The sequence below is a fragment of the Poecilia reticulata genome, chromosome 8, assembly GCF_904066995.2.
Source record: "Poecilia reticulata chromosome 8, P_reticulata-male-v2, whole genome shotgun sequence".
NCBI lineage: Eukaryota > Metazoa > Chordata > Actinopteri > Cyprinodontiformes > Poeciliidae > Poecilia > Poecilia reticulata.
The window spans coordinates 19,157,106-19,301,284 of NC_088837.1; the positions used below are offsets into that span (position 1 = coordinate 19,157,106).

General features: G+C 37.1%; 1 protein-coding gene and 1 long non-coding RNA gene across 2 annotated transcripts; one reads left to right on the forward strand and one right to left on the reverse strand.

Moving 5' to 3' along the window:
* The first annotated feature begins 13,797 nt into the window (after window positions 1–13,797).
* elfn1a (extracellular leucine-rich repeat and fibronectin type III domain containing 1a) lies at window positions 13,798–119,556 on the forward strand. The gene is made up of 3 exons (XM_008415905.3): window positions 13,798–16,717; window positions 89,391–89,481; window positions 108,465–119,556. Exon 3 carries the CDS (start codon window positions 108,865–108,867, stop codon window positions 111,229–111,231), a length of 2,367 nt encoding a protein of 788 aa, XP_008414127.1. The 5' UTR covers window positions 13,798–16,717; window positions 89,391–89,481; window positions 108,465–108,864; the 3' UTR covers window positions 111,232–119,556.
* Window positions 60,209–61,725, reverse strand: LOC145552667 (uncharacterized). Its single transcript, XR_014088814.1, has 3 exons — window positions 61,699–61,725; window positions 60,916–61,011; window positions 60,209–60,300 (listed from the first exon to the last, which is right to left on the reverse strand). It is a non-coding gene; the product is annotated as an uncharacterized LOC145552667 (long non-coding RNA).
* Window positions 119,557–144,179: the final 24,623 nt, after the last annotated feature.

The window sequence follows — 144,179 nt, forward strand, 5'->3', positions numbered from 1 at the left end:
CCGACCTCTGAGACGGGACCGACCTCTGAGACGGGACCTGCCTCTGAGATGGGACCTGCCTCTGAGATGGGACATGCCTCTGAGATGGGACCCGTCCCCGAGTCAGGACCTGTCCCCGGACCCGTCTCCGAGTCAGGATCCGCCTCAGAGTCAGGACCCGCCTCAGCGTCGGGACCGACCTCTGAGACGGGACCGACCTCTGAGACGGAACCGGCCTCTGAGACGGGACCTGCCTCTGAGTTGGGGCCCGTCCCCGAGACGGGACCGACCTCTGAGACGGGACCGACCTCTGAGACGGGACCGGCCTCTGAGACGGGACCTGCCTCTGAGACGGGACCTGTCTCTGAGATGGGACCTGCCTCTGAGTCGGGACCCGTCCCCGAGACGGGACCGACCTCTGAGACGGGACCTGCCTCAGAGTCGGGACCTGCCTCAGAGTTATGACCTATCTCTGAGTCAGGACCTGTCTCCGACTCACGACAGACCTCTGAGTTCTCATGCCTAATCTCACCAACGTAGTGACACCTTGTCAGAAGTGTCAAAACTGTTCCTCAACAGAACTTCGCAACTTACCAAAGCGGATGATTATGGCCTTAAAGATTGCTTGCAAGTTTTCAATCTGAGAATACCGGAAACCTTTAGTCATCCGTTGTTACAGTGAGAGCAAGACGGGTAGATTGACCCGAAGAATCAGAATTGGAGGCCGAGGGAACGATGGCCCACTGGGAGGCTAGAAAGGGTTCGAAGAAGGAGAGAAGGTGGGGGGCTGACGTATCGTTAGAGAGGTGGGGGTTGGGGGAAGCAAAGGATTGAACGAAGGAGAGACATTGAGGGGGGGCTAGTGTACCATGAGAGGAACACCAGCCCACCGTCAATGTAGAGGTAGATGTGAGGGGTCAAAGAGGGTGGGGCCGGTCTAGCGTACCGTTGAGTGCTGGGGAGGCGGACGGACAGCAAATTGCAAGAAGGGGGAGGAGGTTTGGCTGTAGAAGGAGGGGGCAAAGGAGAGACATTGGGGGGGTTAGTGTACCATGAAGGTACATTAGCCCCCCCTCAATGTAGAGATAGATGTAAGGGGTCAAAGAGGGTGGGGCCGGTCTAGCGTACCGTTGAGTGCTGGGGGCGGATGAACGGCAAATTGCAAGAAGGGGGAGGAGGTTTGGCTGTAGAAGGAGGGGGCGAAGGAGAGACATTGGGGGGTTAGTGTACCATGAAGGTACACTAGCCCCCCCTCAATGTAGAGGTAGATGTGAGGGGTCGAAAAGGGTGAGGCCAATCTAGCGAACCATTAAGTGCTGGGGGGGGCAGACGGACGGCGAATTGCACGAAGGGGGAGGAGGTCTAGCTGTATGTAGAAAGAGGGGGGCGAAGCAGAGACATTCGGGGGGGCTAGTATACCATGAGAGGTACTCTAGCCCCCCCTCAATGTAGAGGTAGATGTGAGGGGTCAAAGAGGGTGGGGCCAGTCTAGCGAACCATTAAGTGCTGGGGGGGGCAGACGGACTGCGAATTGCAAGAAGGGGGAGGAGGTCTGGCTGTATATTAGAAAGAGGGGGGCGAAGGAGAGACATTCGGGGGGCTGGTGTACCAGGAGAGGTACACTAGTCCCCCCTCAATGTAGAGGTAGATGTGAGGGGTCAAAGAGGGTGGGGCCGGTCTAGCGTACCGTTGAGTGCTGGGTGGGGGGGCCGGACAGCGAATTGCAAGAAGGGGGAGGAGGTCTGGGTGTAGAAGGAGGGGGCGAAGGAGAGACATTGGGGGGGTTAGTGTACCATGAAGGTACACTAGCCCCCCCTCAATGTAGAGGTAGATGTGAGGGGTCGAAAAGGGTGGGGCCAATCTAGCGAACCATTAAGTGCTGGGGGGGCAGACGGACGGCGAATTGCACGAAGGGGGAGGAGGTCTAGCTGTATGTAGAAAGAGGGGGGCGAAGCAGAGACATTCGGGGGGGCTAGTATACCATGAGAGGTACTCTAGCCCCCCCTCAATGTAGAGGTAGATGTGAGGGGTCAAAGAGGGTGGGGCCAGTCTAGCGAACCATTAAGTGCTGGGGGGGGCAGACGGACTGCGAATTGCAAGAAGGGGGAGAAGGTCTGGCTGTATATTAGAAAGAGGGGGGCGAAGGAGAGACATTCGGGGGGCTGGTGTACCAGGAGAGGTACACTAGTCCCCCCTCAATGTAGAGGTAGATGTGAGGGGTCAAAGAGGGTGGGGCCGGTCTAGCGTACCGTTGAGTGCTGGGTGGGGGGGCCAGACAGCGAATTGCAAGAAGGGGGAGGAGGTCTGGGTGTAGAAGGAGGGGGCGAAGGAGAGACATTGGGGGGGTTAGTGTACCATGAAGGTACACTAGCCCCCCCTCAATGTAGAGGTAGATGTGAGGGGTCGAAAAGGGTGGGGCCAATCTAGCGAACCATTAAGTGCTGGGGGGGGCAGACGGACGGCGAATTGCACGAAGGGGGAGGAGGTCTAGCTGTATGTAGAAAGAGGGGGGCGAAGCAGAGACATTCGGGGGGGCTAGTATACCATGAGAGGTACACTAGTCCCCCCTCAATGTAGAGGTAGATGTGAGGGGTCAAAGAGGGTGGGGCCGGTCTAGCGTACCGTTGAGTGCTGGGTGGGGGGGCCGGACAGCGAATTGCAAGAAGGGGGAGGAGGTCTGGGTGTAGAAGGAGGGGTGTGAAGGAGAGAATTAATCCCCCTGATCCACCTATAAATGCTATTTTATTTATATAATTAGGGCTATTGTAAGCAAAAATTTTAGTAATCGCGTAATCTATCGATTATTCTTACGATTAATCGAGTAATCATATAAAAAAAACTGACAAAATAACGAATTGGTAAATCTAGCATAACAACAGTGTTACTATCGGATATCAATATCAGTCCAATTTTTGAGCTTCCCTAACAGATACTTTTTTGTTGTTTAGAAAACTAACCTGTAATAATAACAACTCGTTTTCTAAGTTAATCTGAGAAAAAGTCATACAAAAATCTAAAATTAATTTCAATTTAATAAAAAGAGGCAGGCTCACAAATACGCTTATTAAAAATATCTATGATCCAGCTTTTAGTTTATGTAGTCAGTCAGTAGATGAGCTCTCACGTTGCCCCATACATGTCAAGCTTTGAGTTTGAGAATATGGGAAATGTCACCTGAAGTGGTGGTGGGCCATAATTTAACAGTTTGTTTATGTTAAATTATGGGAAAAAAAACTGTTAAATTATGGAAAAATTCTGCTGAAATTCCATAAAAAACGAGAAAGTGTACTGGCAGAAATTACCAGGACATTTCCCTGTTTTTTTATGGAAAACTTTGAAATAAAATACTGTTAAATTACGGGAAACTTCTGATGGAAATTCTGTAAAAAAACACTGAAAATATCATGGCAGAGAATTACCAGGACATTTTCTGTATTTTTTATTTTTATTTATTTTTTTCAGAATTTCCATAAAAATTTTTTCCATAATTTAACAGTTTTTATGTCAAATTTACCAATATTTTGTTAACCCAAAACTGAAATTCTCTTTTTATTCTGTCTTTTGTGATGCATTCACAAACTTTTTTAAAAACCTTGGACATTTCCAAATACTTTTGTCCTCCAAACCATTGAAGTCTGTATTCTATACCATATGTTAATTATAGTGTAAAATATATTAAAGTTAATGTTGATAGGTATTTTCCTAGAACCTACATAAAAGAACCACAGACAACGTATATGAATTTATGACTAAACTTCTGCAAGCAAAAGGAGAAGACTCTGTCAACTGCTTCTCAGAGCTGTTCACAGAGCGTTCTGCTTCTCTTTGGATACAGCTTGTCTTTTATTCTCAAACTTCAAAGAGGGAGGATAGGCAAGATAGACAGCAGAGGAAAAACAGCAAAGGTCGTAAAACATTTTACCTAAACAAAGCAAAGGTCGTAAAACAATTTAACATCTGGCCCCTGATCTGAGCCCGGTTCAAATCTCGGTCAAACTGTTTCACATGAAGATAACAGGCAGCTGTGACTTCCAGGTCAGTTCACACATACAGTTTAAACAAGAGAACACTTTAACCTGAAACAAAATGATAATACCAAAAAATCTCTAACAAATGTATTTAATATATTCTTAACATAATTTTGAAACAAAATTAAATTCTAAGTCCACAGGAAATGTAGTTGTAGAACACAAAACACTTAGTTTGAAAGTAGCTCATGCAAAGTGATGTAAAAATGAAACATTTTACAATCAATTTGCAGACTTTATTTTGCAATTTAAGACCATAAATTGACGTCATCTAGTCCTTATAACTAACCTTTACTATTATATATTAAGAGCTAAACATATTCTTGAGCTTGCTAATGTTTATCTTCTGTACATCACAACTAATTTATTGCATTTTACTATACAAATTTTCAAAGTATAAATTAAATGTAAAGCAATTTTGACTAGTCTTTGAAGTCAAATAAACAGTTTTGTTAAGTTATTACTATAAGATGGAACATAAAAAATTGCTTTTGAACATGAAAATCATAATTGTAAACAGGATCAACATACTTCAAAATAAATGCTGAAAGTCTACCATTATTTTTATGAAATACAGGTATAAATATTTTGTTAAAAATCAAATGCTACATAAACCCAGCCGGTAACACTTTATTTGAAGGCAGGTGAATAAGACTGACATGACACCGTCATAAACATCTGTCATGGACATGAATAAGTCTTCATAAATATTTATGACTGTTGTCATAAAGCGTCATTCAGTAAATCATGACACTTTTAATACAAAGTTGACATTATTGAAAATGTCTTTGTTTTGACAACTTGACATTAATCTAGACAAAATGATTAATGATTGATTAATAGTATTCAGCAGGTTGTTTTCTAATGTATTAAAATTAAATACGATTGGGACACTTAATGATATTAGTGATTAGGTAATCCATTCAGCAAGCACTTTTACTTTTAATACTTAAGTACTTTTAAAAGCCAGTACTTTTTTACTTTTACTTAAGTACAAATGCTAATGTGGTAGTTTTACTTTTACTTGAGTACATTTTTGTCTGTGTATTTGTACTTTTACTTAAGTACATTTTTTGAGTACTTTCTCCACCACTGCTCACGGCGCGCTTGGATCCCGAAATAGCTTTGTTTGAATATCTGAACCGGCACAATGACGTATCAGCGCATTTAATCGATCACAACACGCTTTTTTGTTACTGGAAACCATATTCAAACATCTATCAAAGCTACATTCATAAACAATTGTATTATTTAACTATGTTTTTAATACATAGTTCAGCATATTTAAATATGCTTAGTGGCTATAACAATAGAATAGGAATTGAATATTCTGATATTGATGTATGATGAGCATATTACAAATCACACAGCCGTTAATAATTTATTTAATAAATTATTTAGTAATATCAATACATATTTATATAACTATACAAACACAATTAAATGATGATTAATAATGGCACAAATAATGATTATATGTTTATATGTATGTATGTATTTATATACATACATATATATAGAAATATATATATGAGTTCTAGCTTCAGAGAGATTCAGCTGCTGAGATCGAGTCCAAAATCCGATGAGATTCATCCGTGCTGCAGTGAATCTCTCTCTTTATAGATATCTCCTTCTTCTTCACTTCGTGTCTTTATGAAACTTTCAAAACAAAAACGGAAGATTTAGGATGTATCTTACTAATGAAAGAATTACATATAAATAATAGTCTTTACGACCTGTGTAAACTTTGCTGGTGAATGTTATAACACATAATATAAGTTTTATAATATGTGTTACATTGTTTCATTTCTAATATTGGCTCTTGTGTCAGATAATCTAAGTCAATGTTAGAGAATAATTAACTTTTTTAAATTTACAGAATCTCAGTTAGCCTTTATAGCCGTATTACACCAAGCACTGTAGCTAATATTAGCTGGTATCTCGCCAGTGGACATAAATACAGTAAAGTAATATTCCAATCACACTATATACAAAATAATATGTCCATCTTACTTGTGAAATGTTGTCTGTGGAGCCCTCACATCAATAATCCATCGATCCGAACAACAATATCCCTCAGTGTTGAGGCATCTTCTGCTGTTTTGATTGAGCAAAGTAGGAGGGTACACCGCTCCAAGATGGCCGCCGTATTTCCTGCGCCGGAGCAGCCAATGCAGGGTCTACTCTTATATTATGTCTATGGTGTGTGCACCCAGTCGAACCGCATTTGTGCTGAAACCAAAAAGTAAGTTCTGTTTGGTGTGCTGAGGTATTCAAGCATTTATGTGTGCGAGTGGGTGCTTACATGTCGGCAAGGACTTTGCTGTTGCACTCCGACCAAAGTCATGACGGCTCCTCCTTCACAACGAGACAAAGAGTTAATTTTCTTCTATGCCATGTTTGATACAGCCCGTATTTTTTACATGACTGTGCTATCAAATGGCACTATGTACCTGGATAATACATAATATTGTGAATGTCCAAGGGGAAAAAAAAAATAACAGGAGTGGATTAATAAAAGGCCTTAAATCTTAAACCAAATCATCATTTGAATGATGAAATACTTTTTCAAAACTACATTCTCTATTTACTCTGGTTAGCTTCCAGAAAACTCCACAGTTCCTTTAAATCGAGGCTTAAAACCCAGCAGAGAGGGATGATTAGGAGTAGCTACTAGCTAGGACACTGATATATTTGAGGTATTTGCTTGATGTTTGAACTGTCTTGTTGCTGAAATGTGCTATACAAATAAACTTGACTTATCTTTTCTAACTGTCTCCATGTGTTTTGGCGTGACAAAATACTAAAAAATCAGAAGTCTGTGCCGGGACAAATACGGTTGTTGTCCATTGTAAACTATCAGATCAGAAACCGGAACTATCAGAAAACCCTGCTGTGATTTCAGCGTAATCTCAATATTTGTCAGTTTTTTGTAGTCTTCAGATAAAATGTATTTGATCCACAAAATACTCATGCATGACTTCACTTGCAGTCATATCATGTTTAGCCAGGAGTTACAGTCTGAGGGCCATATCACTACAATATTCTAGTTTCATAACTCATCGTTTAGTTATTAGCCATTTTCTTATGTAGTGCATTTGCAGGGCATTTAAGTTCTTAATAATTAGTCTGTTTTCAGATATTACAAGGTGACTGTCCTAAACAAGATTTGTTTTTGTCCCCAATACAAAAGAATATACACTTGTCTGAACTATTTCTGACTCGTAATGTCCAATAAAGTAAAAATAAAAATACACTTCCAGTATTGAATTCACTCCTGGGTAACATTCTAAATGAAGCAATTCAGTTTAATTATAGAACATGACTTAAAAACAACATTCATTCAGAATATATATTATCTCAAATTAATACATATATATTCTTACTGATAGAGCAACTTGTAGCTGCCACTCAATGACCTCTTTCTAAGGGAGCCCCAGCGGCAACCAGGTCACTCACTATGAAGGACTGTGTAGGTCAGCAGGATGCACAAACTATGTTAAGGTTCTGTATTCTCTTTACACATCAACAGGTCACGAATTTAAAATCTTGATTGCCCAAAGTGTAGTTTCCTTGCTTATTGTCAAACACCATTCAGCTGAGAAAATAAACTGTACAGTAACAACAATAGTTCATATTCATCAGGGTGTGGCTAATTTTAAAGAAATCTTACTATTCAATAAGCGTTTGGCATTTATAATTAGAAGGATATTGTTGATCATCTATTTCTCTAACTACAATTTTCTGTGAAAATATTTTAGCCAAAAAGCAATATTGACATTTTTATAGGACAGCCTACAGAAAACGTACAGATGCACATGACAACGTAGACGTTATTGCTGCTGGTTTTGGTGTAATTTTTATTAAAGTAGTGATTCGCTGTGGAAGGACATTTTAAAAAGATTCTTCCAAACAATTTACAATTGGAAAATGTTTTTAAGATTAAATTCCCAAGTTGATGATCGTTGATTGCCATTTGAAGCTTGACTTATTTTATGTGGCATCAAAACCATGGAAAAAGTCAGCAAAGAGAATGGTTCTGTCATCTGTCAGTGTCAGTGCAACCTTTCAGCTTTGTATATACCCCCGTATGTCGATGTGCTCGAGTGTCGTGCTTTTATTGCTTTATAACTCCTATAACGGCACCTGCAATAATAGCTGAACATGTGCCTGCCGTGTATGAGTGCATTTCACTTACCCTCCTCTCACCTTCGCAAAAGAAACGGTGTTCGAAAAGAATTACGCTCTTTTGGCCCGGGTTTATCAAACAGTCCCTTTTCTGTTCGCCGACGGTCAGGAACCGCAAACCAACTCCCAACCTTTCAACCTCATTCTCTTCTATTCAAGCAGCTCTGAGGTGCAGCAATGAAAAGTTTCAGAGGAACTCGGGCTTCTGTTTCTCTAAACTCATTTTCAACCTCCACTGATTTCACAATCTACTGAGCTTTTTTCATGATTACGTGAGCTGGGGAATCATTTAGACAACACAGTGTAGGTGGATGTCCTTTTGTCAGTATGCACAGCATCTGTGTGGGCTGCCTGCTGGCCTCAGCTCTCTTATGGATGGGGCACTGGAAGGCACAGGCTCCCTGGCTGCAGTCTGACAGATGCAGACTGGTGGGCGCCTGATTGCTAACAGCCCGCAGACAGACGCACAAACAGTGGCTGCAGTGAACCAACTCTTGGTGTGAAATCATGGCCACAGTGGGGAAGGTACACCACACATGCGTGCTCGAGTCCTCTTTGACCTTTGACCTGCCATCAGTTTGTTTGTATAATGAGTCATATGTTATGAATGAAAAAAAACAATACTGTGTAGGATGAGGAATATGTCTTCAGTTTTGATGCATATGTAAATGACATAATTTATTTACTTGTTGGCCTCAGAATTTACATGAAAAGAAGAAAAATATGCCTTTTGTTTGGTAATTAAAATAACGTTGTCCGTTTAGTTATAAGTTACAATGGACCGATCTTGGATTGCATTGTCTATACTTGTTACATTTAGTCTTGAATCACTTAAAACACAAAGCCAGAACTTAAAATTGCATCAATTTGGATCTGTTTTGTTTTGGCTTTATGTAGTTTACCCTTCTTTAAATAGAGCAAATAAAGCATTGCATGTATGTTGTTTTGTGTTGCTGTCTAGTTTGTAGGATTTTTTTATGAAACCAAAATGCATAAATGCACCATTTGCTCAAAGTTTAGGAAGGTTAATTGTATAATTTGAATACTAACAAGGTTTTGAGTTTTCTGCATTTAATGAAGTAGCTAAAGAGAAGGACGTGGATAGATAGAGATGCTAGTGTTGAATTTCAGAGAACATGTGATGATCAGAATTAGCCTTACTTCCCACAGGTAGGTTTCTGGCACAGGGCATAGGTTGAGGAACCCATGATGGTGGACAAGTAGGCTGTGTTTTTTATTGCAGGTTTGCTGATGGAGAATGTTGGCTGGTTAATCAAGTATTTAGGCAAAAAATATTTTTGTCTAGTTTTTAGACAAAAATATGACAATGCTTATCACCAAATTTTTAACAACAAAATAAAAACTTAACTAGATTGATTGAATTGGCATAATGCAAACAAAACCAGTGGACACCCAGAAAACCAAAAGAGCTTTTTGTGCAGTTATGTTCTTGTCTTGACTCAGGGCTAAAGTTTCAGAAGGTTAGGGACATTGGAGAGTCTTATTCAGGCCAATGGGGTTAAGGAGAGTATCTGTGTAATCTGTCTCTCTGTGAAATTTAGTCTACTGTGACCTGCCCATGTTGTAACTCTGACTCATGCTTGGTACAAGCTAGGATTGGCTAGGATGGATGGATGGATGGATGGACCTTTGGTGGTGTCCCAATTCTACAGCACAATCATTACTGGACCAAATCTTGCTCGGCGTAAATGCTGAGTAATGGTCGCCCCATATAGTTTCTCAGGTTGTAAACGTCATGTGTTCTGGGTGCATTTTTAAACTCAGAAAGTAAATGTGGAAGTGTCAGCATTTTCTTCATTCTGCAGACGTGAGTTTGACATGAAGTATCAGCTGATATTTCCTGGTTTCTTTTTATATTATCCATAATAAGTTCTGAATAACCTTAATGGGCAGTACATCATTCACAATTGAGAGATTTTCCTCTCTTCCACATCTCTATTGGTGCGTGTGTCTGCGCTGTCTGGTTGAGATGTTTCTAAAGACATTTTGTATGATGAAAGAAGGCATCGGTTCCACTGGATGAATAATTAACTGGTTATTTTTACCCTTTTGGGGGTATGAAGCGGCTGCCAGTACGTGTGCAGACAGGTGAGAGGATTGCTGACTGTATAAACGATGGCATTGAGTCAGAGGATCTCATGGCTTCATGGGCGTGCAGCCAAGCTTGTTAATAAAAGGCTCCAAGAGCGGCTTGTGCTGAATTCAGAGTTTCAAGTTTGAATAATTCAAATGCAAATGAATTGTGAGTTTATGCGACAAACTGCGATGCTGTTCTTGTAAATAAAGCCATTAAAACACAGAGGAGGGAGCTAATAGAGTGTTTGTGTTGTACCTGCTTTCTGTAAAGATTTCTGCATCAAAGTTAAAGTAGTTGCCATCACAAAGAAAGCAAAAAAATAATTCAAAATATCTTTTTTGTGAAGAAGAGATAGCTTTTATGATCAAAAGGTTAACACTAGCAAACACTAGCATTTTCTTACACTGTCTAATATACACATTTTTCTTTCTAATTTAATGGATGTGGAAGGAGGGGAGGGTAAAAACAGACTTAAGGAGGTATAGAGGCAGTTTTAATTATATTTGTTTTGAATCCCCCTGTCAAAATAGCCTCTCATAGTAATCTCAGTAAGCACATTTGAGCTGGGCACTATTTAGAGCTCCGTTCCCCTGGTAATGGGGGAGGGCAGCCAACCCTAAACCTAAACTAGAGTATCTCAGCTGGGAGAGCCGAGAGTGCCACCATTGGGTATTTTCAGCCTTTCTTCCATCAAACCCGTAAATAATCCTCGTTCATTTCATAGTCACAGGGTGCAGTCTGCATTTCACAGCTGTTAGAATAGCCTTGTCTTCTTTGCAAGGCTTTTAGTGTAGGAGGTGTGTTTATACCAGCGGTCATGCTGAGGCAGCCACCATAGGAGCTCGGCCTTCCTCCCTGAGTGTTGGCTGAGTTTGCCCACGCTCCCCTCTCCACTTGTGCTGTCTGTCTCTTCCTGCATCCAAACTGTCAACTATCTTCACAGGGAACATGTAGGATTAAGGGTGCCAGGAGTGGACATAATTTTACAACACAACATAGCAAGTTATGCTGTTTTTCCCTCCCAAGCTGTTGGGGAAATTATGGTGTAAGCTTGACACCTTGACTGCTGGATGATAAGTGCAGACGCAGGGAGACAATAAACATCATGGAGGATAATACTTTGGTTTAAGTGACATTTCACTTTCCCTGCAGAGCCACTGATAAGATGATAAAATCTTGAATTTTTCCACTTGTCTTTGTCGACAGCCGATTGATATTTCAGCAGCACAAACAGCATTTCAGACCTGCGGAGATGCGTGACATGAAAATAAGTTCATTGGTTGTTCACTTGGTTGCTCACTGCAGGCCTCTTTGCAGATCAGAAACGGAAAGGCTTCTTGAGTCTTGATGTTTGTGCTGACTATGTATTTAAATGAATATAAATGGCACTTGCACAATTACTCATGGCTTCAGATCAATGTCATTCTGTCTCACTCAGTGGGCTACTCAAAGCAAAGGTTACGCCAAGGATTAGTAAGACTTCAGCAGTTCACTGCATTTGAACATCTGTATCATGTTGTGTTTTGAAAGAATAATTGGACTACATCACAGATCCTCCACCCTATAAACATTAGGCATGATATGTTTTATTTCCGCAGATTCATTTTTTGTTTTATGCCAAATCCACTTGCTTATAATTGTGCTAATTGGACAGAAAAAGCTTCATTTTAGCCTCAGCAACCATCAGCCCTTATGGAGACTGTAATGACCCCAAGATGCCATTATTTGTTGCAATCTTCTATAAGTCAGCTTTTTAACTTCCCTGATAAGAAAACCCTGAGTCCTCATCTAGCCTGATGGCCAGTGGCTATAAAAGGGCGTCTTATTTGTGTTATATTTATACACCAATGAGGAAGAAAGTCAAACATGACTGATGAAAAGTTCATTGAACTCTGTTTAATTTTTAAATGTAAAGTGCAAATTAAAATGTTTATCAGTTACATTAGTTTTCAAAGCATCATTTGGGGTTCCAGCAATTGTACCACATGGTATATTTTCCTAAGATGGATCCCCCCCCTCCACTGGATGCTGTATTAAACTTGAAGTTGTTTGTCTTTCTCTTTACGATCATACTGTTGCGGTAAAAGAGTAATTTATTTTATGGAGTGTTTTTTGACCCATCTTCACCAGGGGTGCCAGTAACTGTGGAAAACGCATTACAGAGGCTAAACAATATGTTCCACTCTTTAGCCTCTAAAATGGGTTCCCCTGCACTTCACAAACATCAAATATCCCATTATGCAAACCAGCAGTCACTGCCTCCTCCTCTGAAACCTGAAATATTGCTCGCCCTGTCACTTGTCTCAGCACCAAATTGGCTTAGCCAAATTTAGGATTTGAATAATGTTTCCCACCTTTTTCATCTCCACCTAAACTGAGTCAACTCCATTCAGTGACACTGTAATGCTTCTTTCATTTCCGAGCATCATCACTCCTCTCCAGTACAAAACAATTCAACCTACCTCAAGGTGAGATCAGAACTACTCTCTATTATATCCATTTAAATGACAGGTAGACATCCTCACAGAACCACAAAAAATACTTTAGAGTCTGGCTCTCCGTCTCAGCTAAGCATCCTCTCATAGAAAACTTTATAAGTGGTGTTTAAGCAAAAAGATGTATGGCTTTTATGTTATTTTTAAAAATTTAATCCGTTGTCGTCTTGCCATATTCAACAGAAGGGAAAATGTTGTTTTATTAGTCTCTAAAAGGCCCATGGTAACTATGAAGGAGCTGCAAAGATCCACAGTTAAGGTGTGAGAATCTGTTGACAGGACAACTGTGAATAGCTGAAAAAAGCCATAAGAAGTCTCATTCTGGGATTTTGACATGCAATGTAGAGCGTACAGCAAATGTGGAAAGGGAGACTTTTTTGAAATATATGGGAAACATTTGGTGTGGTGCAAAACTAACACTGCAGATCACATTGAACATCTGCAGTGCCAAAATATTTCACCCATGGTGAAATATTTTGGCAGCATCATTGTGTGGGAATATTTTTTTTAGCAGGTCAAAAAACACTAGCCCTGCTTGATAAAATAGATGGAGCTGATTAGTCCAGAGGGAAAACAAGAAGCAGATTGCAAAATATGTGATTGTACTAATCATACAGCCAACAATGGAATGGTTAAGATGAAGGCATATTCACACATTTTAATCATCCACATAAATTTCATATCTGATAATACATTAACAAGAATATATGGCAATACATGAAAATTCATTTTCAGAGACGCTCACCATCCAGACTGAAATTGAGCTATTTTGCGAATAACAATGGGGGGGGGATGTCTTACTTCAAAAGCCTTGTAGCTGTAATTACAGTAATGCAACCATTGATTTAAGGGGTCTGAAAACAAATGAGGTCACATTTCTTGGATTTTCATTAGTTGCAATCTTGAAAACCCTGTATGGTTTTTCAAATGTTTTCCCAATAAGCACCACTTATGTTTTGGCCTATCACCTAAATCCCAATTAAATGCAATGATTTGTGGCTATAACATAACAAAACGTAAACAGGTTCTGGGGTAGTATAGATTAAACAGAGAATTTAGAAGCTTATTGTTCTTTTAGCTTACATGGAAATGTCTCCTACATGTTTCTATATTGGCCTGTGCATTATGAATTATGAGTGTATCATGACTTTGACTTATATACGTAAAGGTAATCAAACCTTATAGATAAATGTCATGTGAGCAATTGTGTCCTCAAGGTAAATTTAACTGGACGGTTAATCATAAATCTTCTCCACAACCGGCTTCAATCTTTGAGCTACAAAAGCCTTAAGTTTCTGAATTGTCATATTTAGATCATGCCTGAACACTTGCAATAATTAAATTTATATTTTTTTGTAATAGGGGCAGTTCACTAATCATCTTTTTCATGTAAATGTTTTAATCTTTACATTTAGGGGATTAGACATAATTGAAAGTGTTAAAGTTTTACTCATATTTTCTGTGCTTGTGCCTCCGAGCAAGAGAAAAATGACTTCTGAATACGACTGAGTCCTCTTCAGTCTGCCACCTGTTTGTCCTGATATCATTAAAGCTTTGCTTTTTTTCATTTAGGGTGTTGTTCAGTGACAGTGCAGGGCTTTTGAGGCTGCAGTGTTTGTATGAGGCCATGTATCATGGGTTGTGAAGACGTTAGGGAGGCATGATACATTGCGTCTGTCATTCTCTGAGCTGCAGCTGCATTGCTGTGACTTTCTTGGCCAGGCCGTCCATCTCCACATTTCACAGCTCCAACGTGACTGCAGCAGGGAGATGAGGAATTTGCCTCGTCCTTGCCAAGTCCCCCCGTGCAGCCACTTGCTTCCTCTCAGAGAGGAGCATCTGCATCCTGTTTGCCGCTTCCTGGCTTGCTTGGGTCATCCCCCAGACTACGTCATTACAGAGGACATCAGGCTGCATTCTCCATAAATTAAATCTGGGACTGCATTTGCACAGGGACACACAGTCTGAGTTTAACCCTTGAGGTGCACTTCAAATAGCTTTTCTGTTATTGTTTCTTTTTTATTTTATTTATGAAGCCTATGAATATGTGCTGTCAGTTTGATCACGTCTATAAATACCCCTATGGTGTTGTTTCTTGTTTGCGCACAGCATCTGAATGTAGAAAAACTGTTTAAATAAATAACGTGTGCAGTATTATGAACTTTAACTTTTTTTTAAGCAATACTTTGTGTCATATTTTGTTCATACAATTTCACGAAGGTTGGAACATGAGTTCTGCATTTTTGTGCTAAATAATTTATCAAAGATCTCTATTGACTTTGGATCTCGGGGGGTGACGGCATGACCTCTCTTTGAAGTGAAGGCTATTTTATTGCATTCTGTGATTCTCTAACATTTTAACCCTTCACTCTATAAACCACAAACTTTTATTTTGAGTGTTTTTTGTCAATCTAAAGGGGACCAAGTTATGTTTTTGTGTACCCGTTTACTGCTTGGTGCAAGTCTTTATTGTATTTTCTTGAGGGTTACAGCTGAGGTCAGTGAGAGTGATTCAATAACACTACATTGCAGTTTGTTGTTGTCATTGGAAACCGACATTTACCTGCCACTTTATTAGGTACAGCATTTGAAGTCCTTACTGGCAGTACAAGGAACACTTTGCTTATTTAAGTATCTAGATGTGGTCAAACAGAGTATCAGAATAGCTAAAAAATGTCCCATCCAAAGCACAGAAGAACAGACTGGTTGCCATTTCTGCTAGATGTTAAAAGTAAAATGTGGTTATAACTCACACAACTTTCTTGGTTGGATGAATCTGGAATTGTTACTAGCAGGATGTACCTAAAAAGTGGCCACTGACCGTATTAAGTGGAGCCCATATTATCAGACAGTAGTGCTTTCAACAAGCTCGTCTTTACATTTTTCAAAACACAGTTACCAAATAGTGATAAACGACCATATTAAAGTGGCTTTTGATTTTAAAGGAGCCCCCTGCTGGTTGCATCAGTAGGCTTATTTTTTCTTGAGGAAGAAACTAATCACTGGCTTGCCATACCAAATGAAACACACCCCCTACCAGACTGTGAAATTGGATAGTTTGAAACTGTTTCAAGTGTGGAGAAAAAGTTTGTTCATAGATAACATAAAGTTATTGGAGCTCCAAATCAATAAGACATAACTGACTATTTTTCCCTTGTGAACTTGAAAATTCTTTTTTTTTCTTTCTTTCTTTCTTTCTTTCTTTCTTTCTTTCTTTCTTTCTTTCTTTCTTTCTTTCTTTCTTTCTTTCTTTCTTTCTTTCTTTCTTTCTTAAATCAAAGGAAAGTTTATGAAGCGTTATTTTGTTCTTTTTTCACGATGCCAAACAGGGGCTGCTGCTATAACCCTCCCGGCACCCGTCTTCAACCAGCAACCATTTATAGCCTCGCGGTGACAAACAATCTTATTATGAGATTTAAACTTTGCCTCTGCCAGTCTGGAGGATCAACATGCGCTCCCCTCCCCTCGCACCTATTCCTCGATGTTTCCCCAACTGATACTGTAATATCTGCCTACCTACACGCCTCCCCGTGACAGTGGTTAAACGCCGGTGTCAGCTCTCGGTGTAGTAGAAAGACCCAGGCAGGGCTCTGGGTCTCTTCAGAATAACATGAAGGCGAGCGACGAGAGGAGCTCAGTGCTGAATTAAATCAGTCTCCGCTTAATGGATCTCCTAGTCTCGCTTCAGGCAGGCAGTTGCTGCTGAGCCGCCCTCAAACCGAAAGCAGAAAATCTGGATCCTTTTTTTTTTTTTATTATTATTGTTATTATTATTCCGCTTATTAATTTTACTTTAAATGATTGCTTTTAATCTCTAACGTCTTAAATGACTCAGTTCTGTTTGAAAACGTGTTGTGCTCGTGGTGAGATACAGTAAGCCCTCCGCTTAGTATCGGGGCGAAGGTTCCTGGTCTGCGATCACTCAGCAGGTAAGCTGATTTTTTTTATTTTTTTTATTTTTACCTAACTTTAACGTTGCAGACTTTGAAGAGCATTTATTGTGATCTGCTTCTATGCTTTGCGTTCACATGTTGCTAGCGGTAAATCTCTAAGCCCCATGTTGTGATTTGAATAACAGCGCGGCTGAAGTGCTTTGGCTGTTGTGTCGGTGTGTGGAACAAGTTAGTAATGCTTACCTCTTAAAAAATTAATAGTTCAACTTGAGCACCAGTCTGCGCAAGCCGGTGGATTTTTGCACTGGTTTCAGTGAGAGCTCATGCGCCCTGGCATCAGATGGATGGAAGCGAGGCACGGAGAGCAATTTGTCACGCCTGTCGTTCCATCGACATTTAGTTAAAATTTGCATCACCCGAAATTGTTATTTTCTTTGAGCGTAAGATTTGCATTAGTTTCTCAAGTCTTTTCAAGGCATTTCGGGTACTTGGAAGCTGTAAACCTCGTACTTCAGCCGCTTCAGCACCATGGCCAGCTCCAGATCGCTCTATTTGATTTACTTGACTAACTTTATTTCTTAGATTCGTAGAAATAAACACATATCAAACAATGGGGGTTGTTTCCCGAACTTTTAGTTTTTTCTTAAATATTTATTTAACACATAAATACTGCTATTTTCCTGGGCCCTCACACATCCTAACAACGCATACAAAATGAGAGCCTGCATCACGAATCTGTACGTACTTTTGACACCGTCAAGAAAAGTCAAGGCATACAAACTGAGGCAACTTTAACAGAGTCATTTTAAGCGATCGGAATATTTCATGCAGTGCTGTGCAGTATTGGTGCCCTGTTCTCGGAGTTGCTTTGTGCAGTCTCATTCAGATTAGCTGAGGATTTTGCTGCTGCATGTGTGCCATCTGTCTGAAGAAAGCATACTAATTGTTGTATCCTGGACGTGTCGCTTAATTTTAACAGTGGAAGTCTTCGTATGGAGTGATTGTCTCTTTTACTAAGTCAGTACAGAATTAATCTGATAGATGTTGAGCTTGCCGGAGAGTCTTTTCTACAAATAAAGAATTATTGGTGAGATTGAGAGGGGCATCAGTGGGGTCTGTAATGCCAGGTTCACTGAAATGACAGGTTACACAAAATAATAATAGAAAAAAGTCTAATCTTCTTTTATACTTTTTTTCTTAACTAATTCTAAATAATATCTATTAGTGGTATTAAAAAAAGCTAGACTTCCTTTAAAGATTTAAGCTCATCCTAAGCTGCTGTCAGTGTTAATCTTCTTCCAATATATATATTTTTAATAATTTTTTGCAAAGGATACACCTGTATTAGGATTTACCAGCCAAGTGAATCTTCCAACTTTTGATGGTGGGAGTTGTGACAGTTCCAAAACATCTCCGTTTTGCTGTTGCTGCTAAAGATGTCTCCTGCATTTGCCTTCCACATCTCCCTTTTCCTGTCCCCGTCTCCCTTATCTTGATTATACAGCTGGATGATTGAGTCAGCTGTTTTGTATGCAAGCTGCCTTGGCTCGGCTCTTTGTGGAAGGAGAGAGAACGAGATCGTGCTGAGGATACTGAGAGAGAATTACAGAGGCTCATGACCATGAGAAGCAGAAAAGACGAGGCTGCCCTGTTCGATAAATTGCTATTTGAGGGAGACCGATATCCTGGGCGGTGGGGAGACAGTGGTTTTAGAAATATGACTAACCTTTCTAAATGGAAATGGCATTGTGCATTACAGTTTTCCACAAATCTTCACGTGGATTGATGAATCCAGATCGAATTCAAGTTGACAGTTTTCGGCATAAAATCTGGTTTGTAGCTTAAACACATGCATTCAACGTGCTGTGATGATACAAAAAAGGTTTATTCATGTATGCATATTTTGTTCTCCTGTCTTGTCAGTACCGATCTCACATTATAAACTTTGCCCAGTAAAACTGATATAAACACTTTTAATCTGTTGATCAGTTTATCAAACTAGAGTTATATTTTTAAAAAGTTATAAGGGGCTAAATAAATCAATGGAGCGCTGGTTGTTTGGTTAACAGCGTGCAAAACTGTAATCAAAGGGACCAAGCAGGGTTTGTAGACAAAGCTGTGAAACATATGGTACAACAGCATGGTCTAATTCAGTGGCACAGTTCTTGACAACCATTAATACTTATTGTGCTGTGAATACTGTGTGCCATTTTACAAGAGCAGTTCTGCCACCTCAGTTGCAAGTGTCACATGTGACTCTCAGCTGTTTTGTTAAAAGGAATAATGAGGCAACGCTTCTTGGTTTATGATGAAAGGACGGATCATGGAATTAGCCACAGGAGGAAAGCGAATGAAAGGGACAAACTGTTTATTTGGCGGAAAATGAATAAAAGAAGCAACATTTCAAGCATATAGTGCTTGCATGATCCCCTGTAACATTTTTCTGTGTTACAACCATATTTTTTTTAGGACTTTATGTGCTTGACCAACTCAGTGATGCATAATCATGAAAAGGAAGACAAAATATGTGTTCTTAATGCTTTAAAAATCAAATTCCCGAAAGTGTAGCCTGCAGTTTAATTAACCTCCCTTTATCTCTAAGTAAAAAAAACAAAACAATTTCAAACACTTGCCTTCAGAATGTACCTATAGCTGACAACGATAGTCGGAATGTGTCTAATTCAATCGCTTAATAAATACAGCTACTCTCTGGAGGCCTTGGAGCTGCTGTATATCAGAAAACATTAGCGAATATTCGGCATCGTGATGACAAAGGAACACAACAGACAAAATCAGAAATAGTGATATCAAAATATTTTAAGCATGATTATGGAGTAAATATATGGTTAGTAAATGTACCGATTTGCCATACAGTACTGTGGTGTCCAATCATCTGAAGTGGATGACCAACAACAACATAAATAGAGCAGTATGTAAACAAGCAGCCAAGAGTCTAGTGACTCTGGCAGAGCTCTACAGCTCAGTTATTCATATTTGTTGAGCATGCCACAACTCATGACCTTTTCAAAAGAATTGCAAGACAAAAAGCCGTTGATGCAGGAGATGCACAAGATGCCTCACATTAAGTTTATTTAAAACCACATAATGGACACACTAATGCTCTAGTCAGATGAGACTAAAATGCAACTTTTTGAAATCCATGGAAAATACTAGGTGTGGTGGAAAACATTGCACATCCCTTTCAGGTCACCATCCATATAGGGGCAGCATTGTGCTGGGGGCATCCTTTGATTCAGCAGGGCAGGAAGTCTGCTAGAAATGAAGAGAACATGTAACTAAAGGTAGGGCCATTCTGGGAGAAAACCAGCTTGAGGCTGCAAAAGATTTCAGACTGTGGTCTAGATTCATCTTCCAAAAAAAAAAAATACAGCCTTCAAAATACAGCTAGGATATCATTTAAATAGTTTATACCGAAACGTGGTATAAAGTAAAGGACAAAGACATTTATATTTTAGAACTGTCTAGTCAAAATACATTCCTAAATCCAAGAGTAAGAAGGAGCATATTATAAATGGACATTCCAATGTTCAACTATGTGCTGCTGAACTTTGTGGTTGTAATGTGTCAAAATGTAAAAAAATAAAATAAAATAATAATAATAATGTTCAACGGTTCTTCACAGTAATCCATCGTTTTCATATAAAGACTTTTAAAAATGGTGTCACAATTCATGCTGTGTGTTTTGACAGCGGCTGCTAATCAATCCACCAATCTGTAAAAGTCTAATCCAAGAATTGTTAGTTTTCATTGCTTTTGACAGAGTTAGCCTTTTATGTGCAGAAATCAAAGTGGCATTATAGTGTAGCACACTTCACTGGAAGCAATGCAAACGTATAATCAGTTATTGTTCCTTTTAATCTTACCTCACTGGCGTCAGTAACGAGTGAGATGATTGCTATTTTGAGGACACATAAGATATGAACGAGCACAGTCCAAAAAAAGACAGAAATAAGTTTGATAAGACCCAGAAGACATTTGTCTTTTGGAGTCATATCATAAAATGTTAGCCTATTTTTCACATCCATTCTGGGCAAATTTTATACTGCAGATTTCCATCCTTCCTATCAGGCTTTTCATTTTTGTCGGGAGTCCTCTCAACTAATTACTATCCAGGATCAGGGGTGTCCATGCTTTCTTTCCAGTGGCCAAAATTATTGAGTCAAAAGTATCCAATAACATAATATATAAGAAAACTAAAAGCAAATAAGGAAGTCAGATTTTTTTGTTGTTGTTTTGTAGGAAAGGGATGTTATCCATTGTAGATCCAAAATTCCAAATTTGTCTGAGCTCCGTTGAACAAGTTTATTCTCAGTTTTAAGAGCAGGATTTGGATCACTTTCTTTCAGTAAAAGTCTTTGGATGTTTTTTTTAATTATTATTATTATAAGAGCCTGGTTATAAAACGATGAGTACTTTGTCTTGTACTTATTAATTCCAGGAAAATTATGTCGGTAATTTTTACTGTGATTAAAAAAAAAAGCCTCCATCTGCATTCGCCACCTGTTCTGGACGGACCAAATTAGCATCACTCTTAAACTGCAGTTGAGGGCCGCACAAAATCGCTACAAGGTCAACAAGTGGTCCCTGGGCCACCCTTTGGAAACCTCTGATCTAAGTAATAATGCAGACAATATCTGAACATATAATAAGGGTAAAAAAAACAATCATGTGAAAAATTGTGATGTGAATAGTTATCTCTCACCTGCTTTAGTGCAGTGATTCCTGTTGGACCATCTGTTTACTGATGTTTGTGGCAAAGGACAGGCTCACCCGAAACGCCCTCTGAGTTCTGCCGTTGGGACGATTGGTATTAAACGGAAGTGTTAAGGAAAGTAATTTAGTGCTCTGTATAGAGGAACTATTTGCTGAGGATTTCCAATGTTTAACGAAGGCTGTAATGAGCAGATAAGGCTGAAAAGACAAAAAGAGAAAAAAAAAAACTACCTCTCAAATGCAACCACCCTCAGGCACATTTTCCTTTAGACAATGCAAAACAAAGATGTGCTGTTCCTGAGATTGTATCTCCTTCAACTCTTAGGAAAACATTAACAAACTCCATCTTGAATCACCACCTTATGAGTAACTGTAAAGAGTAATTACAGGCCTGGGATTTAGGCCTATTTAGGGAAAATATGTATAGAAATTTACCCGGAGCTGTTGATTGAAAGTGGCAGAAGTCGCGCAATAAATTCAAAGCTTGTTTCGAGAGAAAAGAAACGTAGCAGATGCAGCTATTATCTCTTAAAATTCCCATTTCTTTACCTGCAAACGTCTTCCTTATGTCTTTTGAAAGAAAGTACAGGGATGTAACAGAGGGGTTTATATTTTAAAAGCTGATCACCTAAGACAATGTGTGTTGTGTACTTGGGGTGGGGTGTGGGGGGGATGCTCAGCAGACTGTAAGACCGATAAAATGTGGGGGGGGGAAATGTTGGAAATGTGCAGATTCACTCTGGGGTGTGAATCAGTCATCATTCATTTGGAAGTGAACAAAAATGAATCCACCGCAGAATGCCAGAAACGTTCGTGTAGTTTCCTCAGCCACCTGCTGGTTGCCTTATGATGCACAAAACCCTTTAGTAAACAAGCATCATGAAATGGCAGAATGAGGCATATTGAACGCTCCTCTGGCTCTTATTTGCCATCTTTTTGCAGAATAATTAGGTGCTGGGTTGCATGGCGGTGTATCTTCAGGCACCTGCATCGCTTGATGAACATCCTTTAGATAACAGCCCAATACAGCTGGCCTGCGAAAGTCCTGTCAAAACCTAGTTTAGGAACGCTGTTTCAAGTGTTAGGGGATAATCACCATCACTGAATTATTTTTTTCTAGCTGCATATTATGTATGTGTTAATAAACATAGGAGAAAGAGTTGGGTTTTATGGCGTCTCACTTTTATACTCGCTGTGAGTATAAAAGAAAACGAGACAACTGAGAAACCTAAAAGATGAGCATAAAAAAAAAAATCTTACCAGAGAATAGTCTTTAGATTATTAGAAACAGAAACGACACATAAATGCAGGTCTTTATGGCTCCATGGTCCATGCTATTTGCTGGATGTATTTAGCATAAAGCAAACACATAGTTGAAACAGATATTTATAAACACTGCGTTAGAGGACTTTTTTTTATTCTGTTTTAGGTCAGTTGGGGCTAACAAAATGATTCGCTTTTCACAATTATGGCTGAAAGAATTGTCCATTCCTCCAGAAGGAGCAGGTGCAACTGGGTCAGGTTTGATGGCCATCTTTTCAGCTCTGTCCTTAGATTTACAGTGTAGTTGAGGCCAGCGCTTTGTGATGGCCACATAAAAACATCGACTCTCCTGTCTTTCTCTGTTCTACTTTTTGGACTGCATGTGGTCATTGTCCAACCAAGTTTTTACTCCCTGACACATGATATGTTTTATCAATAGTTTTTTTTTTATCGTCTTTCCTCATGGTTCCACTTAGTGTGTGAGGAGCACCAGACCCTCCTGCAGCAAAACACCCACAAGATGCTACTCATTCCTTATCACACAGTTGCATTGATGAGATTCTTTGGTTTGCTGGTTTTCAGCTTTTTTCACCAACTGTGAACTGTGTTTTATTTATGGCTAAATACTTATTTTAATGTTTTTTTAGCTAAATCATACCACAGTGTTTCATAGCTTCACCTTTCTAAAACAATTAAATATGGATTTGTTTCCACATTTTTTTTAACTAAAATTACATTACAGGCCTGACATTCTAGACATTCAGCTTCTGAGTGCAGTTTTGACTACTGGCAAATCTCTTAAACACTAGCATTCAATCCTGTCACAATACCTTGTCGTCATTACTGTTTTCCTTAGGTATCTAATTTTTTCTTTTTTACTCTCCTGTTTTTACTGACCCTCCTGTTGTCCTCGGGTCAAAATGACCGAGATTTGTATGTGTTTTCCCTATACACAGAAAATGAGGACAACAGTCATATGATGACTTTTGTCCTCATTTTCTGTGTATAGGGAAAACACATACAAATCTCGGTCATTTTGACCCGAGGACAACAGGAGGGTTAAAAAGCTTCTTGGACTGAAACAGAGATCATGTGAGAAATTCCGGTTATTCAGAGAAACAACAGAGTGAATGGTATGGATTACAGAGCCTCTCCATCTTTACCACAGCTTTATGATGGAAAAGGATGAACATCTTAGATAGGATGCTCTGCATAAATTTTCATCAGCCATACTTGCAAGGACAGAGGGGCTTTTTTTCTATGCGGTCGTGATGCTTTTTTTGAGCACACTTGAGCTTGAAAAGCAACGCATTTCGCCTGCTCAATCACACTGAACCTAGAAGAAAACCCTAAAGGCTTCCATGAATTAAATTCAACAGACTGAGTGTGAAGTGCATCACTAGGCATGAATGTACAAAGCATATGCCGTTGGTTTGACGAAACTGAAGATATTGAGAGAAAATAGCATTTCATAGTCCAATATAGATTAGAGGTTAAGGACATCTTCAGAACAATAAACATGCTTTCCGCCACATTTTCAACTCAGATTTAATGATCAAGTGCTATTTAATGGACATACAGGAAAACATACTCTTTTTCAGTAAAAGTATGAACAGCACAAAACTAATTGGTCCTAAAATAAAGTTTGTTTGGACCAAAGCCACTTTCCAGTTTGTTTTGCAGGCATCTCTTAAGAGCAGTGACAGTGTAAAAAAAAAAATCAGCTGATTAGATCGCTGATTGGTAATGCAGCATGATTAAGCAGTTTGTGGTTTCATACCAATTAGAAACATTTTAAACCATCAGCCATTGAAGGTGACAGATGCTCGATGAATGAAGCTGCTTCCATGTGCCACAAAGACTGCTTTTCATCTAACAGGAACATCGTGGGTGCCATGAGTTGCTCGATGGTAATCAATACATGGCCTCTCCTTTCCATAAATGCTGGGAGACTCTAGTCTTTGCTTCGTTACGATCTAACGCTGCGCTTGAAAAAATTAACCAGTTACATGGTGTCAATAAACATAAAGCCTTAATTATAACATTTCTCGTTCATGCCCTCCACACAAGAGTTTATACCTTCCTGATCTGTTGAATCGTATTCTTTGTTGTTATTAGTCATTCAGACTCTTAAGGTTTTTTCTGTATTTATTTTCAGTCAGTGAGTTTTTAATGCAAATAAAATTACCTTGAAGCTTTTTAATTTCACACTTCAAGGCAACTCATTCATGCCATGATTTGAGACAAATGTTGTGTTAGAGTAAATTAAAATACTCATCAATAACGTCAATAAGCCTGAGTTTATGGCTAAATCTGTATACATTTACACTGTCGCTAATAATACAAAGGCAAAATTTGTCAAATTTGACTGAACTACTCCTGCCGGTAGCTTCATGTTTCATGCGTTGCAAAACCTTATTCTGCCCTGTCATGAAGGCTAACAAAATTAGCTTGTTTCTGAAATGTGTAAGGTTTAGGGATGCCATGGATTTAGGAAGTTTGGTAGATATCAGAAATTCAGCAATTGTAGACATTTTCTTAAATATGTTTGACTTTGTCACATACATAGATAGAAACCATATTTAGAATCAAAAGATGCAAAAGACACATTCTAAAGATGATGAATTGAAGGGGATTTTGTGGAACATCAAGTTTTATTGAGACAATCTTTAAAACATAAAATGGGTGTTGCTTTTGGTGAGCTACTGTTACTAACAGTGAATCTAAACTGGGATTAATGGTGTGGAATTCAAAATGGTTTTGACCTGGTACACTACGTTTTTTGTAATATCACTTATCTGGTACGACTTACTGTACATACTCTATTTTTAATCCGTTAGGTGTTTCTAATGGCCTAGAGCTATTTTGTTTAGCTTTGTTTCTGGCTTGAAGAATCCACTGACAGAGCCAATGTTGCTGTTTTTCTTTTCCATATAAAGTACATTCAGACCAGTGCTTCTGTGTTTTTAGTGCGTCTGTTCTGTTGTTTCAACCACCAGTTGACTCACAGTCACTGAAGCAAGTTTTGGTGGAGGTTTCATTAGGACTGGGACAAAATATGATCTGCTTGTGTCAAAAAAAAAGAAAAAGAAAGAACGTTGAGAATACAGGGAGTCGTTCCTCTTCACTGTCGCCAAGTGCTTGCTTAGAAACAGGGATTGCTGCAAAGTCAGAGAGTCAATGCAACCCTCTCTGCTTCCCTTGATAGATACATTTATGATAGTTGCTATTAAAAACTGAATGTGTCTGCACTATAACTCAGGTCCAGCTGAAATTACTACTTTATGACATAAATATATCATATTGATTAGAGTATATATATATATATATATATATATATATATATATATATATATATATATATATATATATATATATATATATATATATATGTATTTTTAGGGAATTAATAATAATTGTTCAATGGTTAATTGAATCATTTGTCCTGTGAAGTACCTTGAGATAATGTTTGTTGTAAATTGTTGCTACATTAATAGATGGAGTCCAACTGAATTTAAATAAAATACGATAGCTCACTCCTTTTACAGCAAAATCAATAATGAAACACCCCCTTTGTGCTGAGTGCTGCAAAAGATTTATGCTCATTAAGGAAACATACATAATAATGAAAACAGAACAGTGCAAGAGGGAATACACATATACATACACTTTTGGAATTAGAGAATAAAAAACACATCAGATTTTAACTTCTGGCATTTGTATATAAAACTATGTCAGTAACTGAGACTTCTGGCGTTTTCCTTCTTCTTGGCTGTCACAACATTATCTATAAGGCTGTTTATTTTAATCTCTGCACACCTAATTGCCCTTTAACAGCTGAGCAAACATTTTTTAAGTGCACAATCATCCGAAGTGAAAACTAAGAAAGCGAGTAGAAATCAGATGAACCAGCCCAGGATTCATCTCCACTTTGATGCTGTGCGAAGGTCATAGCTTAATCTTCCTCCGCACAGCAGCCCAGCACATTGTAGAAATTTCTGATGAATGGCCTGAGCAAGTCAATCGCTTCATGTTGAAATGCCTCGTTGAAATGCTTCTGAGAGCTCAATAGCTGTTGGGGGACTCTTAAAAAAACATTTATCTGACACGAGAAACCGGATTACTCTAAAAAGTATCAGGATTTTTTTTTTTTTTAATTCAGATTAAACTAATTTGCCTAAGCAAATTTATTCAGTTGTTACCATTTTTTAAGTCATTTAACTTCAGAAAATGTTATTTCATTTCAGAAAACATCCTAAGTTAATACATTTGTGGTTGTTTTATTGTAAAGCTAATGCATTTTAAGATGGTATTTCTACCTAATTTAAACTTTAAAAAAGCTTGGTACATAAATTCATATTTTAATGAAAAATAATGTATAAAAGTGACTATTTTCATTTCTTGCAAGTTAAATCTCTTGGCTGTCTTGCATGTGATTTATCCCTCAGCAATCCAACCATCTGTGTTTCCTCTTAAGTTTGTTCTTTTCTACATTCATCTTGATTACAGCTACACACAAAGATTTAAACTTATCTCCAGTTAATTTCCATTTATCACAAGTGTCATTGTTGGACCAACATGATTAAACCTGTACATTTGTGCCTGAATTGAGCTTTTAAACTGGGGATCAGTGACTTTGAGACTTACATGGAGAACTCACAAAGTCAATCTGCACCAAATATTAAAACATTGCAGCTTTAAAAGTCAGGTCAGAGGGGCATTTTGTACACAACAGTGTGAGTCACTCATCAATAATCCTAACAACTGTGTATCAAGCCTTGGTTCTTCTAGTATTTGGTTTAAAAATCAGTTATTTAGGGTGTTGCTGTGAGAAAAATATGTTTTAACAACTTCTGAGTGTGCAAAAATCTCACAACACCTCTAATGCATTTGTATAAATGAAGCACAGTTTTGGTTTGTGAGTCATAACTAGTCCAACTAATTACAAACATAATGTAAGTCTGTGAAATAAGCATTAAGAGTTAACGGTCATTTCAAAAAGAGATGGTGATTAAATCTGCAAATTATCAGCAAGCAGTGAACATAGAGCACTGTTACCATAGAAACTGCTTCCAAACTTGGACCAAACATACTAGCAACTACTTATAAAAAATGTGCCAGTATTCACACCATTTGCAGGCCATGGTGTACCATAGCACTCGTTTTTGGAGAGAACTGTTGAATACTTGACTTAGTGTTCATTGACACTATCTTGAGGCTTTAGTAGTAATGATGAAGCAAATTATTCAGACATATTTCTACACAGTCACCCCAGAAAAGCCTCAGTAAAGTGTCATTTGAAAGTAAAGCCTTCAAATGTTAGTTTTGTATACCGACTTTACTAAGACATATTACACTGTAGAAAAGCAATTTTTTTTTTTACAGCTCACACAGTTAAGTATTCTGCTGTAAAGTTGTTGAAATTGTCTGAACAACACTAAAAGTAAATTCCCTATTTGGTGTCCCATGGCATCTGTTTTGCTCTGATAAACAATGTTTTGGTGTATGTCAAAGTTTGTGATACAGAATATCTGAAAGTCCTTTTCTTGGCAGATTTTGTACAGCTTGTAGAAACATCACTATTTACCTTGATAACGGTTGTGTCGGTTTCGGATGAATGAACAGCAGCGAGACGTGAACATCTTGTGACCCCCGACTCATTCTCCGTAGTCTTGACAGCACGAGCACTTCTGCTAACATCCCCTTTTTGATTATTATTATCTTCGAGACCGACAGCTGGCAAGAAAAATGGCCCATCCCCAGCTGCAGTGCATCAATCTGACACCCCACCTGTTGTTTCCTCACTCATGCCCTCCATCGCTCATTAAACAGCACTGCCTTCCAGGCCGAATCAGCTCAGGCTGGTGATTACCCACTGGGAGACCAGAACAGAGAGATGGGAGGGATCTGGGGTGCCATATTGTCAGGCCTATGAGGTGTTATTCCTTAACTAAAAATGGAGATTATGTGGAAAGTCTACATGCCAATTATGCTTTCTCACTTTGTTGAGGCTACTTGGAGTTTGCATGAAGTCATGCACAATGAGCACAGCAGGCGCAGTCCTTTGAGATTTAGTTCAAACAAAATCGGGAAATAGAATCAAGTGGAGCACTAAGTTTATTCGATAGTCTGTTGTGTTGGTTTTACATTCTACCCTCAACAAACTAAATTTCAGGGACAATAAGGGTTATGAATTAGTCCTGCTCATGTAGTACAGGGTCTATGTGGGTTTTCAGTCATACCCATTCAGCTTTCAGTCATTGTAAAAATAAACCCCTTTTCATTGATTAATTGCTGTTTATAAAGATTTAATCATTGGAAAATCTGGATTTTTTTTTTGTTTTTTTTTTACCAGTGTACTCCTTGGACTTCCTGTATGAGCCTGTCCAGGGCCTAAAATATTGGTTTAGTAGCATGTCTTACAGCTTGGATTTAGTTAGATTTTGAATTCAGTTCAACTCCCAGAAGGAATGATTGAAATATATATTTTTTCTGTCATATATAATTTCTTTTTAAGATAGGGAAACAGGAAAAAAAAACAAATGGAACATGCAAATTCAAATGGCATTATAGTTTCTTGTCACTGAGGTGCAAATACAAGTCTAGAGATGTGATTGCAGTAGTTAGCTTTTGAAGACGTTAAATGCTATAATAAGCAAACACATTTTTACTTGGTGGATTTTATTCTTAATCTTTACAGACATTGACTGCACAATAATGTGCTTTATGCCTATGAAACATTATAGAATTTGGTATAAATGTGTATTTTTATTTTATTTTATAACACTGTTATTTTTGAGTAGGTGCAATATGCATTATGGTAAATAATGAATTAAATACAAAATGATCTGCTCCTTACAGAACACAGCTTTACTCTAAAGCCTTACACCGGTCTGCAGATTACTCAGGCAGTTTTATTTTTTTCACTATTACTTAGTTAAGAAGTAAAATATATCAGGTGTTGAGGTAGTCCTTCTGCTGAGCCCCTTTTTAACACTCATGTAACCCTGTCTTTTTCTAAAATCTCTTCTGCAGACTTTTTTCTTATCTCAAATTCTGTTCCAAGCAATAAAAATTCAAGAGTCCTGGTCAAAAATCAAAGCCTGCACTGCTTAACCTAAATTATTATTATCAGACAGCTTTTTGGTCAGTAATTTGCAGCTGCTAAATAATGATAGTGTCTCTTGTATAGTAATTTCAGCAAAGTGATTTCCAGAGAATGTTTTAAGACTGCAATTGGAGTACATTTTCATCCAACACATTACACAGAGAGATCATCAAAGAGCACAAATAGTGGAGTGGAAATGTGTTAAAAAAGGCTTTGAAGTGCAACAAAAAAATAATTACAACATGTTTATAAAGTGAGGACACAGAGTAATACCAAAAAAGACAACGTGTGGTTCTTACTTTGTTTATCCAGTCCCCAAAGGCTGATGTCTTTCAAATAAATGTGTCCTTCTTGGTCAGTGCAAAACTTGAGAACGTCATTCAGCATTTGAATCAAGATGCTGAGACTGAGACCTTGAGTTTAACACCTCTACTTTTTACCCGGTTTTTACAATTTCACATCACACTTTTCTATAACCTTTAATAATGTTAATGTTTTAGTGTGAGCTTATTAGGTTGTAAAACCATTATGTGTAAGATAATGTCGCCTTCAAAGATGCTCAAGTTACCAATGTGATTTGCACTAATGAACCTGAGTATTGGTGATAAAAAAGCCTTTTTATCGTTTCTATCCTGTTCGACTCGGACACCTCAATGAAGATGGGTTTTAATTTTGCCCACTTATTATGTATCTGGTAGATGCAACAAAGAAATACACTGTTTCAGACTTTTTTTAAAGTGTTTTTTTGTTGTTGTTGTTGTTTGTTGTTTTAGTTGCAATGATCTCACTCTGTTGGTGTGTTTTGTGTTACACTTTCACTAGGAATTTTGAAGTTTTGAGTCATCAGCATGGGAGGTACCAATTCCCCCTTAGAGTGGTTTTTGCTGTGACTATGTGTATCCATGAGTGACATTTTCTGTTAAGATATACTGTATGGAATACCTGCCAATCAATTACTGACCTGGACGAGCTGTAGATCTGCTCCACTGGTGTAAATTAAACCTAAATTATGTTTTTTATCTTTAGGTCGAGAGGCCTGGAAAGTCTTGCCTTAGTTTTTAGTGTATTTGAGTTTCTTTGTTGGGTGAGCTAGGACAGCAGGGAAGAGAAAAGTGGCTTTAGATTACTTTTCAGGGCACCAATATGCCTGGCAAATAGAAAGCTCCCTGTTCTATCAAGGGCAATTGATAAAATCTTCATAAGAAAGTAGAGAAGTTTATATGAAAATATTTAATAATGGTGTGATCGTGAGAAAGCTACACAGTGAACAAAGCTTGGCTCAGAGAGACAAGGGCAGTCAGAGAGAGGATGAGTCTTAGGTAACTTTGCTGATCTTTTATCAGTGTTATGAAACATAGGAACCAGTTTTTATTATTAAAGCAAAAAGATGCCAGACTTTGTGTGCTGAAACCCGGTGCTTTGTATGAATATGGATGACACCTTATGTCCGTTCTAACTGAGAGACTCGGTGTAGTGGAGCATAATTAATCTTGAGTCATCACAGAGTATGCCCACTATTCTTTTGATCCGCATCAATTTCAGTAATTTACAGCTATTGAACTGAACATCATCTCTCCCTTTGTACTCCTAGCGCTGAACACAGAGGTTTTTACCAGATAAAGACAATAAATTGTTTCACAGTTTTTTTTTTGAGAAAGAAAATGTTTTAGGAAAATATTAAACAAAAGCTGTATAAATAAAGAATATGGTCTATCCCCTTTGGACCTCTTTGCTGCTGGCCACACACTGGTCAGATTTGAAGAGACAGATAGAAGGATTGGAGTCAGGGAAAATAGACTTGAAAATGACAGCATAGGGAACAAGAGAACATAAAATGATGAAAAAACTAATAAAGCAAAAGTATCCCCACAACACTTGGTTCTAAAAAAAGGCTGTTATTAATTCATTTATCTCAGCTCTTGTTTCTCTTCTGAAATAGTGAAACAAATAGTGTTTTCACACTGATTTATTTTAATGTAATTATTTAAACATTTAACATCACATTATTTTGTTTGAAACTAAAAGAAAGCCACCATAATTGTCTGTGAAATCTAGTATTTAAGTGTTACTGAGCTTTGGAATTTCTTATTTTTAAAACTGAGTAATTTAAATTACACTCCGAGTTAAACAGAAGAACACATTGAAAAATTAAGGTTTGAGCAAAACAACTGTAAAAATGGAGGCTAAAGACAACCTTAGTTTAAAACAGTTGAAATTTATGGAATGAAACGTTAGAACAATAGAAACAAAAATAAAAATCTGGATGCTCTCCATGACCTGCCTGAATTTAGAGCCGCCTTAGGCAAAACACGGGTCCTCACGTTGATAACTTGCTGCCAAAAACGCACGTGAACTTGAGTATGAAAACCTAAAATCATTTAGATGTACAGAATAAGGAATAATGTGAATTTCCTTAAGAAACACAAACGATCTTTGTGCATGATTTGGGATAAAGCGAGGATATCCAACAGACTGGGTCAAACTGTTGTTTTACTATTTCGCTGTGAAATCTTTACAAAATACCCCACGTATACAAATATACAAACAGCCACCTTTTCTCTCTTGCGGATGCAATAAAATGATAGTTTCCATTTAGAAATCTAAAATATGAATGTATTTACCCTTACAACTGTGACTCTAATTCTAAGGACACTTCCAGGAGAGGGGGGTGGTAGAAATATGTCTGAGCAGTTTTTTATAGCTATATATATATATATATATATATATATATATATATATATATATATATATATATATATATATATATATATATATATATATAATACTGTATGTTTTATTTGAGGACAGGGCTTCCCTTGGGGGCCTGAGAGCCTATTAGCCCTGCGGGGGCGTCTGCTCTGGCTTCAGTCCGCCTCAGGCACACACCCTCTGTCAGTTCTTCTGTGCCCTGCCTCCGGTCCCTCCTTCAGGGGGGCTTCTCAAAGTTGTACATCTGTTATGTCACCACAATGTCAGCGTTAACATGATAGAAAACTTGCTTTATTGCAATTTATCTTTATAACTCAGTTGCTTTAGCTTCACTAAACGGTTAAAACAGATAATTATAAGGAAATATGATCAGAGCAATCTATCCATCAAATAAGAAGCATAATAAAAACCATAATTTGGGATTGGGAGAATGTATGTGGGAGATAACCCTTTTAGTACAGCATGCATAGTGAAAAGAACCTTAATCAGAACATAAGAGGATGAAATTTCAATTAACTTTTTCTTGATAGTCTTTAAAGATACGAGCCTGATTAAAAAGTATAATCCATTTTGAGCAGCGTACAATCCACATCAGACAAAGAGGACATGTCCAGAAGGAAAAAGTACACACAGCAGGAAGTGCTGGAATCTGTACCTTGATATTAGCAGTTCAAGATGGAGTAAATGCTTCCATTTCTGTCTAATCTGATTTACAGGCCAAAATGCATGTGCCTGAGTCTATATTTCAGTGTCACGGTACCTTTAATTAAAATGTTCGATCTTTCACTTTTGATTATTCCCAGCGTTTAAGGGTTTCTAATGGCTCTGTTAGATCCGATTAAAGAAGAGCACCGTGCTCTGGTGTGAGACATGGAGTACTGTAAACAAAATAACGTTTTGCTCAGATACTCACTTCCCGTGTGGGACTAGCAATTAGAAAATGGAAATGAACACTGTCACGATTGATGTTTTTCATGTGTTAGCCAAGAATACAGATATAATAACTTTCTCCAAAGTTGTACCCTGAATGCATAGATTAAAAAACAACAACATCAAGAAAGTGCATCAGAGAAAAAAAAAGGTGCACCATATATCAAATGTGTTTCAGGAACAGGTTTCAAAGTGATTACTTTGCAACTTTTGTATAAAATATGCAGAATTCATCTACTAAGCTGTAGAAAACAGAAATAAATGAAACATAGGAAGGCCACTTGCACATGAAAGCTTTTAAAGATTTTTGCATCTGAATGCATCAGTCACCATGAGCCAATAGACAGCAGTCAGATCCCTTGGGCAATCTTGGCTGTCGTCCATGCAGCTCGGACAGCTGCCAGAGTTTCAAATGAGTCAGTGGTTGTGAAAACTTGAAGGGACCTCCCTGTAAAGCGGGCAAATTTGAACTTTCTCTTTTATTGATTCAAAGTTAAGCTTACTGTGGAAATTAACTTCTTGTAAAGTCACTTGGAGCTTCTCAGCTGTGATCCGGGGCTTTCGTTTGATTCCATAGAAAACTGATTACCTTTAAGGCAATGCAATTTTGCAAAACGCAAAAGAAACGTTGCACTCATGCATTAATGCAGTTATGCAGTCAAAGGAATATTTTTGACCCTTTTGAAGTTAATCATTTCATTTTAATGTGAGCAGCGATACCCAAAAGGGCCTTCTGTGATCCCTGCAGTTTATTTAAAGCAAACTCTTATCACTAATGTAATGCATATTTTGTTAATTGTATCTCAAAGCATTAATCTGTTTAAAGAGGAATATTGATCATCTAAAGGTTTTATTAATATCTCCATTTTGACTCCAGATTTAAAGTCTTTTGCTGGAAAGCACCACTCACTCATTGTGCGTCAGGGTACCTTCCTTCTGAACCCTAAACGTCACTACCTGGACTCATTTGCATTGTATGCATCAGAACATGTGCAACCACTGTCCACATGGGGCTTTATGCTGACCCAGTGTCACAACACACATCCTATGTAACCACGATGTCCTCAGTAGGATTTTGGCTGGGGGGCTTCGTCAGTTGTCATATCATGTTCTCTTCCCCTCATGTCATTACTCTGAAATGCCATATTAATGCAAAAATATCACTGAATCTTGAATACTGAATTCAAGTACCATAATAAATTGTACACATTTTAATAAATGTGGGAGTAAAGATTGATGATTTAGACGTTATATAGATTTATATGTTCTTCTTCTTATTATTATTATTATTATTGTTGATTTACTTTGCAGATCACTTCCTGCATGCTGTGTGGCAATCATGCTGTGTCCAGTAATTATTCTGTCAAGCTGGACCTTCAAAATGTTCAACTGCTGCTCCTCATGAATTTGCACTCAATTTACAAGTACGGCTGACACCATGAAGGATTCGGTGATGGCAGACTGGAGGCAACAGCACAGCTCTCTTAGTTTTGCAGCAAAAAGGAATTACGAAGCATTGATTTTTGTTGGTGCTGAGCTTAGAAGCCTCCTGGGACTAAGTGAACTAAAGTTACAGACCGGTGTTGAGTAAAAGAAAGAATTTAACTTGCTTTGCTTTTTATGTTTATCGGCATTTTTCACTGTCTGGTCGAGATTCAGATTTTGGCTGCTAATCAATTCAAGGAACCTTGAAGATGCTGAAGAAGTTGCTCGACATTTTTCATTTTATAATAATCATCCTGCTGGCAGGTATTCTGCATTCACCGCAATCATGTTAGTTTTTGCAGCACAGAATGAGGAAACAGGTTTGTATAAAATTACACAGGAACCCTCTTGCAAAACTGGATGGATGCCAGCGGCAGCTTTTAAGGGAGCAGCTAGACAGATCTCTTTTCTTTTTAATGTGCTCTGGATACGCTTCCAACACTTGCCTACATACTCATTCTTCTTTCTTTTTTTGTATTTGTTTCTTTGGAAGTGGCCTTTACATCTACATCTCGCTGTCTTTGACTTTTCCCAAAACACCAATGGTGGTTTTAAATGGCCAAGCAGGTGGAGTGCTTTCCCCTGTATATTGTTTTTATTGACTCAGACAGTTGAGGAGCACACTGAGAGAGGCTTGAAGATGGAAAAGGGAGTGAGATAATACGCTGGGGGTAGTTTCTGTTCGGAGCATTGTCAGTTCTCTGACACGGCACATAGATAAAAAAACACACATTTGTCTTTAATTCAGTGGGTCCTATAGTATTTGGTTTTCTCACAATAATTAAAATACTTTAGTCATCCACTTCAAACAAGAATGTTTAAAAAAACATCCCATGCCTGATTACATATGAACCAATAAATGATTCAGTGGAACCTGAAGGGGATCTGTGTGTGTTTTAAGCACGTCCAAATCCAACACTGTACTCCAACTTTGGGGACCTTACAGTTTTGTTTTTCTTCAATTTTAAACTAAATATGAAAGAGAATATTTAAGAATACTTAAATTGTATCATTTAATCAATCGTGAATCACAAAGAATGTAAATTTCATGTGTTTTACTTTACAACAAAATGAATGAATGCCGAGCTGTTAGTGCTGTTGTGGATGTACTATTCTCCCCAAATCAATGTGGATTTTCTCCAGCCATTATGACTGCCAAAGTTTCCTTCTGTAGCCCAAAAAACATGTTCATGAAATAAAGAAAAAAAAGCCATTTAAACCAACCTGGCCCTGTGTGAAAATAGATTTGTCACCCTTATTAAATCATGAATAAAGTGTGAATAATCAAATTGTTCGGATGGCTGAATTCCATTTCAACAGCCACACCCAGACCTGATTAGATCCAAACCAGGAGATTATAACAATCACACACAGTTAAACATTGCAGTGGTAGTGTGATGGCGTGAAGCTACTTTGTTCCTTTGTGACAGTCGTAAAACCGTTATATCCTTCAATTCAAATGCATTTAGGTTAACGAGGGTAATGATGCAAAACACACCTTTGCCTATTTGGGTTCCAAAAACACAAGATGAAGGTTTTGGAACATCTTGGCTGTTTGTCAGGACATTAGTAGGTCTGTTCATACTTAAAAAGAAAAAAAAACACACTCTAGTCTACTTAAATTACAACACTTCTGGAAAGAAGATTAGGGCCGAATTTACTTTTATTAATTATATATATGTTTTTTTTGGTCAGATTTTCAACACAGCAACCGATTTAAGTAACTCATTAGGCATCACAAATGCAGTTGTTGCCACTAAGAGTTTTGGAATGGATTTTTTGTCATTGTTGTGGTTTGTAAAACCTCCTTAACTCTGTTGTTTTGACGGTGCATCATTTAATCCTGCTGTTTGTTGCACATAATGATCTTGCAAATCGAAAAAAAAAAAAAAATCCACAGGTTATTTTTTATCAGCATCGCTGTGTATTAATGGGCTCCAGGCTAGAGCAGGTGATTATAACCAAAAGCTTTTAATAATCTCATCTCGGACATCCTCCATTTAAGGGCCTCATCTGATAAAATGTAAACAAAAACAGTGAGGGAGAAGTAACATTAATTGTATGAAAAGATGGATTGATGGACCGCCAGATGCTTTATAAACCTTTTTTTAACATACAAGCTATATTTTGCAGTGTGTGTCTGCATTTTCTTTTCCAAGAGATCTCCACTTTGAAGAGAAGGAAGCACATTTAAGGCCTTTTAAAGCACCTATCTTTTTGTTACTGAAGTTCTTTTTATTGCTAATCTCAAAAGCTGTAAGAAGAAAAAACTGTATGACATAATGGAGAAAGTCAAGTTCTAATATCACTATCTTAAATTATTTTTTATTTTTTTAATTGCTTGACTATTAAATAACTAAAAACCTCAATGGCATTTACTAAATATAAGTAGACATTTGTATGTAAAACAAAAGAACATGAGAGAAACACGTACTATTTTCCAGATCTTTTCATAAAAAATAAATAAATCTATTTTTACATGATATAAAAAAAATAATAATAATAAAAAAAGAAAAAAAAGTATTTATTTGAACACATGTAAGAACCACCGGGTGCTTTGATCGCATGTATTGTAGAAACCAAGGCCACACAAACACCCTGCCTCCCCGGCAAGCTGTGAGCTCTCCCATGCACTCCTCTGAATTACCTGTCAGCATCGATTACAGAGAGACTGTGTGGATGGGATCTTGGATTTTCTCTCCCTCAGAATTAAGATAAGCTCCTGCCTGCCTGTTTGAGTTGCCCCTTCTTGACCCACCTGTTGAGTGCGATGTGAGATGTGTGTTCCACCACTGTGGCCATATTATCCTCCAGCAATGCACACGCAGGCACTCGTGCCAAGCTGGCAGCACTCACTGTCCTCATCTGTTTCATTTCTCATCGCCCGTGTTCCTTGTCTCCTCCTCTCACCTTTTGTTTTCAGGCCATTGTTTTTCTCCTCTCATCTCTAACCCCCCTCTTGCTAAGCTATCTGTCTGGTCTTATTCAACCTCATCTCTCTCCCCACACTTTTGTTGACAGCAAATTTCAAAGAGAATGTTCTCCTTCTGCTCTTATCCATGCAGAAATAACACATTCTGCTGTTTGAAATTGGACATATGAGAATTTAAATGGGCCATATCACTGATAGCTGGGGTGCACAATATTATCTGCCATTTCAGCTTAGATCTGAAGTATCTAATTTATTTTTTTCCTTTGGATTTAGTTCAAGGTTGCCAGTTTACACCTTGTACGTCGTAGTGATTGTCCCCAGGGTGTTTTTACATCCTACTAAGCTTTCCAAAATACTTCAGTTGCCTTCCTCTTTGTTGTTCCTTTCTTCTTTTTCCTTAGATATATATATTGTACACGTTCTTACAAGGTTAAACAAGAAGTGGAAGTCTTCAGTGTCCTTGATTAACACTGTATGTCTTCACTCCACAGTGAATCCACTGTAAAACAGCTATCAGAAGTGCTCATTTGAGATGTTAATCAACTATTTGATGAGATGACTGGGCGGGGTGAAGGGGGGATGTTACGGGGTGATAAAATGTATGTTATGATGGATTTTATTTGGGCCCTAAAGTTGACATTTGCAGCTTGCAAGTCATAAAAATGTACTGAGGAGCCGTTTAAGGTCAGAAAAATTACTTAAAATTTAAGTAATTTTATTTTTAAATCTAAATTTTATGATACATGGAGCTATTATATAAGCTGTATACTCCCAGTGGTTTAAATCACATTAAATCTGTTCTACATGCACTATTTCGCAAACTTTGTCAGTGAAGAGTATATTACACTCTTTGGATGTTTTTCTACCTGGCAATCAAGATACACATCACAGTATAATGCTCCTGAAGTCTGGCTCTGTGCTAAATGAGACAAGCCAGACTGCCATGGATTTCTTGAGTATGTCCAAAAAAATAAAAAATAAAATAAAATAAATAAAACCTCTAGCACAAAAGTGTTGCAGCTCTGAGACTCCATATCAACATTAATAGACTGGTTGAAAAACCTAAAACCTGGGAAATTATGCTTCCTTTTTGTGCCGTTGGATCATAACCAGGTAGAAATAGGAGCACAAAAACACAAAAACAAAACAAAAAAAACGAAACAGCCATCCAAACATTGAAAACAGTGTGTAAAGTAAAACAGACATTTTCATGAGCTGATCAAAGTTTAAGTCCATAGTTCTTAGAGTCAAAATGTTCTTGTAAATCCAGCTTTAATGTCGTTTTTCTTTTTGACAGGCATTAGCATAATCATCCTTTGATTGCAAAGGCAAAAGGCTCTCTGTCTTTAAATGTGGCCAAATTGTCGAGAAGCACAAGCAAGGCCTCTTCACTTCATAAATTACAAGCAGTAAAACAGTCATGTTGAATTTCTTAGACAACCCTGAAGGTTATGGGATAAAAGAGCACAGTCCAAACTTTTCAGCTGCGTCAAATCCAACGGCGTAGCTGGTTTGAATCCTCATACCAAAGTAAGACTCTTTCTGATGCTAAATGCAACCCTGCAGCGTAATACACATTTCTTTTAACTAATATTTGATATATTTAAAGCCCTTTTATAACAACTAAAAGTAACACTTACATGACTGTGCAAAAAAATCGTATTTGGCAGTGCTATAAACTGACAAATCCAATTGTTTTGTCCCTTGATTCTGTTTCTCCCTTTTGCATTTTGAAGCTCAATTTACAGCATAATTTGAAATACTTCCAACTTGCTTCCTCTTATTTGGAACAAAAAAAACATACACTATGTGGCCTGATAATCTCTTTCTATATAAATATAGATTAACTATGGGTGCACAAGTGAAAAACAATGTAGAAGTGACCTTGAAACCTAAATGTAAACTATTATTTCAATTTAAACTAACTCTTAGTTAGTTTAAACACAATGCTGGATCCATTAAATTATCTAAAGACGGAATAAGAAACAGGAGGAGCCCAGAGACTCTTTTCTTTTTTTTTTTCTACTCTGGCTCCACTTTGATCAATTTTGTAACATCTGAATAATGTAAAGCTCTTTAATCTGTGGTTCAAACAAACAATTTATGAGTCTTTCAAGTTCATTTCCTATTCATTACCAATGAGGGAGCTCCAGGCTGTGTATCAGTTTGACACTGCAGTAAAGTATTGGTTCTCTGCCGTGGAGAGGTAGTTAGTCAGCTCTTGGAGTTTGATTATTCCCCCTAACACTCTTGGAAGATGATATGTGACTTTGTAGTGTTCCTAAACCATCTGGAAAGGTTTCATCAAGGAAAAGAAGTTGGTCCTTGAAGGAGCACTTTCCATAATTTGTGAGGCTTTAGGTCTAATGTTGAGTTGATGAGAGATTTGTGAATGGTAGTCTGAGATCTGATGTAATTTCAGCATAGGGCTGATTACAGTCTCAATGGTGTGCTGGCTTTTCAATATGTTGGGTTAAGGAGACATGGGGAAATTGCATCCTTAGCGTTCTCAGGAGGGATTTCATTTTTACTTCCACTGATTGGACTTTTCAGCGCCAGAGGAGACTAGATAGGAGTTCATAATGTGGTTTTCATAAAATCGAATTTGGAGGAAAGGCTTTGAAAGAATTACAAAAACAAAGGCGGTTGGAGTTCAACAAAAGTCATTTCGCAGCACAATATGGAATGTCTGGAAAAGTTTGTTCTACTTTCTATTTGAATTGTAATGTCACATTTTTTATCTATTTTTTCATGTTAACATAGCTGTCTATGTGTCCACACAACACATTCATATTATATATTGCTAAATTTATATTGCTTTACTGACGACTTTTAAGAAGTCTAACATATTTTGAGTAACTATTGCGTGTTCATTTTCCAGCAGAAACCAATTTTCAAGAGTAACAGTGAGTCAGGTAAAAAAAAAATTCTCATTCCCCGCCTTTATCAGCTTGTCTCAAACATGGCATGTAATTGTGTCCTCGTCGAGCCATATTGTTATCGTACTTAGAGCTCCTAATCCCCTCTGGTAATCCCATCGACTTCACTACGACTATAAACTCCCTGGTTGAGCTTTCCTGAACAGCTGTCAGCTGCTCACATTTCACTGTCAGGCTGTTTCTGACAAAATATGAGTTTATTAGAAAGGTGTAATATGCAATATTTTTTTCCTTGTTAGCTTTTCTTTGTGCCCTTATGAAGATGTGAAAATGTGTGAGGTGTGGGAAGAGCAGCTCTGTAATTGGATTCATATGGAGATGATCATTGTACCCATTAGTGCCATTTGTGTACAGTGATGTAGACTCCATCTTTCATTGCCTCTCATTGCCTCCTGCTTTCCCCTTGGAAATGAACAATTATCTTCCGTAAATTGATTTCTGCAACACACCAAGTTGCACATCAAATGCAGTCACATAAAAATCACTCTGTTCATCTCATTTTGTTTTATAGCATGTACAGGCGTTCACTTTGGGGCTTTATCAATTCATTTGTACAAATAAATATTTTTGATCAAGTGAAAATTCAGAATATACAGTTATTTTCATGTTTGCTGGCCTCTAAAACTTCTGGTATTTTTTATGCTTTGATTTTGTCCCCTGCGTTTGAACTTTAGTAGGATTGAATACAACTGATAACAAACCCAAAAACTGTGTTCCTAAGGGTCAATGCTTGATTCAATTGCTAGAAGAAAAAAAACAAACAGCAAAAGCCTTGAAGAAGAAAAATCAACTAAGACAATTTAATCTTTATGGAAGTTAAATATTTATCAGCTACCGATAAGTATTAAACTACTTGGGCTTTGAGCTGCTGTTAGTTATAAGAGGAGATACATTAAACTATCTTGTTAAATAAACTTGGCCAACCAATGGCCGTTTTGCACTTTCCCTTAATGGACAGATTACCAGTCAGTCCTGATATATTCACAAGTTTCTGAAAATGGGATTGGGAAATTTTACTTGGGCACAGCAGATATATCCTGGGGCCCATGCTTGAATAAAATGGCAGATTAAACAGATTTGGATTATTTATGTGTTACTAATTTACATCGCCATTACCAATGATTGCCTGAGTCTTTAAAAATATAAAAAAAGAAAGCTTGTATTGGTAGGAAAACCACCTAGTACTTCTTATAGCTGACATTTATCTTTAATTTATGTCTTTTTAGAGACATCTGCAAATTCTCTGCACTTCAGATGTTACCTCAGCCTTGCATACTTTTGATGAGTCCTGCTAAAGCAACTGCAGTAAAAGTGATTGTCAAAAACTTTAAATGACATGCACTAAACATAAAAACTCATGTCAATTTTAAAATAAAAATACTCAACTAAAATAATTAAGTTGTGGAAATCATTCAGTTTTTTTTTCTTTATTTGTACTTTATACATTTTTAAAGTAGATTAGCACACAAGACCAGATCCAAATAAATAAAATTAAATCAATTTGTTCATGCAGTCCTGGTTTGGGAGTCCTTGTAGTTTGATCTCCATACATATTCAAAATAAAATTTTTTGGGGTTATAAAAATATGAAAGTGGTGTACTTCTCTGTACGAGTTGGTGTGAAGTATAATATGTTCTGGGAAGAAAGAATGTTGTTCTTGTAGCCTCGGGTAAATTAACACATTTCTCTGGTCTTGCAGAGTATGCATTGATCTGTACTGGGAAGGGTGGAGGATGTGTTGCATTTAGACACAGTAGCACAATACGAATTTGTTTACATATATATGTCATATGTATGAAGGTAATATTAGTTAAACATAAGTAAATTAATCTTTTCTATAGTTTTGATGAGGAAAATATGCTTTTCCAGTGTGGAGTAGCAAAAATACATTTCTCAGTATTACTTCAATAGCTACCAGCCGCATGAAATCTTGAGGAAAATATGCCTGCAACTTGTTAGAGTGGAGGATTAGAGAGGAAATCTACAGGAAACATAAAGCTAAAACTCAACATTGTGTGTTTCTGATCTTGAACAGCTTGAGATTTCATTACATACAGCATGTTCACAAACGCTGTCCAAATGCTGAAAGAAAGCCAAGTACCTTAAGTACATCCACAAAGACTGTCGGTTGACAAGTCCCATGGGAGAGGTAAAGAAGCCTTTCCTCCAGGAGCCAGAGGCAGGACGTGCTCTGTGGGTGCACGAGCTTCCCAGGTGTTGTTTAGGATGCAGTTTAGACCTCGAGTCTCCTTTCTGCTGCTGCCTCCAGGCTGCCCAGGCTCAGCTCAACTCCACAGGCTCTCTGTCTCTCTTTGTTTATCCGTCCTGCCTCCACAGATTCCCACAGCAGAGAGAAGAGCCCTGACCAGCACTCAAAGAGATGATGTTTGATGCAGCCAGTTACATGCACTGAGACAGACCGGTGTCTTTAGAGACGACTGTGCGTTTATGCTTTTAGGAGCATCTATTTTCAACGCGTCTCATTGTGACGGTGTTGCTTCTTCTCTTTTGTGGTTGGTATGTGAATGCGTTCAATAGACAATAGATATGTGCTTTATATACCCCTGTAAGGCTTATTCATTGGGTTGACAAAAGTTGAAAAAACCTACATGCAATGTAGGAAGAGATGCTCTGATCAAAGATTTGTGGCCAATTTCCGATCACCTTGGAGCTCTGACTTGCCAATACCAAATCTTTTCGATTCTGATTTCTCTTTAAATTTAACAACAGAAAAAAGAAAAAAAAACATTCTAATTTTTCCTCCTGTGAGCATTCATCAGTTATTTATATTAAAAGCGAACCGAGGGAGAGAAAGCAAACAAACTGATTTGATTTTATTTGCCTCATTTAGTCAAGCTATTTTTGTCCCACCTGTTTGTAGGTACGATGCATTCACTGAAAGAAAAAGGATTTTTTTTTAATCTGACTGGTCACTCATAAGGTTTGGTGAAGTTGAAAATCATTCGCTTCCAGTCAAGAGCAGCAGCTTCCTCAATGCATGTTTGCTGTGGCGCAACTACACATTATTCAGGTGGATGCGAAAACATAGATCGCCCCCCTCCCCGAGGGAAGGAACGTCAGGGTGAAGGAGCGACGATACATGAAGGGTAAAACTCGCTACATTTACCTCGTTTTGTGCGCGAGGTGAAGGAGCGTAAGGCGCGCTGAAGTGTATGGGGAAACATCATAGGCGCGGCGCCCCCTCCAGACGGGGTTTTGGCGCCCCCTCTGGTGCTGCGCCCCTATGCGTTGCACACCCTGCATACCCACTTTTTGCGCCACTGCATGTTTGTCAAACATTAAATGGGATTCAGCAATCATTTTTATATTCACAGTGCAACATCGAGTAAAGACCTTGTCCAAGGAGACTTTGTTTTTGTTAAGAGAGCAGGTTACTTGACTCTATTTCTATCTTTACTCATCCCATCACCTACTCAATATATTGATGTAAGCTAACCTCCTACTTGCAATTTCTCTTTTTCTTCAGAAAACCCAGAAAATTAACAGTGTGCTTTGTTCAGTCAGTAAAAAAAGAAGCATGAACCCATCCTATTAATGTTTCATAAATCCCTGTGTAGCAATTAGCTACTGTGACTGATACTGCCAAAAAGCAAGCAAGCCAAATAAGCTTTGTCATCATAATAAACCTTACCGTGTCGCTGATGGTTTGTGTGGTCTTTGGGGGACTGGCCTGGCTCTCACTCAGGGGCTTATTCTGGCTGCTCTGTTGGGTGACTGCTGCCATCATCTTTGCTGTCTGTCTTACTCACAGTCTCACCACTAATACTGGCATCTTCACTCCAGAAGTCGGAGGAGCAAGCCAAAATATGTAATTCTGAGATTTGTTGTGCAGCTACCTCTAGTTCCATTTAATTTATTCATCGCGTTTTTGGCACCATCTTTGCATGGGGGTACGTTCAGCTGCGTTTATGTCTTCATGTCCCACGTCTCCCACATTGCGTTTTGCAGGGCGTATCTGGCATATCCACAATAAACATAGAGCAGAGACTTTGATAAGATCGCTGTCAGGAAATGTTACCTTGCTACAAGCCGGGACTCATCTTGCTTGATTTGGTTACACGCTAAATAGCAGCAGAACTAATGCAGAAAATATTTGTAGCAGAGAAAATACCTTCTGCTGTTGTTTTTTTTGTTTGTTTGTTTTAGACTAATTTTTTTCTCTCCTTTCAACAGACAGATTTTTCACTCATAAAGTGGTTTCCTAGTGATATCAAACACATTTAGGTTACCATAGTTACCATTTAGTTCCACAAACTAATATTGCTGCCTTCATTCTCACTTTCCTTTCATTTAAAGTTTCTGTTTACTTTTTTTTTTTTTTTTACTACATAGAGACAATTACAGTGAAACCATCCATCCATTTTCTTGCACCCTTGACCCTCAGTGGGGTCGGGAGGGTTGCTGGTGCCTATCTCCAGCTAACGTTCCGGGCGAGAGGCAGGGTACACCCTGGGCAGGTCGCCAGTCTGTCGCAGGGCAACACAGAGACACACAGGACACACAACCATGCACACACGCACTCACACCTAGGGGCAATTTAGACAGACCAATTAACCTGACAGTCATGTTTTTGGACTGTGGGAGGAAACCGGAGTACCCGGAGAAAACCCACACAGGCACAGGGAGAACATGCAAACTCCATACAGAAAGACCGGGCCGGGAATCGAACCCAGTACCTTCTTGCTGCAAGGCAACAGCTCTACCAACTGCGCCACTGTGCAGCCCTACAGTGAAACCTACAAAGACAATTTTAATTTCTTTCCCTGGGATGTTTGTACAGTGAGAGTTTGTATTTGGAAACAAGCTACCCAAAAAATAATAATGGAAATTAAAACAGTTCAATCTAATCCCCCACCCACACCACTGTCAAACGTGCAAACTCACAATCACAGTTGTTTTTGACACAATTAATCCTATACTATAAAACTGCTACAGGCACTGTCCAGAGAAATAATGATGAAAAAAATAAATATGAAAAACAGTATGTCTGGAAAAAACCAGATGGATAATTAAGGGGAAGAAAAAAAGCAACTTCTATTTTGACTTAAGGGACGGTATCATGGCGTGTTTTCTATCCCTGAGCATTCTGCACCCAAAATCCAACACAAGACCACAAATTTAAAGTGTATGCCCAGGCTTACAAGTAAAAAAAAAAAAATTACTTCAAAGACACTGTTTTTTGTTGCACTTCAAAATGTAAGATAAATTACCCGTATTTTGTAATATTGTTTTTATATAAAGTTTTGCTGCAAGAAAGAGCTTTAATTTGGGTGATGCTGCTCACAGAAGTATTGCTCTTTTTAAAACATTGCACGCACCTCTGATGGCTCTGAAAGTGAGCATCTGCATCATCAACTGCATTGCATACAATACCCAGAAGAATCAAGGGAAGAAACAAAACAGAGAGTGGATTGTAGAAGCAGCACATGGAGTATATACTGACAAAACAATGCCCAGGCATCAAGAGGGGCGCCTTGGGCTGGCTTTCACTCTGGATTGCCTGCCTGCTGAAGTTATCCTACACATATTTTTGAGGAAAATGTACTTTTCCTTTCAGATCCACTGTATTTAGTGGTTCCACTGTGATATATGTATATATATATATATATATATATATATATATATATATATATATATATATATATATATATAACTGCATCCAGAACTTGTTGCCAGGGAAACTAAGATTAACTGATTTGTGTGGATTTAGCATAACAATGAAGAACAGGACCTAAATACAGAAAGAAGGTAGTTGTAAAAAAAAAAAACTTTTCTTTTTTATATATATATATATATATATATAAAAAACTTATAAAAACTAAGGTACAGAGAGGAATCCAAAATAATCCACATAAAACCTACAAGGGAACAGGCTTATACTTGGTAGTTTGATTAATGGACTACACAGGTGAGCTAATGAGCAGATGGGAGACTGCTTGAGGGTGCGGGAAGCTGAGAGACTGAAGAAAGCTACTGGGCAGCTCTGGGAACACAGACTCCAAGAGAAGCAGACAGTAGCAGTGATATAAACCTAGCAGTACACAGAAACTCAAATACTACCGATTCTGAACAGAGTTAACAAAGGACCAGGTGATCAGGAACTAAGATAAAGTAAATTAAACTATCAACTGCAACTCTGAGCAGAGAAAAAAAAATCCACATGTCATATATTAGAGTTGAGAACAAAACAACACTAAATCTTAAGACTAAGGGTTTAACTAAATATGAAAAGGAAAGGCAAAAAAATACTAATATAAAGAGAAGTCCCAAATATTTGATAGAGCAGTTTTGATTAGCTTTAGGTTTTGCATTAAAATTAGGTGCATAATGATTTCAAGTCTGTCCAGTAAAAAATTATGAAATTAAGCTATACTTACTGAATGCATTGGTAGGTTTTTTTAGTACACCTGATGTCCCTGATTAAAAGACCTTGTGTTTCCTCATGTGGATTAAATATTGTACTGCACTTTCATGTATGACACTCTAATTTGCTTGATGTTCTACCTGTATTTCAGGGCAGTGGGGGACTGGGTTGTCTAGTTGTTTTTTTTTTTATCACAACAAAGCTATGATATTCAGTATCATAATTGTTATTTTAACTAGACTTTTATTCCCTTGACATTTTCCATTCGTGAGAAGGTATAAAGTCCTTGCTTTGACATATTTGCTCTATGATGTACCATACTTGATGGAACCATGAATTATGGTACCAGAAACCTCTGAAGGAGAATGCTCACCAATCAGTCCATGACCTTCGTGTCGAGTGTACGTGTGTAATATGGGAAGACAAACACAGAACAGAAGCAGTCCACTTCTTAATAGTCCAAAAAGATAAAATAAATGTTTTGGAGTGGCCTAATTCATAAATCCAAACTTAAATCAGCCTGAGAAGCTATAGTGTGAGCTTAAATAGGCTGTTCAAATCCAAAACCTTTAAATTTCACAGAATTTACAGTGAAAGACTGATTGCTAATTATAACAAAAGCTTTTTTGCAGGTTGCTGCCACTAAGGGTTTCCCAACCAGTTATTGGGTTTGGAGTAATTACTTTTTTTTTTTTTAAAGTGTGTTGATCATTTAGAGATAAATGATCATTGACAAACTCCATTAAGCATTTATTTTGGTTATCTCTGTCTGACATTAACCTTTGTTTGTTTATTACCTTTATTATTTACAATTGTTAATATCTGTCACAAAAAAAAAGAAAAATACAACTTTCACTTTCACACCACTGTGTATCTGGTATATCAGACTATTGGCAGTCGAGGTCTGTAATGTAATAAGATTGTGATTTTTCTGTTACCGTCTTAATGAGATTTGGTCTTGTTATAAGGATTCTCTGTGAAATCACAGCATTTTAACCTGTCGTAATTCTGTAAGTTTATAATTCACATTGACACATAATTACTATATTACATTGGCAAAATTAGAACTGAAGGGCATAAGGGGTAAGGACAAGTTCCTCTAAAGTCACTTTTAAATTACCTGCCCAGTATTGCCAAAAGTGCCGTCCATTCACAGAGGAGAATCTAATTTTCACCTCTGCTAAATAGAAGCTATTGTTTGTAACTGTGCGAGTGGATTCATCAAATTTATTTTTTGCTTAGTGACACTGGCAAGGATCTTCCATCGTTATCACTAAGTAGCAGTCCTGTCCTGGGGCTCAGAGGGAACATAGGCCAGTTAGCTTGATGCAGTGTAATTTTACAGGATTTTGAACCTCTATATGTTAAGCTACGACCTGCATGTTGAGATAACATGCTTCCTCTCCGACGCTTGCTTGGGTCCACGTCGGCACACCGGGGTTAGCACAGCTGAGGGAGTGTGGTGAAAAATAAAAATGCAGCAAACTGTGCATGCTTTTCCAGGGTTTTGACAAATGTACTGCATCTTCCTGGGTGCTGGGGCATGAGTCAATCACAAGTCTATAAGCACAGTACATCTCTGCACGTTCTATCTTCCCCGAGCTCCTTCAATACATTACGGGGACGGACGTGTGTCAGGTGATGAGAAAAAAAGTCAAGCGACTTACACCAATCATTTGCTGCCTGACATCTTTGGCAGTTCGGCGGCTTCATGTAAAAAGAAGGATATATTGAGGTAAAGTGTTGCTCGGGTTTTCTTGGAAAGGACGGACCTCTTCCCACAGATCAGCTGTTAAATTCACTGAACTGAAAATCAGTTCTCTTCCTGCGGTGCGTGCCCAGCTAGTATGTGTGAAAATATTCCATCTTTGATAAAGTGTTTCTTGCTCTATATTCCTCTGGGTGCTCTTCGTATTTGGAGAATGCTTTGTGTTCCAATAGTTTGTAGCTTGAGGCTTGAGTGTTCTGGCAATTTGTACACCCATTCAGTATAATCATACACTGTTCTACAGCAGATGTTTTAGCTTAGGCAGGGTTGGCCTTGAAGGTGCCAACAAACACGAGTGCTAGCATTTATCTTGGACGAGTTTAGATGAGCAGTATACCTTTTGTGAGACAGTCTTCATCATTTCTGTTGTGCTTGTGGGAGGTATTCCATGAGTAATTGCAGACAAGCAATAACTGGATAATAGCAACGATAAATGTAAGACTTGTAAATGTCGGGGTATATCATGGACAGGCTGAAAGCTCGTCTCAGGGTATGTAAATATTTGTGGAGGTAAAATGATTTTTTAATTATTCGAGATATAAACCTGTTTTAACAGCTGTTTTATTCTAATAGATTTTTACAAGAAAAAATTTGAAATTTCAGGATTTTGAATGAACTTTTTGTGTAATTGTCAGAAGGATGAGGACTGACGTAATTTTACTTCACATTTTCTCAACACTTTGTTGCTTAATCTGAATAGAAATAGAATAATGACCAGTGTAGTCTGTAACTTTTGTTATTAAACACAAATAGACTAACTTAAAGTTACTAAAAAACATGAAACCAAAAAAACAACAACATACAATTCAAATAAGAAGCAGAACAATAATCTTGGAGAAATGTAATCGCTGATGAGTCTATATCCATCCAGACAGAATGATTCAACACTTACACGTATTATCAAAAGCTCACACTGACCCAGTGTTCAAAGGAATATGCACCCCTCTTTGATCCTTAGCTGGCACACTTTATACATATTTTCTAATTACACAGACGCATCGTCACAGAACCGAATGTTTCATAATGTGTTCTGGGCGGGGGTTGAGTCATTGTTTTGAAGGTGAACTCTTGCTGACTTTCATGATGTTCGTAGATCCATTCATTTGGTGCAACTCAACAAATTAGCCAGACTGATGAGAAATCGCCATGAGGTTCAAAGTTGAGAAGCATAACTGTAACTGAAATCCACACCCGGGGCCTTAAAGGCAACTTTGCCTCAAACTTCTGCGTCTTGCCAAAGTTAAATCAGCATGTTCAGTCAGGCAGGAGCCTAAGTCGGTCCTCTGGGAGCAGATTGAAAACTCCTCTTTGTTACAGTTTGTGTAGTGAAGTGCAATTACAGAGCCCTCTGCCCTGACACAAGAACAGTAACAAAATTATGTTTTGAAGTTGGTCCAATACAACTTGGATTGTTTAACCTCCAGTAACAGGTCAGTAGCTGTGGTTGGAGTTTTCCAATACATCTTGAGTCATAAGCACATCTCCTTTAAACCTTGACCAGAAAACTACATAAGGGGCCAAAGAGGAGCAAATCAGTATCATGGTTTGTATTTTTGTTTGCTAATATGTATGCAGATCTTAGATGTTTTTGATGCTATTTAAAATGTTAATGCAGCAATGGCAGTTCTACAAAAAAAATTAAATAGTGCAAGTAAATAATCTAAAATACATGTGGTAGTGTATATTTTATTTCATCCAACATTTTAATCATGACTTATTCAGAAGGCAAAACTGACATTCCAGAGGTCCTGGGAACATTCACACCGTTTATTACTGATATTTGTATAACTCTCGCTACGATTCACAGATATTTTTCCTACACTTCTCTCCCACTGAACTTGTTTTATTCATGTCAAAACCTCAGCGAAACATTAGAGGGCAGAGTACACTGAATATGCATTAGGGCGGAGTACCTCTTTATGAACTGTGTCATATAACTTGGTTTAAGAATCTGTGGTAATTCTGCACTCTCAGGTAATTTTACACGTTTCCTCCTGGATGGGTGTTAAATTTTGCAGAGATTTCCTCCTCGTTGCACACTGATGTAAGGCTTTCAGCCGGCTGGTGTGTAACCTGGTAGAATGACATATGGCAGGGAGGCAAGCATGAGTGATGGGCAGCAAATCACATTTAGGTGAACGCAATCTCTGCCTCGACTTTCGTGTTTCATAAATGATGCAGCAGACACAGAGGAAAACATTTGGATTCCCCTGAAGCAAAGACAAATACCTCTTTATACCTCACTTTTAAGTGCACTTAAAAGTGGGGATATTTTTGTTGACCGTCAGTGCAGATAGTCGAGGATTCTGTCCAAGCATTTACAAGAGTAGGTCAAAAATACCACTTGGCTTGTTTAACTTTGACCTGAAAAAGCACTTATCTATTTTAAAATGGGGCACAAATCCCCCGCAAGCAGGTCTAAAGCTTCAGCTTTAGTAGGGCCGTGTGGGGATAGAGCAGCCAGGTTTGCACAGGGGGTCAGGGTTCAAACAGATTGTCAATGAAGCAAAACTCATTTGTGATGGTTTCTCTTACGACAACTGTACTTCCACTCTTGATTTGCAGAAAATAATTTGTAGAACAATTGGGAATAAATATAAGTTCTTATCTTTATTATGATTGAAGGTGTCACAGAATTGTGAGGAACAGCCTGAGTTACTACAGTGGCAAAATATAACTCTTTTTTACAACTTCCGTAAGAAGAGATAGAAAAGGCCTTTATTGTCCCACAGTGGGGAAATTCAGGTGTCGCAGCATGATCAAGATAATATAGATTCACAGAAGAGATAAAAAATATTCAAAAACTTAACATAAATTTACAAAAATGTATATATATATATGCTGTTGCAGAGCACAATGTAAAAATGTATATTAGAAAGGTCTGCCAACACTTACAAGCGATAATACTATAATTAAGAAGCATATTAGAAGAAAACTGTAACTACTGTGACTTTTCTGCAGCAGTATAAATTAACTATTTTACTTTCATTTGATTGTTTTATATTAACACCTCAGACTGACTTGCGTTATACTTGCAGCTGTGTAAGAATACACATAGCTGGCTGTCTGATACTAAGTCAGGCTAAACTTTGCAAATAGATTTACATTTGCTAAATGGAGGAAACATTATACTTTTTTTTATTACTTTGCTAAAACTCAGAAGTCTGAAGGAAGCCCATGTAATGATGCCATGGTTTAATATCCTTGTGACTGTGGATCATCCTTGGGTAAAATTATCCCCTAATGCACAATGTTTCTCGCCAAGAATTTATAAATATGCAAAAACACCATGGACGTGTGCAAAAATGTATGCATCAACCTCACAACAAAGATTAGATGTTGAAGATGATGTTGACTGAAGCTGGTGAGAGAGACAAAAATGGGACAAAAGTCCAACAAATGTGAGAAGCTTGAAAGGATAACACCACCTTTGATAAGTCATGCACTTATAAAAGAGCAATTCTACCAAATAGTAAGGACATTTTTGTAAACTCTTACATTTGAGGACAATAAAAAAAATAAAATAAATAAAATGTTATCAGTTCTTATTTGTGAACTTAAAACAGAACATTCTTAGTTTGATTTAATCTCAGACAGCAAAAAAAAAAAAAAAAAGGTTACATGCATATATGCAGTGTATGTAAATATTTGGTTTCTACTGAATATTGGTGCTGCTTTTGAGAATTAGAGTGATGCATCCACACACTCTGCTGCACTGGAGACTAGAAAATGGCTAAATGAGATGCAAAGTGAAAAGCAGAGAGGAAGATAAAAAATACAAAAAAAAAAAAAAAACGAGAAAAAAGAAACCAAATTAATGTTCTTCTGACTCTGACAACTTTTGGGCTTTTGTGTGATAGCTGGTGGCTGCGAAAAGATAAGGTTTACTAATGGGGTGCTGAGAAAAATGTTTCATTTGTTATCATACATTACTTATGAGACTGTAGAGTAATATAGCGGTGGCACAATTCATATAAGCCCTGAGAGCTTTAGACTGGGGAACCTGTTGTAGAACTTTCAGAACGCATTAGTTAGATACTGAAAATACTTTATTATTTACTAAGAACATATACTATATATCCCAGTATTATCTAGTTCTCCAAGGTACCAGTCTTCCTAAATAGTTTATTAGATAGGTTTGGTTTGCGTCTTTATGAGATAAACTTTTCTACAGGCAGATTTGTTTTAGCAGCTGTTTGGTACTTTCAAATCAGGACTGGATATTTCTGCTGATCACCAAGTTTTTGTCCAGGATTTTTCCTTTTTTTTCTTGTGCTGCCTTGATAATGATATGGAGCATTTACTTTTATAGCTTAACAATGTCTTCCAGCATTACTTCTCTTAACATCTCATCTATTATTTAGCAATGATAAAGCCAAACCCTAGTGTACCGTTTTAAAAGGATTTCAGCAGATTTAATTTTAGATTAGTAATGCAAAATGTCTCTCATTGAATTTATCTGAATGTTGTACCAAATGGCAAAGCAACATTCTGTCAATTTTTCTTCAAATCTTGATCAATCATATTACAAATGAGAGAATTCAGCACTGGTCCTGGCAGTTTTCCGTCTGCTGATTACACCCCTGTGTTTCCCTCTGTTATGTTATTACATAATAATAATAACAGAGATTTATTTATTTTTATTTTTTGCATGGTTGTTCAAGTTACTAATTAAATGTAGCTGCAATGAGACTTCAAGACAATGAGCTTTTGGTCACATTTGGCTGCTGTGTAACGGTGTCGTACGTTTCAGAGACATTCATGTTATAAACTAGATTAAGCAAAATTGAGCGAGATTATTGTAAACTATATACATCCAACATTCTACACATTTCACAGGCTAATAAATCAAGATCTCTCGGTTTCAGGAAAATTTGCATATGTGTAGCATTACCAGTCAGAGCATTGATTTCCAGTTTGCATACTGGCCAGAATCCAGAAATGATCTCACTAACTTTTATAACTTCTGAATTTCATGTTGAATCTCGAAGGCAATTAGACTATAACATATGAATTCTAAAATAAGATATAAAACATAGCTTCTAATATGTGAAGCTATGCATAAAAGCATCAATTAATTCCTTCCTGGAAAGTGTGCGCAATTTTCAAAGGATACTTTCAAACTCACTGCAGAGGCTACAGTGAATCAGAAGACATAGGAGACCTTGAAGATCAAAGTATTTTGTTTTTTAATGAATCTTACTCACCTAAAGCCAAAAATGTGGCACATATATGACACCACTTCTTTTCTTAATTACTGCGAAAGAAACATTAGATTTCTGTACAGTCACAGCTCACATAGGAAGGAGGAGAAATATTTCTGGAGCCTTTGAAATCACAACCTTTGAGTTTTACTGGCATACGACTGTAAAAGCCTGAGCTCTGATTTCTTTTTTTTTATCCCATAAGAACTCTTATCAACATAAACATTTCAGCTTAATTGTTGAGTTACTTAACTGTCTGGGTTTTTAGAATGATCCTGTTTTTCAACAGTATCAAAGACTCTACATGTGTGTCATAGTGAAAACAAACACACACACACACACACACACACACACGAACACTGAGAGGTTCTCAAAAAAATCTTGATTTCTGAACTTTGGACCATTTTGTGTTAGATCAAGGTAACTGCCTCTATACTGTGTAACGGGTTTAAAGTGAATAACACCATTTTATCCTGAAAGGATATGAGTGAGTCATTGTAAAAAATAGAATAAAAGAACTTTCAGTCATTTTGCAATTTACTTTGTAGTTAATGATTGTTTTATGTATTTAGATTTGAAACATGATATATAAGAATAACCTTGAATGTAAACACATCATAATGTTATAGGAAAATAAATGTCACCACAGCATTTTATTTTGTTGGCATTGTGCAAAAGTAAGAATGCTTTTTTTCCTGAATGCACACACCTACACACACACACACACACACACCTAGCCTTGTTTATATGCCCTACTGGGGACTAAAGACAAAACCATGCTTTCTGGGAACCTCCCTTTCTGAAAGTAGCACAGCTCTGCAAAAAATCAAGTAGCATGCTAGAGGGGCAGTGAACAAACATATCACTTTAAATTTGCAATAAGACTAACTAGAGTTCCAAACATGATAAGAAGGTGACTCTTGGGGACTTGTCAGGTTTTTAGTAATGGGTGGGGACATAAATACACACTAATTAGTTTTTATTACATTCTTAGTACCTGTAGCACAGTTTCCGGTTCAAAGTGCTTTGACAGCCACTATGACTCAATGCACAATGAAATCTACACTTTGGTACAAAAGAAAATTGAGTAGCCACTCAAGATATGTCAAATTCTAGTATTGAGCAGCATATTACGCTTTGTTAAATGTATTCTTTTAAAGACATTACATAAAGGGATTAAAATGATGCATACATTTCTGCAAAAAAACCTTTTCCTAGCAAATTATATCATAATTTTGTGTTCTTCTGATTGACTGTAAATCTCTCATCCAGGAACAACCTGTAATTACGAGAAGATGGGCCACAGGCAGTAATCTTGATTGATTAATTTACTCTACAAGTCTGTTGTTGAGAGTGTCATCTCTTCTGTCATCATCTGTTTAAATAGCATCTGAGCCAGGGACCTGAAAAGGCTTAACAGCCTGATAAAGAAGGCTGGTTCTGTTCCGGGGACTACTGTTGAAATCCTCTGGAGATGGTTGTTCAAAAAAGGATTCTTTGAAGGTTTTTGTTCTGTCTGCTCACTTTCACTCATGTAATGAGTTTTGTCGAATAAACCTATTGACTGATTGATTGTAATACAAACATTACAGACAACCCCGATCATCCTCTTTCATATGTTTGAACTCTGAGGCATCTTCAGATTCATTAGAATACCGAATAATATAGAAAATGTCAGATGCTTATGCCCACAGCCATAAGCATCTACAACAACTGAGATATGATGTACTTTTCATGCATCTGAAAATAGATGAAAGGTATTTTTTATCTTGCTTCTATGTACTAAATGATTGACTAAGGCATAAAAAGTATGCTGAAGAAAGAACATTTATTGCTTAACCAAGCTCTTTACAGGATGCTTTGTTTTCCCGTAAATATTTAAACCAACAAATGAACTTAAAAAGTACAAACTGAAATTACTGTCAGTAAAAAAGGTACTGCAACAAAGCCAAAACTAAAAGATATACTACTTTCTGTATTTAAAAAAAAACAGCAAACTGAAATGTCTATGACATGACTAACTAAAAGCACTTAAAAGCAGCATGAAATTAAATGTTTTTAAACTTTGTTTTTAAGAGCCGTTTTTAACGTAAAACTTAACAGCCAGCCAATTTCTGTTTCTGAGTGCAACAGGCTCCCGTTTTAAACACTTATCACAGTCTGCTTTTCCTGGAACTCTACAGGTGGTGATGAATGCCATCAAGTGCTTTTTGACTGCAAGGACCTCTCCCTCATTCCAAGTCCTCCTCTTGCATGGTTGGCAACCTTTAAAACCAAAGTTAATAACAAGTTTAAAACAATGAAATGAAGTTACCAAAGCAATATCATAATTGAAGGGTTTTCTGAAATTGTAAAATACACTCATGCCTGATTAGACCCTTCCTGCAAAATACAGTTAAATACAGGACCTAAACCAATTAATAACTGTACCTTTCTCACCATGAAAAGCTATTTTTCTCAATTATACCAAAAATATATATTTGTAAACATCTAAGGTAATTGTTACTAACCCTAACCCTACCCACAAGACAATGAAGTCCTGATGTTACTATAAATTAGGGCTGACTTTTAATTCTGAAGTCAGTGACGTAATATTTGAAAATGTAATGTACTTTAAAATAAACCTGAATATTGTAAGCAAGAGGCTTGCCAACATTGGGACAAATAGAAAAAAAACATCTAAATAACATAAAAAACATTGACTAGTCAAAAGGAATGTTGTATCACAGCTGTGTGATTCTACTACAAAGCCGTTTCTGCTTCAGATATACAGTAATCCTTCATCAAGAAAGCAAGTTAAGATCACAGTTTATAGATCATTTTAAGGAAATATTAAATTTCTTAGAAAGGTAACCATACTAACAAAATCTCAGACATCTCCAGTTGGGCTAGTAGCCCACCAATAAAAAGTTGAAAAATTAATACCTTTGTCTTGGAGGACTTTGACTTTGGTGGAGCTTCATCTGCTGAGCCAGCATGCTCAACCTCAACACCTTCAGTCACAGTTGGTTCTTTGTCAACCTTAGGAAAAGAATAGAGAAGTCTTTTAATACTGCAACAAGACTGGCCATCTTTTGTTCAAATCCACTAACCACCTCAACAACAATATAGAACAAACCAAAAACAATTCAGCTAGAGATCAGCATAGTACATTGTCAATGAATCACAGCAGTAATGTTCGATTAAAAACCTATTTCTGGTTTGGTTTAGCAGTCATCCTTCATCATGAAGTCTCAAACTTCAGTATCACTTAAACTGTTTCAAACATTAATCTAAGAAGACGTCACTGGATAGGACTGTTAACATGTTTCCGTCATATTCCCTGATTTGAAACATACATCATGTCTTAAGCCAGCTGTCAACCATGCTACTGAGGGCAGACAAGATCTATAGTTGCACAAAAAAGGGATTACATCTTGACCAAAATAAACCTCAAACGGGGTCCTCACTTTTACTGTAAACCAGAAATGTGTGTATGGCCCCAAACAACCATTCACTAAAGACTTCAGCTGCTATAGTTCCCACAATGACATCAGACCAGACTAGTGTGTGTTGCAAGAACTGCTAAAAAAAGCCTGTTAAGTTCATAGTTTATGGAGCATTTGAAGGAAATATTACATTTCTTTGAAAGGTAACTGTACTGACAAATCTCCCAGACATCTCCAGTGGGGCTAGAAGCCCAGTGAAAAGAAGTTCAGAAATTATTACCTTTCTCTTAGAGGACTTTGACTTTGTTGGAGCTTGATCTGCTGAGCCAGCATGCTCAAACTCAACACACTCAGTCACAATTGGTTCTTTGTCAACCTTAGGAAAAGAAAAAAATAGTGTTTTAATACTGCAACAAGACTGGCCACCTTTTGTTCAAATCCACTGACCACCTCAACAACAATATAGAACAAACCAAACGAAATTCAGCTGAAGATCAGCATGGTACATTGTAAAGGAATAACAGCAGTAATGTTAGAATAAAAACCTATTTCTGGTTCGGTTTAGCAGTCATCCTTCATCGTAAAGTCTCAAATTTCCGTATCTCTAAAACCGTTTCAAACGTTAATCTAAGAAGACGTCACTGTATTGGACTGTAAACATGATTCCGTCGTATTCCCTGATTTGAAACATAAATCGTGTCTTAAGCCAGCTGTCAACCATGCTACTGAGGGCAGACTAGATCTATAGTTACACAAAAAAGGGACTAAATTTTGACCAAAAGAAACCTCAAACGGGGTCCTCACTTGTACTGTAAACCGGAAATATGTGTATGGCCCCAAACAACCATTCACTAAACACTTCAGCTGCTGTAGACCCCACAATGATATCAGACCAGACTAGTGTGTGTCACCAGAACTGCTGAAAAAAGCCTGTTAAGTTCATAGTTTATGGAGCATTTGAAGGAAATATTACATTTCTTCCAATGCAACCGTACCAACAGAATCTCCCAGACATCTCCAGTTGGGCTAGAAGCCCAGTGAAAAGAAGTTCAGAAATTATTACCTTTGTCTTGGAGGACTTTGACTTTGGTGGAGCTTGATTTGCTGAGCCAGCAGGCTCAACCTCAACACCTTCAGTCACAGTTGGTTCTTTGTCAACCTTAGGAAAAGAATAGTCTTTTAATACTGCAACAAGACTGGCCATCTTTTGTTCCAATCCACTGACCACCTCAACAACAATATAGAACAAACCAAAAGAAATTCAGCTGCAGATCAGCATAGTACATTGTCAATGAATCACAGCAGTAATGTTCGCCTAAAAACCTATTTCTGGTTTGGTTTAGCAGTCATCCTTCATCATGAAGTCTCAAACTTCAGTATCACTTAAACTGTTTCAAACGTTAATCGAAGTAGACATAACTGGATTGGACTGTAAACATGTTTCCGTCATATTAACTGATTTGAAACATACATCGTGTCTTAATCCAGCTGTCAACCATGCTACTGAGGGCAGACAAGATCAATAGTTACACAAAAAAGGGACTAAATTTTGACCAAAATAAACCTCAAACAGGGTCCTCACTTTTACTGAAAACCAGAAATGTGTGTATGCCCCAAACAACCATTCACTAAACACTTCAGCTGCTATGGACCCCACAATGACATCAGACCAGACTAGTGTGTGTTGCCGGGACTGCTGAAAAAAGCCTGTTAAGTTCACAGTTTATGGAGCATTTGAAGGAAATATTAAATTTCTTTGAAAGGTAACTGTACTGACAAATCTCCAGACATCTCCTGTTGGGCTAGAAGCTTACCAATAAAAAGAAGTTCAGAAATTATTACCTTTGTCTTGGAGGACTTTGACTTTGGTGGAGCTTGATTTGCTGAGCCAGCAGGCTCAACTCAACACCTTCAGTCACAGTTGGTTCTTTGTCAACCTTAGGAAAAGAAAAGAATAGTCTTTTAATACTGCAACAAGACTGGCCATCTTTTGTTCCAATCCACTGACCACCTCAACAGCAATATAGAACAAACCAAAAGAAATTCAGCTGCAGATCAGCATAGTACATTGTCAATGAATCACAGCAGTAATGTTCGCCTAAAAACCTATTTCTGGTTTGGTTTCTGGTTTGGTTTAGCAGTCATCCTTCATCATGAAGTCTCAAACTTCAGTATCACTTAAACTGTTTCAAACATTAATCGAAGTAGACGTCACTGGATTGGACTGTAAACATGTTTCCGTCGTATTCCCTGATTTGAAACATACATCGTGTCTTAAGCCAGCTGTCAACCATGCTACTGAGGGCAGACAAGATCTATAGTAACACAAAAAAGGGATTAAATTTTGACCAAAATTAACCTCCAACGGGGTCCTCACTTTTACTGTAAACCAGAAATGTGTGTATGCCCCCAAACAACCATTCACTAAACACTTCAGCTGCTATGGACCCCACAATGACATCAGACCAGACTAGTGTGTGTTGCCGGGACTGCTGAAAAAAGCCTGTTAAGTTCACAGTTTATGGAGCATTTGAAGGAAATATTAAATTTCTTTGAAAGGTAACTGTACTGACAAATCTCCAAGACATCTCCTGTTGGGCTAGAAGCTTACCAATAAAAGAAGTTCAGAAATTATTACCTTTGTCTTGGAGGACTTTGACTTTGGTGGAGCTTGATTTGCTGAGCCAGCAGGCTCAAACTCAACACCTTCAGTCACAGTTGGTTCTTTGTCAACCTTAGGAAAAGAAAAGAATAGTCTTTTAATACTGCAACAAGACTGGCCATCTTTTGTTCCAATCCACTGACCACCTCAACAGCAATATAGAACAAACCAAAAGAAATTCAGCTGCAGATCAGCATAGTACATTGTCAATGAATCACAGCAGTAATGTTCGCCTAAAAACCTATTTCTGGTTTGGTTTCTGGTTTGGTTTAGCAGTCATCCTTCATCATGAAGTCTCAAACTTCAGTATCACTTAAACTGTTTCAAACATTAATCGAAGTAGACGTCACTGGATTGGACTGTAAACATGTTTCCGTCGTATTCCCTGATTTGAAACATACATCGTGTCTTAAGCCAGCTGTCAACCATGCTACTGAGGGCAGACAAGATCTATAGTAACACAAAAAGGGATTAATTTTGACCAAAATTAACCTCCAACGGGGTCCTCACTTTTACTGTAAACCAGAAATGTGTGTATGGCCCCAAACAACCATTCACTAAAGACTCCAGCTGCTATGGACCCCACAATGACATCAGACCAGACTAGTGTGTGTTGCCGGGACTGCTGAAAAAAGCCTGTGAAGTTCATAGTTTATGGAGCATTTGAAGGAAATATTAAATTAATACCTTTGTCTTGGAGGACTTTGACATTGGTGGAGCTTCATCTGCTGAGCCAGCAGGCTCAACCTCAACACCTTCAATCACAGTTGGTTCTTTGTCAACCTTAGGAAAAGAAAAGAATAGTCTTTTAATACTGCAACAAGACTTGCCATCTTTTGTTCAAATCCACTGACCACCTCAACAACAATATAGAGCAAATCAAAAGAAATTCAGCTGCAGATCAGCATGGTACATTGTCAATGAATCACAGTAGTGATGTCCGACTAAAAACCTATTTCTGGTTCGGTTTAGCAGTCATCCTTCATCATAAAGTCTCAAACTTCAGTATCACTTAAACTATTTCAAACGTTAATCGAAGTAGACGTCACTGGATTGGACTGTAAACATGTTTCCGTCGTATTCCCTGATTTGAAACATACATCGTGTCTTAAGCCAGCTGTCAACCATGCTACTGAGGGCAGACAAGATCTATAGTTACACAAAAAAGGGACTAAATATTGACCAAAAGAAACCTCAAACGGGGTCCTCACTTGTACTGTAAACCGGAAATATGTGTATGGCCCCAAACAACCATTCACTAAACACTTCAGCTGGTAGAGACCCCACAATGACATCAGACCAGACTAGTGTGTGTTGCCGGGACTGCTGAAAAAAGCCTGTTAAGTTCACAGTTTATGGAGCATTTGAAGGAAATATTACATTTTTTCCAATGCAACCGTACCAACAGAATCTCCCAGACATCTCCAGTTGGGCTAGAAGCCCAGTGAAAAGAAGTTCAGAAATTATTACCTTTGTCTTGGAGGACTTTGACTTTGGTGGAGCTTCATCTGCTGAGCCAGCAGCTCAACTCAACACCCTCAGTCACACTTGGTTCTTTGTCAACCTTAGGAAAAGAAAAGAATAGTCTTTTAATACTGCAACAAGATTGGCCATCTTTTGTTCAAATCCACTGACCACCTCAACATCAAAATAGAGCAAACCAAAAGAAATTCAGCTGCAGATCAGCATAGTACATAGTCAATGAGTCACAGCAGTAATGGTTGACTAAAAACCTATTTCTGGTTCGGTTTAGCAGTCATCCTTCATAATGAGGTCTCAAACTTCAATATCACTTAAACTGTTTCAAACATTAATCTAAGAAGACGTCACTGGATTGGACTGTAAACATGTTTCCGTCGTATTCCCTGATTTGAAACATACATCGTGTCTTAAGCCAGCTGTCAACCATGCTACTGAGGGCAGACAAGATCTATAGTAACACAAAAAAGGGATTAAATTTTGACCAAAATTAACCTCCAACGGGGTCCTCACTTTTACTGTAAACCAGAAATGTGTGTATGGCCCCAAACAACCATTCACTAAAGACTCCAGCTGCTATGGACCCCACAATGACATCAGACCAGACTAGTGTGTGTTACCAGAACTGCTGAAAAAAGCCTGTTAAGTTCATAGTTTATGGAGCATTTGAAGGAAATATTACATTTCTTCCAATCCAACCGTACCAACAGAATCTCCCAGACATCTCCAGTTGGGCTAGAAGCCCAGTGAAAAGAAGTTCAGAAATTATTACCTTTGTCTTGGAGGACTTTGACTTTGGTGGAGCTTGATTTGCTGAGCCAGCAGGCTCAACCTCAACACCCTCAGTCACAGTTGGTTCTTTGTCAACCTTAGGAAAAGAAAAGAATAGTCTTTTAATACTGCAACAAGACTGGCCATCTTTTGTTCCAATCCACTGACCACCTCAACAGCAATATAGAACAAACCAAAAGAAATTCAGCTGCAGATCAGCATAGTACATTGTCAATGAATCACAGCAGTAATGTTCGGCTAAAAACCTATTTCTGGTTTGGTTTAGCAGTCATCCTTCATCATGAAGTCTCAAACTTCAGTATCACTTAAACTGTTTCAAACATTAATCGAAGTAGACGTCACTGGATTGGACTGTAAACATGTTTCCGTCGTATTCCCTGATTTGAAACATACATCGTGTCTTAAGCCAGCTGTCAACCATGCTACTGAGGGCAGACAAGATCTATAGTAACACAAAAAAGGGATTAAATTTTGACCAAAATTAACCTCCAACGGGGTCCTCACTTTTACTGTAAACCAGAAATGTGTGTATGGCCCCAAACAACCATTCACTAAAGACTCCAGCTGCTATGGACCCCACAATGACATCAGACCTGACTAGTGTGTGTTGCTGGGACTGCTGAAAAAAGCCTGTGAAGTTCATAGTTTATGGAGCATTTGAAGGAAATATTACGTTTCTTTGAAAGGAAATTGTACTGACAAATCTCCCAGACATCTCCAGTTGGGCTAGAAGCTTATCAATAAAAAGAAGTTCAGAAATTAATACCTTTGTCTTGGAGGATTTTGACTTTGGTGGAGCTTGATTTGCTGAGCCAGCAGGCTCAACCTCAACACCTCAGTCACAGTTGGTTCTTTGTCAACCTTAGGAAAAGAAAAGAATAGTCTTTTAATACCGCAACAAGACTGCCATCTTTTGTTCAAATCCACTGACCACCTCAACAACAATATAGAGCAAATCAAAAGAAATTCAGCTGCAGATCAGCATGGTACATTGTCAATGAATCACAGTAGTGATGTCCGACTAAAAACCTATTTCTGGTTCGGTTTAGCAGTCATCCTTCATCATAAAGTCTCAAACTTCAGTATCACTTAAACTATTTCAAACGTTAATCGAAGTAGACGTCACTGGATTGGACTGTAAACATGTTTCCGTCGTATTCCCTGATTTGAAACATACATCGTGTCTTAAGCCAGCTGTCAACCATGCTACTGAGGGCAGACAAGATCTATAGTTACACAAAAAAGGGATTAAATTTGACCAAAAGAAACCTCAAACGGGGTCCTCACTTGTACTGTAAACCGAAATATGTGAATGGACACAAACAACCATTCACTAAACACTTCAGCTAGTAGAGACCCCACAATGACATCCGACCAGAATAGTGTTTGTTGCCGGTACTGCTTAAAAAAGCCTGTTGAGTTAACAGTTTATGGAGCATTTGAAGGAAATATTACATTTTTTCCAATGCAACGTACCAACAGAATCTCCCAGACATCTCCAGTTGGGCTAGAAGCCCAGTAAAAGAAGTTCAGAAATTATACCTTTGTCTTGGAGGACTTTGACTTTGGTGGAGCTTGATTGCTGAGCCAGCAGGCTCAACCTCAACACCTCAGTCACAGTTGGTTCTTTGTCAACCTTAGGAAAAGAAAAGAATAGTCTTTTAATACTGCAACAAGATGGCCATCTTTTGTTCAAATCCACTGACCACCTCAACAACAAATAGAGCAAACCAAAAGAAATTCAGCTGCAGATCAGCATAGTACATGTCAATGATCACAGCAGTAATGTTGACTAAAAACCTATTTCTGGTTCGGTTTAGCAGTCATCCTTCATAATGAGTCTCAAACTTCATATCACTTAAACTGTTTCAAACATTAATCTAAGAAGACGTCACTGGATTGGACTGTAAACATGTTTCCGTCGTATTCCCTGATTTGAAACATACATCGTGTCTTAAGCCAGCTGTCAACCATGCTACTGAGGGCAGACAAGATCTATAGTAACACAAAAAAGGGATTAAATTTTGACCAAAATAACCTCCAACGGGGTCCTCACTTTACTGTAAACCAGAAATGTGTGTATGGCCCCAAACAACCATTCACTAAAGACTCCAGCTGCTATGGACCCCACAATGACATCAGACCAGACTAGTGTGTGTTACCGGACTGCTGAAAAAAGCCTGTTAAGTTCATAGTTTATGGAGCATTTGAAGGAAATATTACATTTCTTCAAGAACGTACACAAATCTCCCAGACATCTCCAGTTGGGCTAGAAGCCATAAAAGAAGTTCAGAAATTATACCTTTGTCTTGGAGGACTTTGACTTTGGTGGAGCTTGATTTGCTGAGCCAGCAGGCTCAACCTCAACACCCTCAGTCACAGTTGGTTCTTTGTCAACCTTAGGAAAAGAAAAGAATAGTCTTTTAATACTGCAACAAGACTGGCCATCTTTTGTTCAATCCACTGACCACCTCAACACAATATAGACAAACAAAAGAAATTCAGCTGCAGATCAGCATGGTACATTGTCAATGAATCACAGTAGTATGTCGACTAAAAACCTATTTCTGGTTCGGTTTAGCAGTCATCCTTCATCATAAGTCTCAAACTTCAGTATCACTTAAACTGTTTCAAACATTAATCGAAGTAGACGTCACTGGATTGGACTGTAAACATGTTTCCGTCGTATTCCCTGATTTGAAACATACATCGTGTCTTAAGCCAGCTGTCAACCATGCTACTGAGGGCAGACAAGATCTATAGTACACAAAAAAGGGATAAATTTTGACCAAAAAACCTCAACGGGGTCCTCACTTTACTGTAAACCAGAAATATGTGTATGGCCCCAAACAACCATTCACTAAAACTCAGCTGTAGGACCCCACAATGACATCAGACCAGACTAGTGTGTGTTGCGGGACTGCTGAAAAAAGCCTGTAAGTTCATAGTTTATGGAGCATTTGAAGGAAATATTACTTTCTTTGAAAGGAATTGTACTGACAAATCTCCCAGACATCTCCAGTTGGGCTAGAAGCTATCAATAAAAGAAGTTCAGAAATTATACCTTTGTCTTGGAGGATTTGACTTTGGTGGAGCTTGATTGCTGAGCCAGCAGGCTCAACCTCAACACCCTCAGTCACAGTTGGTTCTTTGTCAACCTTAGGAAAAGAAAAGAATAGTCTTTTAATACGCAACAAGACTGGCCATCTTTTGTTCAAATCCACTGACCACCTCAACAACAATATAGAGCAAATCAAAAGAAATTCAGCTGCAGATCAGCATGGTACATTGTCAATGAATCACAGTAGTGATGTCCGACTAAAAACCTATTTCTGGTTCGGTTTAGCAGTCATCCTTCATCATAAAGTCTCAAACTTCATATCACTTAAACTATTTCAAACTTAATCGAAGTAGACGTCACTGGATTGGACTGTAAATATGTTTCCGTCGCATTCCCTGATTTGAAACATACATTGTGTCTTGTGCCAGCTGTCAACCATGCTACTGAGGGCATGCTAAATTTATAGTTACACAAAAAAGGGATTCAATTTTGACCAAAATTAACCTCCAACGGGGTCCTCACTTTTACTGTAAACCAGAAATGTGTGTATGGCCCCAAACAACCATTCACTAAACACTTCAGCTGGTAGAGACCCCACAATGACATCAGACCAGACTAGTGTGTGTTGCCGGGACTGCTGAAAAAAGCCTGTTAAGTTCACAGTTTATGGAGCATTTGAAGGAAATATTACGTTTCTTTGAAAGAAAGTGTACTGACAAATCTCCCAGACATCTCCAGTTGGGCTAGAAGCTTATCAATAAAAAGAAGTTCAGAAATTAATACCTTGTCTTGGAGGATTTGACATTGGTGGAGCTTCATCTGCTGAGCCAGCAGAATCAACCTCAACACCTTCAGTCACACTTGGTTCTTTGTCAACCTTAGGAAAAGAAAAGAATAGTCTTTTAATACTGCAACAAGATTGGCCATCTTTTGTTCAAATCCACTGACCACCTCAACAACAATATAGAGCAAACCAAAAGAAATTCAGCTGCAGATCAGCATAGTACATTGTCAATGAATCACAGTAGTGATGTCCGACTAAAAACCTATTTCTAGTTCGGTTTAGCAGTCATCCTTCATCATAAAGTCTCAAACTTCAGTATCACTAAAACCGTTTCAAACATTAATCTAAGAAGACGTCACTGGATTGGACTGTAAACATGTTTCCGTCGTATTCCCTGATTTGAAACATAAATCGTGTCTTAAGCCAGCTCTCAACCCTGCTACTGAGGGCAGACTAGATCTATAGTTACACAAAAAAGGTACTAAATTTTGACCAAAAGAAACCTCAAACGGGGTCCTCACTTGTACTGTAAACCAGAAATATGTGTATGGCCCCAAACAACCATTCACTAAACATTTCAGCTGCTGTAGACCCCACAATGACATCAGACCAGACTAGTGTGTGTTACCAGAACTGCTGAAAAAAGCCTGTTAAGTTCATAGTTTATGGAGCATTTGAAGGAAATATTACATTTCTTCCAATGCAACCGTACCAACAGAATCTCCCAGACATCTCCAGTTGGGCTAGAAGCCCAGTGAAAAGAAGTTCAGAAATTATTACCTTTGTCTTGGAGGACTTTGACTTTGGTGGAGCTTGATTTGCTGAGCCAGCAGGCTCAACCTCAACACCTTCAGTCACAGTTGGTTCTTTGTCAACCTTAGGAAAAGAAAAGAATAGTCTTTTAATACTGCAACAAGACTGGCCATCTTTTGTTCCAATCCACTGACCACCTCAACAACAATATAGAACAAAACAAAAGAAATTCAGCTGCAGATCGACTAAAAACCTATTTCTGGTTCGGTTTAGCCGTCATCCTTCATCATAAAGTCTCAAACTTCTGCATCACTTTTACCGGTTCAAATGATTACCTAAGAAGTCGTCACGAGACGTGTTTTTCTTTTCATACTTTTAATTAAATTTAACTACCTTAAGACTATATGTATAAAATCTAAAATATATACATATTCTTAACATATTTTCCTCAAAGTTTTTCAAGGTACATACATTGAAATTGTATCAATCGACTTCCATCTTAAACTTTAAGATTGTATTCGCTCCCAAATCAATTCCACAAAATGCAATATTCCAGTCTTCAGGATTTTAACCTCTTCAATAGACACACAGACTAAACATAGGTTTAACCTTGAGAAGTCCCTCCATGGCCATTCAGTTCCTCCATAGTGGTAAGTTATTTCCTCTCCAGGGTTTATATCTTTGATGGCAAATAAGCACAGGTGTGGCTTTCCATCTACCAATATCTTTTTTATTGTACAATTTGGATTTTTGTTGTCATCATTGACTAATCTTCCAAGACTGTTATCCTCTTGGGATGCATCAATACTTTACAAATAAGGTGTGGGGGGTGGGGTAAAAGAGACAAATGTTAGTCTGTTTAATATTTTTTTGTTATCTTGGTAAAAATATAACAATACATAACAGCCCTCCTGAATCCAGTCCCATTGGCTTTGAAGAGCTCCAGAATTTTGCAGACTTACATTAATTTATTATAAACTCTGGACTTACCACCACCATCTTTCATGCCACAAGAAGTCAAACATGAAGACAGTACATGCACTATGATACAGTGTTCTCCTTCTTTGTGATTCTTCAGAGTTTGTCAAAGCCACCACAAAATCTCCTTTTTTAAAAGGAGCCGTGGCGAACACACCTCGTCCTAAACACACAAAAACCGTGAATGGCAGATCAGAAGTCTATCGAGTATGACCTTCATTGCTTCAAAATTATTTTGTTAATACTTTAAAATGTTATTTATGGAAATATCTGAATTGTAATGCTCATACACACAGACCCACCTTGGTATTCTTCTTTTTACTGATGTCATTATCCTGTTAGAGCACAGGTAATCATTTTTAAAACCATCTTTTTCAAATAAAGTTTTAAAACTTTCATTTCAAAGTCAAAATGGCGTTAGTAGTTCAAGTCAATCAGGAACCTTCCACCTTAATTGGAAGACAAAAGTTTTCAGGATATAGTGAAATATTTTGGCTTGCATATGTTAACATATAGTAATTTTTTGGAAATACTTAAACCTAGAACAGTATGTCGGGACACAAGGAAAACAGCTTACATGACAGGTAGCTAATGTAAACGCAATCTTGTCCATATTAACTTAAGTAAATCTTCAATTTACTTCTGTGGTATGCTTTTGTGTGGCTTTATAGAGTTTTAAAAAGAAGCTCGGCTAGCATCACAGTTCATTAAATCTTTTAATTAAACCAGTATAATAAAATACATTTAAAATAAGAGAAATTACTTACTTTTCCACGTGCTGAGCTGCTTTGCCCAGGGCTCTTAATTAGTTCCTTTAAAGGTGCGCTTCATTTGTTAATCAGCGTGGCCCCGGGTGGAGACAAGTGACACACAAACTACGAGCTTCCACCCGTCCGGTATATCCATGTTTGTAAATCCAAATGACTCAAGTATCTTCCTGAAGTAATTTAAAGGGACTGCGTGTTTGATTTGATGGCATGGACACTAATTAACTATCTATGTTTTTAAAAGTAGTTGTTTTAAAAAGCAGTTGGAATGCAAAGAATTGTAAATTTGTAATTGGTAAGTCAGGATTTTTTCCTCCTCTCTTGTGTCGGCTAAGTTTCTGTTTTGTGTTTACATGTAATAGGTACAATCTGTTTAAAAGTTGTTGGTTTTCACATAGTATCCCACATAGCACATATTTTTTCAAATTTCTTTGTTTGATTTTAAATAAATTATATAAATTGGTACATTGCTGCAAATGACTACATCTGAAGAAGTGTGGTGGATTAAACTCTGCTAACTTAAATGCTTGTACCGCTGTTCTCAATATTGATGAACCATGTTGTACCAAATGTTATGCATAGCATACATTTACATGGTATATTAAATTGAATTTTATTCAGTTTGAAAATTTTTAATTAAATATAAATGAATTAACTACTTTTTAGACACAATTAAGATTTTTTATATGCCACTTGCACCTATGTATGAATCATTGAAACATTGTCCATTATTAATTTACTAACTACTGAATGACATCAAACTAGGAATTATAGATCCCGCTCATTCTGACCAAATGTCCACATTGTTGGTTACTATCTTTGTTGCTGAAAGATTTAATTTCTTTTCTCCCAAACCAATAGTCTCATTCAGATCAAGAGGAAGGGTTGATCTTTCCAACTGCTATTTTCTCTTTCTGGTATGCTTGTGGCTTTCTCTAGAGTTGGTTTTGTGTTCATCCTTTGGTATCAATTCTGCCTTCGGGTGTAAATGTCTAGTAACCTGATTCTTTAGATATTTTGTATTTCTTAACTATTTCATCAGTCCATCAATCAAGTTTATTTGTATAGCACATTTCAGCAACAAGGTAGTTCAAAGTGGTTTATGTAATTAAAACACAAAAATACAAATTCATAGAACACACAGTCTACAATGAAAACTTTGTAACTATTTTTAAGATTCTGAGAATTCAGGTCAGAGTCCATCACTACTTCCAGATTTAGGACTTGATCTCTAGTTTCTACCTGTAATAACTGAAACTGTGTGCTGACTCTAGATCAGGGGTGTCAAACTCCAGTCCTCGAGGGCCGGTGTCCTGCAACTTTTAGAAGTGCCTCTGCTGCACCACACCTGAATAGAATAATTAGGTCATTAGCAAGGTTCTGGAGAACTGAGGAGGTAATTAAGCCATTTGATTCAGGTGTTTTGCACCTGTGGCACATCTAAAAACTGCAGGACAGTGGCCCTTCAGGACTGGAGTTTGACACCCCTGCTCTAGATCCTTCCTCTTGAGGTCCAAGGATAACTTCAGTTTTGTTTCTGTTCAGCTGGATAAAGTTTTGACATATCCAGTCATTTTTTCTAAGCATCTTTTCAGTGCTTGGATGGGTTTTACGTCACCTAATGACATTGTAATGTAGAGCTGTCTATCATCTGGCGTAGGTTTATAATCTCTTCTAAACTTTTGTAGTTTAGTGTATCCATCCTAGTAATGCCAGCATCTTGCCAAGATCTAAGATCAGGACCACCACCTTCTACTGTCAGATCCACCAATGTTGTCTGAGATGAAAAATTTTTATTCTGACCAAACATGTTCCACAGAATGCCCCATGCCTTAATAGTATTAGTAATTAGAAAGTTATCTTTGACAATGAGTGGGAATTATTGGTTTTGTTTTAACATATTTATGGGGTGACAGGGTTTACAAACACTTTCCTCGATCTCAGGCCATGGATTACAGTGTTTTTGGGTAGCCCACACTGAAATAATTCTTACACGTAAAGACGGTACATAGTTTTCAACCCTGGGCAGGCCCTATCCACTCAAGGTTCAGGGAAGTTGTAAGACTTTAGTTTTAATTTGAGGTTTTCAATTGCTTTATTGATTCCACCTAAATCTTTAGAGTCAATAAACAAAAACAACATAGACACTGGATAAATTAACTTAGGGGGAATTATCATCTTAATAAGGCTAACTCTCCCCAGGAAGGATAAGGGGAGCTTCTTCCATCTCACCAATTTATCCTTAATATGAATAATCGTAGGATTGATGTTTTCAGAGTACAGCTGACTAATTCTAGATGCAATGTGTTTTCCTAGATACTTTAATCTTGTAGAAGCCCATCAAAATGGCTTGATGAATACTGATTCTCCCTGGTCACAGGCATTTAAAGGCATTATTTTCTGATTACTATAATTTACCTTATACCCATATATTTTACCAAATTTTGTTGACGCAATCAATTAGAGCTGAGGTAGATTTCACAGGGTCTGTCAAAGTTTAAAGTATATCATCAGCGTATAATAATATTTTATACAATTTTGTTCCTATTAATATACCTTTAATATCATTGCTTTGTCTAATTGCAATTGCAAGTGGCACTACAGCCAAAGAGAAAAGTAGCAGAGAAAGACAGCTTCCTGCGCCATCCCCATTCCTAGCCCACAGGGTGTTGACAAGAGGCTATTTGTCAAGATGGTACTGTGGGCTTTTTATAATTAAGTTTTATCAAGTTTATAAAATTTTCTCCAAGTCCAAATCTTCTGAGCACTTCAAACATGTACTCCAGTTCAACACAGTCAAAGGCCTTTTCAGCATCCATTGAGACAATGATGCCTGGTATTTCTGTCTGATTTTTGGTCACTATAGCTGGGTTTTCTTTTAAATGATGAGGTCATAGCTCCATTTCCTTCTCTACCCTGAATGAGCCTTACTCTCACAAATAAACATGCTGCCATTCTGCAGTCTTGTCAGATCTGAAATGGAAAACCCGCCCAACTCCAAAAATTCTCCAACCCTGATAAAACCAATGTTAATAGCATCTGTTAATTGCAACCATTATAAATACAAAGTAGCAATTTAAATAGAACAGTGGAAAACACTTTCAATATGAATAAAAACACATTTTAGTGTTAAGCATATTAAAAGAAATCTTATGAAAATCCTCAGTTTCCTCTGAGCTCTGGAAGAAGTTGTTTTATTTAATTTTCCATATCGATGGTCCATAACAAATTTATTATTTTAAAGTCATCTGCCATTATACTGTTGATAGTTGCTCTTAGTGATTTTTCTGAATAATATCTAAAATTAGCCCAATGTATTTGTAGTCAGGCAAAAACAATAAGTGCATAGTTTGCTTGAAAATGTACATTTGTATAGTTATTCAAGTTTTATTTCCTTTGACTTGGTTTTTAGACACTACTACAAAGGAAAGTGTTGTGGCAATAAAATACTGACTTCATTTAAACAACATGGGCAGAAATATTCAACTAAAATTACACAAAATTACAAAATAAAACAAAACATTTTAATGACGACATGAATGAAAAAATGGGAGAGCTGTACATTTTCCATTCCCTTAGAACTGAATGAGTTCCTGATGTTACTACAACTCAGAAGCAATCATTTAAAGAATAATTTAATATAATTTAAGACAAAGTTTTTTTGTATCAATAATTAATGATGGTCTGAAGAGACAATGTTTTTTTGACAAGACTTTTATCCTACAGGTTCTGCATGTATAAACCTATAAACAAAATTATGCTGGTATATGAAGATTATGGCGGTTCCAGTAATAAGCTACCATGTCATAAAATACTTTTTTTTTTTTTACAGATTTTTAAGAATATTTACTACATTAATTACATAAATGTCAATGTAGTACTAAAGAAGTTAACAACCAATCTGCAATCACGCTAATGATTCCAAATGTGAAGGTTATAAATCAACAAATAGTAAATAAAATTATTTCAAGTCATTTAAAATAATCCGCTGAAGTAGATTTTTATGAGTCCCTTCAATGTCACTAAAGTAAGATTAGTGTGTATTGTGTGTGTGTGTGTGTGTTCCTGCAGTACCACAACCCACCAATAGAGGCCGATACTGAGTGACTACCTTATACACACTTATACACAAACTGTTGGTTTTTGTGAATTATGAGGACTAGTCTGAAAATTTGACAGAGCATCCTCCTGACCTTCTTTTCATTGAATTCAATGCAAACGGTGTGGGGACTAGGTTTTTGGTCCCCACAAAAAATTTGGTACCCACACCGTGAGTGTGCTGTCTTGCTTTGGTCCCCTCTATGTAGCAAAGACAAACACACACACACACACACACACACACACACAAACACTGAGAGGTTCTCAAAAAAATCTTGATTTCTGAACTTTGGACCATTTTGTGTTAGATCAAGGTAACTGCCTCTATACTGTGTAACGGGTTTAAAGTGAATAACACCATTTTATCCTGAAAGGATATGAGTGAGTCATTGTAAAAAATAGAATAAAAGAACTTTCAGTCATTTTGCAATTTACTTTGTAGTTAATGATTGTTTTATGTATTTAGATTTGAAACATGATATTATAAGAATAACCTTGAATGTAAACACATCATAATGTTATAGGAAAATAAATGTCACCACAGCATTTTATTTTGTTGGCATTGTGCAAAACGTAAGAATGCTTTTTTTCCTGAATGCTGCACACACACACACACATGCAGTGGTTCTTAGAAATGCACACCACTCCCTGTTACAAATAACTTCAAAGGTGGCGAGAGTGTGGTAGATCAGTACATTAAAGAACTACTGAAAAATAAAAACAAACAGAAAAAAAACCCTAATCTTTAGAGATTTAATATTAAATAAACAGATATCCCACAACATAAGACACCAGAAAATGATCAACCAATGCATGTGTTAGTAATTTGTTTTTTTCTTTTTATGATGTACTGAAAGAAATTATGGAGACATAGAAAAATAAAGACCAGGAATGTAGCTAACCAACAGATGCTAGAAAATGCACCAAAACCCAGCACAAAGGGAATGATGTGTCTGAAAATAGCCAGATTGTGGCCACTTAACATATTAAAGAAAGAGAGTCATATTTGCTTAACTCAAATGAGATGCATGCAGACACAGCCTGACTGATATCACATAATAACGTAATAATCCCCATGTAGACGTCACGGCAGTATTGAAAACTTTCATTCAGTCAAGGTATTCGTCCCAGAGACATGCATTAAGTCCAGCTATTTGCAGCACTCCTCTCATCCCTGGGAGCTGTCCAAATCCTGCTGCATTAACAAAACTGAATATGAGCTCTCTCTCACTGATGCTGCGTGACGTTATGCTCCTACTTTTCCCTACTGAGCAATTTAAAGACAGGTGGAGATAAATGAAAGCATTACTTCCTGTCAGTGCTCTGATACCAAACAGATGAGCATTTCATTGAACAGAGAGGCGACGAAATCTTTATCAACAACTTTGTCTGATATCGCAAAGTAATCTCAGAAAGCAGCCGCGATGAACCTTTTGGGTTTCATTATTTCTCAACTGAGATGATAGCATGTCACTAAACACCTTACTGCTGTCCCCCCTTTTGTCATCGCAGCTCAAGTTCTATTAGACATTAAACCCTCTTGAGAGAAAAGAAGATCAAGAGAAGATGAGAGAAAGAGCCAATGGGGGGGGAAATGGGTCTGCTTGTGCCTCAGGATTACTAATGAGATGTTAGCTTCAGTGTGCAGGGAGCTGTCAGGTAGCCAAAAAAACAAAGTCCTAGATTGATAATGATAGCTCTCACCATGGTGGTCTAATGCATTCTAGACATAAAAGAATGCGTAATCTTCTTTTAAGATGAGAAGATTATTTAAAATATCTTGTTTTATTATCTGTCTAAATATAGGTATTACTACAAATACGCAATTTATTTCAGTGGATCATTTATGAACTGATGATGCCGTTTTGTTTTTGAAAGAGCTGGGATGTGGTTGGAAAGTAAAAACAATGGCAGCACACACAGTTTAATCATTTCTATCAACGCTCTCCAGTTAAACAATGTCAATTAACTGTAGAATGATCACACATGTAGAAACACTTGGTGGATCCATTTAAGAGTCATGTAGGCGATTAAATCAATCCTATAATCAGTATAAAAGTTTAATCACTCATAATCATTACATTTTGACTACAGTCCTGTTCAGCATGAAAGAAACAGACAGACTGGGGAGAACGTACTGCAGGCTGTTAAATCCAGACATGGGTACGATTAGCTGCATTATAGACATTCCCATATATAAAAAAAAACATCAAATCAAATTGGAAATCACTGATGTTTCTTGTTTCACTGATCAAATTTTTAATTAGTGTATTCAAATCTGCCATGCTTGATGTGCTAAATGTACTTTAAAACTCCTTCTCTTTTGCTGATGTCTTCCTGACCTTACATTTGTGAGTGAATATTCACTGAATAAGCATGAATGTTCCTCATTGTTGCTGTCCTGAATCTTTATATTGTAAGATTTCATGAATACTTTTAAGATATGCTCTTAAAAACATCACACTGTTGCATTACTATCAGCTGTCAGACCAAAAATAATTTTTAGAAAAGTATTGGGTGTACATACAAATATACGTACATATTTGTTGTTTTTTGTGGGCTCTTAAGTTTACATATTTATATTTAATGTACCTGCTGTCAGGGTGCGCACAAACAAGAGTCAATTTCCTTGTTTGTGCAAAGAAATGTGGCACAAAAAACTAATTCCCTTGCAGGAATTTCCTGGTCAAGGAAAGCAGCACTATAAAAGAAAACAACTAAGGAAGCTATAAAGCCAAATTAACATGACTAACATATATTTGGGGATAAAAAACAAAAAGCATTTTGCAAAAGCACTTTTAATCAGATGCGTCTGCCTCTTAATTTGTTTTCATCCACCAAAAAAATGAAGATATTACAAGATATTCCCCATTTTTGAGTCAAAGCATGTCCTTACCTCAAAACAGAGCATTCAAAAGAACATATCAGTTTTTAATGTGTTTATAGAACAATATATTGGGTGTTTTTTAGTTTTAAAGCATGTATTGTCCTGAAAAAAAAATCTAATTATCAGTACTTAACCTGCTGATTACAGGTCAGAACCGACAGAGAGAAAATTAGTCAATTTCGATCACTGGCCGATGGATTTCTGCCTCGTTAGTTGCAACAGATCCGGGCTTTTGGAGGCAGTTACACATTTTGAAGCGAGATTGGGCTGAAATAGCAAACAGAAAATTTTATTCTGTAACTATCTAAACAGACAATAAATGGATGAAATTATAATTTTTGCTACACTGAATATTAATATATTATATTGAATATCAATACTAATATTATTAAATATTTATATTTAATTTAAATGTATTTAACATTGTCTTGAATTACGTAAACTGATCTATGAAAAACGTAACAACATAGCTATATATGGTAGGACTATATTTTGGCATTTTTATTGATTTTTTTGATTTTTTTGCCAGTATTTATTTATCTAAGATTCAGCATAAAAATGTTTTGTGCCAACATCAAACTGAGGCGCTCTGGCCAATAGAGTGAGTGGCAGGCAGCTATGCAAAATCCAACAAAGTGAGTTCCTGGGCGAGTCAGATTCTGTAGATAATTTGAGTTGGGACCATTTTAGTTTTATTACTTCTTCCTCTTCCGTGATCCGCTGTGATTGTTAAAAGAAAGAAAAATCCCACAGCAACGACTCACACTCGCTGCCTGTAGCTCCATCAGACTTCAAAGTGCATTACCAGTCGCACTGAAACTCTTTAATGAATCAACACTGGCAAGACTCATCAATATGAAGGGACTGAATAATGCCTTTAGTGCAGGCGCTTAGCTTGTTACCGTATTCATTCTTTCAGTGCTGATTGAGGGAACGGGGGGAGTGTATAGCTTATACAGCTGCGGTGCTCATTCATGGCATCAACCTAATTGAAGTCTTTGTAATATCTCAATTTGATTAATTATTCATAGAGATATTGACACCGTTCTAATGATGTGGTGAAACTTACATAACGCTGGAACAATCCTGCATGAAATGCTTCGTGAAATAATTTCCCACTTAATGCACATTGTAAATGGAACCATGAAATGCAACACCGGCTCCTGAGCACGTCTCTCACAGACAACAATACCTGTGCATGTACGTATCTCGGGTTGCTTTCTACTCTTTCTATTATAGATGATCTTCGTTCAATTTTCCCTTTTTAATTATTCATATGATTTAAAGGAGCAAATTACACTAATCGTCCCTCATCTAGCAGTAAAAGTCAAGAGGCCAGGATGGGCCTCTGTTGTATTTATTTATTTATTTTTTGGTTTGGAGTTTGGTGGGAGTAATTTTGCATATTTTGCCTGAATTCTTAAAATAAAAAGCAAAAGCAGACCTTTTTCGACCAAGGGTTTGCTGACTCATGACAATTCATCCTCACAGCCAGTGACATCGGTGTCTTAGCTGCAGAGTAAAGGCGGCGCTTTGCACTGTGATTTATTGAGTGGGCCCGCTGCAGCGGGAAGCTGGGAGAATAAAGTGCTCTCACCTGGAAAGTAAGGCTGACTGTGGTCTGAAGAGTTTTTTTTTTTTTTTTCCCTTAGGTTTAACTGCTCATATTACTGTAAAAAGAGCCAATGAGGTCTGGATGATTCCATATTCATGAGTGAATTAATGAACAGTTGCAAGAATTGTGTCTTCGGAGGCAATTTACTTCTTAACATTTATCAGCGTTGAATATATGAATGAGTGAAGAACTAGAAAAATAGCAGAGCTGACGGCTTGTTCTCAACAGTGAACACAATCGGTTGGGAATGTGTTCTTTTTTGGTTAAATATGCTTAGCTAAAAAGCACCAGATATGTAAACTGCTGGCCAAAAGGTGCTTCCTGTAACTCGTTCTTGCAGGTTTCTGTGTTAACATATGCGCTGTGAGGGCCCCATGGGTCTATAAGCCTCCGCCTGCTGAGCTATGTGAGTTGAGCTGGGTGGCATACCTTCTGCAATTTTTCATGTCAGATCATGTCCACAATATGCATCACCTTGGCAGGATATGTTCAGTGTGTCCTCCTTTTTATTTCTTACTTCAAGCAATACGGCAAATGGCTCACGCTGGGCTGGCTGATGCGTAATAATAAAGTTAAATATGAGGACTTTCTCACACTTTGACAGCCTATAACCTCGGCAAACAGCTCTAAGGTGCTAACTGAGGATATTCACACTCTGCTAAGTTTCCCGTGATCCCCTCAATTAAAATTGAGCTTCTTTTTTTTACAGAAGGCTTACACCTTTTGACCTTAAGATTGCAGAGAAAAGCCTGCCATAAAGCTGTCCACACAACCTGGGTGGCATTCTCACCAAATTGACACAAATACATCAGTTTGAGTAGCACAATAGTGACTGTCGTAGATATTCTGTATGAAAAATAGGAACTAAAATGTATCTTTTAGGAGTAAGCTAAGGTTAGCCATTTACAGAAGTGATTTGATTCTGAAAATGCTTTTATTAGTGCTTGGTATTATGAAGAGTTTTTATGAAAACAAATATGTGAATTAAAAAAAAAAGACACATTAAAAGGGAGAGCCCAGTCTTTTTCAAATGCTGAACATGCCCTCAACTTTTTTTTCCCTGTCTCCAGTGTAATTTCTTGAAAACCTGTGGTTATTGTGGAATCCATATAAGGTGGTAGTCAAAAAATTAATTCAAAGATTGCTCGACATGTCAGCAATCTTTGTGGTTTCTGGTCTCTTGTTAACCGTGGACCCCCAAAATTACTTGAATTCTCACAAGGCACAAGTTTCCGTAAGCTCATGAATTCAAATGAATGCTTTCATACTTTACATTTTAGGCAAACACAGTTGTACTTTTAAGATAACTTAATAATTTATGCAGCTTGTATCCAAGTTGGGAAAACATTTTGTACACACTGCAGCTGGTTGCAAAAAAATCAGCTCCATTTTCACTCTTTATCATCTTGTTTCCTTTTAATTTTACAAAAAAAATTTTATTTTCGACATGTAAAGTGCATATAGTGTATGCACATTTGAGCTAAATGATTTGTTGCTGAGAGGCTTTGGTGTCAGGAGCGAATTTCGGTAAACTCAATTTTAGAAATGTAGCAGTTTCCGCCTTTTTATTTTCAGTTTTTTTTATTATTTACAATTAGAACTATTGAACTATTGAAAGCTAATTCAGCTGAAAAAAATACCTTATTGAAATAACTACTTGAATGTATTAGTTCTTGAAGTACAAAGAGGAAATAATAATGTACTGTCTCTGATCATTTAACCCTTATGTTATGCAGTCAGCCTTCCTGTAGGCTAAAATACTTCCACTTTTTAAAATGCTTCCACATTCTTCCACGTTTTTTTTTTGAATGCAGGGAGGATCAAAAGTTAACAGAAAAACAGAAAAAAAAATTAAAACGTGTATATTTTTCTTGATTTTCTGACCAGTATCAGAAAAATAACCAAGGCAGAGTCTGCCATGTAGTCATCGTAATTTATTGTTTGTTCACAAGTAGCTGTAGAACAAGATGTGTTAATGCAGAATGCTAGGACGGAAGACATGATTGGGGTCATTGGTGCTAAAGTGGCTTGGAGGTTAATCTGAAGATGGCCCCCGCACTTAAAATTCTGCCTAAAGCCTCACATAACTCCAGTCTGCCTCTGATTGACTTTACTTGCTTATTCGTTTAAATAAAGGGCTTTTCTAAAATTAGTAGTATGAAATAATGGTGCTGCACTAAAAAATTATTTATTTTAAGATTTGTTACACATCTTTAACAGGGTTTGTAATAAATGTGCACTGCAAAGAAAAAGGAGAGAAAAGTTTTATCTTCCTTTTTTATCTTCCTTTTATCTTCCTTGCAGCAACATTCAGCTCTTATTCTGCCAGCCTTTCTGTGTCATGGTGGAGCATGCTTAATAACATGCATTTATTATATTTAGCGATATACCACTAAATTGCTTTCTGCATATGCAAGCATTTTAGTAATTAATCCAAACACATATATACACTAATTGACAGATAATTTTTAATTAGGGTTAGTGTATGATATCAGGTTTTTCTATTAGGCCACAAAAAAGCTGTTTTGCTTCTTTTTCTGTTGTAGTTATATATGCATAGACTTCAGCACCAGACAGGAAACAAGAAATAAGCAAACAAATGGAATGCTAAACAGAAAAGAAGAACGATAAAAACGACCTTTTTAGGTGTCAAATTTGAGTGTCTGATTTTGCTGTTGCTGTTCCTTCTTCCACTCCCCACTTTGTTATTCTGTTGGGGTTTTGTGTAAAGACTGAGCCACAAGTCATTTGGCACTGCTGGGTTTTGTGCTTTGATGAGCATATGAAACACTGAGTGGCAAATGCTTGGACAAGAGGAAGAAGTCTGTGGGCTGTTATTATTCTGATTTTGCTGACACGAGGGTCTTTGTTTTTCAGCTTCATTCAGGTTTTGTAAATAAATCTGTGTGCAAAAAATCCAAATCAGATTTTAATTCCTATCATCGCCAAATTAGCTGACAAGTAAGCGGAAGGACAGTGAAGACATATTGGCATCTTTCAAGAAGGATTCCATGATGATTTATGCCATGAATTCTCTCTAAAGTCTAATACAATCGAGATTCAACATTTTAGTTTTATTATCTAACCTCTGATGAACTAAATTACACAGTTTTAATAAAAAAGTCTGGGTATTTTTTTTTTTTTACGCTTCTGGCCTAAATATTTTTATTGCAATTTTAAACTTAATTAAGTCTTTGGTTAATTGCTCACAGTTAACCACTGTGTACATCGTAGACTTGATGTGCAAGTCTGACTCGCATGCTGGAACTGAGGAACACGCAGTGATGCATGGATTTATCTTGAATTATTGCCGATCTACTGTGAATCCTAAGTGAATTCTACCAAAACGATACGAGCTTCATCAAGGAACAGCTTCATCTGGAAAAGGCAGTGCACAGGAGTTTCACAGCAAAATCAGTGATCCGCTGCACCAAGTTTTACCTGAGATGACTTCACCGTTTACCGTGGAGTCGTTACAAAGTGTCATAAATTCATACTTAGTCATGCTGGCACAAGATCTTTAATAAGATGCTGCTGAATCCAGTGTTCAGAGATACTGAACATCTGTGATAAAAGCAGAACACAGTATGAGTTTGAGTCCACCAGTGCACAAAGTAGCGGGGATCCTTACTCTTCCTGAAAGAAGCCTCTGCGCATTTGTCTGTTTTTCACATGCACATGTCTCTCACGGTTCTAGAGTAAAAGGACAAAATAATACCCTTCCTTTTTTTTTTTTGCAGATCTTACCCTGAAGACAGTCGGCAGAAAATGTTAAATGCAAGAGCTAGACCCGCATAGAGGTTCTGATATACCCTTGACATTCCACCCTACTTAATCCAGATAATAACAAATAACTGCCTGTGTCACTCAGGAAATGAGTCTTTGAGTTGTGCGCAGTAACGTTTTTGTAGCCTATATGTGTGCTATAAGTCACTCTAAGCCAGACACACGGTCGCACTTTTAGTATTCATCATAGCTCATCGCTGTCCTGAATGGAAAGTAGAAACTAAGAGACAAAGATCAGCTATTAACTGAATTCCAAAACAAAACCGCCTGGGAATGTGTGTAACAATAGCTTTGCAGCTATTTTGCCCTAGGGTCCAGTCTGCTCACAGAGCACAGAATGACTTTAACAAAAACACACAAATGCACCTCTGAAATGAAGCAAACGGCAAAACGTTCTTTTAATTTGGCAAATTTTCTAAAGATTTGAACTTTTAAATGCGAAAACAATGCAAGTTGTACTACATAACTGTCAAATCCTTACATAAAACTACATATTGAAATGCTGATTAGACGTCTGTAACTCTACTGCGCTACTGCAAAGTTATGCAAATCCTCTTCCTGCTCAAAATTCTTCTGAATGTAAATGCAGGCCAAAAAACTGCTAACTTATAAATCCTTACTGATTTCCCCTCCAGCTCAAGGTTTTGCCTTTCATTTCTATGCGGCATGACGACATCGGCATTGAACGCAGCAATCACTGGATCTTGGCTTTGCATTTAATTCATAAACATTAGTTTATTCTATAAGTATCTCATTAGAATAAATTTCATAATGACTGATCTGTAGTTTGGAATCCTGTCATGTACGCTCAGTTGTATATTTTTTATACACTTTAGTAGCAACGACATGTCCTATTTTATTTGAAACCATGACATCAACATGTTTACTCTGGACTAGACAGAATACTACCCCAGTTTAATATTGAATGACTGAACACAACACCAGTATCTTGCTTTCAAGAACCTATTAAGGAATCTGTTCTGTCTGTAAATATGTGTTCATTTCGCCGTGTACGGCATCAGCTGTTGTTAAAGGTAAAGTAAGCACACTTGTCTACTATATTCACTCATGAGCACATACATGCATCTACATATTCAAAGGCACATTATTTGTTCATATTGCTTATATCTGGGTTCTTACAGGTAACTATGTTTTTGTATTTTCAATTAGAGAAAGAGGATGTAATGTTTCCTCGTCATTGCTTTGAGAAACAGCCACTCAAATATTAAATCAGGAATTTCCCCTGCAAAGTATTGGCAAAGCAGTATGCGAATCTAATTACTTTAGTTCAGACATTTTATGGGCAGTTGGAAAATCGCCTGAGTTTGGATTCCAATACAACCTCATTTCCTCTTTTCCTCAATTAAATCCTTGTCAGACACCAGCACAGGTTGAGTCAGCAAGTCTAACACAATGAGCCCACCTAGCAGCGCTCATGAGACGCATCCAGTCACACGGCCAGCCGCTTCACATCCGAGTGGACCTTTCAGAGAAGCACTTTTAGCCAGCCTGCAACTGCAGTAGGCTTCAAAGATTCATTGCGCTTTTGTACTCCCTCCTCCACACCATCTGTCATGCTTTTAAGGACAGCTAGGTACTTCTTGATTGACTGCTCCACTGAAGTGAATAACAGGAAACATTCTCACCAGCATAACCTCGTCATAGCTTTTGCCAAAAATCAAAAATGTGCAAATTTATTACAAATTTCACAAGTGGTAGTGATTCATGCAACTGCCACATTTGGCTCGTAGTACTGATTGAGTTTTTTTGATAGTTCTGTACAGACACTTATAAAAATATAGCGGTAACACTTTATTTGAGGGGATGTGCATAAGATTGACTTGACACTGTCAAACATGACATAATACCTGTCATCAAGATGAGGGAGGGAGTCTTCCTAGATGTTTATGACTGTTGTCATGAAGTGGAATTTGTTAAATAATGACACTTTTAATCCAAAGTGGCACCAAAAGTTGCATTAAAAGTTGATTTAAAGTGTCAACTTTGCATTTTTCAGTAAATAAAGACACTTTCAATGCAAAATTCCATTAAAACTTGCATTAAATGTCCAATAAAGGTGTCAAATTTGTATTAAATATGTCATTATTTACCAAATGACACGTCATGACGACAGTAGTAAGCATTAATAAAGACTCCTTCATGTTCATGTTTCAGACTTATGCACACCCCTTCAAATAAAGTGTTGCCAATATAGTTTCCATTTGAGTGGTACAATACTTCCAATTAATGTAATGTGGCATAGTGAGGGATTTTGTGACAGCTTGCTCTATTTTGTCACTTTAATAACTTTTAATGTATTTTTAGGGCATCTTTATGCTATAGACCGAAACAAAGTAGTTCTGAGTTAATAAGTTACAGGATAGTTGTCTGAGTTATCAGCATGTCTCCCAAAGCATTATACCAATGGAAGCCATTTTAAGTATTAAAAACTAAAAATTGATCGCTACTTTTCAAGGACGGCAAATACTGATAATAAAGAAGAAATCAAGACCTGTTTATCTACAACAGATTCACCTCGTAGGAAAAAGGGATTCTGAAAGTTTGCTTTTTACTATGAATGTCTCTTTCCAGGAATTACTTGCTATATACTCTAAATTGTCTGAGAATATTAATTCTCAGAAAATGAATATTAATTGTTCTGAAGTCCAAACTGACTTCAGCAAAACTGAAGTCAGATTGGAAAGTCCTCTTTCGTTGAAGGCAGGTTTGAGTCATTAGGGAGAATAGGTGTCATCCAAACATAATGTTTGATCTGAGGTTACATCAGAACGTAAAGGTCGGTAGGAAAGTCCATGATTAATATTGATGTATGATGAAAGAGAAAGAAGACAGAAAAAAGAGGTGCAACTAGTATAATAATCATTCAACATTTTTCTTATGTGTCAAATCTATTAATAGGCTAATCTATACAGAAACTTTGGCTTTCCCATTGATTGCACCTTGGAGAAAAACACACTAATTAAAGAAATGTTTGATGATTTTTTTTTTTCTTTACAGCTTTACAAACACAACATTTATAAAGTTACTGAACAGACTGTGGAACAAAATGTGAAACAGAATGCTGGCACCAGGAACATATTATGTAATATATTCAAGTAAATCTTGGAAACTTCAGTCTCTTCATCGACTTTTGCCGTCAACATTCTTAAGTCTCACAAAATGAACAGAAAAAAAAACAAAAAAAACTTTTTTCTATGTAAACTTTGTGCATGTTTGTGCATTGCAGCATTCCTACCTTTCATAGAACAGCTGTAGATTGTCATCCTAAATTACCTCATTAAAAGTTATCATGGGACAGAATCACCTGACAGTGATTTAAATTCAGAACACCAGCATCAAGCTGTGGACCACAGCAATCTATTTTTGTCCTCATATCTACGTGCACTCCTCTGCACCTCAGCAGCTGTGCAGAATCAGTCAGATCAGTGCCAAAGCTCAACCTTTGAACGCTCCGGGTCAGCATCATGGATGTGTGCCAGACACCCTCTGCTCTTTCAGACCATATTGGGTTTGCTGCTCCTCACCACCTTGACCACTCTGAACCCTCCCCCACCACAACCACCACCACTCCTCCTGTACGTCTTCGTCCATCCTTGCATTTCTAATTATTTCTGAAAAGCAAAAAAAAAAAAAAAGACCTAGCAAGATAAGATAAAGATGTCTTTTGAGAGCAGTAATGTATTTTAAAGTGCATCTATTGAGTAGGTTCTAAGCAAAAGCAGATAAAAGCAGTGGTCCCTTCTTTAAAATGTAAGATTTTAAAGAAGTGGAAAGTTTACAAGTTAAAATGCAAAAAGGAATCTTCATGGTTTCTTGTACTAACATAGATAAAATGTTGAGTTTAAACTGTTCTTGAGCTCATTTTGTTCACAAATACATCTAATAAAATAATAATACGTGACTGTTTTTAAGTTCAGGGAATTTGTAGACATTATGGATGTTTTTGTATTTTAATTCTCTCACTTGTTTATTTTTGTTTTTCTATTGGTTTATTGTGCATCACATCACGCGACATGTCTAATTTAACACAGCTGGATGTGTAGCACATTAAATGTGTTTAATGTGTGTCACATTTAACGCTCTGCCAAAAGTGAATCTGCTAAAAAAAAATTAACTTTGTCTTCTTTCAATTCCATCAAATCTGTACTAAATACTGTTAATGGTTATTTGCTATTTGTTATTTCCTTTATTTAACCAGGTAAACCCCATTGAGATCCAGATCTCATTTTCAAGAGGGACCTGGGCAAATGGTGGCAATATCCTTAACCAGAAGAGTTAAGTTTAATTCAACTTGAAGCCCCATACAACCTTAGACCAGATCTGACTCCAACCGGCAGATAAGGAGTAAAAAACATTGTTTATTATTCATATTATACAGGTAACGGGATATGTATTATAGGCAAAGACATTTGATACAGAAATGGTCTATGAGGTTTAAAAGACTAATCCGAAACAGTAAAAAAAAAACATTACTAACAGCATCACCTCTATGGATGTGCAAATAGATGTTTTGCTTTTATTCAAATATCCATCAGGATATTCAAGACTGTGGAGCCAATGGAAAAAATGTAAGCACAGAAAGTCTTTATCTAGGGAGTATTCACCTGATGGCTGCCCAGAGCAGTACAACATTTCCCTATTTTCATCTACAGCACCGTGGGTAGTGTGAACCAATGAAAAAAACTGGTGCTTCCAAAATCAATAATGCTGCAGGAGAACAAGGTAGCAGTTGTGGAAACTTAACCTCTTCTGTTAAACTAATGGTGGTTTGTTGCCGTGCCCTCATGGGGATAATAAAAGGCTGTAATACAAGGGTAGATGATGCAAAAACAATTTATCACAACACAAAAATCCATTTGCTCTCATGTAATTTGCAAAAATCCTTTTCACAGTTGCCAAGAAATTCTCACTTGCCTTTCATCACCTACCAAAGCTTTCTTGCACCCTTTGGTCATAAATGTTAATGAACAGACAGTCCTTCCATGCCATTCTCTAGTGACTTAATAGTCTAGTTATTTTGTACAGGTTAGTTGCTTGCTAAGGATGTTTGGAAATTTTAAAATAAATCTACATGTGGAAAATGGATTGGTTGAATAAGACACACAGGGCACATGGGGCTTGATACGGACGAGAGTTAATGTCCAGTGTTGAATAAATTGCCTTTTTTTAATGAGCCCACATTCAGATTGGCTAAGGTATATCAAACGTCTTGGTTTCTGTTCAGAATATAATGGTTTGAGGTAAATCCCATCATTTGAGTAAAATAATCACATCATCATCCAGACAGGATTCTGTTAAGACTTGCCAGCATGAGTGGATGTTAAGAACTTAAAAACCATTAGATGTTAGTGTGTGTGAGAAACTGACATGTTTTTGGCACTGTGGAGAATTATCCGTTCTCCTTAAATTCTTGATGTATGAGGTTGAGGATGGATTCCATTTATTAATACTAAAATACAGCTGGTCCATTTCTCTTGCTACCTTTAGGACAAAATGGCACTTTGTTAGCCTCTATCTAAGCTGTGCCATAAAGAGTGCGTTTCCTAGTGTGTCACATCCTTTAACCTTAGCTTTGACGGTGTTTTCTAACATCTAATTTCCTTTAGCCTTAGCTTTGCAACTAGCTAAAAGAGATTGAGGAAAAACACAGAATTATTTATTCTCAACAGCACACCAGAGGATTTTAAGCTTGGATCTCTTACACACATTATTGGAAATGAATGAATGCTTACTCAGTTGATATTTACCATTTACATTTTTAAAGATTAATCCTTTGTGGGAATCTCAAGGCATTCCTACACCTAAAACCTTCTATAGTTCTTTCAGTGTGCTGGTCTCTCACCAGTCTTCTTACAACATGAACAGAAAATCTCAGAAGAGTCACCATCCTAATGAAATACGTAAATCACAGCAGAAGACTCCTTTCAGTGAAGAGGAGCAATGGCTCTACTCAAACGTAATCCCTGAGTGACAGAGCTTGTTACCTTTAACTCTAAAACCATGCCCAGCAACCCTAAGGGAAAAGCTTATTTCAGCTGCTTGTATGCAGGATCCTGTGCATTCAGTCAGGATCCGTTTTCATGATGATAACTGAGGGTTGGAACATTGACAAAGCGTTAAATCAGTAGCCCTGTTTGTTGGTGCACTTTCTTTTCTTCACCACAACAGAGCAGAGCCGTGTCTGCATTACTAGAGATGAGACTCCGATCTCTCCCACTTGAGACAGAGATATATCCTGTACTTGGAGGGAGTCTGTTGAGGACTTGAACTGACTCACATCTTTCACACTTGGCTGAAACCCAATTGAATCACAAGCAGAACCACATTATGGGCAAAAAGCAAAAATGAGACCTACAGGTTCTCAAAATGCATAACCAAAAGCCCGTAAAAACAGCCCTGGCACACCCCACTACCAACAAAATGCCTCATTTAATGCCGTTTTAAACCTTCTTAAACCTTTTGAATCCCAAAAGAAAACATCTCTGTGAGACAAAAAAAAAGAAGCCGTCTTACCTGCATTGTATATTTATATATTTGTTTTTTACAAAATAAATGTTTATAGAACATGTTCAAAGTATGATTTTCTAAATGTGTTTTTGGGATAAACTCTGTCCCAGTGTGCCAGGTCAGGACACACAATGAAGAGTAACCTGCTATTCCATGACGTTATTGTGTTGAGTATTTCTGCTGAAAAGTGTATGAGACTGCTCTGGTAATGCTTACAAGGATTGTCAAATTTGTCTCAAAACAAGATTGAATTTTAAGGAAAAAGATTTTTTTGTAAAAGCCTATATCTACTTATATGCTAATATCTCAACTGTTCATACCGATAATTTTTCATACTAAGATGATTATATGACAGACTTTTTCTTAACTGAAGCCCTGTAACATTCAGGAAGAATAATTACATTTCTTCCATATAATGAGCACCTTTCTGAACCGAAGTCCCTCGTGGAGAAACATTTTAACCATACCTAATTTGTGGCGATGATGATTTTCATGTATAAGTGTGAATGTGTTTGAGAGAAAATGACAGAGGAACCTGCCTCCCAAAGCCCAGTGGAGAAAAAAAAAAAAACATGGCAGCAGGGGCAGCTGCAGAACTGACCCTGCCAAGGACGGAGAGCTTCCCATGTCTGTTCAATGCTGTGAAATGGGTCATTGAACAGCTAAATGGTGTCATTATGATGAGTAATTAAAAGAATACAGCTGAAGACTCCCAAACTACCCTTTTCTCTTGGTTCAGCTGTGTTGTGTTGTCATGGTTCTTTGCAGAAATGCAGCTGCTATAGGCCACTTTAACTATCACCTCTTTCACTTAAATGCAAATTGGTAGCTAATTGAATTGCATTAACCATTGTCTTTCCATTTAGCAAAAAAAACCTGCAGATTCACATTGCTGATTGATGAAGGTTGGATTTTGCCCATGCTTTTCATCTGGTACAACCTGCAACACACTATGAATCAAGAGACACGAGAGCACCAAACTGTTTTGCTTGGAAGAGACCCTGTATACATACTTTGTGCGCTACGACGTGTTTTGAAGGCATTAATATCTATGTGGGAAGGAAAATTGCAACCTTAGATTGCAGCATTCTGTAGCTGGTCTGTAAACAGAAATACAACAAAAAGGATAAAAGACAGCCAAGCAATAAAGGAATTGTGTTCCATCTCCATTAAGCTTATTTCGGGAATACAAAGTCTCCATATTTCTTTTGTGCAAAGCTTTTTCGATGTCGTTACTTCAGCTTCCAATAAAAATGCATGAAAGATGTGCCAAAGTAGCCTTCCCCAGGGCAGTGTATGCATTCTTACTCGCTTTGTAGGGAAGTCATTAAGATGATGGAGAGGTAGGAGGAGGTTCCATGTTTGATTAATTAGTAAAACTAACTTTGGCAAGACCAGGAACTGAAAGAGAGGATTTCATTAGCTTACGCTTGTTAGATAAGGTTAATGAGGTGACTCCCACTGCTGAAAAAAAAACAGTACTGAATCCGTTTTTGACTCCACAAAGAGACAGAAGAAGGTTATCCTCTGAACACAGAGTTTTTGGGGAGAAATCAAAGAGATGTACTTTTCAATGGTCATTACTTGTAGAAGGAAGAGCATTTACATGCATCTTTTTCAATCTTTGTTTGCAGAAATCGGCGAGAGAAACCCGGAGAGATCTGCCCTCCTGGAGGCTGTCAGGGATGTGTTCCCTAACTGAGGAGTCCAACCCAGATTCCAGCAGTAAGTACAGTACAGGTGTTTAGCACAGATGTTTACATGACTTAATTCAGCTGAGGTTCTGCATGAGCAAACGTACCCCTAAGAGGATCACATCACTAATCCGCTGGTCAATACATATGACGAGAACAGTACAGTGCCAAAGCCAAGTCATTTAAAGGACATGTCATCCTGAGTGTAGACAGCATGAATATCCCTCTGTGGGATTTAAACTGTGGCCACATTGCAAGTTGCACAGTTTCTGCAGTTTTATCGTAAAGTTGAGCAAAATAACAATTTTTTACCTAATTTATCTTTGTTTTTCTGACAGCTTAAAAATGTACCTTTCCTCTAACAAATGGTGCATTTGCTGTGCACTTCACTCTTTAAGGACTGAATGCAAATTTATATCAGTGCTGTCTGGCTATACAAGTGAAGGGTAAGTAAATGAATATGTGAAACAGACCAGAGTGTGTAATTACTTTTGTTAATTTGTAACTAATTAGTCTATAATCAAATTAAGTTTTAAGTCAATAAAATGTTTCTAATTAGGATATTTGAGCCACAGAGAGACATGAGTCATCCAAAGCTACATGTCCAACACGCTGCCTTTTTTTATTTTTTATTTTCTCAAATCATAAATTCTATAATACCTTGTATTTGATTTATGGAATACTTTTCAGTCTCTGCGCCATGCTAAATATTGATCTTTCATAAAGGATTCAATAATTTTATAAGCAAGCTGCTTTTAGTTTTTCAATAGATTAAAGAAATCAGTTTTAGCTCTCTTTTTTTCCTTTTTGTATCTGGGCAACAAGTGAAGGCTTTCGATGGCTGGTGTAGGAACAGAGACAGGAGATGCATGTGCACTCCTAACAGTTAGTGCTAATTAAGTGGGCCTTACTAAAGAGATTTGACCCTGTGAATCACCACAGACTCATTTTCTTGCAATATATTTTCCTAACTGGTACAACCTTTCAGCTCAGCTGACTCACATGTTACTCAGGTGTCATGTAGCAAAAAGCAATAGGAGGTGCCCTTTGGATTCATTATAACATTTGTCATTTGGTCCAACAGAAATCAAGGAGAGTTTGTTTTTTTTTCCTCCAATCAATTATTCCCTTGTGTTATTAGCTTCGCCAATGACTCTGGACTGTAAAAAAGTAGGACAAGAAGCGTATTGTCATACAAATAAAAAAAGAGAATAACAAATCTTGTTAATTGGAAATGAATTGCAAAGATGCTTCGAATTTGCATGGGCACGTCTACATGTATGTCTACACGTATTGTGAGTTTTGTGTCCTAATTGTACAATCAGAGTAAAAAATTGAAACTGATTTCAAGTCATTAGTCATTGGAATGAATGTTCTTCAGTCTGAGTTACAAGCGTTTTAGCCCTATCATGCTGTATAGTCCCAGCTCCTCCATCAACCTGAATTTCTAATCGATGACACTGGAGAAGAGTTATTTGAATGGATTAACGTAAAGAGCACCATGGATTAGCCTCAGAGAAACTTGGATCCCACAGGGAGTTTGAAATTGCTCGCATAAAGTGATTATAAAACATCTGTATGGTCGGCAATTATACAGCTCGGTTCTCATCAAAGTAATGCCGGCCTTCCCGATGATTTTCTGGTGCATTTATAATACTCCAGCTTGTTAAACCTCATTTTGGCTGCTGCCCATATTGGTAAAAAAAACTAACTAGTTAAATTTCTCCTCAAGGCTGATGCAACACACCTTTTTTTCCCCTAACTGGCTCATTTATGTCTTAGATTGAAAAGGATGTTTGCTTTTCACTAATAATGGAAAAATATAAGTGTTTTAGTTCCAGATAAGCAAAAACATCTCGGAACAGGCATTTGTTTCCAATGCTGAATATTTGTTTAGTACATTACCCAGAGCTAATCTAATCAACTTGTTTTGCTGGGTGTCATCTGCTATAATGCTCTGTATTTTATTTTATTTTTTAATAATTTATCTTACTTCTTCTCTATATAAAGTTTTTGGTGAGGATCACATCTATCAAAAATGTAAACTGTATTTTACTGGCTTAGATTAAAGGCTTTGCAGTGCAATGAGGGGAAGCGTTATTAGCAAATGCCCCACAAGTTATCCCATTTTTAACAGTGCCAGACACCTTTACTGACGCCCCTGGTAAAGCTGTGTAAGAAACTTTAAAGTTAATTCAACTTTTATTGCAATGCCCTTGTCTCATGAAAAAAAATACAGAAAAACTAAAACTCTGACTTGAGTAAATTGAGGAAAAAATCCCTAGGAATGTATAATTGTTTGTAATAAAGTCAATAGCATAATTGTTGGAACTGTTTTTCGACAGTGCAATCTTGTTTAATCAAAAAGACAGAACTCAGTCTTCTAAGACATTTCACAAGGCTGCTGAATGCAGAGAGAGGAATCTTGAGCTGTTTCTCATTGCACAAACACTGGATTAGATTGTCAAGACAAAACAAATCTACTTCACAGGTTTTGCACAAGTACGGGCAAAAACTGTGGCAGCCATGAAAATACAATGATTTTATGAATAATTGTAATATTTCATTTGTAATCTTACTATAGTAGTAAATACCCAGTGACAAATTTTATTTTAATTGTGCTGTTAAGAGAAACATTGCCACTAACGTACTTAAAAGTGGCCACAAGCTCCTTTTCAACTTATTTATAATTTTTTGACACCAAAATTTGTAGTTAAAATATATGCTCTGACCAAAATATATGGTGCAATTAAAGTCTGCGAAGAAAGTCTTTTGAAAACTATAACTTTAAAATGCATATTTTAAGTAAAAAGTTAGTTAGCCATGTTTATTTTAATTTAGGCAATAATTTTTGAATATGAGTTGTTTTCCCCACTGAATAAAAGTCTAAAACAAGCTTTGTTATGGTTGATTTTTTTTTCTTTTTCCAGAAACTTAAGTGTGAAATTTTGCTGCAGATAAAGAACCCCCCAAAAAAACAAACAAATCTTACAACTTCATTGCCTTATCATAAATGTGAAAGGTAATAAATCTATGGCAAATGGCTCAGACAGGACACATAGCATGTGAGAAAAAACAGGATCAGAAAATAAACACCTAAATGTTAGAAAAGCAACTTCATCAAAAGCAAATGTTGGAAACTTAACCAAAGACTCAATCAACAAATGTCCTTTTTGAAAGGAGAACTTCAAATCTTCCACTAGTTATTGACTATCACACATCCAGTATTTGGCTTCATTGAACAAAGCTCCTTTATGCCAACGTAACAGAAAAGAGGCAGCGTTTGTGCAAACTGAAAATGGATGATGTAATTCGGAGAGGCTGTTTTGCTAGTCTGTAATTAGACATCTGCACCAGCCATAACCGAGGATTGGTACTGTAGAGTTCACTTCTTTACAGACTTACTCCAGCTGTGGTTTTGCATAATTCTTGACAAAAGCCCATGTTTAGAAAAAAAAATGCACAAATGTTTCAAAACTGAATATTACTTGTGAAAATTAGACATTGTTTTCTTCTGTTATGTTTATATGCCACAGTTAAAGCCCAATTATGTATAAACCCCCCCCCAAAAAAAATAAAACAAAGAAAGGATGTTTAAAAAATGACATCAGGCTTTTGACAGACAGCTGTCAGAGTTTTATTTCAGACTCCCTAATGACTTTCTTTCCACACTGCTGATAAAACGCAGTGGCACATTTTTTTTCTCTATATGACAGGAAACTTCTCTCAAATCATGACACCTCAGTTCTCCGCTCTTATTACATGCCATTTACTTTGTGAGGCAGCACAAGACAAAGTCCTTTCTCTCATCTGGAATTTAGACAATGAAATTAAATCAGAGCTAAGAAAAAAAAACACTTTTTTTCGTTTTGAAACAAACTGAAGATTTATGTTTCTCCTCACAATGCAAGTTATGTCTCACAGTATATTCATGGCACATCAGACTTACATTTGAATTTAAATGTTCTCAGTCATCTGGAAGTAATAAAAAAAAGAAACAGAAACTTAATGCTAGTGTAAAAATAAGATTAAGACAAGAAATGTGATCTGTTCCCTGAATAGACCCTGTGGTGTCGTGTCCATATCATAGTGACTTATGGATCACCTCAAAACATAAAGTCTACACCTACAGATGGCTGAGTTATCGACATAGAAAAGCAGAGATCACTTCGGCTCCGGTTTATCGCCTACAGAGTAGGATTAAAAATCAGAGGCTACTCGTCCCTAAAGTAGATTTTATTTTGGCCATCTGCTTTTGTTTCCTCCTTGTAAAAGCTGCCCTTTGTGTTAATGCCACTTCCCCGCTAATGTTTCACATTAATTAATTTTTGTAAGACTTTTGCCAGCTCATTTTGACATTACATAATGCATTTTATGTAATGTCAAATAAAAGTATTATTTCAAACCAAGATGTTGAGAATTCAGTCTTTGGAACCATTAAGATGATGGGTTTTTTTCTGAACCTATCAAACTTTTGCAAATCAATGGTAAATGACTCACTGTCGACAATAAATTGTAATGAAATCTGTCAGGTGTATAAGCCTCCCTTGGCATCCCCACTCGTGTGTAGTGTCTTTCATAACTCTTTTTCTGGTGTGAAAGATGACAAGACTGCAGGATATGAGACAGCAGGCCACTGAAATGAGAAAACTGTCACAGCATCATTAGATAAACCATTTGCAAAGCGGCTATGTTATTAGGTCTCATTCTCTGTTATTTCATTCCCTTTTTTTGTCAACATTCTCCAATAACTGGGAAAAAGTAGACATCTGTTTAAGAAGAGGCTTTATTATTTTCACATTTTGTAGCCTTATTTTCTCTCCTTTTCTTTTTTTTTTTGAGAAATCGCGCTAAAGCTTATATTTTCACCTTAGAGGTGTAAAGATGTGTATCGTTGTCCGACTCCTGAACTGGGTGGCAATTTGTCAGCGTAGTGGTGCAAGTTCCACAACAAATCATTCTGGCAGACTGCTTTGAAAACCCACCGTGGCTCAAGACATTAGTAATCTATTTATGTGAAAAAAACATGCTAGTGATGTAAGTTTTCATCGGGTCAAGGTTACTGTACAGTAGTTAAATACTGTGAACTAGTCACAGTTAATTTATGACTGATTTTTGACAGAAACCAACATAGGGATTTCAGGTACTACTGTAATGACTTTAATATTGTAATGACTGGGAAGGTGTGCAGACAAAAGTGAGCTTTTGCCTTCACAATCATTAATCATTATTCAATAAGGCTGAGAGTTTCTGTCTCATGAGCCTCTGTTGTGAAGTTATCTATGAATCCTGAACTTTAGGGGTGTCAAATCATTTTTCACCAATATTTTTCTGGGGGATGTTTCTGTCTTCAGATTCAGGATGTACCCGTTTGCTTCAAGATGCCCACGCCCTGCTGCTTTCTTTCTGCTGCTAAAGAATCCATTTGGGTGTGGTATTCTGGGGAAAGTTTGCAGATTTACCCTGATAGTAAAAGTTCTCTTCACCAGATCTCAGCCAAATATAGGTGAGCATTTCGCCTAAAGCCGTAAACATACGTGAGCTCAGACCTCTTTTTCCAATGGCCTGTTACAGGTCATTGGTGATGTGTTGACAATGCAAATTAGCCATGCTTTCTTTTCAAATGTCCATCTCATTCAAAGACACCATTTTAGTTAGCTGTTAGCTTTCCCCACTTCCCAAAATGGCTCAAATTTACTCAGTAAGCAATCTAATCTCAAACACAAAGTTCACCATTTTAAATCCACCAAAACTGCAATTGAACACATGTTTTTTGGGTTTTTTTTTTCAAAACTTGTACTAGTATATTTAGCAGAAATATATATTTTTCTTTTTGTCTGTTTTTTGGTAACTAATTAACTCATTCCTACATATTTTTCAGGCTATCAGATTCACATTTCTATTTGAAAAGCCTTCATTAATGCAATACAAGGTAAACCAGGTTTTGGAAAGCTGCTATTATGGTTTATCTTCCTTTTGCTATTTTTGTCTTCATTTATGTCTAAAGGAGCCCTAGAATATCCACACAGGGCTACTTAAAGCCTTCACTAAACCTGCGTCTTTCTTCTGCTGGTGATCTTTGCTTATTGCTGAGGTGCACAGTGAACATTAACTTGCTTCTTCACATTAGCTTGTTTCCTCTCTGTTTTGATGTGGTTCATTGATAATTCTGCACGTAACATATCCTCTTTGTAGTTCCAAATCATTGTGTGTGGACAAATCCCATGGAAAGAGTTGTCCTAATGCAATACAACCTAAACACTTTGCTTTGAACATGTTATTATTAATGACTTGTATTACAGCAGTGTGCTCCACTGTTTCCAGATCTCTCCTTAAAGGGTGCCATTTAGCTTGAGCAGCAGCAACCAAAACAACCTCTTGTAAAGGGTGCACTGACAATAAGACTGTCAAAAAACCTCTTAACTGTTCAAAATTGCATTCTATCAAATATAATTCCCATATTTAAAGTATATGCCCCACTTTTACAATTCTGTAATATCATAAAGTATATCATAATCATGAGACATGAACTGGATTCTAATTTTGAAATTGCTGACTTAGTGTAATTATCTGCTGATTGTCTGATGAGTCAATCGAGGTAGCAGTTAGTTACCCTGTTTGTTTCTGAAAAACCTTTTAACGAAACAAAAAAAAAACATTTATTTCATATCTGCACAGATGGTGTGGCATTTCGGTACAATGCATATAGGATTGTTTATTGTTTTAATTTTTATTGGTCAACAATAATGAAATCACCCCTAACTAAGCTTTTAGGGACTTTTCCTAAGAAATAGGAAAAACTAATTGCCCCTTTTATCTTCGATTCCCGGCCCCGGTCTTTCTGCATGGAGTTTGCATGTTCTCCCTGTGCATGCGTGGGTTCTCTCCGGGAACTCCGGTTTCCTCCCACAGTCCAAAAACATGACTGTCAGGTTAATTGGCCTCTCCAAATTGCCCCCAGGGGTGAGTGTGTGTGTGAGTGGTTGTTTGTCCTGTGTGTCTCTGTGTTGCCCTGCGTCAGACTGGCGACCTGTCCAGGGTGACCCCGCCTCTCGCCCAGAAAGTTAGCTGGAGATAGGCAGCAGCAACCCTCCCGATCCCACTAAGGGACAAGGGTGTAAAGAAAATGGATGGGATGATGGATGGGCATACATAAGGTTGAGAAATAATAAAAGAAAAAATATGGGAAAATTAAAACCCATTTTGTCCCTATTTTCAAGAATCACTGAATTACAATCAAAGTTTCTCTCTTGGAGAAAAAAGTAGATTTGCCTCATCAGTTCTAGGAACACGTTTACATCTAGAGTGTTGTTTTAAAGTGAAACATTATCTGCCAAATCTTTTGAAAATGTTTTAATGTTGCTAAAAAGTCTAATTTGCTGCAATTTGAGGTGTGCTCATGTCTGCAGGTTTCACAAACACTGTATTCTATCCTGGATGCTTTAAGGTGATTTTTGCCACTGATCGACTGCAATTGAATTTCAAATGTTTGATGTACCACTTTTAGAGCACTTGGAATGAACTTAAGTGTCATAAATTAAAAAAAAAAAGACAGATATCTCCCAATTCACAAAAGAAGAACAAAAAACTTCCCTGAAGACGAGCTCTAATATGCTACCGAAGACCAAATATTTAGGTGCAGAGGATATTTAGGATAACTTTTTGTGTTTTTCCAAAATATACATTGAAGTAAAACAGCAACATTAACATGTAATAAAGTAATGTACATATATATTTCCTGGTACTTTTAGTATTATGAAAAGCAATTAAAGAATTCTCACATTTGTGGAAAGCTTCAGAAAGATTATGCTCATTCTTAATGAGCTATATCTTTCCTAAGCTTCACAATGTGCACTTATTTTTTTACGTTCTGCAACTATGAACAGTTTCGTGTTGCAGGAAAATAATAAATTATCAGGTCATTAGCGGGTTTAAAATGTGGTGAATATCTGAAGGAATGAAAAGCAACACATGTCGTTATAAATTAAACGGAAATTAACACAAAATGCGGTAGAAGTGTTTGAAACACAGATGCTTGCCAAGTGCCAACAGAGCAATAAAAGGAGCAAACAGCACTCAGGTGCAGATAATAAAATTCATAGACTTAAAGATTATTTGTAAGTTTTAACAGCATTATAAAAGGAGAACTTTTGACAGTTTTATCAGGCTGACCATATCTTCTGATTACCAAGTTGTTGGATGACTTGTCCATTGACGTGTTTTAGTGCTAAGCATAAATTAATACTTGCAACCTCAACAACTTGAAGCAATATTGTTTAGAAGAGTGAAGAAAAACTGTTTCACAAACAAATGGATTCATAATAATGTCATCTGAAACATGTACAATTCAGGTTTTTGCTGTTATCTTATGTTGTTGAATACACGCTGATATTAGGGTTGTTTAGAGGGCCGTTTTAAAGTGAAACATCATCTTGGCTTAGATATTTTTAAACTAATGCAATAAAATAAAATGTTTACATGTTATTAGATTCTGATTAGGGATGTCTCTCAAAAATACGTCAGTAAATCTGACCAGTCTTTATTAAATACGTTGTAAGTTAAAATAAACGTATTTATACAAAAGCACAGCTTATTAAGCATGTTTCAGGAAAATTGTAGACAATTAAAGGTTAAACATCACATAGAGCACCTGTCTGCCACCTCTGTTTAGTAATTGTAGAACCTTATGTCACATAAGAGGTTTAGTAACTACTTTGTTCCCTTTTCTGTTTTTGCAAAAATGTGCTATATAAAATAGAATCAAAGATAACTGGTTACAAGTTATGTGGTCCAATATTAAAATTTTGATACCACCCTTGAAAACATCCTCACTGATATTTTTTTTTAATAAGAAAACATATAATTAAAAGTGTAATAAACACACATTGTGTTCATGTGAGAACTATTCAGTTCTATTAAATTCAGTTGATTTATAAGCATTGACACCAAGTCACAACAAATGTCATCTCAAGGCACTTTAGAAAAAATAAAAAGCGACAGTGGACCAGGACTTGGCTCAGTGTGAGCTGCTATCTGCCATGACTTAGTGGGGGTTTGAAAAGACAGAGCCTACATGCAAAAAAAAAAAAAAAAAAAAGAGAGAGAGAGAGAAACACAAAAGGTCTGATCCAGAAATATATTCTTTGTTAAACAAAAGTAAAAAGTTAATGGCAGTAGTAACTCCTTTAGTGGCCTTATCAAGGAGAGTTTTTAAGTCAAGTGTCATGTGGTGTGGCTGGTGGTGGTGAGAATGAACGCGGAGAGCCAGGTCAGGATGAAGATGATGAATTTAATGAAAGAGCTCACAGTCCAGGATCAGGCAGCACGGCAGCGAATTAGCACACAGCTAATACCGGTAGCAACTGACATAGACTGAAGCCTGAACAAGCAACCTAAGGACTTCACAGTTCTACTGAGGAAACTGACTGACTGACTGACTGACTGACTGACTGACAAGAGACGTTAGACATACAACGAGGATCTGACAGGAGACAGATACAACAGGTGGACTTAAATACACACGGGGTAATCAAGGGAACGAGACACACCTGGGAACAATCAAGGGCTGACAGGACAACACAGACTCGGGGAAACAGGACTAAACATATAAAATCCCAAAATAACTATTCAGAAAACACAGATCGTAACAAATAGGACTACAACATTTCTTTGCATCGCAGAAAACAAGAGTCGCTTATTAGGAAAAATATTTGGAAAACATAAAGTAAATGCGTTTTCAAATAGACATAATAAAAACTACTACCTCTTAAATGTTTTACATTTAGAAACTGCATCCACTAAACTGACTGGAAAATATGCCGCTAGTGAATTTGTAATGTGCTGAGCTCTCTCTTCTAGGTGTACTTTGATTTTTAACAATAGGCCTGTTAAATCTTCACTGTCGACCTTAAACCCTGGTTGTATCCCCTGCTCCATATTAGGCTCTGACAAATATGTCCTGTCAGGAAAAAATACCTTTTATTTTCAAATCACAGACAGTTTTATTTTGGAGGTGAAACTATCACACAAGGAGGTTGTTTCCATTTGCCGCCATGGAGTTCCCTTTCACTTCTGAGCTTACTGCAGATGGATCAAACTGCAATACAAGGCAGGCTTTCCTAATATCCTTTGCTAGAACCAATTGATTTTTCTTCCCGTCACCTTGCTCAGCTGTAATAGCCTTTTCTTTAAAACAAGAGCAGGTTCAGGTTGGAATATGATGATCTTATTGCCCACCAAGAAAACTAATCTGCAGCTGATTTTCCAGAAAATCTGTACACCTGCTTAAGAGAGAGAGACATCTGTTTAATTAATATGTCACTGAAGTTCCTATTTGCTTTCAGGAACCACCATCTGCTCAAATGTTGCATCCACTGAGGTATTACTAAACAAGTCTAATACAACGAAGCAAATCTGTTTATATGATTAACCCATATTTGAGTAAAGTTAAAATCGCTACACAGTCAGTACGTCGAACTTAACCTTTCAAAATCTCATTCATTTAACGTAAACCTGTCTGTATGTGTTTTTTTGGGGGCGGAGGGGAGACACTAATCTCAAAGTGATAATGTGCACTTCTTAAATGTGTCAGGTAGCCCTGCAGGGTCAGACAGAGCTGCACATTAATGCTCCTCTTCACAGCCTCTCAATCAGAACATGGAGGGATGCTGAGCTGTCAGTCAGACGCATGGCCCTGCAGTCCGGTATAATTGAATTAGCTCCAGTCTCTCACTGAAGGTTAATTGGTGGTGAAACTTTGCCTGAATGTGGCAAGGTAATTGACAAAGATAAGGAGGGCTGTCTTATCTCGAATTTTTGTCAGCATGCATGAACTTTATCACTTCACTAACAATTAGACATTGAAACTATAGAGGAAGAGCTGCCTTCACATTGTTCGGTTTAAATCCTCGCAGACCGACGTTTCCACAACTTCCCGGCTTGGTCAGGCCTGCACAGGAGCTCCCACTTTTGTTCAATATGTCATGAGTCAGCAGCCGCAGACATGGCTGGCAGACGCTTTGGCTTGGAGGGCAAAATAACGTGGCACGTTGATAGTCGGTTGATGGCCTGGAAAATTGCATTTAAACCTTCAGGTGTTATTCTAAGTTGTAGCTTATTCTCAAACATACTGAATTAAATTAAACTCTACTTTGCTCCTGTCCCTTTGATAAATGTTCTCTATATTCCAGTTGCTTCCCCCCTGCTCAGTATGCATCCTGTAAAGCTGAACTGTTATGGTTTTATTATAGATTGTCATTCCTTAAGTCAACAGCAAAGAGAATGCCACAGAAATGCTAAGAAGGTCGTGCAGGATGGACTTATCTTCTTTCTGGTTAGTAACGATTGCAGTCAGCTGCTTTAATTCTCCTCCAGGGTTTCACTTATGCATCTTTTTCAATCAGTGCACCGTGATTCAGTACCATTCTCCATAGCTTATCATTTTCATAAGAGGTGTCACCTAAAGTCGAGCCTTTAGTTTGTAATGAGATTTTCTAGCTCTTGTCTAAGCTTAAGTCATACTAGGTTGTGGGGCTGCTGAAGGACTCTTGATACAATGAAGAACAATAAAGGAAGATATAGGGGATTTACAAGAGATGGCAGGGCAGTAAGTCATTTAAAGTTTCACAAAGTATCACTCCTGCATGGAATACCAAGTAAGCCGAAATAGACCGAGAGACAATTTCAAATTCAGGTTGCCTCAGGATATATTTGTATCAGCCAAACCAAAGCTCTTAAGGTCTCAATTATCCAAAAAAGACAGTTATCTGACATTTAACACTAATGTATCATCAGCATTAATTGAGATGGAGCAACTCCTCAGCAATACTTATTATCTAGATCCTGGTTTGACGCTTATTGCTATGGAACTGACACTAATTGGCAGCAGAAATATTTTATGACCCACATTAATTCAATGGTTTCCAAGAAATACCACAAAAATTAAAGAGGTGGTATTTTATTTTTGAGCATATTGTGCTATGTAAAAGTCTCAAAAATTATACAATATGCAAGAAATCAGCAACTGAGAGAAGCAAGCACTTTATCATGTCACTTTCAATCAAGTTAGTCCTGCGTTTGAAAAAGGGATATTTTTTAACATTCTTACACACACACACACACACACACACACACAGACAGATTTTTATTTTCAGGTGTTTTTCAGATACACTACCTTGGGCTCTATAATCTTGCACTGTATACTTACAGGTGACTTTACAAGAGTTAATATTATATATATACATGCATGTGTTGTTTGTTGCTATGGCTTCCTGGTTTTATTTATTTCTTATTCGGTTGGTGTAGAAGCAGACCTCTAGGGTATTGACTTGTATTCACTCTACCCTTGTTTTTCTCCCCCACTATCTCCTTCTTTATCTTTTTCCCCAACGTTTCTCCCTTTCCTTTCTCCTTTTTTTTTCCATCTTTGTGTCCATTACATTTAATTAAACCCAAAGCAATTTGTAATTCTGTTTTTTTATATATATGTATATATATCAAGTGGTGCAGTATAGCAAAAACCTTAATGCTCCACTTGTCAAAGTAAATCTGTAGAACAGGACACATAAAATAAAAGGAAAAAAAGGGACTTCAAGCCAAGCTGGAAAGTAAGGAACAGCATTCAAGTTCCAGTATGATACAACCATGTAAAGAAGATCTAAGAGGTTACATTTAGTCTTAGAAGTGATGTAAAAACAAATTCAAAAGTAACTTGAAAGCTTACTGTAGAAAAGTAAGACTCTTTTTCTGACAGCATTTGGTGGCTCATCACCTCAGGCAAGAACACAAAGAATTTAAACTGAAACTAAGTTGCTAACAAAGGTTGCAAAGCCAGATGATACCTTGAAGAACTGAGTAGCTGAAAAGAGGCAAAGCCCTGTGTAATTGAGTTTAGATTGCAAGGTACAAGACCAGATGTCACTCTGATGGCAAACAATAGTGACTTAAATTTGATAGAGGGGTCAAGCAAAGGTTGGTGAGTGAGGGAGTGAGATGCCGCGGACAACCCACAGGTATAACTCCATGCTAGCAGACTTTCAAGACGAGCATTACCGTAGACATAAGAAAAAGTAACAATGTCTTGTAATGGCGATTTGGTGGTGTAGCAAGCCTGTAACAAGCTGATTTCTCCTAGTTTCTGGTGTGCAAAACAACATGACCAAGAAACATAAAATAAAGGTTAGGATTAAAAACTGATCATCAGTTACAGAATGCAACAGTATCACTTTGTGTTGTGGTACACAGTCATTCTGTTCCAGTTTAATTTTTTCCTTCGGTACATAATGATGTGTCACTTCATTGTGACAAAACTCTTTGGATAATATTTTGCAGCAGGGCTACACTATCCAAAGCTAATGTTTTATCTTTGGATAGTGTAACCCTGACCAGTTGGGTGCGTTTCTTAGAAATTTGTTGCACATAAAGAGTAACTTCTATAAAGAAAGAAAATAATATTATTTCCTATAACTGGGTTGGAAACCGAGACATGTTATTTTTTAAACAACCTAACCAACTTTCAAAGGGAGTTCTTTGCTATATGGTTTAAAGTCCTCACCAAATATTAACAAGAAGTGCATCACAATTTTGTACCCTGTCCATCAAAAACTAATAGGAAGATCAACCTTGAATGCACAGGGATCACAAGCAAGAAATCTCAGCAAAATAAATTCAACAAAGTGATAGAGAGTCTAACCTACAACCTTATAAATTGCAGCTGTGGCATCTTGAAGACTTACGGTTCAATAGGAAGGTTAACTTGGCTAAATACGCTCATGCGAACCCGAGGAAGTTACAAAAGACTTATTTTTCCTCAAACGTTGTTATGCTTCCCACACAGACATGGAAGAAAGTAATCAAATCTTTCTGTATAGAAATGAAGGCTTTCAGACGGAAAACACAAAAGTTGTGTCTAGATGTGACATAGGTTTCAATTTCAAAATAAGGTAAAGAAACAAAAATGCATTGAATGCATAACCTCAAGAAAATACTGAAGCCATGAGAATTGCAACACATTCAGCAAGTTTTATTCAGCAAAGAGAGAATTAATAATACATTTTCTAAATATATTTTCAGAGTAATTAATGCATAAGATAAAAGTTGTCTGGTATCCTTTTGCACATGTGTGACCCTGTTCCTGTGCTCTCCAAAGCAATTCAACACCTCTATGAGCACAATGTTTTCCTGCCCCAAGAGAAATTCTTCCATTTCAACTCAATTGATTCCTCTATTCCGGTTTCCAATCTCTAACTTCTTTTTTTTTTTTTTTTCATTTCAAGCAAGAAGTGCATGCATTGTCAATGACATCAAATAAAGGGCAGTCATTGGTATGGATGAGGAGGATCCTCAGAGATTGAGGCACCTTCACTGTCACAAAAGCACAAGATAGGAAGCCAAGGGAGAAACAAGAAAAAGAAGAGCCTTTAACAGTGAAAACAGATTCTTTGACATTATGTTTTTGTAGACACTTGGAGGCTGAAAAGAAGAATGGTGGTTGGTGGCTTGGTATGCAGCGGAATGCTTTTTTTTTTTCTGGACAGGTTCATTGACAAAAACAGGAGGGGACTGACAGGCAGAGATAGCTACGGAGAGAAACGTTCATTTGCATACACAAAGCTCTTTGTTGGGAGTGTGGGCAAAGTTTTCAATCTGTTTTCTACATGTGGTTTTCTTGATTATCTGTCAAAATTACCTTGAAGACTTGATTAGGTCATCAATGCTCAGGAAGTCAGGAAGAGAGAACACTCATTTAAAATCTCCAAATGTGTTTTTTTTTTAATCTTTCCTACTCATGATGAGACACTTTAAACTGTTTGTACACCATTTTACATGCATTTTAGGACAGTGGGAAGAATCCTGTGAGAGCAGGAAAAATATCCAAACTCCATGCAAGAAGGTGACCTGGATTCAAACCCCAAAACGTTTTCGTTACAAGACAACAGTGATACCAACTTCTCCAATGCACACTCAAAAATAACCCACGTCGCTTCTTCAGTCTTTAATCTTTAATTCTGTAATACAAGTATGGTTATGAAATTTTAACTCTTAAAATGTTGTCATTTCATGTACCTTTTCTCATACAAGGTGAGTTAGTGATTTACTGTACGGCTCGATACGAAGACCCTCTGAACGGGTGAAACAGAAACCTTCAATAGAGGCTTCAATAGGTTATCCACAGAAGGGGGAAAGAAAAGAAAAGGCTTCATTACCGAGCACATAAAACCTAAATGGAAAAGAGTCTGTGGAATGGCTGCCTGTGTGTGATAGAGGCATACACTCAGCTCTGATGCCTTGGGTGTTCTGGCCTGCTGCACTAAGGCCTCACACTGGACCATACAGATTGCTGCCATTATGGAAAGTGGGTCTGTGGTGGCAAATAGACCTAAGCTTTCACAAGGCAACATGCACACTAGGTGCCTCGGGCTCATTTTGTGATCTGACTGGAGACTTTGGTGTAATTTGCATGAAACTGAAGCTCTGAAAATTAATTTTAATGTAGCTAGTTCTTTTGTTTATCCCATAACAACTTAAGACTGCAGGCATTGTTTTTATTGCCATTTGTTGTGTATTCATTAGGTCCCGAGTTGGACGAGTTAAATATTTGATCATATTCAACAGCACATCCTGTGCTTTGCCACCCAAAAGCTACAGTTCTACCCATCAGTGGAAGCATGGCGGTGTGTGTTTCACTCTAACCTTACATAGGGGAACTATCCTCTGTCTAATTTGTGCAACGGTTTCAGTGGTAATACAGTGACTCACTTAAGAGTGAGTCACTGTGGACAAACAAAACACAGCCAATGCATTCTAAATGAGGGGGAGGTGGGAAACTTCTCAGGTTTAACTTAAACTTCCATTTAATGGCTAAAAGCATGTTGTCACGCTGTGAGCAAGCGCAGTCCAGGTCAGATGAGTTCAATCTCTGCCATGCGGTATTCGCAATAAAGGTCATAGACTGAGAAACGGTAACAAGGCCCCCTTTTTTTCCTTAAAATATCTTTTGCTTGGCTAGATATTCTTGCAGAGCTGTATTTTTCATATTCATTTCATGGAACATTTGATTTGGAACCTCTTTCTTCTCAGGGGTTTTCAGAGTGTTTTTTCTTCAGTGCTCCTGTGCCACTGCTCTTTTGTCATCATGAAGGTGGTTTTATAATGGCAGCCTTTGGCAGTCTGTAGCAGTATTCACGACACCATTTATTCCTGCACTTTAACTGTACTCGAATAGCTGACCAGTGCTTTTACTTGATTACCTAAGCATCATTGCTGATAATTTTGTTGCACTGTGTGAATTGAATAGAACTGGACTCGAAAAAACGTTTGGAAGCATGACAGCTGCTTGTCTTTTTTAGCATTTTGAATAACAATTGGAGCATCCACTTTATCGACAGTTAAAAACAAAGCTTTGTTTTAAAAAAAAAAACTAGGTGTGAACCAAGAATTGTGAGCTGAAACAGATGAAACATAAGTGAACGCTGGCACTAAGCTAAATATCAGGGTTTAGCAAATATATTTTGCCCTCATCACATAGTGAGTCACTGCTATGTTTTCATTTTCAGCATATGATTGAATGGAAACATAGCTAATGAGATGATGGAGGCAAAACTCAATATTTCCCTCTTGTTTTTTCATTTTTCATCATAAGCTTTACTCCTGTTACTCACCCCAAAACTGTATTTATTACACATTTGCTTTATCTTATTAATTCACTCAGTTTTCATCAGTAGAAATTCATTTGCTGTCATTATCTAATACAGAAAAACTCCTCTAACATTGCAGCAATTAGATACATCGTTTTTTTTTTTTTCATGGATAATTTTGTCTTCTCCTAAGTACAAACATTCATTCCTGCACGTAAAATCAATTCAGCGGATTGCTTTAAATGACATGTTATTATTGTTGATTGTAGTGTTTTATCCATAGATATCTGTGCAACAATATTTTTTTTGTTTGTTTCCCTGTAAACAACACTGCGATGACCTTTGAGTAGTTAAATGCTGTTATGAAGTCTGCAATTATAACGACAATGTGATGTAACAGAGAAAAGTTGAACTCGGGATTATACTTTCGTGAGCACTGATAGTCAAATATTAGTCACAAAACAAACCCTCCATTATAGTCAGACATTTTACTGCTAACTATAGAAAAAGATTGTCAAGACTGACAATATTTAAGAAAACTAGATATTGCTGCAGAGCACAAAACTGATGTGTTGATTGTGGCTCCAAAAGGATGGTTGTTTATATTGTTACACACATATTTTAGCATATGTTGTTCTTTAAACAGTATTTAGACAGGAGAATAAAAGTTCATGCACATAAAGGACATAAAATTCTACCTAACAGCCTTCTTGCATTGAAACAATATTGCTAACAACTAAGAGAAAGAGAACAACAATAAGAAGTCATCTGCAGCTACAGACACATTTCAAAATTTGACAAGACAAATAGTTAACATTGGTCATATATTGTCTTTGCACATACCACTGATTCAAGTTCATCACCAGATTTTTGTCACAACACAAGATGCGTCTTTGTCAGAAATGGTGTGAACACATTCAAATCTGCTACTGATCTATTTTCCCTTCAGAAACTTCATAAAAGTAAAAAAAAGATAAATCTGAAATCTTTCTGGAAATGCCTCTTGTTTTGATTTACAGCCTTTTGAAGCCAATGTCTTTAATTACTCAAATATTGAGAAAATAATTTAATTTTATACCAACATTACTGTGAAAAATAATCTACAAACTACATGCTCTGCTCAGCTGTTTTTTTCTCTATGCTCACACTTTGCTATATATATAATCAAATACATTTTAATTTTATGAAGGAATAAGAGTGCACCTAATGTAGTTTTCAAATGATGATTTAATTTATTATAATAAAAAATCCTTGCCACACCAAGGCGGTTCTATATGAATCACGATACTTTTCCATTCTTATGTCATGAATTAATTATTAGCCACCTTCTTTTGAGTTCAGTTTTACTTGTTACAACCAGGCCTGATGATTGCCTGACCTGCAGGAACAAATGTACACTTCAATAGAAACTGTCTGACAAGAAAAAGTTGGTGAAAAAAACAAAAAATTACCACATAATCTGAAAAAATTCAGACATTTTAGTCTGGAATCGGTAAGAAAGCTATTTCTTAGGCTTTGGTTCTGCAGCAAACCACAAACTGAGCCATTGTCCACAACTGGAGAAAACATGGAAGAGTAAACCTTCCGACCTGTCCAGGGTGTATCCCGCCTCTCGCCTGGAACGTTAGCTGGAGATGGGCACCAGCAACCCTCCTGACCCCACTAAGGGACAAGGGTGTCAGGAAAATGGATGGATGGAGTAAACCTTCCCAGGAGTTACCAGCCTCCAAGACTGGTGTCCATGAGTCAGTTCCAAGAAAAAAATCAGTTATTTCAGTGTCATTTTATAACGTGTTTAATGACCTCCAACATTTAGGTCTAACAAAAACTACAAGTAGAGCAAAATAACTAGGGGGCAATTGCTTCTTCATAGCGTTGCTTATTTTTGTTGTCAACCCTTCTTGCACAGGCCAAATTCATGGGATTTTTAAATATATTATTTTCATAAATTTTTGATTGAATATATGATCTGTGTACAAGATTTATGTACTTTATTTAATGCAATACATTGAGAGATGTTCATTCATGCATTGATTCAAGCTGTCAGTTCACATGGTGCTGTGTATGTGATTTAACACGGCTTCTTAACGTGGACCTCCCGCCTGACAGTCCTCAGGTTAATGGTGTGAAAACAGGGACCCTGCTTTACTCAACCTGTCAAGTGGTAATTGGCCTACAGTTTCCCTTAATAGGAGTGTGCCACAGAGACTGCAAACACTTCTTAAACTGTGTACGAAATAATTGGTGAAGAGCAAATAAGAAGGGCTTGAGTAAACACGAATCATCTCTTTATATGTAACATTTTACCGTTGACATAAATGTTTCATTTCTTATGATCTAGGCTTATCATCCACTTTGTGCTCTTGTTTTTATATTGCAGGTTATTCATCTGTGCACATGAGAGAGACAGAGAAAGGAGAGACTTGTCAAAACCACCAAGATGAGACGGTTTAATGATGGTAGCCTCTGAGGACAAAAGCTCAAGACAAGCCGAGGCGGTGAAGTCTCCCTTTGAACATCGCCTCAAAATTGACGCAAGCATATCTCATTGAAAAGAAACTGAAAAAGGATAGCCAATTTTTTATTTTTATTTTTTATTTTTTTATTGGTACATGGGGACAATATGCATCATCACACACCCATCAATAAACACAAAACAAGTAATCATAATTATTGTGGCTCTGAAAACAGCTGAACATCCTGCTGCATCCCAAGTAGAAATCAAATCAAGGTACTGAAACAACTAACACTAAACCCCTTTGGTTTTTTTGGATCCATACATGACTTTAAGAAAAGCACAAATGGCCTGTAGATCAGACGGGGTGATGAGTGCCTTGTTTTGGTCTATAACTCTTATATGTTTGACTCACATTGGCAGAGTAAGTGGTGACTGCTGGTTGATTGAGGGAGAAAAGGGCTTTGTGTGGCTTGCAATTTGCAGCCAAAATCAACCACCCTACGAAGCCATCCCACAGCATATCAATAACACCATTGTTGACCTTCGTCTGAATGAAAACAAAATCAAAAGTATCCATTTTTCTTCTCTCAGTCGCTTTGCCAACTTGACCTACCTGAACCTGACCAAGAATGAGATCTCGTACATAGAAGACGGAGCCTTTTCTGCTCAGTTCAACTTGCAAGTTCTCCAAATGGGCTTCAACAAGTTACGAAACCTGACAGAGGGGATTCTCCGGGGTTTAGGAAAGCTGCAGTACCTCTACCTCCAGGCGAACTTGATTGAAACTGTGATACATAATGCCTTTTGGGAATGCCCCAACATAGAAAATATTGATCTCTCCATGAACCGAATCCAGCAGTTAGATGGGTCCACGTTTACCAGCCTAAGTAAGCTCACCACTTGTGAGCTGTATACAAATCCTTTCAATTGCTCGTGTGAGTTGCTGGGGTTTGTGAAATGGCTTTCGACTTTCCCAAACCGGACAAATGAGCGGATGGTCTGTGAGTCTCCTCGTGGTGTTGCAGGTTACAGCTTACTGAGCCAGAATCCTAACAACCCCACATACCGAAATGCACTTCACATGCTAACTACTGTGTGTACCGATGACTACGTGACCCCATTTATTACTGTCTCCATGGAGTCCACAACAATACCACCTGACTCAACACTTTGTGGGCTGGAAGACTGTTCCTCAGGCACAGAACCAGACGACACAACCATTGGTACAACTGAAAACGAGGTGCAGGGAATCCCTGTGATGAATCTAAAGGCAGTAACAAACACAGTTGCTACCGTTACGGTTCAGTTTCCTGATCCCTTCAAGAAGCTGTACTTTCTGGTTCTTTACAACAACAACTTTTTCACAAACCTGGACAGGCTCTATAAAGTACAGGAAGACGTTGAGATTAAAAACCTTCAACCCCACTCCAACTACACAGTCTGTGTTACTTCAGAACGCAATTCTATGAAACAAAATCACACTTGTCTGACATTCTCCACTGGCCCTTGGAATGGAAAAGACAGAGTTGTCAACAATGCAACTGCTACTCATTATATCATGACTATTTTGGGCTGCCTTTTCAGCATGGTGATTTTTCTAGGAATTGTGTATTATTGTTTGCGAAGGAAGCGTCAGCAAGATGAAAAGCAAAGAAAATCAGGAAGTCTTAAGAAAAATATAATGGAACTCAAGTATGGACAAGAACTAGAAGGAGGGACTATTTCTCGAATGTCACAGAAGCAGCTGCTGGCCGGAGAGAGCATGGCCCGAATGCCCTACCTGCCATCTGCAAGTGAAATGGAGCAGTACAAGTTTCAAGAGATAAGTGAGACTCCAAAAATGATGAAGGGGAACTACATGGACGTCCGGAGCATGGACCATCATGAGCGCAGAGAGTGTGATATGGGAATGGCTGGGAACAGTCAGGGATCGGTGGCAGAGATTTCCACAATTGCAAAAGAAGTTGATAAGGTCAATCAGATAATCAACAACTGCATAGATGCCCTAAAATCAGAATCGACTTCTTTTCAAGGAGTTAAATCTGGAGCAGTGTCGACAGCAGAGCCCCAACTGGTGCTAATATCAGAGCACCCCCAAAGTAACCCTGGCCTTCTTTCCCCAGTGTATAAGGACAGCTACCATCACTCTCTTCAGAGGCATAGAAGCTCTGATGTCTCTCCAAAGAGGCCCAGCACTGCCACAGGCGGGCCCATGCGAAGCCCAAGGCCTTATCGCTCTGACTCCAAGTACATAGAGAAAACCTCCCCAACAGGAGAGAGCATCATTACAGTAACACCTGCCGCAGCCATCTTGAGGGCGGAGGCAGATAAGATCCGCCAGTACAGTGACCACCGGCATTCATATCCCGATGCTCAGATAGAAGAGCTGGAAGGACCCGATAGCCACAAGCTGTTGGAACCCCTCACCCACTCCCGGTCCAGAGACTTAGCCTATTCCCAGATGTCCTCTCAGTATCACAATCTAAGCTACTCATCCAGCCCTGAATACTACTGCAAACCTTCACACAGCATCTGGGAGCGATTCAGACTCCACCGCAAGCGACATAAAGATGATGAGTACATGGCTGCCGGCCATGCGCTGCGTAAGAAAGTTCAGTTTGCAAAGGATGAGGACCTGCATGACATATTAGACTACTGGAAAGGCGTTTCAGCCCAACATAAATCATAATTCATCTAGGTGTTTTTAAAATGGACTTTCTGTTGCTAAAATGACACAAGAACATCATTTGACATTTGAATCAATGGATACTTCTCTACCATAATTAACTAATCTTTCATGTATATCACACTCTCTTTTGACTGTGAAGAAGATGAGACGAGGATTCTAAAACTTCTCTTATTATCTAAAGCATTCATCTTGGAAAAAAATATATTGCAAATTAATTATATATATGTTACAATGGATATTAGGTTTTTTGGGTATCGCATGGCCAAGTCCTGTGACAGTGGATTTGCTGTTGTGTAATATGAATCTACTATATGAAGATTTTTGAGAAACTATTGGGACCCACACAAGCAGAACACTTTTTTTTTTCTTCCTCCTTGCATATATTTAATTGAAAACTGTGTACAGATATGGGTTTCTATATTTGAAATGTTTGCTGTGTAAATGGTGAAGTATTAGTAGATGAATCAGGTTTATCAAACTGACCGCTGTCTCTTTTGAAAATATTTAACGTCTAACTTTAGCCCTAGAACCGCAATCATTCCAGTACTCCTCAGAACTGCCATAGGTTTTATCCTCATTTCTAGAAGCCTTAAAAATGACAAAGATTAAATTTCAACAGATTGTATTAAATGATTGTATTATGATCATTTAAATATCAATAGTTTTTGAGAAAAACTATTTCGCCAATTTGTTCTATGAAATTGCATCAGGCACACATTTTCAATCATTGATAAGTATTAATAGAGAACTCCCTTTTTATATATCATCTAAAAAAAATGTTTCTAATATCATATTTAATAGTTTCTAATATCATATTTAATATATTTTTCGTGTTTTTCCTAATTTAGCAAAGGAATGACGTAATTAACCAAACAACAAAACAAACAAAAATAAATGAATAAATAAATAACCAGAGGAATAAAAATGCTGCTTTAAGGAAGTAATATTTTTGATGAAAAGTTATATTTAGTTTAGTGTTGCCCTCACATATTTACAAAGACTGACTAACATTCAAAGTCCCAGCAGTTATCAGTCCCCATGCTGTGTTATAGATGCAGTCAAAGTAAAAAAAAGAAAAGAAAGAAAGAAAACACACCCTCTAAACTATAATGTGACAGTGCATGTCTGACCCAGTCTTTACTAGGTTGTATATTTGTCCAAATATGATCTTAAATGCCAAAACTGCACAGCAGATTCCACAATGTTTAATAATTTATGAAACAAAGAGAAAGCCAAAATAGAAATGCATTTATATAGACTGGATTTGTGGCTGGTTTTCTACCCACTTTGTGGGTTATTTCACAGTTCTTGTTCTTTTTATGTGCAAATCACAGAAGGCAATTTGTGATGGTCCAAGGATGTACACAATGCAGTCAAGTAATCTGCAGAGCTCAAAAATAAAATTAGGAATAGAAAACATGAAAGCAGCCCCAGAATAAGATCCACTGTGTCTAGAGCCAGTAGTTTATGGCTAATGGAGATTTGTCCTGGACTTTACTCACACATGGGTAATAAGGCAAGAGTGTTTTATTGTCTTTTAGGCAAATATGATGAGCACTGTCTATTTGATACCGTTTATGTAGGGTAGAAATGACTTACTTTGCAGTTCTTGGTTAAAAGGTCACATTTTTTATTATCCCATATCGTACATTTCCCATAACTGATGCAATGCTAATGAGGGACATTTTAGTAAAAGCCATAAAGTAGTAGACACTGTGGATTCAAGTCTTACTAAGAGCTGAGAATGTATAAGGAGTAAAAAATGACCTCTTTGCGGTTCTAGTGTTAAAGTAAATTCAAAGAATTCCACCAGTTATATTTTAGTTTTTTTTTTTTTTCATTCAGTTTTTGAGCTTTTTTCATGATTCAGATGGATTCAGTTTATAAGTTCCCTGAATCACAAAGTGCAGTATTTACTGGTTGGATCCTGAAAGACTCCCTGCTGGCAAAAATGCAGTATAGACCATGCTGATGTTAACGTCTGTGTTTCTGTTCCATGATCCGCCATTTGTATCTTTTGTACCAAAGTAGAAAAAGCTAAAAATGTTTACAACTTTCCTGCCTAGTCTGGGGATCAAATTACCATACAGTAGTAGAGCAATATAATTTTAGTTATTTATTTTTATAAGCTCCTCCTTTAAAATTACAAATTGGGAAACCGTTGTATTCAGAAACAGGATTTTACTTAAAAGCCTGCTGTTAAACACTAAGACTCCAATGGAAAGGCAGCTGTACATTGTCATTATTTAGGTAGACAGAAAGCTGCCCTGCAGGGGAGCCCAATAGATGAATGTAACAGATACATACTCTGATCTGTCTATGGCAGCTTTTTCCATGTATTTTCAAAAAAAGATTTTTAAATCATGCTATTTTCTCTTGTGGATTTCACTTTTATTTTTTTTTTCTTTTGCTTCAATATTTCTTCCAGCCTGCTATATTGCATAATGTGTGATCGTATACATGAACGAAGATAGTTTGTTATTCAGATGGGCCTTGTTGCTTGCTGAGAAGTTTAATGTGAATTTTATCTGCTTAGGCTGTTAAATCATTTTGTATATTATGAAAGCAAAGTACCAGGCACACATCAACATGCTAAAGTATAGTTTTCGAATGTGAAACTGAATCCTCTGACTTAATGGCTGTGAATTTATAAATCATGTTTTTGGTTGTTTTTTTTTTTGTTGTTTTTTTCTAAGTAAATATATTATTTCAATCTTTTTATTTGTAAGATGTTTATGTATTTTATTCCAACAAGGCTCATGATGATTCATCACATAGTTAATAACATGTAAGAAATATGTTTTCTGTCACGTAATGAATTGTTGCAATGTCAACATGTATAAAGGAGCTAAATATCTTTCTCATCATTGCTTCAAACATATTAAAATGCATTGCATAGCTTCCTATTTACTCATATTTAAAAGAAAAGAAATGCAAATGCTATCAAGGCCCTAATCCCATTTTTGCTCATCCTCAGTAGGGTTCAGTAGGGTTAACCATTCCAACCTCATGTCACCAAAGTAAAACAAATTTGATCTTTATATCTCAACATTTGAATACATTCATTGTGACTTTTATTACATTCCATTGTGGTTATTACCAAACAATACAAACTTTAATTGGCTAGCATATAGTAACGGACAATACAGTAACAGTAAAAAACATTGATTCCAGTTTTACTCTGCTTTCTTAAAAAGAAACTCCAACTTCCCTCTGAACTCTGGCTAGAGTAACATTATGCAGTGACCTGAGGTCCATCCACACAAAAAAATAATACACAATCTAATTAATGGATTAGTAAACAAAACAACATGGCAGACATGTGTGTACAAGTTACATATAGTTCTCAGACATGAGTTGAGGAATTTTTCAGAAACATTATTAAGTTGATTGTTTACATTTGTATTTCAAACCCATTTGTACATTTTCTCTGACCATCTCATTTAAATATGTCATGATATTATTACTTTATGATGAAACATTCATGAGCCTGATGTGAATGTCTTATGTAAGCACCTTGTTTTCTGTTAAATGGGTTGTCTGACTTAATATTTCAACCGCCTTAAATTTTTTGAGATTTAAGTAAAAGTGTAAATAGTTGTATTATTTCTAATGTTTATATTGTTGTTAAATCTTCATTTATTATTTTTATAAAAAGCATTTCAGTATGTTTCAAGAGCTGTCAGGGTTCTAGTTTATTTAGCTACTTAGAACCATGTTTTTTATATTGCATATTGTAGCACTTCTGTGTCTAATAAGGGTTCTAAGTGATGAGGAAAACATATAGAGAGTGCAACAATTATTTGAGTGCATCAAAACAAACAAGAGCACAAAGATGTGTTTTTTTATTATTATTTTTAATTCTTAAAACTATGTTATCTGCTTTCAGACAAAGTACTGTGAAATAAAGTTAAGGGTGCACATGCAGAAAAGTCAGTATCTTTATTATAATTTTAACACTTTTTCAAAACTATTTACCGTAGTTTCAAGAATGTGTGAAATTATTTGTTGAATGATTTGCAAAAAAGTGGATACAAAAAACAAATTCATTTAGGTCTAACGTACGGCCTTCAACTTTGGCCATTTACAGCTAAACCTAGACTGTATAGAAGGAAACATATTATTAGTTTTTCTCATTATCTGATATAAAAATCAGACCCTGTCCTCAGTTGGAATGATCAAAAATTTTTTATTTTTTTTATTCAAATTGAACTTTTCCATACACTAATTGTACTACTGTACAATTAAACAATTTAGGAAAGCACCAAAGATGATGAAGTCATGCCTACCATAGTTCTGATTCACAACAGACTAAATCACAACATTTGTGAAACTCTGGATATATTTTAATTAACATCAGATACCTTAACTAATTAACAGATACTTTGCAGAACTTCCAAATTTGGTGAGTGCATCACTAATTGCTATGGCAACAGATTGCTTGCATGTGCTATAGATTTCAGCACCTCCCTCAAAGTGACAATGGGCCCCTCAGTTTATGTATGTTGGCAAAAGATTTTTGGTGCGTGTGACTGAGAAAAGTGAAAATGTGACGAGGCATTGTGTTGCACATTTAAATCAATCTCAAACATATGCTTTTACTTGGGCTAATTAAAAACTTCATTTTTGAAGCCTTTCCAACAAACTGACACCGTGGTGGATCTATCACAGAGCCAAATCACAGCTGAAATATGTTGTAGCGATGCCAGACTGACGGCAGAGAGAGAAGGTGATCATTTTCCACGTCCATCATTCCCTTATTTACAAATAAATACACACTTGAAAATGTTCTGCAACATATGCCAAGACATGTCATGCTATTCTAGATCGCTAATGGAGAAATTCATGCTTTAACATAATTAAATCTAATTAGAAAATCACACTGCAGATCAAATACTAATTTATAGCTTCCTTGGGAACTGAATCTCTCTTTTGATATATTTATTTCAAGAATTAAGTCTTTTTTTCCCCATTCACAGCAGCTCCCATTATGCCTTATACATATGACAATATTTACACTAATGTCTTTTAGATATTGTGTTTAATATACATCAGGTTGACAGCTGTTAAAGGTGGACTAATGGAAGCTTCACCATTAGTCCGCCTCTCCTTTAGTGATGGTCACACTTGTCAGACTAATTTGGATATCAATTCTTCATCCAGCAGATGTGTCGTCATGGACACCTGGTCACACATTTTAATATAGTGAAGGCAGAAAAGACAGCAATGTCCGAGTGATTAACTGATCTCATTTGAAACTTAAAACTTTAAATAATGACGATTTCACCTTAGAGTAGTCTTTTTACCAGAGAACAAAATTTAGGAGCATTTTACTGGTTCCTTTCTCAGCAGTAAAAAGCAGATGAGTGCGATGCACCATGAACGGGTCTCTAACCTCTCATTTGGAGACTCCATTCCCCAGCACGTACATACATGCACACTAATGAGCAATGTACAGTTGGCAAGTAAAATGTATGTTTTTTTTATTGAGAGAAAACCACATTATTCCAGAAAAACACACAGAAACTATGCAGCAAGTCCTCCCAGACAACATTTGAATAGGGAATCGTTAATTTGCGAGGCAAAGCTGCATATCACTGAAACCCAGTCCAGCCAGTTTTAGCAAAAACTAATGAAGTTAAATCCTATAATAACCTGGCAAATGTATAGTGCTTATTTCATTCATTAAGCTGCGTTTGTCTTTTTTTTTTTATTTTCCCCTCATTAATTCTCATTCTTTTTCATTGGTCAGTGCTTTATTAATTTTCCTGATCCTTTTGTTCTTTCAAAGTTTCCTCCTAATCCATCAACCCGTCCACTTAATTCCAGCTGTCAACGCAGCCCAATCCAACTTATCAATTTCTTATGCCTGTTCTCAAAACATTTCACATCTGATCAAAGCAGAAGACTAGGTTTTATTTTCTCAAGATATGTTAAACTTCTTATTTGCAAAAAAATTAGTTTCCATAAAGAATATATTTCTGTGTGTACTACAACAATCACATTTTTTACTAAGTACTTAATTTGTACTTTTTATTATTATTACTTTGTGTATGGGGATTACTTGGATTGTTGGCAGCACTTGTTGGGAATTTCATGCCAATGGCCCCATAAGAAATATTCAGACTACGGAAAAAGTTGAAGTGTTCAATAATAATTTTCCCCCATGCATTTGTCTGAGTTGCAGGAAACAGCTACATTAACTTTTTCAGTGTCCTCTCTAGGTTTTCATTTAATTTTAATTGCTTGTGGAGAAATGAAATTATCTTACTTAAACCAGGGCATAAGTTAAATTGATGTGATGCCCACTGCCAGTAACAACTATAACTAATCACAGATAGCTAGACCTCCACCCATAAAATGCAGAAACATCACAAAAAATGAAATATTTCATCACTTTTTGAAGCTTGGTAAAAGTAAAAGATTATAATTATTATTCAGCTGTCGCTAAATACAGACAAGTGAACAGGTGCACTGGACTACATCCAAAAACATTTAGGGGACCAGATTCTGCAGTTGACAAACTGCTGAGAATTATTGTAAGTGGAATAAAGGTCCTAAAATGAGTCCTCTTCATAGTGAACACCATCTGTCAAGCTGTCATAACTACTTTTTCTGTAAAATCCAACTAACTCATTCTACAATTCCTCAACACATATTTATACTTTTTGGGGACTTATCACAGTTGGTAGGCTATTTACATTGATACTCTTGCTTCTTTTCTCTTGCAAATGACTTGTCTGTAGGGAAATGAAGGGAAGAAACTGAATGCATCAGCTGAATGCATCAGGTTTGTTGCTATGATAGAGACTTTTGAACAACAGATGGGAGCAACAAACCATAATTCTTCAGTTAGTCTTTAAAAAACGAAAGTACTGCCAATACAGCTTCATTTGAGTCACTCATAACAAAAGCTTCATAGTAGTTGTGATCTGTTTAGGAAAAAGAAACATGGCAACAAACAGTAACCTGGAAAACAGTTAAACACAGTTACACACAAACACTGATTTAGAAATGTTTTGTATGGAGCAGAAAAGTATAAATAGCTTAAAAAGTTATGCTTTTGACTTTGTCTATGAAAACACAACTAAGCAAAGAAGTACCAGTCCAAGAGTGCTCTATATGGGAAATACAAATCAGGAGAGAGCACAACATTTATTGAAGTAATAATGATGTCAGTCTCTCCATATAAGAAAGTTAAACACACTGAACTCCCATTGAGCTTATAGTTCTAGAGACTGTCATGGGAAAAAAGTGTCTTCAGTCAGAGATTTCTTCAAATGTGCTGTAATACAGACTGCTACAACAGATCTTTCCTGCCAACAGTCTGATCACCACCTATAATAACTCCCTGAAGAACTTGAGTTAATATGAATTACATTTAATATGAGTTTAAATAAATTTTTATGAGAAATTAAAAAAGAAGAAAACTATAGGGTCAGACATATTACAAAATGAACAGGGAGGAAACACAGTTAGTGGCAGCATTGACTTGTAATGCATTTTATAAATAGCACAAAACATGCTTGTACAACCAATATTTTTGTTTAATAACATACTTGACTACACATGTTTATTGTGACCCTAGTAGCTATATAATACTGTACATTTTGGTTTCCCTGGGCTTAATAACTGCAAAGTTAAACATATGTGAGAAATCTTAAAATATAGGACTGTATGATGAGGAGACAGTACTGTGTCAGTTCAGCAGCACTAAAATTACCTAAAGATTCGCTTGATCCTTTGATAATATTCAGCTTGTTTTTTTTTTCATTTTTAATACAGAAAAGGAGCTTAATAATAACTCTGGGAATGAAAGCAAATTGTGCTTAATCCCCGAGGATTTTAATGATCTTTCCTCTAAATCTGTGTGAGATCAATTACTGTTTGCCTGCAGGTACTCTTTCTGTCATCTTTTCAGTAAAGTTCAGTAAAGAAGATCAAAAAATCAGCCGTTTGCAGCACATGCAAACCCTAAGCTTAAAGTACTCCAAGACGGCAAACACCAAAGTTCCTCAGCCCTTGTCAAATTCAGTGCCTAATTGGATATGGGCGATCGACTTAGAAGAAGAGCGTATCTACAGTTGGCTCTAAAAAGGGATCAGCTCTAAAGATCAAAGCTCAAATAACTGGTATAATTAACAGACTGAGCTCAAATGAAGCTGCTTTGGAGGGTGATAGAACAAGCTAATAAACTACAGGTTAAAACATTTGACAGATTCAAATTGGGAATTGTTTTCCTGGGAGGCATTGAGGTATAGCTCTATATCTCTACAACTACCTAGCAATAGAAAAGAAAATAATGAAATTAATGAAATGACATCAGACTTGCATCACACTTTTTATGACCCTAAAAAGACTCTTTAAAATGAAATCAGTCACAAGCTGATGATGGCAAGCTACTGGATTGTAGCTACCGCTGCCCAGGGCAGACTGAGCAAAGCAAGGCTGTTCTGACCACCACCAGCAGGCAAGGCGGGTGAAGCGTCTTACCCCAGGACACAACGACAGAAGGAAATTAGCACTTACTGGTGGGACATATAAATCAGCAATAAAAACTTATCCTAAATACAACTGGCATATGACTTTTGTTTTTCCCTTAACTGTCCATAAAGTGCCTTGTAATGTACCGGCGCCCTGTCCAGGGTGCACTCCGCCTGTTACTCAGAGTGAGGAGGCATCAGCTCCCCCGCAACCCTGCATGGACAAGAGGAAATAGAAAATGGATGGATATATGAAAATGGATGATCATAGCGTCCCCCAGACCATGCTGCCCTGGGCATTAAACCATTTATCCATAAAAGAAATTGCTGCTGGCTAAAAAAATATTGTATTTCATAACTGATCAATTATCTAACCAAGAACACATGGGTTTGTTATTTTCAATTTCCAGCTTTCAAATGCATGTCTGTCATTACATAAGATATATGCAAATTAAAGGTAATGATTTTGATGATTTCATGTTTTTATAGTAATCGGGGTTTCAAGTTATTTGCAAAGAATCTTCCATATGAGTCTTAAACACAATATGTATGATGATTGTTATGAGACCTTCGCTTTCAGACCTACTCTTACCAACAACATTGTAAAAATCTATATTACTAATGTGTTTCTAAACACTCCACTGTGACACCTGGAGATTTTGTTCGCAAGGTCTAACATTAATACCTTAAGCACATCTGTAACTGAAAGCCAAGGGCAAACTGTACGGATTTAAAAGACTCCAGGGCTTTGATTAACCAGCAGCATTTAACTCCCCAGGAATAATAATATATAGAAATGTATTTGTAGCGGCTCCACAACTTTGCACATTTTTACTCCCTCTTAGGAGCTAAAGACTCTCATTGCTCTCCTACTTTTTGGTTAAACCAGTTTTCTGGGACCAACTAACTGCATGTCGTAAAATTTGATTACTACAACCAATCCCAAGAGCACTTTTTATTTATGTGCATTATGTGTATTTCATTCACAGCTATTTTCCACGTGTATATTCAAATTTAGTCACAGTAAACGAGCAATTAAGTTTGTTTGCTGCAATTAGGCATTGCACAAGGAAGAGTATGGTCTGTGGTTTCTTTTCGTTTTTACCAAAGGGTTTGAAGCCTGTTATTTATGAGCACCTCTACGTTGATGGGCTGTAACTCTTCACTCTTGTTATAGGAGATTTATTCTGATAGATTACTCTGGAGCCAGGAGAAACACAGAACCCACTCATTAATTCAGAGTAAAGCCCAGGTGATCTCCAAGCAGACCAAGGGAATGATCCTTCAAATGACCGATGTGCAGAGGCAAGTCACAGGGACCACCTGTCAACAATGCTGCCAGTGAAGGGAAGGGGGGAACTGCTGAGCACACTACATGTATAACCAGAGAGAGTGAACAGCTCATTATTATTCGAGACTGAGTGCAAATCAAAGAGCCTGCATACAGCAGAAAATACAGAAGCCATGTGCCCACACAGGCCACATGACTTTTGTTCATAAAACTCTTGCTTCTGGCGATTAATGAGCCAACCTGTCTCTTCCCCACGTCTTCCGTTCTTTTCTCCTTCCCTTACTCTGCCAAACAGAGACTTGTGTGATTATGCTAGAGTAGACTAAAGTAAAAAAAAAAAAAAAAAAATCTTTCTTTTCATTCATGTGACAGATAAAAAGCTCTTAGGCTTTAAGTAGTTCCTCCTTGTCACTGTAAAATTTGGTTATTGCTCATTTCAGAGGCAAGGAAGCTCTTGAACATGAAATAGACTAGATAACTGTGCTCTATCATCTTCAAAATTTTGAGGTTAGGAATTTTTGACATGCTTTGTCACCCACACATTACATTTGGTACTCGTTAAATCAGACGACATTATTATTATTATTATTATTATTATTATTATTACTACTACTACTACTAATAATAATAATAATAATAATAATAATAATCTGATTGATTGAAATGAATAAAACATCAACACAAACACATGGCGTAGCAACACTACAGTGCAGTACTGAATGAGTGAATGTTAGTTAATTTAGAACCATTGCTCTAGAAAGTTCTGCATTGTTCATTTAAAGTCATACATTTATAGACAAACTTTTTAAACAGATTCAAAGGTCACACGTGAGCGTACCTTCTTCAGCTCTGGAGATGAAGCCTCTTAGACCAGCACAGAGCATAAACATTGGTTGAAGGTCAAGCTCCCCCTTTGCAGGTTAAAAAAGATAAAGCTTATTGTAAAGCTGCTCCTCCTGGAATATATATAGTATTAGTGTGTGCATGAATGTGTGAATAACTGAATGTAGTGTAAATCCCTTTGGCTTTATCAATTTGTCTGGAATTGATAAACCACTATACATGTGCAGGCCAGTTACCATGCATCTATCATTTGAAAAAAAAAAGTGCCTGGCAAAACTGCCAACCCACAGAGATGTGGTTGTCCAATGAAAAGACCAAACAATGAGAGAATTATTCACTGAACGGTTGATTTGTTGGCCACTATTTTCTGTTCTCTTTGTTTTGGACTCAATCTTTTCATGCTTCCTGCATCAGCATTTTGAAGTTTTCAATATCCAATTGGTTTGACTGGTTTTAAACAGGATTTCAGTTATGATAAACTTGTGCAATATATGGGAATAATTCTTTGACTTTACTTTTGCTAAGCTGCAAATATGATAGATTGTGCTTTATAATTGCTGTATGAAATTGTAGGTAAGTGAGACTTAATCTTCTTGTTTAACGCTTTGCAACTAGGAACATTTAATCTTATGAACAGCAGTGCTGCTTTTGAAGCCATTCGTACATAACTGGACAATGCTCAAGTCTGTGAAGGTACCTTGATGCTTGACCTCCTGATATCCTATAAATTTCCAGAAAAGACAGATTAAGAATAGGGTAAGCCAAGCTAAGAATGGAATGAGCCTAAACTAACTAGCCAAGACAATTGGATAGAAAGGGCTTACAGCAACTAACTAGGAAGATAATGCAAGGATGGCTAACAGCTTAGATAGTGAAAACTCTGGATTTGGAATAAGTAGGGGTAGAAGAGCTTGGGCAATGCATTCACAACAACACAAACCTGTTTGCTGCAAGTAAACAGTAAACATGTAAGGTTGATGTTGTTTTATTGTGGACTTCTTTAATTTTGGCACTGTGCTTGTTGGTAATTTGGGAACAGTAAGAATGAAACGTATCAGGTCAAAGTGAATTATGTCTCATATTAGGCATAGCTAGAGGAAAAAAAAACACATTTAATTTTAGTCACCTAGTCTTCATCAGTATTATAATAAATGATACTTTACTTCCGTTGCTTTGTTCCATTGTAATCCCGGTTTCTAGTAGGAGGATTTTACTCTGACATTACTTTCACAGTGTTGCTGACCAAGTACCTCTGCCCATGGCAACGCTGCTCTTTATTACTTCCCTCGAAAAAGACAATGAGCCCTGTCACACAACAATTGTTCTGCTAAGTTTGTATTTTGGTTGTAAATGGGCATTGTTGATCCTGTCAAGGTTGATCCAATCTTGCCAACTTGATGAGAATCCAGCTTACCTGCAAGGTAAGCAGAAAGAATCCTGACAGCTAAACACTTGTACACATAGGAGTGTTGTTTGTACACTGTACTGCAATGAGACGCAGAAGCCAAAAGTAGGAAAACAAAACCTGGAAGAGAGCGGGGAATTGGGAAGCTTGAAAAGCAATAATCACCCTTTTTATGCCCCCCCTCCTCCTAAGAGAAGCTGAAGATTAGTCTTCTGCTCCAAACAGTGTTCATGTTGACTGAAGCTACTTCAAACAACTTCAGCGATTTAGTTCGCAAGTATTCGATTATTTTAGTCATGTTCAATGAAAATGTTTAGTGATTTTAGATTTGAATTAACAATAAAATAGTTTTGATGCACTGATGTATGCAGAACAAGTTGGACCTTGTTTAGGAATAATCATCTGCAAAAAATATAAAATCAGGGCTTTAAAAGTAACACAAGTAGATATTATAGATATTATCTCTTAGATTGTGTGGGTGGTTTTAATAAAGCACTTTGCATGTATTATCTGTCAGCTTCATAATGGAGAAGCAGAGGCTTGAGTAAAATAGTCACTGTAAATTCATTATGCAGCCATGTAATATTAGAATCTGAATATAAGGATGCCTTTATATACAGTGAAAAGAATCCACATGTAAAAGCATTTAACTTCTGTCTCCTCTTGTTTCACACTATTTGGCTGACCCACATGTATTAATAATATGCAGGAAAATAAAAATCCACAAAACAAAACATATTGCATATTTTTACAATTTATATCTGTTTCACTAACAGATCAGTCCATGTAGTAATGTGTCTGCATTGTGGTAATAAAAGCAGCATTTAAAAGCAAGCTGATGAAACTGAATGGAGCATCTTCACACAGATGTTTTGTGGGCTGTTTTCCATTTGCATCAAATATGTGCATTGATTCTGATTAAATTATACTCATTTGGTTGTTTCCTATTATGTTTAAAAATATACTATATGTGCACTACATCAACACTAAAAACACTTATGTTCTCATTTTTCTACAGTAATTTGAGTGTATGTAGATAGATTTAATTTACTAATTTGTAATTTCAGAGAAACAAGCTCAGGGCTCCCGTTAGTCATTATCGTGAGTTAAAATTTTCACGAAAGTAAAATGTTCGTTTTTGCGGCACATCTGGATCTTATTTTGAAGGGATATGTAAACGTTACCATAGCGACCAGAGTCAGAGAGCGTTTGGGCAGTGGTCGAGAGGAGATGAGTAGAGCTTGTGAGTCTTAAGTCTGGTTTAGACGGCAAGATTTAAGAATTGTCTGCAGATTCCCCAAATCTCTGTGACCACAGAGCTGATAAAAGAACAACAGTTCGATCGGTTCGTGTCTCCAGCCACACGCCAGGAGCAACAGAGCACACGAACCGATTCCAGTCACGAACATTGCAATTCCAGAAGAAAATCCACAAAACTCCCAACATAGCATACGGGAATTTAGAATAACCAAACACGGATGACGATGTAGAAGCAATAGTGATAGTTTGTGGAGTCATTTTAAGAGATAAAAGGCGTAACAAAAAGAAAAGGCGGCCGATAAAAGACGACGGAAACAGCCGCTCTATTTGCTGCACTATGATTTGTAGGTGACTTTGTTTTTTCATAGCTAACATTTTTAACTGGACATAAACATAATAATATACAATAACGACCTTTACATATAATAATAAACATTTCCACATATCATCTCCGATATCCACCGGTCTCTCAGTTGCGCAATATGTCACCTGTTTGGGATTCCCCTCTGTTCTTACGTCACCGCGCTTTCTGATTGGCTACCTGTCACATTCAATAGGCTGTATTCTCGTTCCCAGTCAGGGAAAACCCCACAGGCTTCGATAAAAAGGCCAAGACAAACCCAAATTGGGCATACTCAGGCTTTAGCGGGAACACCAACATGCAGTAGCCATATCTGACGGTTCACCACCCCCCCCCCAATTTTCCAAGTCTTGACCGGTCAGCGGTAAGAAAAAGGTTGGGGTTAAACTGTGTTAAACTGTGGGACCAGTTGGTGATAAAACGCTTCCCTGCCTGTCAAGATTTTCCTGAGCTCCTGTTGAGACCTCAAGTGAGCAGCTGAACAGGGGCTTTTCTTTGTCTCCCTTTTCAGTGTTGGTGAAAAAGCACCTGGTTGGTCTGCACCTTATGTCTATCTCAAACCTCCTTAATCCACCCAGTCACGGCTATTTTAACATCTATCTAGCCAAAACTTGAAGTCAGTGAATCAAAATATTGCCATAAAAGAAGACACTCACATAGACAATAATTACAAATTTAAGACATTATTATTTCACATTTTAATTTTAGGACAAAAAAATGCTGGTTCATGACATTCTACGTAAAAGCTTCCAACCTAGAGTATTAGTTTAAACTCAGCCATTTTAGTATTCCTCTTAAAAAGAGCACTTCTTCTGAATAAAGAATGACATGCATCATACCAGGACAGACTGTTAATATTGGTCTTGTGTGAAATCAAAAGTTGTTCTTTAGTTCACTTTCTTGGCATGCACAGCTATTAGAACTGCAAGGAAACAGCTCATGCAGGTGACTGTGAACAAATCAATTGTCTTGCATTAAGTGTTGTTAGTGATCCATGAATTCTCTCCATGCTTGATATAAAACGGGACTTCGAATTTAGTACTAATATAATATATATAATAAAAATATAATATATAATATATAATATAATATATATATATATATATATATATATATATATATATATATATATATATATATATATATATATATATATATATAAGGGGGGAAAAAACATGCAATTACCAAAAGAGGATTTATACAAGTACAATCAGTGTCCAAGTGTTTAAGTAAAGCAGTTCATTATAAAATATCTGGCTAACCATTAGTTGGGCTTTACGTATGTTCAAAGAATGTTTTGGTTTCCTCCCACAGTTTAAAGAGATGCAGCTCAGGTGAAAGAATCTTCCAATTGCCAGTAGGCATCGATGTGAGTGCGAGAATGTTTGTGTGCCTCTTTGTATTACCTCTATAATGATCTGGCAACTTCTGCAGCAGTAAATCTCAGCTCCCAACAAACACGTGCTAGGAGAGACTTATAGGCCACTGCAGCCGTTAACAGGAAAAGGGTTGGAGAGAGGGTGAGAACTACCTGAAAGACTGCAAACTGCAGTTTTCATCTTGATCGTCTAAGGTTATTGGAATATGATTTAATAAATTCTTCTCAAAAAATGAAATACTGTTTTAATTTTAGATTCTGTTTCACTTTTATTCATACAGGTCAAGCTCCTTGAGACACAATATCTAATTTTCAAGAGAAACCTATTTTTGATAAACATACAAAACATGTTAAAATAGACTATAGGGGTATGATTATATGAGTTAAACTTCATCATACTCCTTTTCAGACTTACAGTAACTGAACAAGTGGTATATTTACATGTATTTGAGTGTGTATATTTGGTAGCAATGTATTGTATCTTCACTTAGAAATATGAAAGTCTTTATTATGTTTTGTTGGTGAAATGTCTGTCTGAAATACATTTTTCAGTATTGTTATAGTAAGTGCAGCAAATTAACTAAATAATACTGTCAAATAGCTATTGTTAAAAATAAAATAGAAGACAATGGGATTTGTCTCAAGAAGTTGAGAAAAAAGCCAGCAATGCATTCTTCATTAACCTCAAAATATTGCTTTTTGGAAAATCGCAGTCCAGCTTTGACATCTACAATGGACTTGGGTAGTTTAAAGCAAGCCTACAAAAAGATCCATGAGTCATACACAGACATTTATATATTCAGCAACTCTGTGTCTGCATAAGTGTTTATGGCTGGACTGAAAAAGCTTCTGTAAAAAGAAAGGAGTTAGGTATGAATAATCCATGACTACAAGGCCAAGCTGTATTGAGGCACTTGCTATGGTCCAGATGGTTGTAAAGTCCTCAAAATAGTTTCATTGTTAAAACTGGTAGTTTTATTTGTGACGTTATTTCTACGCAAAACTCACCTCTCTTTGACCCTGTTTGACTTAGAGAGCTATTAGTAATATTTAGTGTGGGGTTAAGGAACACAATCAGACATAAGCGACCAAGTTGAACTGAACAACACCGGTCATCTTGTTACAAGGCAAGACAAGTACTAGGTAGCCTGGAGTCTATGTGAGTGTCTGAGAAATGTGTCATGTACTTCAACCTTTTCTGCAGGCTAACTCCTCTCACCCATGGCAACAGCAGTGGCAGCGCCATGAACTTTGTCACATAATGCAAAAACTGTTCAGGACCAGTTCAAGGAACACAACAAGCATACACCAATAAAATGCTACTCCATTACCATAGACTCAATCAAATATAAACCCAATCCACAGAGGACACATTCTGCAAATTCCCAAGTCCCTTAGGATCAACTAAGCTGGTGTAACAAAGGACACCCCCAGGACTTCACTGCCCATGATGCAATTGAACTAAGCTACGTTTTTCACTTGGAGGGATTCAGTTATCAAACGTTTTGCTTCTATTTTTTTTTCAAACTTTTAATTTGGATTTCTGATATAAATTCCATTAAAATAATAATAAAAAAAACACAAGTGGGGATTAAAATATGGAGATGTTTGACCCATATAGTCTTCCTTTATTTAGTAAAATATACTTTTGTGAAAGTTAGCTTTAAACTGCGAATGCAATAAGCTAGAGTTTTTCCACATGATTTAAAGTATCAAACAAAGTTGCCTGAAAGCAAACCCTCCTAATGAGACCTAAGAGAATCATCCAGTGTGAGTTTCAGAGCAGCAGCAGATTGATCTGCCACACAAGCATATTGAGATTCTTAAATCATGTAATTAATAATGCAATTATCTCTTTCAGACCAACAGCAATTATGAGAGAACGCATTTTTTAGCAAGACAAAAACTCATTTTTGACAACGGTACAGGGAATGATTAAGACTATTAAAATCCACCTGCTCCTTGCTGACCTGTCTGCCCTGATTGTTTTCCAATTAAACCGTGGAGTGTAATCAGAGTAATGAAGAAGTGAAATGATGATCACTCATTTTCTTTTCCAGAGCAGTATATCTGCGTGTGGCTTTTTTATATAGATTTGCTCCATCCCCTCCATCTGAGAGGGTCAGGCATCCATCTGGTGTGGGATATTTTCATCAGGAGTCTGTCAGTATATAAACATGTAAGTGTGTGAATGGTTGAATGACTTGACTGAATGTGGTGTGAAGCGCTTTATGGTCCTCTGAACTTGATAAGGTGCTATAGATGTGCAGGCCATTTACCATGTAAACATGTGCAGACAACATGTACTGTTTGACTTTACTAATATTGATTGGATTTTTGTCCATGTAAGCTTGATTCAAACATTATTTAGCTCTCTGGGTATTTTTTTTCTTTCCTTAAAGGTTCTTGGGACATTTCTCCTGCTTGGACATTAATTCATTTTGACCATCCAACGATTTTCACTCGGGCTTGTCATACAAAATCAATACCTGTCTTAAAAAACATTGACTTTTTTTTAAATTTGTTGAATTTCCTTTCGGAAGTCATAATCTAATGGGCACGTTTGGATTTGTTTTTGTTTTGTATATTTTGCTGAGATGCTTATTTTAATCTCAAAAGGTTCAGATAATAAAGATACTCACAAGGAAGTTCTGACCAGTTTTTTTATGATGATATAAATAGTTAATGCTTGGACAATTTAAGAAGTACCTCTTCATTTGTTAAAAAAAGAAGTGAAAAGATTGCATAATGTATTAAAAGTTGCTTAATAAACAAAGGTTTTAAAAAATATTAATGATCATTCTGCTGATGATAATCTTGTTAAATCATGTTTATTTATGCTGTTTTGTCTCATCTGTTAATCTTAACTTTTAACAATTCAAATAATAACAGGTGCATACATGGCCAAATCTAGCAGTATTATTCAGAATATTAACGTAAATAGCTAGATTTGTATAAAATACATGTAGTAATAGTTTTGAAATATTCATAATGCTATCTGCTACTATGGAATTGCAAATTGTAGATACATCCCTGATCATAGTAAATCGTGACTTCAAAAAAATATGTAATGTTGACTACGGTAGAATTAATAAAATATAATTAATATAGATCAGAATTATTCTTCAGATGCAAATATTCCCACTTAACGTCATAGTTCAACTGGATTAGAGATCCAGGCTATAAAAACAAGTTAAGAGGAAAAAAATCTAACTTTAACAAAAAATAAAGTTCAGTGCTGCAATAAAAGCAATATAGAAGTTACTTTATGCTTTAACTACTTAAACAAACACTCTCAAGTTTAAACCAGTGCAATGAAACAAACCAGCTGAGAAAGTTTCTGCTGCATTCTGAAACTGTTACTGAAAAGCAATACTTTGGTCTATATTCCAAAACCTCACACTCAAATGTTGTTTAAAGGTGCAACGTTTATTTAAACTAAATTTACACCCTTGATAAAAAATTATTACATTGTTTTTGGAGCTACAGGAGATGAACCCTAATGACAACGGGGCACACTTTCCTGCACTGGGACACAAAGTGCTTTTATAAAGACATTTTGCTGACTGTAGGATGGGCGATATCCCATTCTGTGGTTTTTACTGGTCTCAATCCACAATTTTTTCAGCTCTTGGGGAAAGGCAGATACCCCCCCAGAATATCAAATGATTTCCATCCATCGTTTTTTTTTTTTTTGGTGGTGGATATACTTAACAACCTTGTCATCTCTGCTTCGAATCTTGTCTGTGCCAGACAAAGCTGGGTGAGTACTGCATTCTGCTGCCCCTGGTTGTGCTCACAGTGTGGTAACACTGGATAAAACCCAGCTATAAGGACGCCAAATTACACATAATGGATACAGAAATAGTATTCTACAAGCCAACCTTTCTTTCACATTCTTATTAACAACAATTTCAATATTTAGTGTTTAACTTAGATTTGTGTCTGTTTTTATTCCATAGGTGATATTGTGTTGTATGGAAAGATGAGAAACATTAAACAATAATTTTTTTTTAGTTAAGTACTCTAACCAATAACAAGGCTAAGTTGAGTTGAGATGAAATTATTAAATGACCCAAACAATAGCAATCTCCTATAAACTGGTACCGAAATTCAAGACAAGCACACACAGACAGTATAAAGGTGCATTGAAATTACAATATTTTTGATTTTTTCTTCTTTTTTTTCAGCAAGAGCAACATCTAAACCTGTGTGGTATAATCTTACAAAGAATAGAAAGGGATTTGAACACACAAGTTGTCAGTATAGACTCAGCAACTGTGACTTGAAGAGGAAAGCAACCTGACCATGGCCAAAACCTCAAACTGTGTTTAGACTTTAGTTACAGTTTAAAATTATATTTAGAACTTTACACAATTTAGTTTTACTGTAATTACTTGGAATAATCAGGGCTAGGCACCCTGTTCTCCCAGAAGCAGTAGCATCTAAAGTCTAAAACAATTAGGAAGAGTTATAGATCAAACACAGCGCTGCATTTTAACAAGATGCACCACACACAATGTTCTGCAACCTCAATAAAAACAAGGGACATTTTTAAGCACAACCCTAACCAAATAATTTGTGCTAATTAACAACACCAAAACAAAGTGAAGCTGTATTTATGTTAACTGTCCACAAAACATGATGGAAACCAATTGAATGCTAATTAATTGCTTAGGCCATCCTGTTAGTTACTGAGAGGCTTTGCTGCCCCGCTGCAGCAGCACAGATTCACAATTTACTATATCGCTACAACCTCCCCAAAAATAAACAGCTGTAGTTGGACTGTTTCAATGTGCTTGCAACTCTTACAAATTCTTAAAGTTTGGTTGCCATAAGAAATAAACAAATATTTGCTTGAGGGGGAAAAAAAGCCAGTTTTATCCCTTCATGCATCACTGAAAGCAGAGTACTGACTTTTGCATTTTTCTTTCAGGATAAGACCTGTTGTCAGATATTTAATATCTTTTTAACACAATGTTTTTTAAACAGAACAGTTTCAGTCATTATTTAGACAAATGTGTAATTAATTTCAGTCACAATTTAGTCACGTAGAGTTATTTTAGATGTAATAAAATTACTATTTTAGTACATTATTTGACTAAAACATTTTAGTCAAATAATTTAACTTATGTCTAGGAATGATATTGGATTGACTTATTAAATAAGTTTGAAAAATCAAATTAAGTTGTGTATTACATATTAAAATGTTACTTCTGTTGGGAGTACATACACACTCTAAAGCTTAAATATGCATTGTGAGTGAGATCCACTATTTTCCTCTTGTCTAATATATTCCAGTGTAGAACGAGGATAACTCTTTCTTGTTCTATTGAATTTGTTCCTCACTCGCGTTTTGTGAGTTTGCAACTTCCCACATCTCCCCTGCGTTCTCGAACCATAATCTAACACCCACCACAATAAAAGCTCGGGATGGGAATAGCTGTGCATATGGGGGCAGAAGTGGATGAACAGAGAACAGGAATTGGTTGAAGAAAAATACCTGCTCAGATTTACGATAAGGTAGAGCAGTTCTTTTCCCTCTCTGCCCGCGCTCTCCTAAGAGACAAGAGGAACGATCATTCTCTGTAACTTTATATGTTTATGTTTAGGGGCAGATGGGAAAGACAAATGTGCTGATACATCACCAGAAACACAAGCAGAGAAGGGAGGGAAAATGTTCTTCTTCTCCTCCTCCTGCTACAATTGTACATTCAAAGCACAACTCGTGTTTTTCAGATTTAGTGTGTCCTCTTCATTTTCTTTTGTGTTGCTGTTGAGGTCCTTTTTAAAAGCTTTGAATGGTATACAAGCTTTCTTTAACCTTTTGATCTAGAGAAAGTGCCTCATCAACAGTGATTAAAGTTGAACTTTCTTTACGAGATGTGTAATAGCTCCTCTCACTTTTACAAAGAGAAAAAATAGACAACACACAATGTGAGCAGAATTTTCTGATTTAAGCAGAAGTGCCAATCTCACACAGGCTCAGTCTGCCTCACCTACTGTGTCTCATTGCTATGCAATGCAAAGCAGTGCAACAGCACCAAAATCTGTGGATCTGGCCACAGAGGTTGTTCAAATTCTATGCCTTAAATGTATCAGAATTACGAGAGAAAATGTCCATCCTTCACACTATCTTTATTTAAACTCAACATCATGCTTATAGATGTTTCCTACCAATGTTCATTTGAAAAGGATGTCTACATTTTTAAGTACTCCAAGTTCAATGTCAGTCTTGAAAATCTTAATGTAAAATTTCAGTTAGGTATGGCTTCATTCAGCAAAACGCCTTTAGAAAGCTTTCTAAAAGTTGGTCAGAATCAGGCTCACTGATGATCTCAGCAGGATAGCCATTCAGCCATAAATAGCTGTGCCTCCCTAAACCTCCACTCCTCAACCATCCCTACTATTGCCACACATAAATTCTGCACATTTACTGTGGTTAAAGTTTTTTTTTTTTTTTTTTAAAAGAAGCAGTGTGGTACTAAGGATACACTTGCAAATAATGAAAACTCATCTCAAAGCTTTACCAAAAAAAGCTAATTACAATATTATTGTATTTTGAAGTTTAAGTATTTGCTGTAAACATTTAACAGTAATAAATGCATAATAAAAATGTTATGGAAATTATTATTTGAAAAAAATAAACAAAAAAAACACGGCAACAAGCAATTGATAATTCCTGCTGTGTGAAAAGCTAAAATAGAATGGAGGGAGTAATGATAAATAAAGAAACGTTTAAGAGTCATAAGACCTGGTACTCTAAGGGAACTGAGCACACCTCCAATCACTGGGCCGTAATTTAAAATCTTGTGTTTCTGAGTGTGGCACATTTAGCTTTGAATTAAGCTTAAATGTGGTTGCGGAGCAGTTTTAGCTATCTGCCACACTGCAGTAATTTCTCACACTGAAATGACAGCTTTAGTGGCAGCACTTACTCTTGTTGTCAGCTCTGGTGCTGTCAAGCTTTCTTATTGAACTAAAAGAGAGACAATACAGGCCTCCAAAGGGAACATGTTAAAAGGTGATATTGAGACATTCACCATAATTGTGTTGTTGTTTCGTTTGCATTAACGACAAAGTGAATCTCCTCTATCTCCCAAAACTAAAGCAGAGATTTTGTTCTGAAAGCTAAACATAATGTATTAATCAATATCAAGATAGAAACACTCAATAATCTTTAAAGAACAAGCATGCGACGAGTTATTCAGAGCCGTCAATTTGACTTTCTACACCTATAGCCTTTAGGATTGGAGCTCATTTTCCAGATAAATAATTTATACTGAATGTGTACTTTGGACCTTTGGTCCCCTAAACCTCCCATTTGGAAATAATTAGGCTTGTTCAACAACCCATAGACATGATTACTAAACTAAGAATGCAAGGTTTATGGTGTGAACACAAAGCTGAGCAGACAATTTGCAAATGTAAGGGTAAAAAAGAGTTTGCTTTATAAATTATGAAGACTTTTAAATCAATTTCTTTTAAGGTTGCATTCAGCAAGGTCTCAAAACACTTATATATAATTCAGTAGCACATGCTTTGAAGTTAAAAGCTCAAAATATCTAGAAACCTGTGCTCTTCTCTTCTTTTGTGACTCATCGATGTGCTGTTACGAATTACATTATCAGCCGTAAATGCTCAGTGAAGCTGTTGCCTTGTCAAAGTAGAAAACAGGGTCAGGTCTGTTGGACATCCAGCCATGAAGAACTGAAACAGACTTAAAGCTGGTCTTTGATACAACATACTCTCCGCTTTAAATCAATATTTGGTGGAATAACCATGAGGTTTTCAATGGGGTTCAGTGTCGTGGTCTCTTCATTGTTTTCCAGAGCTGTATAATTCTTTGGATGTATATATCCAAAGAAAAAAAAAATCCTTAATGTTTTGGATATCTAAACATGTGAAAGGTTAACAATAATTCAGGAAACAATGCTTCCATTCTGAATTTTCTCAGAACACAAAGAATTCAAACTGTTATGTTTAAAAAAGTAGAATAACAGATGCACTGAAGAAAGGATTTCAGATTGAAAACACTAACAGCATATGAAGCATGCATTTTCTAAATCACTGTAAAATACAAAACAACCTGATGCGGCATTTAATTGTAAAATCTACCAGATGTAAAAACAGCTTAAGGTAATTACAGCTTGTCATTTCAACTTTGTGCACATTGACACGATTCACTTTTCCAGCAATTCTCGCTCAGTCATAAAGAAGCTTTGAGTGTGTTTCTTTTCATTCATTGTTGAGAATATGTAGCAGGTTTTCATTTTTAAAAGGAGGAATGATTTATGTGTGTGAAATTAAATAAACATATTTTTACAATACCATAAACCTTTAATAAGGAGACTTCAGCAACAAAAAATCTGATAAAACACATTATTGGGAACAACAAAACACTATCGATTAAGAAAACTAATCAACCATATTAATGTTTCTTGCTGTTTAATAACAGAAAGGAGCAAAAACAGCCAAATATTATAACATTAACAAGACATTTCTTGTTTCCTGAATTCTTCAAGCCATCATAGGGACAGCCTTTAAGAATCTGCAGCTGAAGTTGTATTTACCATCTGAACATTCACATTGCGTCTCTAAGCAATAACTGACAGTAAATCATCTCTTTAGGATGCTTAATCGTTACATAGCTTGGCCACTTTTCTACAAGCAAAATCTTTTTTTTTCCATTTCCCACAAGAATGATGACTGTAGTTCATCCTAAGGTGCTGTTCCAAGCAGAGGACATAAATTTAGATATTCTCTATAAGATCCCTTTTACATCAGCTTGTTCCTCTTCTCAGTAGCACATCAGCCAAGAAACCGAAGCCTGAAGCTCATTTAGATCACCGTGCTTCCTGCAGCAGTTGACAGGGTTGCGGCTGCCGTCCCAGGGACTTTTATGCAACACCTGCACTCTCTCCAGATTGGAAGATGCCGCTCTGACAAAATGCCAAGTGTCAGCCTTCATGAAACGTGAGGAACGTTGCTTCCAGTGTTCTCAGCAGGGCAATTCTGAAAAGCATCATGAATTTTAGGTTCAGTCCTATTCTAATTATTTGAACGTCAAACATATATGCTGGTAACGCTGCACTCGTTGCTGTCCTCAAGAAGATTAATGGCTTCAAGGCGTGACGGCCCACCCTGCCTCAGTAAGGGTGACGCAACGCGAGCAGACATCAACATAAACACACAACTCTGGCGCTGCTCTTTGAAATGATCTCAAGCCCTCTGTGAACAGATTGGGCTGTCAGGAGAACGAGTGCGAAGCAATTTCGATCACAGAACATCTGTAATGTTAATGGACAATTCACATGAGATAAGAGATCTATAATCGGTTTCAGAAATTACACAGATGGTCGTGTCTGCTCGATTTATAAAGGTGTCTGCTCTATTTACACCCTACCTTGACGTCAAAACTCTTCACCCTGAGGGTCACAGCAGAACAATAAAATATGGTGGGAAGATTTACCCTTTTGACCATGAATTGCAATGCATAGCAACACAGTGCATCCAGCTAAAGTCAGGGGGATATGTGTCTATTTTTGTTACACAGCTTTAGCAAAGGTGGAATTAGATTTTAGATGAGCCAAGTACATCATTCTACCTATATCACAGATGTAATTGGTGTGAAAAGGAGGAGGGCTTAAATAATTGGATGGTAATCAGCTATTGCTGGCTGGATTTTTGTGCACTGCCTCCATTAATGATAGCTTTTATACTTTAAAGGCTCACTTATAGCAGGTTGATCAGTGATAAAAAATAGCTTAACGGATTAAAATTTGTAGCATTTGATAAAATAGAGAAGGTAAAAGATGCATCAAGTATTTTGATTATGGGATTAATGTAGAGGATTGTTTTAAATTTTGTTTTGTTTTTCAGTTGCTGTTTTATCTGGGGGGGGGGTAATTAGCATATTTGATCTGGCGTTTGTAAGGGTTAAAAGAATAGTTCTGTGAAGAGTTCGATCCAATTCTTTGAAGGTCTCCAGGATCTTTAATACCTCTCAAATACAACATATGAAAATCCTCTGCAGTAGAAATCTTTCTTAACCTTGTCAAAATCTGTGAACCTTTACTTTAAATTTAAGATCTTTCTATGGTTCTGCTAATAGCTTCTCAGCAAAAAAAAAAAAGGGGCAAAAAAAAACATGAGGACTTATGATCTCATCAGCAGCATTAATGCTTCTAGATGGGCAGGATTTTTGTCCTGGCAAGTCTATCGTCTTGTGCAATTATTTTAACCTGCAGTCAGTGTGCCTATCACTTTTCAGAGAGCCATAAAATGAGCATACAATTTACTATGTTTGCATCTGATTAAACTGATCAATAAAATTTTAAAAACTGAACTGAATTCATATTTATTCAACACTTCTATTTCTGCATTCCCTGTTATAACTTTAATTATAGTTATTCTACCTTCTATCTTGAATTTCCCAGATGCTACAAAAATGTCAACCAGCACACATAACTGCACTTCCAGAGGAGGAAGTGCAGTTATGTGAAATACTTATGCGCTTATACTTAGCGCATAAGTATTTCATTTACCAGCTTCATGCAGTAGTCTTCAGATGATTGTGTCAAAATGGCAAATAACCAGAATAATTTGTATGTAGAGCTGAGTCTCATTTAAGCCCAAACACAGTAGAACTGCTCTGTAATTTAGACTGCAAAATTGTAATAAATGTCATAGTTTTGAATCAGAAGCCAGCTTTACAGAAAAAGAAAAGTGCAGTCGTATCAGAAATACTACACATTTTCAGCAATGTAGCTACTCTTGTACATTGTATTAGTAATGTAGCATTTACTGATTTTGCTATGAACTAAAAAAAACTGTTGTTAACCTCAGACTTCAGAAGTTCATAAAGTGTTTGACTTATGAAATCTTCACCCGTGTAATATGGTTAATATTGTCTCCCCATTGTGCTCTATTTCCAAGACAGAAATACTGAAAAACCGCAGTGGGTAAAAAAGGGGGAAAAAAAGACTAGTAGCACCATACGTGCACAGCCATTCATTTTGAAATTTCCACTGTATTTTAACTTCCTGTGCTACAAGTGTTTCAACATTAAGGATAGTGTTCATTTTCCTTCGGGGTGATTTCCAGGGAACATCTATTTCAGGGATTTTGGTGAAGCCTCTTAGATCCAGATTTACAAATGAAATGGACAAGATCGCGGTGGCTCAAACATGGTCAGATATTTCATTTCACAATACAGATCACAATCATTCTTCATCGTTATCAGACAGAGATCCGTTATAGCATCAACATGCTCGACAAACTGTTTAACACCTGCAGCTGCAAGTCTATGGAGATATAATGTATACGTATATGGTGGCAGATTCCTGAGCAAATACGCAGCAAAAAGCTCATTTACTAAGTCGCTCTAATTCACTCTCAGGTGGATGTTTTCTAAATGAAAGCTCTGAGTCTTTGCAGGCCAGTAGCTCTATTAGTGACTCTGCCAGCAGCAGTATTTTAGCGTCTCTATGTGTTCCCGCCCCTCTGCTCCCAATAACAAACACCATAAAGTGTCGATTGAATTATGAGCCGGCTTTCTGCCTACTCATTTTGATAATAGATTTTGAGATAAATCACTCTACTTTGTTTGGTGAGTAATGCAGTGCTGACAGGGTAACAGAGGACAAAGCTCCTATACTCTGCAACCTCTGCATCATGTAAAGCACTAACAAGATCCTGCTGGATGTTTCTCACAACATGCTACACAGGAGACCATGAATTGAATTTTTGTCCACGTCGTCCAAATCCATGGCAGTTATCTGGAGAGAGAGAGAGCAGGGGCTGAGGCAGTAGCTTGGCTTAGAGGGGGCCACAAAATACAATTACAAAGCATATGGGGATCTTTCCTGTCTTGGTAAATGGATCCTGTTTAAATTGCTGGAATCCCCCATCTCTGCAGTGACAGCTTTGCATTGTTCATTTTCCAATTAATAACTTTACCGTGAAAGGTTTGCGGATAAACCTCATTGATCGGGTGTCAATAAAGCTCCCGGTGGCTCCAATAAAGACTTTAGGTCCTTGCTTGGAGACTGTTAAACAGGAAGACCCCCCACTTCTATCACGACCACACACACACACACACACACACACAGACTCACACAAGCACGTCTCCTCTAAATATGGGCTATTTGCTATCGATATCGATCAGTTGTTGATACTCCCTTCAGCTGGCCTGTCTGTGAGACTCTCCACTCTAAGTCATTGCTCAACGACATGTCAATTACTGCAGATGGAGAGAGCACCACTCTGTCTTAATGAAAGCAGATGGACTGAGGACTTAAACAGTTTTCCTCAGCTCCTGATTTAAAAGGATGCATTAGGGAAGTGAAAGTAGGTTGCTGTGGAAATGGTGCTCAGCTATTATAACAAATGATACAAAACTGTAATGTGCTGTGATTACAGTGTCAGCTCAAAGTGTGCTAATTTGCAGCCACAAAAATTGGGCTAAATGTGATATACTCAGTGTGTTACATGCATTAGAAATGCTGACTTTACTTGTGTTGTCATTATGTATCTATTTAATTGGCTTGTGAGTGATGTTTGACCACTTCAACAGATGAGGGCTGGAACTGCAAACCTCCACCACTGTTATTTCCTGGGTCGCGATCTTACGCGACTGAACTATTACAATATTGGGTGGGCATTTATCAGTGCTACATAATAACTTTTGATTCTATTTATTTATTTATTTGTGACTAATAGAGATGTGGTCAGAGTTCACGGAGGCAAGATCCAATGCAGGCAAACAGATAAAGCCTTACTTTTATTTACAGTTCCTAACAAGTGCTTTACCAACACAGAAGCTCACATCTAAGAATTGGACTGATTTGTGACTTTTCTTCTCAGAAACACATTCTGTAAACTAATAACCACATTTTTTTGCTTTAAAACACAATGCATGCAAAAGCTCATTAAAAGAAAAGAAACAATTCTGTCAAATAATGACACGTGTTTTCAATGCACAATGTGTTCAGTGGGTGCAACCAAGTCTGCCAAGTACAATCACAAAGTGCCCTGGAGCTCAAGTGCATTTGGATTCAGGTGCAGGCGAAGACCTGCGAGGAAGCCATCTGTTGTTTCACAGGGAGAAAGACAAGATGTAATTGAGGAGCTATTGAAGCATGCTAAGGTTAAGCATATCTGAACAATGTCGTTTCTTGAATTGATGAAATTGCCTAAAATTGTGATCCTCAGTGAGGACGTATTGTTTTTATGTCTAATATGGTTTTGAATTAAGTGCATCTTTCAACAAATTGCATGAGAAATATAACTACAGGTTTACAACTGTGAACTCTTGGGTTCTTTTGTATTGTTTGTGTGTATGCAAAGTAATGCAATTTGCCTCCTGTCACACTGTGGCTTACACTGTAACCTGCTTTGGAGAGCAACCAGAAAAACTGATGTTTGATTCCGAACAATCACAGTGATATCATGAGGCTGAACCAGCTTCCCTCCTCGTCATCTAGCACAGATGAGTGAAATTCACAGCCACAGGGATGCAGCCAAGAACAACAGCCAGCGTTGCCTATTGAAGGCCAAATTCGATTTAAGAGCAACATCCACTGAACAGGAAAACCAAAGCGACAGCTGTTGGAAATAAAAGCACTTGAGTTTCGATCTGTTGGAGAACTGTGTAAAAGTAAGAAAGCCGGCGAGAATGAAATGCCTTTATCCAAAAGCAGCACCAGTTTCACTTTTACTGTTTCTGATTACATGTGAATCATCATGAGAATCAGCTAATGTCTGATAAATGCACGACTCGGGAATTAAACGCATCCCTATTAGGCAGCGAGACCTTGAAGTATGTGCAATCGTGATCCCTGAAAGCAGTTATTAGTACAATCTAGCCTGATGAGCCATTAACACATGTCAATGGAGATGATTGCTGAGATGCACATTTCCTCACCACCTGCTGCATCTGATTATCACAGACAGGGAGGAGGAAACGCCATGCTGATCTTCAAATCAAAATCCTAATTTGAAAACTTTTGAAACAGGTACGGGGTGTGGAGCCGCTCAACAAAGCCCATGCAACTCCACACACTTTCTTCAAACTGTTTTCAGTATTCAAAGAGATGTTTGCCATTTCCTCTGATGCGGGGGGAAGCTACAATGCGCATGAATTAGTTGCCAGAGATAGGAGACTGTTGTAAAATTTAATGAGGCCATTTTCTGCACATCCTATCTTGGTGCAGCAGCTGAGTGATGGAGCGTCATGCATGAACAAGGTTGATTAGCGGGGAGGAGCTGCATTCAAAGTAAGATGACTAATGTGAGGAGACGTGAAATATTTGTTCAATTTTAGATTAAAACCGAGTGCCCTCTGTTATCAGAGAGGATCACGGACAGGAACACAATATGGATGACGGGATTGCTGGTGCAGGTGCAGTCCAAGATAACAATGAAAAGAAAAAAAGCTCCATCGCAAATTACTCTTTAAAAGTACCCTTGTCTTCTCTGTAATGCATCTCAGTAAAAGTACATCAGAGGGATGTTGAGACCTCTGAGGGGACTGAGATGTTGGTATATAATGCGAGAAAGGGCTCTGAGAGCTCTCCATACTACCACATGATGGATAATAGCGCTTCAACCAACTTCCCATCACTACAGGCTTGCTACTACGTATTCCATTATACCACGCTCATAGGCCCCATAAAGAATATCGTGCAGGTTTTATGGCTTTTATATGACAGTTATCATCTCTTCAGCATATTCACCGAATGTCTCAACAAAGCTATAAACACATAAAAGAAAAAACACGCCATCAAGCAGGAGAGACTCTTATCTGCTTCAGGTACATATGAGCTAAGACAATGCATTCATTATAATTATGACTAAAGTATTAAACTGTGATTCATAGTATAAAGAAAAGAGGGTGAAACAATATAATTTAGTTGTAAAGCTGCTTGAATTTTGTCTGTTGGTACCGCATTTTAGGATAGCTTTAAATAATTAATCATACAGATAATTTACGTATGCAGGGTCAGAGTTACGCACATGTTTTGTTGTTCCTTTTTTTATTATAGTTTTGTTTTTTTTTTTGCCTCAGGCAAAATCTCTACTGTTGAAAATAATCATGTGGCTGACGATCTTATAAAATATATACTAAGAAAGGGTTTGTATGAAATTTAAGAAATGAAAAAATGAGAATTTTTGTGAACTTTTGCCATTTCTGCACAAAAAAGTTACATAAGTTTTATTCGTAAAGCGCCTTTCACAATGTTTGCTAAGGAATAAATATGTTTGATATTTATTCCTTTATTTGCTTTATCAAGACAAAGCAAATAAAATCCTTAACTTGAGAAAAAGTACATAGTCATATTCAGTAAATTAGAATATGCAAGATAAGCCTCGTTTGTCAGATTAAAAGCACCTTTTGAAAACTGACAACTTTGAGCAGGTATTAAACATTCCTTTCATTAAGGCTACATATCCGTATTTAAAACGTCTGATGTTCTCATTTTAAATTTCATGTTTTAATTTTCTTTAAACTCATCATGATTAACAAAGAAAAGTCTTTCTAAAAAGTAATCTGTGTGCAACTAACCTATAAAGTGAATGTAACTTAGTGATGGCTAAAATAAACAGTCTTTTCAAGAATATTCTAATGTATTGAATGGGTCTGTATTTATGAAAAATGTGTCAGACGTTTAGCCTTAAGGAAATTAAAGCCTGAACAACTCAGTTCCCATTTTGACACCTTCCTAGTTTGGAAATGTTGTTCAAGTAGTTTTGGAGAAGTTATTTTGAGGGGCATTCAGGACAAATTCATTGAATGAAAATACTTCATTTGCTCAAAGTCAGCTTGATGGCAAAATTCAATTGTCCAATGTTGCCTGATCAAAATAACCATGCTTTTTACAAGTCAGTGGTTCCACTCTTCTCTGAGTTCAGTTCAAGAGAGTTATTTTTAACCAGTCAGTAATTTATTTTAGGCACTCAACTAATGAGTGCCTAAAATAAATTGTTTAAACAATTCTTGAAAAAAGAGAACAGATGAAAGCCATCTCCATATAATTGATTGCTCTTATGAAATTTAGCTGCAAAAGAAAAGTCTCTCTCAAAATGGTTCTTCTGTAAGTACTTAAGTAGACTAAAAATGAAAAAATAACAATTCTCAATACAATTCTCTACTGCGACAAGGTCCAGGATGAAACAGACTGCTCACCAACAGTTTTACCAATAAGCTTTTATTTCTGCTGTGATAAAGATCTGATCATCATAAAAAGGAAACCTATTTTGTTTGCAGGGTTTTATGAATACGGACATAATAAAAAAAAAATAACATGGTCTTTTACCAGGTAATAAAATTATTCAAATGAAACCTCCAGAGTACCAAAACCACACAAGCTGTTAAGCAAGAATGAAAAATCAGCAAGTTGTTTATTCAGTTATTCCCTTGCTAGTGTCAGAGGTTTAAGGCGGGGGCTGTAAATCAAATGCACTTGATTAGCCGGTCATTAACAAGTATGAAAACTTACATGGACTCAGAGCTTTTGATTTTTTGCTGGTCTGAAGAGCTGTGTCATTTTCTTCAGTAGTATAAAACACTTAAGAGTAGTTTCTAATTTTCTCAAAAGATAAGACCCGAGGTAAAAAAAAAAAAAAAAGCAAAACCAACAAAACAATACAAGAGCCGTATCTTACAATTTTACAAACCTATGGCTTGTTCTGAAAGACTGCTAAAGCAAAAGTCTCTTTTGTTTGAACAAAACATAACCAAAAGGATGGGAGCTGTTTACAGAGGAGTTAACATGAACATCTTTAGGAGAGCAGCTCATTTCTTTGAGCATTTTGAAGTAAATTATGTTGCTTTGTAACTTTGGGTAAACTTTGGGTATGTAAACTTTGGGTATTTTTAGCAGAAAAGCCATTTTCTCTCAAAGTGAGCCAACTGATGGATCTGCATGTTCACAAGCAGGGAGTAAAGATGGAGTTCAGCTCGGGCACACTTACAAAAGGGTGTTGCTTTCTTTGCAGGAGTCTGATGTGTTTGTTTCTCCCTTCAATTCATACTTGACAATAATGGCTTTGGGTTCATTCTTAACCTGGGAATACCTGAAGGCTCATGCCCTAATCCCTAAAACTAATCAGAATCAGCTTTGTTTGGCAGGTTTGTGCACACAAACAAGGTATTTGACTGTGGTTCCTCTTCTCTCTCAAGAAAGGCATTTAAAATATAACTATGTACGAGGAAAGTTGTAATATAGTGTTTTTTGTAACTTGTTTTAATGGTTTAGACAGAGTTTTGTTATTCATCCCTGTTTTATGGCAAACAGGGATGGCAAATGTGATAGCACATTGTTTCCCTCAGTTCATCTCACTGACTGTCAAATATAGCGGAAATAACAGCAAAGATTTAGTCTTCAATTTACTTGACTGAAGGTTTTCTCCACTAATGTGCCGAAGCGAAAATCAGGATTTTATTAAAAAGAAAAATGTTGGTGGGTTAAAAGTCGCATCGATTACAAACAGCCTAAATTCAAGTAGAATGTAATAAAAACCCAGCTATTTTGGGATCTAGACATAATAGTACAGTTTATGTGAGCAAAGACAACAGGACAAAATAAATCAGCTAGACAATAGGCAATAACACATATATGCTATTTTGGCAATGACATCATGAGTTGATACATTATTGAACTTATTTCAGGCAAGATAGGATAAATGAAAAAAGAACAACATCATGTTAATACTCTGAACTTAGTTTGGGAGATTAGGTGGTGAACTGTAAACAAGGATTATTAATTTAAATTGGCTGAACTAAATTTAAAAGTTGCTCTTGTTTAGCTAAATAAACTATAAAATACTCTAAAATCATGTTGACTATTGTTGAGAATAAATAATTCTGTGTTTTTCTTCTATCTCTTTTAGCTAGTTGCAAAGCTGAAGCTAAAGTAAATGAC

What these genes read in the sequence shown, in the direction of transcription:
- elfn1a (XM_008415905.3), top strand. Translation starts at nt 108,865, where the DNA reads ATGACTTTAAGAAAAGCACAAATGGCCTGTAGATCAGACGGGGTGATG.